At 36.8% G+C, this 144179-nt stretch overlaps 1 long non-coding RNA gene across 11 annotated transcripts; it reads left to right on the top strand.

Moving 5' to 3' along the window:
• The first annotated feature begins 77985 nt into the window (after nucleotides 1-77985).
• Nucleotides 77986-143312, top strand: LOC115349001. Of its 11 annotated transcripts, XR_003925994.2 has the most exons (7): nucleotides 77986-78406; nucleotides 108759-108872; nucleotides 123829-123902; nucleotides 138788-141510; nucleotides 142181-142254; nucleotides 142338-142409; nucleotides 142494-143312. It is a non-coding gene; the product is annotated as an uncharacterized LOC115349001 (long non-coding RNA). The 11 variants fall into 11 exon arrangements; XR_003925986.2 differs by having other exon boundaries at nucleotides 138788-142254; XR_003925993.2 differs by having other exon boundaries at nucleotides 142181-143312.
• The last annotated feature ends 867 nt before the right edge of the window (nucleotides 143313-144179 follow it).

The raw sequence follows: 144179 nt of genomic DNA, 5'->3' as shown, positions 1-144179 counted from the left end.
AAACACAAAAGAACTTTCAAAGCGCATTCTATGCCAGGTTTCAACACTTAACACAGAGGAGCAAGAGTAATAGATGATTATGTTGTAGCCTCTTTTGCTATAGTCCAGTGCCACCTCATGCTGCCTTGCCCCATGAAATCGTCTGCCCCCGTCACACTCTAACTTCTGCCAGAAAGGGTCATGTCAGAGTCACACCAGCTCCTGACAGCCAGGCTGTGACACTCAGTAGATGTTATACCTGGAATCAGAGTGACCATAACCGCAGCGACACATACACATGTTTGTGTGTGTATGCATATATACACATAAACATACATACAGACTTATACACACATACATATTTATATATATAATTTATTAATATATATTTAAAGAATTGTAATATAGGGATTACAACCCTTTTTCTTATTAATAGGCATTTGCTTCAAATCCTGCTTAAACTTGGGGCAGAAACACTGAAAAATAGCACAACTCCATGGCTTTTGCTAGTCATGCTTTAGGACAGCCTCCCAAAGACATGCTGGCCTGGCAGGAAAAACTGTGCCACACCTACAGAAGATGACCCAGGTCATTCCAGGGAACAAGCCCACTCCACACTTCTCAATTTGTCTTTGGAGCAGGTCACGTGGCGCAGCGTCCTCTGCTCTCATCCATGCTAAACAGGGACTCCGCTAAGAATTCCTGACACATGCATATCTGTCCTGAAACTACCCACAATAGGGATTAAAGAGATGTACAATTTAACCTCAATTCATAATCCTGCTTAAATCAGGAGCAAAATAAATCACTAAAAGCAATGACAGTACTGTTCTCAGTGCTCTGCATGTGACCCTGGCAGATCCCTTCGGAAGTACAGGAAAAACCGCTGCATTCACTAAAGGAGCATGCTGCATATCCACTGAGTGCTGCATGCCTTCTGTGCTTCCAGGATGCAAACCATGGTACTGTTAGCAATCATAGATGTATTCAGTTGACTTTCTCAAAGAAATAAATGACTTACTAGACCAAGTTAACTGAATCTCAGATATATTCCCATTTACTAGACAGAGCATGTGTGTCTGGAGATACCCTCAACAGCTTCAGCAACTGTTGCTTTGTCACAAGGCCTATTCCTCTTTCTGCTTTTTCATTACTATTATTAGTAGATTTTTCATTCCCCAATTCTGGGTGCCAACTGTGTCAGGATGCTCTATAATCAGGATGCTCCATTTACTGGGCAAATTTACAGAAAGAGCGTGGCAGTCATTTAACAGCTGAGATCACTGAAAAGCTGAACTTCAGGACTTCCATCCCTTTGGGGGCATCTTAAAACTTGCAGTTTACTGGGCGCTTGTGGTCAGTTTATGTCCTTATTCAGGTCAGAGCTTGCAAAGCATAGGATTTATTTTTTTTTTTAAACAGTGAATTCCTTCTCCCCTTTTGTGAGGGGATGGGATTTCTGTAGCATTCATCCAGCCATACTGAGCCATAAAGTTATTCCAGTAACAGCATTTGTATCTAAACTGTCGTGGTTTAACCCCAGCCAGCAACTAAGCACCATGCAGCCGCTCACTCGCTCCCCCCCACCCAGTGGGACAGGGGAGAAAATCGGGAAAAAGAAGCAAAACCCACGGGTTGAGATAAGAACGGTTTAATAGAACAGAAAAGAAGAAACTAATAATGATAATTACAACACTAATAAAATGACAACACCAATAATGAAAGGATTGGAATGTACAAATGATGCGCAGTACAATTGCTCACCACCTGCCAACCGGCACCCCGCTAGTCCCCGAGCAGCGATTCCCTCGCCCCCACTTCCCAGTTCCTATACTAGATGGGACGTCCCATGGTATGGAATACCCCGTTGGCCAGTTTGGGTCAGCTGCCCTGGCTGTGTCCTGTGCCAACTTCTTGTGCCCCTCCAGCTTTCTCGCTGGCTGGGCATGAGAAGCTGAAAAAGCCTTGACATTAGTCTAAACACTACTTAGCAACAACTGAAAACATCAGTGTTATCAACATTCTTCACATACTGAACTCAAAACATAGCACCGTACCAGCTACTAGGAAGACAGTTAACTCTATCCCAGCTGAAACTAGGACAAAACAAAATGAGGACCAGCCTGTTGTGCAATGCAGACACTGTGTACCACTCCCCATCATGTTGAAATGAGTTCACACTCTGACTCAGTCTTTATAAGTGCTCCGTCTTTGCCTTTAATAAAGTGCATCGTCTCTTTGCAGGGGTATAACTGGAACACTATTCCCTGCCAGAAACCTATGGCTGTGAAAAAAAAAAAGAAATTTTTGCTTTTTAAGGAAGAGCCTAATCCCATTACAAGGTCTGATACAGCTGCAGGAGAGATAAACTGGACAGCCATTTAAAAAATTTAGGTTAGTTATAATAGCTTAAGCTAATCTATTTCTTACTCACTGTATTTCCTAATTCCTTTCCTAACACATTACCTACAGAATTTCATGGCAAATTATTATTTTTTTAAACAACATTATGTTAGCAATAACTGGGGTGTTCAGATCTGCACTTTCAGAACATTTGAAGGCATATTCAGAGATAAGGTTTTTCACTAAGTGTGTTAGATGGGGGATGGGTGCAAAGTTTATATTGATCAGATTTATTCACAGAAATAATTTCTCAGAAATTTGATATTTAAGCCGATTTTTATAGTCTCTAGGAATTATTAAAAAAACCCACCCAAACTCACAAAATCTCTCTCATTCCCTAAATCCACACTCAGTTGGTCTAGCCAGCAGTCTGATCCAGCCGTGCTCCATTTTTACACTGAGTGATAGTAAATGGAAAGGAGCATTTGCATCACTTCATGCTAGCTGCAATCGCTTTGACTTGGATGGGACAAGACAGAGGTTTCTCATGTGCCACAGTGACTGCAAAAATGTTTTTCTAATACAACACAATGCTGTGTTGTATAGGCACCTGTACAAAGATGGTGTAAGATATTGCCATTCAGATTCAGTAAGATTTTATACCTGTTGTGCTGAGTTCAGAGTGGCTTGATGCTCTCGGTGAAGCACAGCAATGGATCGATATTGCCTTTGCTCTGCATATATCAGCAAAAAGACCATGGAATAAGATACTTTTTGAATGTATTTTGTAAAGACAAAGAAAGAACTATTTTTCTTCTTTAATTCCACGTTACCTCCTTTCAGATTTATAAAACATTTATAGGAAGTTTGCCAGAAAATGCAACTCCTTCTCCTGCTCAAAAATGGGAGTATTTTCTTAATTTTATTTTTTTCCTAGGAAATTTTTGGTTTATTTTGATCTAGCTGTTTGCTATTTCATTTCCAAACAGAAACAGAACAAAAGTTACAATTAAAAAAAAAAATCCCGTCTAAAACAATGAATTACTGCTTTTACCAAACAAAACTTCTGGTTTTGATTTTAACTCCAACTTTTGTTGGCAAGAAGTTTTCAGGCAAAACATTCCAGACAGCTTGAAATTTGAAGATAATTCAAGAATTAGAAACACGACCACCTACTACATCTGTCAAAGCTACTTGTTTCAAACTTTAAAAATGTGAATGCTCATCATTGCAAGTAAATGGACTTATTCATGGGCAGACCTCTTTTTATCCTATATAACATTGCCAAAAGCTTCTTAACTGATAGATCTGGGGCACTTGATAGCCCTATTTGTAACACTGGTGGAGCACTTCTGTGCAAGAAAGCTGGAATCAGCCTTGCTGTGCAAAGGTTTCAGGAGCTCTATGGCCTGTGAGCAGGGGCACACCACGAAGACCCTGGAAGAAGAGAGACCCACTGCCCCTTGGCTCTAGGGTTTTCCTCATGTTCACATTCAGCTGTTACTTTATGCAGTCTACATACTAAGGAGGAGCAGATCAACCTTCTGTAAATATCACTTCTACCATGCAACTTTCAGTGTTGTATTTTAAATTGAAATACATGTTTTCATACAGATGTAAAATGCAATGTAATGAACACCTACAGTCTTCCGTTTTAGTAGACACATTTCAGTCTCCAAAATCATGGAAAATAATTGCCAATGTCCACCTCAGTGCAGATGCATTGGGGCAGATTACAGTAAAATACATTTCATTTCTTTGTTCTACCCTAGTGCCATTTAACTGTCTCCCTCTTTACACATATCCACGCTGCTTTTATATTTCCTTCATCTTATAAAGTGTGCTTCACCAACAGGCTAAGTAAACATTTACAGTGATATATAATGCTTACTGACAACGTCAAGCCAAATAGACTGTGATCCAAGAACAGGCTTGATTTCCCTCAGTCTCCTCTCCTCAGGCAAAAGCTTGAGTGAATAGATGAGCCCTGTTCTGCACCTTGAAGGTCAAAAGAATAGCTTTGACAAACCAACAGGGAAACAAATTCTGGGGCTGACAGACTTCCTCCAAGAACAGTCTGCCTCCAGCATCCCAATAACTGAACTTAAAGATTGCTAAGAAAATAACCCTTTTATTATCTATTATCACAGCACAGAATAAGAGAAAATCACCGACGCCCAGATAACCAGCATGCAAACTGCAGGCCCATAGCTTCTAACCAGCATTTCAAATTAGGCTAGTTGCAAGTTTGGCATTTGAGAGCAGTTTCTTGTTGCTGTTATGGGGTTTTCATGCAATTGTACAGGCTTGAATGGCCTGGCCATTATGGTTTTTTAACCCCTTCAATACTTTTAAGATATTTAAATATCAACTTGAATTAGCAAGTAGCAATAAACCATCCCCCGTGTACTATCAAGCTGCTTCCCATTTTCCTTGGTTCAACACCCTTGGAAACATTTAGTTTTTAATTCTTCCTTAGATGTCTCCTTCCCTCCAAAAAAGCATCAAATTCTCTCCCAACCAGTTCTCACCCTGCCTCTGCTTTTTAATTGATTTTACAGAACCAACAATAGTTTGTCCAATGGACGACACAAGCTGCACTGTGAGGTTCTTTGGAGGAAGCTGCAACTCCCCACTCTGGCACAGCGGCAGATGCTCACCAGCCCCACGGAGGCAGAGGAACTGATCCTAACGAACACGCACTGTGCGATTGCCTGGTTCCTGGGGGCACACAGTTACAAGCTTTAGTCTATCACACTAGCTGCTAAACAGCTGATAGGCTGTGTAGTTGTGCTGCACATGGAGCCCTGATGCCACTTGTGTGGCCACCCTTCTCCCACATGCTGCAAGTCTAGGCTGACTTCTGAGGCCTTCACACCAGCAGAGATATTAAAGTGAGAGCGTGGTAAAGAAAAGCTGACATAATGCCTTCCAGGAAAGTGATGAAAGAAAGAGGAAATGAATGTTTGGCTTTTTCTCCTCTTTTCTTCTTAAAGTCCCTCATTCATAATATTAATATTGTTATTTAAAACTGTTTAAAAGACAGTGCATCTGCACCCTCTTCCTTCACGGGTTTCAGGAGTCAGGGATTTTAAAAAAACCAAAACCAACCAAGAAACATTTAAAAATCTTTCAGAAAGATATCCCCCTGTTTCCAGTCCCCATCTCTCGGTTTACATGCCATAATCTTAGTGTCTTGTGTAAGTCTAAATGTACCAGGACCCTGCCGTTGATGCCAATCACGACCATCATGAGCATGTATATTCTAGAGCTCTTAGTTCAAAGAAAACTCCAGGATAAAGACATGAAGTATCAGCCTTGTTCCCGGTTCAGGCAGTACTGCACAGCTATCCCCACACAAGGCCAGCAGGAGGGTGAGAACCACCCGCAGTTATTGGTGGTACCTGCAGCCAGGGAGCACCGACCTGCTGCCAGGGTAGGAGAGGGCTGGCTGTGCCTGCCTGGTGGACTCAGCAGCAGCAATCCTCTCCACTGCTCATTCCTCTAACCAGAGGGAAATGAGCTTTTCCAGTTTGTCTATTTAATCACACCTCTGAACCTTTTAGCAAGCCTACTGCTGGTCATAACCTAAACTTTGAGAAAACCCTATGCTAATCCTCATTCTTGCTCTTTGTCAAGAAGCCTTAATCAAACACTCCTTTCTTGTTGTTTTTTTTGTTTATTTGGTAATGAGGGAAAATAATATAGTCCTGTACCTAAAGACACTGAGAATTCATTATTTTGGGTGTTGTCATATTTTCACTCACTGCTTAAAACAATGAGGACTAACCTGAGACTTTTCTGCAATGTAAATATAAGTGCATGTACTTTATGCAATTCACATCTAGTCTTTGACTTACTTAATTTAGTTTATTTCTGTGTCCTTTGTTTTACTGATTTTCCCTAAGGTCCTAGTAGATGGGTAAATAATTTTAGTATAAAAGATGCCACACATACTTCTATAAATTATTTCCACATTGCCAGCTATCCAGCAAAAAACGAGAGGGGAGATGTCTGCTGTAAATTTAGTGTAGCTGATTATTTTCAAGCAGATGGACAGAGCAACAAATACTGTAGCAAACATCTACCTAACCTGCCTGTTGTAAGTATTGCATTTCTGCAACTCAATTTCATTCAAATGCTAGCTAATTTTGGTGTTCTCAGTACGTGCCGGAATGCTATGCATTGATCATTCCAGGGCAGCCATCATTCTAATCTTTGGCCAAGGAAAGAACATTGACTTTCAGCTAGGAATCATGCTGGCATTACAGATTACATGTTTGTAAAATGAAAGGGAACCATATCTTTGTATCTTTGTCAATGAATCCTGCCACTTTATATTTGCTATGGTCTTAGAAACCTATATTCAGACTATTTTGTGAATCACCCTCCTAATTTCTCTTCTTTCTTAGCAAAAAAAGCTTTATCTTCTCCAATGACTTGTACATTTCTTTTTCCAGAAATTCTGAGAGAAAATACCTCTTCAATGCACTTGGGACATCACATAAGTGATGCTACCTAAATAACTGACCCATTTCTTAATGGCTTTGCTTTTAAATGATGTTGACTTTTTTTTTTTTTAAACCTTAGTTAGGAAAACTTTCAAAGAGATTTTCAGATAGTGTCTAAAACCTTCTGGATTACATTGAAAGTCTAATTGCAAGTTGCTTTTTCAGTCTTGGATTATTTGATTGCCATGACAGATGGGCAATTTTTGCACAGTCCCAGCATATTGCAGGGTTAAGAGAAACTCACTGTGCACCATGCAAGCAATTCTGGGTTGAATACATGGAGGCATGATTGGCATTTCCTTCAACTTCATCCCTGTGAAGCTCAGTAAGGTGGATTTATTCCCTCCTTACCATGCTGGCAAGAGGAATACAAACTTGCCAGAATAGGTTGGTATGGCACATCTCCTCCTCCTTGTAAGGCACATGCAGGAAAATTGCAGTAACACTTTGGTCAAGACTGCACTCTAAAATTATTAGTGAAGCTACATAGCATGTGCTTTTTCATGGTATTTACTGCATTCTTTACAATGATACTAAAGAAATTTTGTTCTTGGGTCCCTCCATAGCAAAGATAAATGAAAACGAGATCTAAGTCAAGACAAACTTTTTTTTTTTTTTAAGTTAACTTTAAAATACCATCCCCAGTACATGGCTAGTGCTCTAGCTTCATTTTATTTTTATTTATAAGTAGTATAGAATACCAGTCTGCATTTCAAAGCTGACAGTCAACAAACCACGTTCAGTGGTTTGAAATTTCTGTGACATCTTTTCCCAAGTAAAACACCACCCCCCTCCCCGCCCCCAAAAGAGGAATTTTGCTGTCTCATTGTCCCATTTACCTACTGAAGAAAAGAATGGCCTCCTAGAGCTAACGAGACTTAATGCAGTATTGTGTTCACTCCTGCAACCCAACTACTAAAACCTGCACGAGCTATTAAGTTAAACTGTAAACAACTCTAAGCTGTCTAAAGATGATATATTGGGGATGAACTTTGCAACTGCTGTTATACTGGGTATCATTTGTTAGAGGCAGCAACACACTAGTACTGTCAGTCTGTCTTAGCTGCTACAGCCAACTCATTGCATGTGTTTTTTGTGTCTGTCTTGGAAATTGCAGGTGTTCCTGCAGTGTTAATATACGTATGCCTTCCCACACTGCTTTTTCACTATTGCAGCCTCTTCAGTCCCACACAGTACAGATAACTGTATCATTTTTTGAAAATGCTAGATCCTCTATATTTGTCTGGTAGCAGGACTGACATGAATCTGTAGGAAATCCAGCACCAACACAGCTGTCCCTTAAAGTGTCTAGTTCTCACATAACTGTTTGAATATAGGTACTTAAAAACATAACTGCAGGGGTGAATGGAACCCTTAGTTTTTCTTTTCTTCTTCAGGGCTGTTTTCAGACAGCTTCACACATATACCATCATGGGGGAGGGCAGTCCTTCCCTCCTCCAAGAGGCCACAGCTTCCCTCAGCCCCCAGACACCACCTCAGGAAGGATTAGCTTCACCACCCCGCATTGCAGCATTCTCAGAGTGCAGTCGTTCCCGCTCACCTCCCTCCACACATGGCCTCACCTTCTCTACCCTTTTGAGTCCTTTTTTAAGTGACAGGTTTCTTCCTGCTGCTGTGCTGACCCTTGATCTGCAGCAGTAATGCTGCAAACAGACCAGTCGTTTGACAAATTTAGCGATGGGCTTGGGGAACGGTTTGCTTTTTGGAAATATTTTCTGATACTGCTGCTTGAACACTGCTGTGAAAGCCATGTGACCCTCTACTTCCACAGATTTGTGGTGGAAAAGAGATATAGTGTTTTCTATTTTGGCTAAAAATACCCCATAAATACTTACAAAGTTAATCATGGTGTCAAGTATTAGGACTTGGAAGAAAACAAAATCATAGGCGCTGAGATAAAAAGCAGTCAGTAGTATATTGTAGCATTCATCATTTTTCTGACTCCAAAGTTCTGTCTCCCACTTAATGGAAATATTGTCTAGCTCATTTATTTAATTATCTTAGCATTATCCACATAACATCTAGCTTTCATTTCTCACCCATCCAAATTACTGATAAAATACAATACACTGACTGATTTTTTTTTTTTTAATCAGCTTTTTGAGTTGAATGCTTTAACTGTTTTGAAATAAAGTACATGAGAAAGAAAAGACTTTATATTATCATAATCCTGCTACAGGTTGGAAGGCTATGCAGGTCACTTTCCCAATGTAAGAAAAAGACATATTCAGCTTATTTTTGTACTTTTTTTTTTCCTTTCCCCTGTATTTTAGGCCAGACACAGAAGGAGACGCATAGTATATGAAGTAAAAATTGAGCTTTGGTACATGTTCGCAATAGTCATCATCACCACTCAAAATTTCAGTTTAAGGGAAATTCTGTGTGAGCATGTCTGAAAAAAATGAATAAAGATAACATTGTTTTAAAAGTCAAAACAAGTGGTCAAAACTTGAACTATATAGTATGAACACAAACCATACAAGATGATGATTTGAAAGAGGTAAAATCGTGATTTATTTTTATGAACTCTGCAGTACAATAATGTCATCGACCTAGAGCACAAAAACTTCCTATATTAGTTCCTATATTTAGACCAGCTATGTCCTACCAGTACTTGCCACAAGTACATTCTAAAATATCATTATACTTTGCCCTTTTATCACCTTTTTAATTACAGAACGTCTGTCATTTTAAAACTGCTATGAGTAACTCAACACATTTTAAAATTATCTTCAATTAATTACAAAGAAAATAAAGATAGATCAAGGTCACAGTTTCCTAATGTTATATATAATTTTAAATTTTTCAATAAACTAAGAAGCTGCAAGAACCTCTACCCATCTACCTGAGTCATTTGTACTTTTACATTTATTCTCCTGGTGTATAAAACATGTATAGATTTTCTTTCTACTAATTAGTGGCAGTAATATACTTTTAGCAGTCCTTAGGGATCCCTGAGGCTGGGGAAGGTGGAGGGTCCTCCTCCCACATCCCACAGGTTCCGTGGTACACCCTGTGCTGGTGTTCACATGCAGGTAACAGCTGTACTTGGCAATATTATGCTTAATTTTGCATTTCAAGCTCAGGCTGTGGTGCAGTCCCCATGGCACTTAGGGCCAGGAAGAGGAATACAGCATCTCCTGTTCCTGTGACCCACACACGCACAAGTTCCCTGCCTTGGAGCGGAGGGGTAACCTGTAGCCCCCCACCTAGCCCTGCCATCTGCCCCCGAGCAGCAGGGGATTGGCCACCCTCCACTTCAGCTAGTTTTCCTTCTAAAGCTCATGCAAGATCAAAGCAATTCTACTCTAGATTTTAGCAGTATGGCAAATAGAAGTATAAATAAAAGTATGGTACCAAAAAAAAAAAAAAAAAAGGACTAGAAACTTAAAATAACCACAGAATTAAAAAGATGGAATCAAAGATGAATGTGTCAAAATAATAGTAATTTACAACTCCGGAGTGTTCATAATTGCCATAAATCAGGGAGAGGTATTTTGACAGAAGAAAACCAGAAGTACTGTAACATGGGTAAAATTCCTCCATCAGCTATATGATTGTTAACTTGTATTAACTCATTTCATTGAATATTATTCATACCATGCAAACTCCCATGATTTAAATTTATGTCATACCACAGAAGACCATGGTAAAGAATTTAACATTTAAAATACACAAAACCAGAAATTACAGTTTTAATCATGGTAAGAATTAATTCTAGTAGGTGTTCAGTTTGAGTAAGTTCTGCAGATTTGGATCTGAAAACGTGTATGGTGGTGAACCATAAAGTTAGATGCTGCAGCTAATATAAGATGTTGAAGTATTATTTTGCCCACTAAATAAAAAAAACCCAAAACCAACAACAAAAAACACATACAACCAAATTTAAAAATAAAAACCACCCCCCCAACAAACCAGAAAAACCCCAATCTAAGAGGAGTTTCACTTCTTTTGACTTGAAAGAGCAGAACTACTGTGAATGACTGAGCTTTTGGAAAGCAGGAAAACTACTTTATTTTTAATCTGTAGCTTTTCCAGGGCAGAGAAAGGCAGAGGCAAAATACTTAGCTTTACAGATGACAAGTGGCTGTGAAGGACTGTGAAAAGGAATCCTTGGCATCTGAGATGATGGAAATAGCTAAGGAGAAAAGGAAGCAGAGGTCAGGGGAAGCGCTTGGAGTAAGATGGTGTCTTTCCTTCAAGGCTAAAGTAAATGTTCTTGTGAAAATGAAAAACAAATATGCTCATTTATCTTCTCAATGGCAGAAAATGTCTTGTTTTCTGCAATTCATTGATCTCTGACAGATTATTATCCGAATTCCATGAGGAGGGTGCCTGAATGCTTCACAAAAGATGATCTATTTACCTTCAGAATATTTTAGTGAAATAGGGCATTCATGCTCATTTTACAGATGGAGAAGACACAGAGAAACTAAATTACTGACTGAATGTGACACAAGTCATCATTGGTAAAACATAAAATTGAGCCCACACCCTGGATGATGTTGCTAGCCACTGCAGAGCCATCCTTTCAAGCTGAATTATGCCACCAATTAAATAACACCATAATAAGAAATAGATTATTTATGCAGTTTTGACGGTTACTTGGATCTGCCTTTGGTTTTTTTAATATACCAAACGTCTCATTAGCATGCAGGACAGGTTTGTGGCGGTTTTGTGACTGGCAGAAGAAAGTACTAGCTTGCTGGTGGACAGCTGAGGTTTACAGTGTACATCTTCACACCATGAAATTTATGTACAACTTCAGTAATACAATCTCAAAAATAAAACACCAAGTGGAAAAGAAATTCTTCCCAACATGCATAAGCAGGCTGTATTCTCGTTCATGAAAGTGGGAGTTAAGATGGTTGCCTAAAACATTTTACAACATGATCTGGTCAAGAGGTACCCAGAATGTTTAGTCCAACGTTGACAACAAACTGAGCAGTTTCTCTTAACTCTCTGCAAGGTGTAAGGGCAGCCAGGAGGCTAAATGAAGAACACTTTTGTCCTACTATTCCTTAAAAATTAAAGGGGATATTTTTTAAATTTGATACCCACCTTCCTAAACCCTTAATTTAAAAAAAGTTTAGGCAGAAGCAATGCACTAGATCTATCTGAAAATACAAGAATAAAAAAAATACAAATAAAATCACTGTCACACAAGTATATAATCTAGTCAACATATAAATATACAAAACAAGTCAAAAAGCATGAACAGACAACTGTGCATACTGCCAACAAAAAATCTCAACATACCATACATACATCTTCAGTATCTTGAGGACTCATATGACAAAGGCACTGTAGCCAAATGAAAAAGAAGAAATGTATAATTCATGAGGAATAGCTTTTTAACACACTAGAGCTTTTGGCTGTCTAAAAATAGAATTGTGAAGCACAAAAAGCAATAGTATTGTCTCTAAAACTACAATCGTGTTTCATTTTTCTAATATGGTCCTCAGTAAAACCTATGATTTGGAGCTCATTCCTGTGTCTTGTAGAGACTTTTTCTCATGTTGATTTAGGTATCTCTACTGGAAAGCATAACCTTATTCCTACCTTTAGTTTGCTCTATGTAAATGATTTAGAAAGGAGTGTATTTACTAGAAAGTTTAAAACATTCCTTTGAGTTATGATGTTGAGTTTTTGTGGTTTTTTTTTTTTATATATATGGCACATATTTGACATGAGATCACAAAATGTAAGAAAATGTATTTCACACAGTCAAATCTTTCTCCCATGGTACACCACGTATATAAGATAAGGCAACAGTTGACAATTAATGCAACATGTAAAGACTTTCCAATCTGACCTTCAGTTGTCCTTTGGATCCCCTTTCCCACCTTCCCCTGCCTTTGTCTTTTTTTTTTCTATTCAATGTAAACTTCTGTTATATAAGCGAATTGCAATGTTACTAAAGAAGAAACCCATCTTCTTAAAATTTTGTGCAAAAATTAGAGGAATTAAGTGCTAAATAACTGGACAAAGCTGGACAACAGGAACAAAGACATTGGAAAGGAAATATATATGTACACAGAGTCTGGTAAAATAAAAATGTAGTACTTGCAAGAACAATTATAAATTATTTTACTTTTTTTTTAAATATGGTTGGCGGGTAGCTTTGAAAATGAAAATAAATCTCACCTAGCATCTCTTAAAGGAGATTAGGCACAAGTACACAATTAATGTTAAACACTAGAGACTTCCATCTTTATGTTAATACACAGAATCCAAACCTGCTACAGCCCAATGGACATACAGTAGCTCAACCCCAGAACTGTCAGGCTATATTATTTTCAGTACAGCAATTATTTCAGTGACCTACTTTTTCTGTGACCAGTTTCCTACTCTAGGCAAGAATCATAGCATAAAGCAGGAAAGTTTTTCTTAATATCATCAAAGATTCCCTCTCTGGTTTAGACTCCACATTTGAGTCAACAGGACAGAAATTTGATGTGGATATTTTTGGTGAAATTCTAATGCAAATCAAAGCGAGTAACACAGTCAGCGGTTTTCCTTGTAAGAAGTGCGTTTTGATGTTGATTCCTTCTCTAGCTTTTCCAGTGATTAAATGGTGAATGGAGAGGCCAGGGTGTGGAGCAGTGCACATAGTTTTGCCAGCTGAGGACCCATAACATAGGAAACATTGTTGTGTGACCTAATGCAGCTCATTACCCTCATTTTAAGATGTACCTTCAGTTTGAGAAGGAAGACAATTACTAGTGGTCTCATCATTTAAATGTCATGTCCTTATTAACATAGGTTTACATTTCACTGTTATTCTCTGGTTTCTTCCTTGCTTCAGGGAAAAAAAAAAAATACATTACTGGTGTCATGTAAGTAGCAGCTTGTTTCCCAGTTGTGCAGGACCACTTGCACTAGGGATGTATTTGGGGAAGACAAGGGGTATGTTTGGGAAAGGCTCTATCCTTTTGTATCATATAAGAAGTGAGATTCAGTCCTAGGTGATCTGCTTCCTACCACCTCCTGGTGAGCATGACCCATTCATAGGAGCAGCTGTAATATTCAAACTTTCATCACTTTTCAGGGTATGAAAACTAAGGACCAATCTTGTCCCTAATTAAATCTTTTGCATGTGTCATCAATAGAAGTTTTAGTTCATTATTTATCTGAAATATGTAGGAAGAAGCTTCCTTCACAGCTGCCTATAACCATTTCACCATCAAAACTGTCACTACTTTTAAATTTGCCAAGGGCTACTTCTCCGAGCTCTATTGTCACTGACTCATCAAATCTGAAATGATGTCTCTGACCTTTGAATCAGTTATCTTATTTCTCTTTTGACACCAATGACAACTAGAGGAAAAGTGTAGATGAAACAGTCAGAAAATAACAGTGAAAGCAAGCTGACAATGCCAAATCCATCCAGGAGAGCATCAGTTCTTAAAGATGTTGAATGCTCCCTGTGAAATAAGGATGCTCTCAGCAGTTGCTGCTTCTCTGGAATTCAGTTGTTAGGCTCTAAATATTTTGAATAAAAAAATTTAAAAAGCAGAGGAATACCTGCAGCCTTCTCTAATGACTTTCAGTAAACACAGAAGAGTCAAAGTCCTTGCATAAGGCCCAGTTTTACATAAGGCTCAAACCTCTCACACAGTGAGGCCAGGGAAGGAAACCTTACTGAGCACCTGGGAACAGCCAGTCCTTTTCAGCTGTCTCCCACTACCATTGCATTCACTGTACCTAGCTAATTGTAACCCAAAAATCAGGCTGTGAGGATGCCTCCCCAGGCAAAATTATTTGATCTGTTCATGTCCAATATATTTCCCTTTTTGGATCAGTTAAAATGTATCAAAAATTATGCAAGTGGTATAACATACAGTGCAATACATAATTAGCTTCATACAAAGACCAAAGTCTGAAACTTGAATGCTAATAAATGCTAAGCTGGTAAATCCTTATTTGGGGTCATCTAGCCTGAAGTGCTGTACTGAGCTTTAAACACAGTCAAAATTCACCTAAACTATTGATCTGAATGATGAATCTCATTTAGGAATTGTGGTTCCCTTTATGAATCCCTTTGAGCTCTCCCAGGCAAATGGAAGACTTGACTTTCCCACATTTAATGGCTAATATTATCCAGGAAGGCAGGCAGCTCTTGCATTTGCTCACAAATCCATTCTGAATAATTCTTACTCCAATGTCTGTCCTGATCTTTGGTCTCCTTGCAGTGTTTCTGAAATGAGGACATCACCCCTCCTTTTTTTCATTCTGTTCTCACTGGCAGAGATTATCAGAACAAGGTAGTAAACATTTCAACAGAAAATAAAATGCAAAACTCAAGGGACAGAGCTACCCTGAACTGTCAATTACAATAACACTTGAGTATGTAACAAATCTCAGCAAGATGAGTGCATTCTAACATACTGGCAAAATTTGGGTGCTGGAAAAAAATGCACATTGGTAATAAGAAATGCATGAAGGGAAAAAAGGGAGAAATGCCAAAGGAGGAAAGAATTTCTCCTACTTCTATGACTTCTTCAATAAATGACCTATTTCTAGTTTGAAACTGAATTCTCCCAAAGAACTACCATCCTTCCAGAATTTGTACCACAAAGTTCAGGCTGCAGATGAATCTGATATTATTTACAATATTAGAGAGAGAAATTTCCTTTAAAATAATCAGACATAGATTCATTAATGATTACTAAATTTAGAAAATTAATGTGAAATTGTAAAACAATATATTAAAAAGACTCTCATTGCATGGTGTTTTCTCTGAATATGTAATGAATGTAAAGAAACAGAAAGAGTTTAGTAATGAATGAAGGACTTGTGCTCCAAGCTAAACTAGGTAGCAGTGGGGTAAAATCCTAAAAGATAATCACTTGCTCCAAACAGAAACTTTTTGCTCCCTTTTCTAGCCAGTCTCAAATTGGTCTTTTGAAGTTTCATGTCTGTGCTTGCTTTGGGAATTATTTTAATTTCTGTTCCAGCCACAGGGTTCTTTCTTCTAAATATCCATTTTCAATAAATATTTTTGAATAATGGTGTTTTATGTTTCTCACCCACCTGCTTATAGGCATTGAATCATATCTTACTGGATTTATTTCTTGTGCTGCCCTTTTAGTAAAGTAAATCTATCTAGTTGTTTCTAACAGGAGCTTTAGGATAGGCTTTGATGGAAACAGAAATCTAATTATAACTCTCATTTTCAGTGCAATAAACTATATAACGATAATATTTTCACCTCATACAGTATAAGGAAAGAGGAGCAAGCATAGTTTTGCACACAGCCTAAACCAGGCTGTAGTTCAAAAGAAAATCACAAACCAAACTTGAATATTCCACTTGATTTAATTCTCCTCCATTTAAAACTTCTCAATACTCAGATCAATCATCCTGCATATGTATCATCTCTAAATTTAATACTACTGACTTCAGGAAACGCCCGTCAGGCTAAAAATCAATGTGGTACCCACCAGCACTATGTAACGTCTCATGTTACTGAACACAAAAAAAAGCCAGCACGTGTTCTATACTCAGAGGATGGTACAAATATTTATGATGCATTACTGAATGGAGTTTACTCTTGCATGACTTTGGATTTTTAAAATATATATCTCAAAACATTATAGCATAGAAGTCCATGGTTTCCATAAGCACCATGAACTCTTCCCTTGCCCCTTTTCAGACTTATCTGACTGTTAGGCATCAAGTTTAAGTACTGAGAGAACTCATAGTTTGTCCACCTAGCCACAAGAAACCCATGCCAGAAAAAACAATTGCAGATAACCATCTCAATAAAAAGAAAAGCCAAAGGTTTGGAGATTACATTATACTCACTAATATTATGTTTCATCCAAGGTGAAACTGTGCATTATTACATAGGTAGGTTGAGATTTTCAAACTATATTAAGGAAGTGTACACCGGTTTCTTGAGAATAAGGCATTCAAACCTCTTGAGCATTAAAAATGTTACTCACTTTATGAAGAATTAGAGCAAACATTGGTTGCCAGAGATAGTTAGCATTGCTAAAATCATTACAGTTCTGAATGTCAGTAACATTCTGTTCTCTAGGTGTGAAAGGAAAATTCCTATAGGAACACTCTATTTTGTTTGAAACATCCAGATAATTCCAACAAAAATTCTTCAATTTAATCTTACTGAATTATGCAAAAGAAATAACATCTACTTACCAAATCAGTTTGTTGGGATATGAATTGCACATTTCAGGTTCAAATATTTTTTGTAAAAGATGATTCCAAATATATAAATGCCTTCAGAAATTCTGTGGAGACAATACAGAGACAACATCAATGTTTTTGCAGAGTCTGTGGTTTAGGAGTGTTACAATATTTCACAGTGTATCATAGATATTAGCCCTATGAAAATTTTGAAAACTTCTTTTTTTTTTACAAAAATTGGAATTTCAGTATGTATTTTCTATTTCATATAGAGTCAGTCCGTCACTTTTAGGAACACCGTGTCCTGGAAAATGTGCAATTTTTTTATTAAACAAGAGAACAAGAATTTTCTATTGAGTTACAATAATTGCTTTCCAGCTAGCACATTCATCAAACAATGAGCAATTCACTAGAGTAACATATGCAGGAGCTTGCTTGTATATATTCATATTGTCTTCTGCCTGAAAAGAGTTAAATAGAGCATATAAATGATGAATACAGAGCATCTTGGGGTACAAAACAACTAAAATGGGTTAATTAGTGAAAAACATTCATCAGAGTATAAGGCTTAACTGTAAATGTTATGTCTTTTTAAACTTATATCTGCTGATAGTATTCAGGACTATGGATAATATCAAAATAAGAAATGTTAATTTTCAAACATAGTTGAGTGAGCATATTAAGCAGTAGGAAATACTCATTGTTTGAATAATAGTTCAGATGCATTCACATTAAACATACATTAGTGAATACATTTCTTTGACATGCTCATATATAAGCATAATATGTAAGTGACCTAGAAAATACAGACATTGTATAATCAATGACAAAAATATCGAGACAGATAAGCTCCGAGATCTTTGATCAAATATATGCTTTTGTGAATAAACAAAACATGTTATCCTGACAAAAAAATATTCTTCAGAGTATTGGAACTGTGAATTCCCCAAGCGGCGCCCTCAGAGGCGCTCTGCGGCAGGCTTGCTGTCAGTATTAGATGGGTGAGAAGATACTGATCTGGTTAATGGTACCCCCCTTAACTCCAGTCCCCTTGTGCAGGGGAATACTCCAATTCCTGTCTGATGCTGCCTATTGCCAGCTTTCTGAGTGAAGACTGTATATACCTTTGTGCTTGGTCACGTTACAGAGAGCTGACCCGACTGCTGTCACTTTGACAAATAAAAAATACACTTTCAGGTTGGTAAAAAGATAAGTTTTATAGAGAAGTAAGGCTCTGATTCCTCTCTATTCAAGTGCTGGCAAGGTGTTTTAGGATTTTAAGGACTTTTTTCTTTATCTGAAAGGATCCTCAGCTGTTGCTGCTAAGTTTGTCTACACTGTTCTTTCCACCAAATTGGTGAGATTTGCAGGTTGGCTGAAATGAATACTAAAATGCCATTGGAATTTAATTCAAAATGCTGTGAGTTTTCTCCTATGCCTCTCTGCTCAGTTTGCTGTATACATGTCTCTGGGCTTCTGAAGGAAGAGACATTAGAATATTTCTTTAGGAAGGATAAATCTCCTCAAAGGTCTGTAGTTGAAGACAAGAGACTCATGAGAGCCTGAAATACACTAACTCAAGATAATAACAGTCACTTGGTTAAAACAATCTTCCAGAATTGAGAAAATTTGCAGTCATAATACTGTTTCACAAAGTCTTTGGAATATAATGCCTCATGACATAGTTGTGTGGCTATCCATGACCTGTGATCATCCTCTTAAATTTATCTTCTGTACAATGTGCTTATACAGAACCCTAACGAGAAGTGCAATGCTGATAAAACATGAACTTGTCAACAGAGCAGTAAAGTTTGCTGCAGTTAAAAGAATTAGTGAAGTTCTCAGTATTTAAGAAATACTTGCAATTTTTAATACCAACACTGAAGTAAAACTGTTAAGTCCTCTTTTTAACGTATACATTTTTAAAGTAAAAACCACATAACAATTCCAAACACGTAGACACAGTCATTTTTATATGGATGTTCTCAATTTGTGTTAGGCAATTGACATTTTAAATACAGGTTGGAAGAGGATATACATCAGAGTATGCAGATAGAAATGTTAAAATACATATTTTATTTTGACAAGTAAAAGCTCTGTCAGAAGGTCTTTGATTCACAAAGCTGGAATACATTCATAGTTTTGAAATATGATCCTCTAACGTATTCACTTCTTAGACAGGTTAATGTCTTAAATACAAACAAACGCACACCAGACAGAATCCTAGCCTGATTTGCTTGAGGGGCTGTAAGAACAATAAGAAAAAAAACTATTATTAAGGAGATTTAGCATGAAAGGGAGCGATTTTTTTTTTCCAATTTTTACCTATTTGTCTGAAAAATTAACCCTGCTGTAATTGTGTCTAATACATGAGGTATCTAATAATAAATATATTCAAATAAATGCTTTTTTCATTCAAAGGTGCTTTCTAAATATTTCCTATTGTCCAAATACAACTGAACAGTGATATTCCAAACAAATATATTTCAGTGCAACCCAAACAAATTCATCTGACAAAGAAAATACTTATGTTTTATAATAAAATATTTCCATTGGAGAAACCAGATTGCAGCTGATGCTCAATAAAAGGCTTTTTTAAGAGAAATATTAAATCACTGCATCTTCTGGAAATGCCACCTTTCCCGTGATAACAGTATTTCAAACCCTTTTTAAATACTGTAATTGCAGATTATTTTTTTTTACTCCTTATTTTTAGTCATCTTGTAAATCTTCCAGATAGATCCAATATGTAATCATGACTAAGTATGTGTAAAATACATAGAAACTAAGAATGTATCAGAAGTCTGGCTTTTTTTTTCTCCTCCTCTTCTGTAAGTAAACACCTTTCCTTTCAAAGGACTGAGTATCTGCCACCCCCAAACATGGTGTGTAGTTCCTTATTATGTCCCAGGACAGCTCCTTTACTTTGCGTACCAATGGTGTGAGCTTTGTACCATCAGCACCAGCTAGCAGGTCTTCAGGGCCTTTGGATTTAATTTGTTGTATTCATTCTCAGTGCCTTCGAATTTAATTTGCTGTATTCACTAATGGGCAACAAAATCACATAATAGATAGTTAAAAGTTTCTTGTAAAATTCTGCTGATATGTTTATAACAGGGTTCCAAAGCTAAAAATTCAATTAAAACCATGCTGAAAACAGAGGCCAAGCTTCAAAGTTCCTGTGACTCTGATGTCTGAACAAGATGCAGCAGTACAGTATTTTGCGATGACAGCATGTAATAAGAAAAATGGATACAACAGAGCAGAAATCTATCCAAGGAATTTGTATTCCCAAAGCATAAACAAAGTCACTAGATACCATTTTATCTGTATTATTGTCAACGTCATCCTGATAAATACCAACATTCCTCTCTTGCCCATGATGGAGAATCTTTGAACCAAACAAATATAGATAAATAATAGGCAGGGAATCTACCCATGTAAAATTTCCAATAGTTTTCTGTAGGAGTTTTGAGAAATGTGATTACCTGTCAAAAATCTGTACTGTTTCCAACCCTTAACCTGAACTGTCTTGAGGTAAGACGTGTTTTATTACGGTATAAGCAAAAATGCACCCAAACCACCAGCAGATAAACTAGTGAAAGCTATCCCTCCTTCTGTTCTGTGTCCTTGTGTATTCAGCCATGGACTGAAATAAAAGTATCAAGACTCTCCAAAAACAGGCAGAGCAATGAAGGGACTTTCCCACCTCACATTCAGAAGACAAAGGTGAGCTTTGCCATGCTGATCCCTCTTTAAATCAAACTTAAAGCCAGTTTTTTAAAAGCCAATATTTTTTTTAAGTCACAAACTGAATAAAAAGGTCATGCATAGCCCCAATAGCAATATCTCTCTTATCCCTGTACAATCACAGTCAACAACCTGTTTTTTACTGCAAAGTTGTGTAAGGACTGAAGCTTCAGGTAAGCTCATATAAAAAAATCCATTGAGCTGATAAAAATATCAACAGGTGTAGGAATGAAATCAGCCAAAACATGAGCTGGTACACAGAAAGGTTCATCTAGTTTTATCTCCACCACAAGGGAGAGGGAAAGTCTGTGGGCTCAGGCTTGCTGGAGCCCTCGTCATGCCAGAGCTGCCAGGGCTGTTTGTCAGAGGTGGTGTTTTAGGGAGGACTGTTGTCCCCAGAGCTGTTGCTTGACTGGAAACACCAGATGTCACATTGATACCATGGCCGTGTAGAAGTCAAAAATAGGCAGGCAAAGAAGCAGGAGGATATGAGCTGTAGTGTGAACACACAGAGGCTTGACTTCTGTGAGATGGGATGGTGACAGTAGGTTACTTCCGCAGCCATTGGAGGAAGAAAAATTCTCATATGCTTTCAGGAGGGTTGCTGGATGTAGAGCCCTATTAAGACCCTGGAGCTAGATCCTGTGCCTGTGCATACACAGATGTACCTCAGACTTATTTCTTGGGCAATTCCTACACCAAATACAGTGTAAACTGCATTTTTTCCAGAGATATGTATGACAAATGAGTAATTCCTTTTGCTGTGCAGTTACACAGGAGTCAAGATGTCCCACACCTGTATAGCAAAACTCCTGCCAGCACTACAGCACATGTGGCTGTTGGCAGGATCCCATTGCACAGCCAGGAAGTACTGGCATTACATTTCTCAGTAGATGGTCAGTTAAGCTCTCAGGACACAAGGAGCACCAGTCTTTTTGAGTTAGTATTTTTTCTATCTTGCTATCTATCACTCTATAAAGTCATCATCTCTATCTCTTAGGGTGTGTTTCCCCACTTTCTTGGGCCAGTAAAACTACTTTAGGTTGTTAACCTGATCTTCATCCAACAAATATCCTGCTGCAACTGAAACAGGTCCCTGCCTTCCTCCTTTCGTTACTGAGCCTGTGAAGTGGCCACTGACATTGCAGAAGAACAGGACAGCACTCTACAACAGCTTGTGGACTGTATATAGGCATAATAAGAAGTTTTTTGTATTTCCTTGTATCTCAGAGAGGCTCCAAATATCACCAGAAACAGACCCGTTCAGATAGGTCACTGCTTCTTTAGGAGTTAACCAAGTCTTTCTAGAATGGATAAAAACTTTATCACATAATGAAAGAGTTAAATGACAATAGCCTTATCTCATTCTTGGCTAGAGACTTCCTTCAAGTATCTGCTCTTATCTTACTATTCTAAATGGAGGAAGAAAACAAAGCAGCCTACATAAATTGTCTACTAGAAACACTGCAATTAAAAATACGACAAGGAATAACATGGCATTTGAAAAATAACGGTGAAGTTTCCCTTATTAAAATCAAATGTCTTAGCCACAACCACAAAGAAAGAGTCTGGATTTTCATCACAAAATTTCTATTCCATTAAAAAAATATTTTCCATATTAAAAAACAATTGATTTGCTGCAATGAAATTTCAGTAAGTCTCTTATTAAAAGAAAATGCAAGAATGAATTAAATGCTAAGAAAAATGAGAGGAAAAAAAGAAAACAAGATGAAATGTTAGCAGACACATGCTCTAATTTAGACTTTTCTTGTAGATAATTAATATGCTTGCATTAGCTAATTGAAACTTGATGCATCCTGCCACATATTGCCCCTTAACCCGTCAACACATATGGACTATGCTTGCAGGATAGAAAAATTCTTGGGAATCATGGATTTTTATAGTGAGATAAAAATGACATGCATTTTTAAGTGAGGAAGGATATATAGGATTGGGGAATTAGCAATGGTCACTTTAATTAAAAGCACGGCCATATGATGTGTTTACATTGCACAAGAGTATTATGAAACATATTTAGATAAATGTTTGTGTTCTCACTTTTTATACTTTGTCAGATTGCATATAAACTCTAATTCTAATAAAATACATTGTAAACCCTTGCAACTACTATGACAAACAGCCTTTTAAGTGGGTGAGTAATTCCATTATTCTCTCTCAAATTTAACTTCCCCATTAGTGGTGGTGCAATCTGATAAACTAGGGGAGCAAGGTAGGTCAAACATTTTGCTTCAGCTTATTCTAAATAGAGTGCCGCTCGGGGGTGTGGGGCAGGAGGTGGGAAATCAAGTCCTAGGATTACATACCAGTAATTACCATGTCTGAAGAACAGAAAGACTGCATTTTTTATTTCATAACACTTTCTACTAATTACAGTATATTTTCATCATTCACATATCAGAAATATGGGCCCTTGTCTTGGTGCAGAGCTACCTCAAGACAAACACATTGCCAGCATATATCCAGTAGTATGACTTGAACCTGCATGATCATGAAGAAGACTAACAGGCATCTCCTCTACTCTTCCCCACATACCTTGAGCATGTAACTACCATTCACAATGGTGGGATATGTGCACAAGCTTCCAAGTGGGAAAACGTGTTTCTGCCTTTGATATTCCATGCAATACAGCCTGTTTACTAAATGTTGTTGGTTAATGATAAACCATCTTTCAGAAAACTCTATTACATTCACCATGTGAAGACAGGTTAAATTAAATAAGGGCAACTCAACAATCATATTTTAACTTGGGGAGGGAAGGACTTGCTGTTTGATACTAAATTACTATAGAAAATCAGTGGTCTATTTTCTTCCTCTCTTTAGGAAATGTTTTGGTTGTCTAGACACACTAAGGATTTCTCTGTCTGGTTTCACCAAGTGCCACCTTCTGTAACTGTGAATGAACCTCGCCCCCATGAAATCCCCTCTGAAACTACGTTTAAAACAACATTTCCACTGATAACTGACAAGCCAGCAAACTCTGTATTGGCCTGAAATACTTCACTAAAGTAGATGTGCAAGTCAGAAGGCGCAAGGAATAAAAATGCAAGGTAGCAAAAAAGAAGCATGCTTTGTGTCTACATAAAGGCAACAAACCAGAAGATGTAATCCTGTTGTGCTACATTCATATGATGCTACAAGAGTACCATGTTTGTCTTGTAAGAGGAGAAGGGAGGCCCTAGATTTGCTTGCAGCTTGCATTGTAAAGGGAGACAGGTACAGTTAAGCACACTTGGCAAATTCTGAAGGATCTAAGGATGTCTAAATTTGGCTAGTAATTTTATAATAAACTGTAGAGAGCCTTTTATCTGTGCTTTGTGCTCAGTGAAGTCACGTCAAAGGAAAGAACAGATCGTTTACATCCATTTGGAAGCTACTCCCCACATGCCTGGGCAAAAGATACTACAGCCCTGCTAAACACCCTCTCCTCAAGCCCCGATCATTAAGAGGAAAACTTGTATACATATAAAATGAAGCTTCAGGAAACGCACAGGCAGCCCATGCTCCCTTTGTTCAGCTCTAATTCCTCAAAGTCTGCAGCCTCTAGAAGCCCTCGCACTAATCACCGCGGTTTGTGCTCTCAAGCATCTGCCCAGCCACTTCAGCTCTGGGCTATAGCATAGTCTTTACATTAAAGCAATGAGATGCAACTGGGAGACTGATACTTTTGATAAGCTGAGTGATCACTTTTGTACTGCGTCTGGACTCACACTGAGGTCACTGACCTGACAAGGTCCTTCTTGACCATGCATGCAACTCCACAGGAGAGAAGGATGAAAGTTCTGGGAGAAACCTCTCTTAGGAAGAAGTTTAACAAGAAAGGAACAGAGTTGATGTGGTACCATTTTCCACATTCTAATGAAGTTCTTTGTTCAGTGCTAGGAGAAATATGACTGCTTTTCACAGGAGAATATTTCTCTGTCTAAATTAGCACTGATTTTAGAGCCTCCACTGGAGGGGTGGAACAAGGGGGCTGTTATAACCTCTGGAGATCTTCAAATTCTAAGTACTCCTCCTGGCGTAGAAGAATCAACTCCACATCTAGATGTAACTTAAATATCTCATCAAATTAAAACTAAAACTGTGCTAGTTTATAGGAAAGCTTTTGGTGAGCCAAAATCAAAACCTTGGTTAAAGACAAGAAGTTTCTAATTCTCTTAGTTGTGAAAGTTACATTCAAAATTTCAAAGGTGGTGTTCTAAGAAGCAGATAGCGGAAGCGATAGCTCTGAGAAGGATTAATGGTGTCCATTCACCAGAAAAAATAAACTTCAAATCCATTTGATCAACTGAAATATCGATGCTAAAAGAAATAGAACTTAGAAATGTTGCTGTTCACAAGATCTGCATGCATTTTTGTTGTTAGAATTTTCTCATGCACTGAAAAGAATTTGGAGAAGCTCAAACATAATTTTTATTTTTCAATCCAATTCCAGAATAAAATACAAGCAGTACAATGTTCAGCACTTGAAAACTGAGCTCAAACAGACCATTCTGCGGACAACAGCTACAGTAACAGAGCAAAGATGATGTTTGAAATTGTTAAGTGTTTGCTGGTGCAAAGGTAGCTACAGCACATTCTCTCTTCAGAGCCACACACAGGATGTAGGTGCTGGAGGTCACAAATGGTGTTTTCTAGCAATAAGCATGACAGGAAACCAGATACTCCCCGTCCATCTTTCATACCAGCTCACTGTCGTTGCTGCTGAATCACTGACACCAACTACAAAGTTGAGACATAATTCTGGGGAATGTGAATATAGATATATCGTCTGACGCAAAAAACAATCTCATTAAAAAAACCAAAAAAATAAACAAAGAGTGATGGCCTTACTGCAAGCATATGGTTCTCTGCCTGGAATCCATTCTACACCTACAGTCACGAGTTTAGGAGTCCATCTACCTATTGGTGGTTTCCATCCCCAAATTATTAATGAAACTTGATCTTTGTCAGCCTATGTCTGGATAGATTAGATGTATTTAAAATTTCAAATTATATTTCATATCTCTTCAAGTTATACTTTTCTACAGCCCTAGATACACACACAGAGCATACAGATTCAGAACATATGAATATTTCCCGATATACTCATCTTGCTAAGAAGTCTCATAAGATAAAGGGCCATTGAACGTTTTAAAATTATTTCATCTCCACTAAAAATATATTAACTTCTGTAGGTCTAAAGGATACTTCAATTTTCAATAATAGAAAAATCACTTGATAAAAAGATTTTTTCCTTATTTCCATTTTTAGAAAGGGGAAGAAGAGTTTTCTCTCTATTAGGTGAATTCTGGCCCTTCATTCTTATTCATACTGAAGACAAAGTTTGATAAGTCAGGATTTTAGAATTTTGCCCAGGAAGGAAATTTTGATACATTGTATTTTAATATATTATTGAAACTAAATTTTTAGCAACAGTAGAAGTTATATTTGAAATATGAATATAATACAAGTAAAAATGAAATGATGACATATATTTGAAACAAAAATATTGACTCACTGTTAAAATGCATTTTCTAACTGAAAACAGTTCCATCAAAACTGATTTATTCTTCTTTCCTATACAACTGCATTGTTTTTCTGCTTTCCTGTATAATATTTTTACATTCCACATCTTCCAATCGTTAAAGGAATTATTGAGTTAAAGGATACAGTGGACCATTATCACTATTCACTTTTTTTTTTTAAACACACATTATTCCATAAACAGTTTCCTCACATAATATGGGTGTTACACCTAATAGTCTTTCATGAACTATAGCAAGATCTTTCAGAAGGGTTGAAGACTTCCAGGGACAGAGAAAATTTCATACATCTGTAAGTAAAATAATTCAAAGTTTATATAATAAAAATGAGGTAGGGTCAGTTTCTGATGTAGGTACACATATCAGTATGATAATAGCAATCTAAAGAATTAAAAATTATAATTTCAATTTAGATATAAAACTCATATCCATGTAATTTTAAAAAATGTAAATAAGTTTTACATTAAAGCTGATTAAAATAGAATAAACCAAAATAAATCTCAGTAACTATTTCTATAATCAACTGTCCCTTCCCAAAAGTCTCTCTTTGAATACTAAAATATAAATTAGAGAGGTTTTGAGAATTAAGAATAAAATATGACTAGAAGCATTTGTTAAATATTTTAAAAAGTTTCAGAAAACGGTATGACATTTCCCCTAAATGCCAAATAAAAACAAGTATGCCTATGTATACCCAGAAAGTAAGGCATGTAGTCCTTAAAAGCCAACAACTATGATAATAAAATGAGCTCTTCTAAAATAGCAACAATTTAAACTGTGAGCTTTTTTGGCACTGAGCACATAAGAAAAAAAAAGAAGCTCCAGCCACACTAGCAGTGTTAAGTTGTCACAATTTGGAAATCTAGTCATCGGTTCTGCTGAAAAACAGCCACTGAATCAGGCTGTGCAGAACAGCGCCTTTGTTGCACTTGGTATGCACTGACAAAAGACTAATTCTTTGCATTGTTAGAAGGACTGACTGCTTCAGAACAAACCACCACTATTCAAACTTGTCAGAACAAGCTTGGAGAAAACTAGATAAGAGCACTTGAGTGATCTGTACACAGGGACAATTGAACTGGAAGTGAAGTTACATACGTGAATGATCTATTGTGTGGTGCAGCTTTAATTGTCTGAAACAATTCCTTGGTCTTGCTTGTAGCAACGATATTGCATTTACTTAAGGTCTTATTTGATGAACATTTCAGGGCATACAGCTTGCACTGTAGTGGTCTTTAACAAATAGTATGCTGGCATTGTATGATGACAGGTACTTCACACATGGTATGGAAATATTGATTTCTGAAATATGTGATCTTGTTTGAATTTATTTATATTTAAATGCAGTAATTTATGATTTTAAATAACTATGCCACACAATCCCTGTACAACACATGATATTCAGGAATGGCTGCAGATGGAGCTTTCCTGTACAAAAAATAGATCATTATGAACTGCACCTGTTTCTACCAGCCGGATGATCGTGCACTGTAATTCTTATGTTGCACTAATAATTATCAGATTAGTATTTAACTGTTCTTACCCAACAGTTGGTATAAACTGGGGCGCATACATCCCTTGAGATTTGAGCCAGCAGCAACCTAAGCACATGTGTTACTGCATGCATACTTGTAGTCTCACCGGGATGTCAAACAAACTTTAGGCATAAAAGAGAAAAGTATGTTCATGTAATGAGGAGCCACCTTTGCACCTCTGAAGCTCTGGCGGGAAGAGGCTTTCAGGGAAAGTGAGTTTCTCAAAGTGTAAGCTAAGGGTGGAGATTTTTATTCAAGTGACACAGAAAGAAGGGAAATGGGGGAACTGTATTCATGTTGATGCTGTGAATCTAGATTAGAAATTAAGATTTAGAAATAAAGCATAATGACATGCATACAATCAGCCAAAAGTACCATCCCAGATAAGCGTAAGTGAAAATGAACATATGAGATCAGATGAACAGAAGTGGCCTTTCGGGGGACAACTTTCCAATAAGCGGGCTCCAAAATGCACAATCAGAAATACTAAATAAATATGTTCCTTCTGGTATTCTTTATAGTTTATTCACTTCAGTAAAAATAATGGGTGTCTAATCCCATACAATATTTTCTGATATCAAGTCATTACCAGTTCTTACTTTTCAGCAAGTACTAGCTTAATTAGTTTTATATTATTTGTATAATAGTTCATATTTAGTTCATATTTATCTGAATAATACATATAATATTTTCTGCTGTCTGGGTACTAACACATACAATTGGATCAAATAATAGCTTTCAAAATACTTCAGTGCATCAGCACTTCTATGCCAATAGTCACTTCATGCTTATTTTTATGCTTGGAAAAAGACTAGAAATGTCACTTGACCATCTGAAACGTTATGTCAGTAAACTTCTGTAAACAAATGCATAATACTCATTATGGCATTATGGCAAAATGGGCAGAAAGTCCTGCACACAGAAGGGTGAAATAATAAAATCTGCTATGAAGTACGTTCTGCATTTGACGTTTTTACCCCAGCCTTAGAAGATAAAGTTGGAAACTTTCAGAAAGATTTGTTGGACGGCTTCTTAAGTTCTTGAGAAGTTCTCATTTTAGCTATGAAAGGGCAATTTCCTTACATGGTATTTCTTAGTACTTTTCTTACATGGTAGCTTGATGACATAAATGCCGGGAGAACAGCATGATTATGTGAATAAATGTTTTTCTCATTATAACTATTTTCACAGCATTGTAGATGAATTATTATCTTTTTAAGGGTAAATAATACTCTTCATGTGTAGAATTCTACATTCATAGGTGAGGTGTGCTTCACAGAGATCCAATTGCAATAATGCAAGTTGAGGCAGGGGTATGTATCCTAATTTTTAAGGTGAATCTTCATCCAAATTTAATACTACTGTGATTAGAAAAAAATTTTTTAAATTCTCATCTTATGTTTCATGCCAATTTCCTTTTGTGATTCTAATTTGCTTTTATTGTGGGAACATAGTAACTGACAGCTTATTCATGAATTAGGTCCCGCATACTGTTTGCGACAGCTGTAGACTTGAATCATCCCCTGTGTGAGCAAAACACGAATTTCCTAGACGTGCATCAAACTGCATTCAACCAAAATGTGAGCGATATGACTGTTAAAACTACAGCCCCCAAGCCTTCAGCAAATGTAAAGCCTGTCATGTGAAATTCAATCTGGATCTTAATGCGTGGTGTTCTATTGAGCTACTGTACTTGATTCAAAACTAAATTTAGGTATTAGAGAATGAAATTATAACCACAAAGCCTTAAGGGGAAAAGAGAGAACACAAGAATAAAGCAATTTTTTTCTTAATGAAGTGGTAGTGAAGAACCTTTCCATATAAAAATGTCTTTTTTTTTTTTTTTTTTTCTTCCATAAAAGTCTATGGCCAAATTTATTCTTGATATTATTCAACTGATCTCATTTCTTGCTGCTCCTATAGTCTTAACTGACATTGCAGCATTTACCACCTTTGAAAAAAAATGGTGTCTTTGTTCACATGTGAAATGAATGGGCTTAGACATGGAAGAAAAAAAAACCCTACATAATTTTAGTCATAGTGGACGAAAACCTCAGGGATCAAAAAGTCTACTGTAAGGCAGATTGGAAAAGTGTTCATGCACAAGAAACCCAAGTCAACTTTCTGAAGAAAGCTTCAGGGTTTCCAGAACATCACTTGAACCTGAGATACAGTATACAAACTTAAGATATGGTATAAACTTCCATTGTTTTATGGTTATATTAAAGTGCACAAAAGCTTTGTAAAAGTTTACTGAAGCTGAAAAAGTATCAGTTCTTTTATATCAAAGCTTTCTCATTCCTTTCAATAAAGGGAGAGAAGTTATGTGCTTTAATACCACCCCCAGCAAGCTGATAGACATTTTCTTTAAATCAGCCATTGCTGTTAGGTGCTGGACAGAACTATGTGCTACTTAGTTTTCCAATATTCTCAGCGTTCATGACTCCAATTCATTTACTCAGAGCCACTATAATTTAGGATCTGGATGCACTGCAACCCCCTCAAAGGTTGTGGGGAAAAAGCAATTAAAAACCCTACAAAAATTTTAAGTGTATTTCAGGTTTGTTTAGTATTTATGTGCTTTTAAATTTTTTAAGACATAAACCTATACTATCATTTACACTACACCCATAGTTACCAAATGTATTAATAATTCTGCAGAATTATTTTCAGCCCAGCAAGTTTAAGAGACATAAGGATACCTGGCAGCATAGGAAAGGGATCAGGGAAAACAATATAAGAAGCAGGGAAACAGAAGATAAGGGCAGAAGGAGTTTAGTAATGTGGGATGTAAATCCCTTGGATATACAGGGTCCATAAAACTGGACTCTGCTGTTCATAGAAGAACTTGTTTGGGTAAGCCACATTCTGGATGGCATAACTTCAGGTAAGGTAACATGTATAAATCCTATAAAATGCACTGAACTGCAGCAGATCTATGCTAGCTATAACTGTGTTCCAAAGCTATTTCTGTCAAAGCTCAAGAATTGCTACCTTTAGAACTGGAAAGCAATCACAGCCTGTTGTACAACTAGAGTTGGGTGATGTTTGAGTCCAATCCCTTTCAAATCTTAGCATTTGGCCTTTGTTTCTAGGGTGGGTGGCTGAAGTCCAAGATGAAGAGAGCTTCTCACACTGGGAAAGTCTGGATGCAGAGCTGACCTTTTGGGGTCTTGGGCTTATGTAGTTTGTGAGCTGATGTGGAGAGGACATAAGATTATTTAAGACAAGGATCACAGAATGGTACTACTGTTCTTTTCCAGCAGCACTGAAAGGTTAATTGTTCAAGACAGTGATAAAAAAATTCCTGTCTGAATGTAAACCCATTGAGTTATATAGCAATTCTATGGGAGCCAAGACGATTAAAGTCTGGGAACCGCCACGCTGAAATACAGACCTGAACCAATTTGAGTAAACGAGCAATTCCTTTATCTAGCAACTCCATCACCCTCTATCAGACAGTGCATTAGGAATGTTTCCCCTTCACAATTCTGCAGGATGCTGTATCCTCTTCAGGCCCAAGGAACATTACTAGGAAGTTAGTCTGATTCAGTTTTCAGGCTGCCAAATTGCATTCATTCTCTGAGTATACACATGGAAGCTCCTGTCTCAGTCTTCTGCTTAAAAATACACCAACGCTATGGTTTATATAAGGCTGGGATTAAGAGAGTTGGATAAAACAGCAACACATCCATCAGAAACTGAAATTAAGCCTCTTTGAACATCTTAAGCAGAAAGGAAGTGGGTCACTCAATTATCTATGCTTAAAATTAGGCATTTAACTTATTTCAGCTTATATCAAGTGCTTTAAATCATTCATGGGAATTCACTGATCATTCAAGTTAAATATCTGAAGTAATGAGAAGTAGGCATCTAGAGACAGACGTGTCTCAAACACACATCAGTTAATAAACAGGTTTTGATTTAACAATCAAAGATGCATCCAACTGTTTAAGGGTAAGTTCAAATTACCTGTGTTTTGAGGAGAAAGTAGTAAAACTTAATATGCTTTTGTTTTGCTCAGCCCTATGCAGGTGAGAGGAGAAGAATTGGCTCTGTGAGGACAGGTGGGCTGCACGGCCCCATCATGTTCTCATTACCACATGTTAAGGTGTAACAGAGGAATAGGAATGAAAAGCATCAGGTATAAAATGGTGCTCAACTTCAGTGTTAATGCTACAAAGATGTTGTTAATAAAGGCCTAATATATGACCTTACCATATGTTTCCTTAAAGTTCAGAGTAGCTTAGAAAAAACAAAGCCAGGCTAATAGATACTAGTTTCAATGAAGTAAAGTATGAATTAAAACAAGCCAAAATTATTAACATATGTATGATTAATAACCACCTTGATAATTGATTTGGTCAAGCATTATTTATTCAGAAACAGGCCACTCTCAGAAATACTCACAAAGGAAAATCCTTAATACTCAAATATCTCAAATTTGCAATTGACATTTATTTTTAGCTTTTTATTACAAGAGTATTTTGGGAAATGTTTAACAAGACAGTCCTAATGATACAAGTGTTCTTGAACTCTGTTTTTTGTTTCATTCAACCATAACAGAAGCCAGCTGCTGATGTTAGATGTGGATTGGCTTTGATCTTCACCAAAACACAAAAGTACCCTTTCTACATTTCTTTTTAATCCCACACCTCATGGTCACAGTGACCAAAATCCAGAGGGCCTCGTGTCTGACCTAACTGCTCGGCGAGAAGGGGTACGGAGCACACAGGAGGCAGCTCTCTGCAGACACAGAGCATTTCTCTAAAACCATATAGTTTTTTAGTATACCCTATGAGGGTGGTGACAAGATGGTTCAAAAGGACATTTGTATTAAGTTTTTATTCCCCCTTGCTTCAGCAATCTCACTGATTGCTGCAGGATCTAGCAGCTTTTCTTTCCATCACCTACTCTCCCCCATCACTTTCCCCAAGGTGACATATTAGCCATCTTCTGGGGTATTTTTCTGAGGAAATGTAGCCGTAGCTAGAAATAGCAACAGAACACTTTGGCTGATGTAAAAACTTCTGAAGCTTGTGTGATGCTTGGCTCAAGCACTTAACAGATTGCCAGATTGCAGCCAGGAAGGCATTTCCCCACAGGGCTGCCTGGCAGAAGTGCCTGGACTGTGGGTCTCCCCTGCTAGCGCAGACCCTGCCTTGCATCTGAGACTCACCTGGAAATTTCACTTAGCAAATTCCCTGCTGCTGCGGTGTCCTGTGATACTAATAAAGCTTCTGAGGTCTCCTGCCTTCTTCCTGTGGTACATTGTAACCATCGATCTTTTATCATGGCTTTAGGCTTGTTACAGCCTATCAGAAGCCCCATGCAGCCTCTGGGAGGAGGAGCAGATGTCCTCCTGGCCCACCTAGATGAACTGCTTGCTACACAATTGTCAGTCTAACAGCCCAGTTGATCCTTCTCATGCTCAGGTTTCTAACCTCTAAATCATGAACCCACCATCGCTACAAGAAAAAAAAAACTGTTCTCATTTTTTTATTGCCCTTTTTTTTGTTTTGTCTTGGCAGTACCTTCTATAGACCCACTTTCATTGTTTTTTTTTTCCTCCCACACAGCAGGTCTCTTCAGAGACAAGTCACAAGCAAAATCAAGCTTAAAAAACCTCCAAACCCTCAAATAACTCATTCTATTTAAACAGATGCCTTAAAAACAATGGCTTAAAAATGCGTTATTAACCAATAAGGTAAAACAACCTTTTTAAAAGGAAGAGCTACATTTCATAACATTACACTTGTATCTTGCAGGAGCACAGAAATTGAAGATGGAATTCCATTGCATAAATTATTTATTCTCTGCCAAGGCAGTTCCCTGTGATGCAAGTTTTGAATAGGTGAAAAGTTAAAAAGGTTTTGAAGTTAGGAAAGTGTAGAAGTTAGAAAGGTCTTAAATACTTGTAAATGGATGACAGAAATCAAACTTTCCCTAGCTTCTCAGCAAGATAAACCATATGGATATTAAAACACTGTTCTAGTCTCCCTGTTTATGTTTCTGCCTTGGACTGTGTTCTTTTGCTAAAATATAGTCTTTACTTGGAAAAAATAAGATTAATTTTTTGTTGCTTTTCTCATAACAATATAAAAGAAATATTTGTATGGGATAGATTTACGCTGCCTCCTAAAAGGAGGGGTAGCATGGACATAGAACCTGAATACAGGAGATCAAAAAAATACAAACTAGATTGCAGACTTTCCTATTTGTGATAAAAAGACACACATCATTGGTAGACCAGACATGAAGTTTCCTGTTTGTTTCATTTCAGAGAACAAAGAGGTTGACAAACATATTTGTATATATAATAACACAATGTCATCTTCTATCATTGAATGTTTTCATGTCACATAACAATATAATGGCAAAAAAATTAAGCCTGTACGTTTTAACAGTCAGAGGAAATGGCACTGACCTGACATTTCCTTGCTACCTGTACCCTTTGTATACGTATCCATAACTTCTGCTACATCTTTATAACATGCATTTCTGCATTGCAAAGACCATTTGCTTAAAAAAATTCAAATATCTGTCCAATGAATAATAAAACTATATGTTCACAAATCGTGCAACGCAGTGGCCAAAGAAATTCAATTTGGGTAGCACCATTACAAAAGATTAAATCACAGCTTTGCTAGTGGTTTGTGAAATTTTGTATATTAAGAATGTTTCTGAAAAGTTTCTGAGTGTAGATTTTGAAGCTGTGCTGTGAAGAACCCATTCCTCTGGTTAAGAACTAACAGTCTAAGAACAAAGCACCAATTGGTTTTATTTGGCAAATATCACTTAGGGATATATTCTTAGTTAGACCAAATTAACCCCTATACATATACTACTGATAAACAATGCACACGTTATGTACTATTCTTTCAGCAGAGGCCACGTCTGCTGCACAGCAGTGCAGGCTGCATGAGGATTTCAATTTTAGATGCTGAAAAATTTCAGAAAATAATGTCCTTGAGGCTGATATTGATTTCAATTAGAGAAAAAACCCACAGAATTTTCAGGGCAAGGGAAAAAAAATATTATTTCATTCCTTAAAATCTTTAAAGCCATACAGTTTTTTAATATCTCATTATCTAGTGGGTGAGGAAACTCGAGCAATGCATAAGAGTCAGCTTCCCCCTGATCTGTACCTCAGTGCGTAACTAAGGAGATCATTTTTGGAAGAGTTTATGCAAAGAGCAGACCAAAACCTGTTGTATTTGGACTTCTTCACGACTACTAGAGCCAAATATGCTCTTCCCTCATTTTCCATGCAGGGAAAACAGGTTTGATCTACCTGTGTAACTTGATCTGTACAAGCTAGAATCAAAACCCTGCCTTGATACCCTGTAAACCCCAGAAAATAAAGGATGAGAGAAGACCTAGCAGTGTTGCACATTTCCCCCATTAAATATTTCACATTCTGGTGAAGATAAGGCTGCACGGCTGCCCCTCTTCCTCACTGCGTGCTTGGCCAACACTGAGCAAAGTACAAGGCGCTCCCTCCCAAGCAGTACAGCAGGTGACCACCTAGTGTCTTCCCATACCCTTCATTCTTCTGCTCTAACACAGAATTGAAACTTTTCCTTTATTCAGTTTATGCAGGATGATACCAGGGTTTATTTCATACTTTTTTCCCAACTCTTTACTGTTCCATTTAGAATAGCAGCGCAGAGACTGTATGTCTGATATCAATGATATGGTAGAATTTAATGCCCTTCCCAGACTTACAACATGACTGTTATCACGAAAGAGAATTTTATGGCTGCAGTCTTGTGAAGACTGAAGAAAACTGTAGATTAGGTCAAATAGAAGGTTTGTTTTAGATAACTTCTGTCATTACTTCCCAGCATCAGTGAGCATGCTCAAATACATCCAATAAGTTCCCTTGAATTCTTACTAGGGTAAAAAGGAGTCTCCATGCAAATGCAACAGTTAAAACACATAAAAGATGTTTGATGCCTATTAGAAAAGACAGCAAGTCTCGTTTCTGGATTTTCCTTTTCAGGCTATTTATAATTCAAATATACTTTCCGTATTCACTTATTTAAAAACAGAGGCTCTAGCAAAAGGAAACAATGCATTAGGAAGAGGCACTGTGCTACATAATCAGTTTTCAGCTGAGACTTCATTTACGATACTGAACTAGTTTCACAGTAAGACAACCTTATGACCAAACAAGACAAAAGAAAATCCCTTGTGGGGATGTAGCACTGATCAAGGGAATTTCTTTTGCCAGAAAAGACAGTTTCATCATGGCAGTTAGAGGTTTTCTGACTAGAAGGAAAATTGTGTTGGACAAACAATTCTGCTAGAATTGCATATACCACATTGTTATGACAGGACTTTAATTTATTTTGTACTATACTGTAGTGTAGCTCTACATAACAAAAGACAATATTATGGGATATACTTACATTCTAATGCTGAAAGGAAACAACGTCTTTACATAAAATGCTTTTCAAGTTAAATATATATTTTGATTCCATTTTGATAAACTAATGCTATAAGTTATCCTTTTATTTGAAAAAGTCTTTCAGTCCTTTGTCTTAAAAAGCTAGATTTAAATAGATTCAGACACAAAGACCCACAAAAACCTAAGTGATCCCAAGCCTTGTGACAGAATCCTCTTTTACAGCATTCCCATGGTAGAAGACAGACACATGTTGAGGGTTTATAATTTCACACTGCTTCAACCTGTGCTGCAAATTTTAGTAAATATTCAGTTAAGTTACTAAAGCTTTTTTGAGGGAAGGTGGGGACAGACACATGATGACACACACTTACTGTGCCCAATAGGGGAAACTTTCACTTTCTAATCTTAACAGAAACACTAGCCTGTGCCACAAAATAAAACCCATAAAAGAGAACACATATATTTTATTGTAGGTCCCATATTGTTTCTGTAGCTATATCACAACAATGAACTCTGTATTTCTCTCATCACAGCATATTATCACACTGGTCCTAGCTCTTGGAAAAAGGGAAATGCAGAACACACATGTGAAATAAAAGAAAATACATATGTTTTAGACTAAGCCAATCTCAAGATGTTAAATCCCAGACCTGCTCCATAGAAGAGCAAAATGGGTATTAGCACCATATGACAACTAATCAGTTTAGGACTAGACTGTAAATTGTAACACAGTATTTTTCCTAGATAATGCATCCTAATTTGGTTCCATCTTACTTTTTAGAGACACCGTCTTGTCAACATTTATTCAGAGTTACATTCACTGCACCAGTAAGAAGTGCAGCTGTTTTTCTGGCAGCCTGCTGCTCCCTTGTTTTATCCAATGCCGAGTGAGATCATTGTTCTCATTTGTTGGGAGTCAAGCAGTGAGCTACTTAAGTCTCTTGACCTTAAATATTTATTAGACTACAGAAGAATTTGCTTCTATAGACACCTTTGGTTGGGTGTTCTATTATGATGTGTTTAAATATTTGACTTTTCCCTAGAAAAAATTTTGTTTTAAATTTACTCTGCCCTATCTATTGTTCTTCTACTTTACTATAGTTGAAGAATGAAACATGTAAGATTTTCATACCTTTTCTAACCATATGGATACCCACACACAGCGAAGAAAAATATTTACCCTTATGATTGAAATTCTTCTGATAGCTTTCTATATTTTTGTTCAGACTATAAACTGGCTATATCACTATGATATTTCTTATATGCTTTTTGGACCACGTCCCCCTCAGCCCAGGTTTGAGTGAATTATAAGAACTAATCCTAAAATAGTTGTGAAACAATACATAAATATGTATCTCTTAAGAACATATGTTGAAGTAATAGACAGTCCTAATTAGAATGACATAATTAGCAAGAAATATTAAGCAATTCTCTATTATAGTCAAGAGAGAAAAGGAAGCAATAGGACTACATAAGGTCTAATGTTTTCCCCTAACTAGGTCCAGTTGAGTATGGCTGGCGAGAAACCAGGAATTACCAGGTTTACAGCATTTTTTGATGTTCTATAATTTGTTTTTATTACACATCAAAATAAAACAGACTTTGCACAATCAATTAAAAATACAGAAAGATTAAGAGAAGCGCTTCACTTATTTTCTGGATCAAAGCTTGGACCTTAACTTGTGTCACCACATGTCAGGTAATTAACCCAAATACCTAGGTCTTCTGGGCTCCTCTGTTCCCCCTCTCCCTCTTATTTCCAGCATAACTTTCAAAGGCAAGAGCTTCCCCTGAGGAGTTCTGTTGTCAAGTAACCAAGACTTTTGGACAGGGGAATGTTTAGTTAAAATACTTCTGACATAGAATGGTTTGGAAAGGAGCTCTGAAGATCATCTGGTCCAACTTCCTGCTCAAAGCAAGGCTTAGAGCAGCTTGCTGTATCATTGGTTTAAATACAGATGCTGATAACCTTTTTACAGGCTTTTCCCTTCCTTAGCTATATCCAATAATTATGTACACCCCCTTGCAACTCTAATGATCAGAAATACTCTGGTGACTAGCAGCAGATAATTTCAAGCCAGCACCTATGCAATTCTGATTTTTATATCAGATACCTGTTTCATTTTATTCCTTAAAATGTGTCAGCTAAAGGGAGACTATCCATAGGTCTTAAACACACAGAAACACACACTAGCTAACACTTTACTAAGACCACGTATAGGTTATGTGATTTCCAGAAAAATCAAACTCTCTTTGTACCAATGAAAAATCAGTAGAAGATATGAAGAGATAATTTTTTAGGTAACACTACATCACAAGTTTCCCTGCTGAGTTTATAAGAATTATTGGTGGATGCTAGCACTTTTCAGTTGTTCAGCAACAATCCAACTGTTCCATCAGGGTACTGTAAGGAACAGTCTGTACTGTGTTCAAAGGGGTCTGTGTAAGAGGACACACTGGTGAAATTGGCCACAGCCCAATGTTGCGGACTTATCTTCTAGCACAGAGCTGGCCCAACTTTTGGTCAGTGCTCTACAACATTATTACTCCACCATATTTATACAGCATTAAAATAAATTCAATCCTTCTAAATTTCACCATTTGTCCTGGAAACACTCAGAATTTTAGTGAGGCATATGTATTTTCCAATAGATCCAAGGGTGAACAGGGAACAACCACAGAACAAATTGCACTGCACAGAGTTTATGAACAATTTACAAACAATACAACAAAAAAACCTCTTTATCCTATCCATTCAGTGAAATTAAGGAATAATAAATATGTGCAGAAACAAAACTCCTTTGCAAAGCAGGCCCTTTTATGGTTTTTTGCTTAAAGATTAATTAACCAGTTCTTTAATGCTATCTGAAGTGACTTTTACAAATGAGTATCAGCAGTTCAAACGGAGTAGTCTGCCTGACAGACTAGCTACTAAGACTTTGAGACTTAAACATGACCTGAACAGAATTAAAAAAAAAAAAAAAATTAAAAAAGCTTCAACTACTAAACTGTTGTCATTGTTGTTTTAAATGACAAATTAGTGGTATGGAATTCAAGACACTTAATTATCACATTAGTTAGCCAGATGGTTTATTTGAAATCCCAGCAGATGAGTATCTGATTTTTGCTTTAAGTTAGGCTCAATGAATTAGCAAAGGCAAAGGACAGCAACAGTATGTGACTTTCTTTTGCTTGCTTTAACAAATAAAATTTTGTCTGCTCATCCCCCTGAGCAATGTTTAAATAGAATTTATAGAAATAGTGGTAGCTGAAGGAATATGAATATTCCACAGCTCTTCAGAAATCTTTGGTCACTTAGCCATCTTGTTACCTGACACAAACTTTCCACTAACTTTTTCAAAGAAAGGGATTTAAGCAAGCTTCCATAAAAATAGAGACTTTTTTCTAAACCTGAAAACTGGTTTAAATAGTCTGCACCATCTTTTTTTCTCTCCCCTAAATGTTTTGGCAACAAATAAGATTCCTTGTTGCATGACTTCAGGGGTGGTGGGGAGGAGAGGAGTCATGCATCAATAATCACAGAATAAGAACTGGTGGTATGACTTGGCTTAACTATGCTGTTTCAGCAGTTAGCTCTCTAGTGGCTTGTTTGAATGGTGTCAGCACATTCACAAGAGTTTCCATTAGTGTCTGCTCCAGACTTGAGAAGAATCCATCAATTTCATTTTCAAAATGTCATAGCATGTAATAACTGCCTTTGCTCAAACAGCTTCTCTTAATAGAGAATGTTGAATTCTGTCTGGTAACTGCATCCTGAATAAGTTTGTCTTGGGGAACAAGTCATTATTCTTGGAAGAGTTTCAGAAGTTTTTTGGCTTTCACAGGCTGCCTGAACTATGGACAGATACCACCTGCTCTTATAAGAATATACGTCTCTAGTGTATCATCGTACTCATGTATGAAGTATATAGACACAGAAGGGCAACATCTTTAATCCCATCCCCACTGTGAAAGTAAGTGGCAGAAACCTTGGCACTTGTTTTCTTTCAGTGGTTGAGTTAGAGGAGTTGAAACATTAACAGCACAGCAACTCATTGCCTCTAAAACGTTTCTCAAATGACTCTTTGAGAACAGAAGCAGCACTTGATGCACCCACTTAGGTGCAGTCTTTGACAGGGCTCTCTCCTCTAAAGTTATAATACTGGTACAATATGTGGGAACAGGGTGTCTGGCAAACAAGGCAACCAAAGATATTTTACACACAACCATAAATACAGTAGCCTCTGTAAGGTGATATTTCCAAGTACAGAAATACCACAATTTTCCTTTCCTTAGTGGAGATGTGAGGAACAGAAATATTAAATGACTTGTTCAAAATGACATAGGTATCTGTGGCATAGAAGAGAGTCATGCCTCATTTCCCATGTTTCAGACCACATACCTTTTGGATATCTGCCCAAAGAAGCTAAAACCCCTTGTTTTATGTATTGCTCTGATGTAGTAATTGGTATAAATTGAAAAAAACCAAAACAACGAACCTCAAAAATTCAAATCCCGATGATTTTCAATGAGACTAAAATTTTTTAGCAATGAAATACAAGCACTTTGAGGTGTTGCCCAAGAGGATCAGCACATAGAAATATTAACACAATAAAAACATTAACTAAGATTTCCAGTAAAGACAGCACAGTGGATTCAGTTCTTGGTATCAAATAGCAACATCTGTACTACAGTAGGTGTATACTACCTCCATCACTTTTTTACTTCACAGAGAATGCAGATTATCAGTACGAGAGAGTGTATTTCTGGGTCAGGACGTTAAAGTCAAGCTAATGCATACCAAATGCATCATCTATGTATTTTTAGAGTCCTGGGGTTGCCTGCATAGTAGAAAAGTTGCTTTTCCTGAGGTTATTCTTGCAGGTGCTAGATACCATGGAGAAGAACTGTAGACTATACTGTGTCCTTCTTTTCAGCTGACATACAGGTGTTCAGTTTTGCCTATTCGTGCCAAAATTTTTGGGATCACTGTCACCCTTGAGGAGTTTTTTCCTAAACAATTGTTCCATGGTTTCCCCCCACCCCGCCAAAGAACAATATCCCTGTAAACACAATATTGTCTAAAACCCACATGTGCATCACTTACTATGACCATAGTTTGGGAATGACCAAAGTGATCTACAGTAAATTTATAGATGATTTGCAAACAAAATTCCCTGTAAGACTCCTGTCTACTATTGTCTTGAGATCCTGAATTCCAAAGATGGTCAAAATAATCCTGTCTAGCATCATTCTGTTTCCCTTTCTCAATTTGCCCCCCCAATTCCTGATTGTAGCAGTTTGCAACTTTGCACCTCTCAATACGTATGAACTATCATGTCTCTCACTACCTTCTTTGTCATCCTTTAGCATATGAAATTATGCAGATTACTCCTAGCATGCAGATTACTCCTAAATAAAAATCTATGTCTGTTAAATTGGAAACATGCATCAATACAGGATGTAACATGTACCTCAAAACCACCTATTATAAATTAAGTTACGGAAACACGCAACACATAGAGAAACCTGAAGTTTGCACTATAGAAGGAGCATGAAAAAAATCCAGTTCTGTTTAATATTTGAGACTGCTATAAACCTTGAAGGATAGTTAACTAGCTTTTTGAGAAAATTTTTGCACTGTGTTTTTGCTTCAGAATGTCTCTACAAGTGTGCCATCTCAAGCGCAGCTTGGTTTTGCTGTCACTGGAGAGGAGAAGCTCTCCTATGTGCTTGAGAGACACCATCATTTGGGTGTCCCCGAGAACAACAGGGCATAGCTTCTACTTGGGGGGTGGGAGACAGGCTGTTCCTTATAGAAGAATGTCACTCTGAGCTGTTATTGGAAAAAACCTTTTTAAATTTCAAAAAATGATGAACAAAGATAGGACTGCAAGTCTTGCAATCATACATACACAAACACACATCCACTACACAAGACAATTTAATAAATTCTGCTTCAAAATATACAGACCAAAAAAAAAAATAGTGACCACCCTTGCCTTGGAAAGGACAAAAAAAGAGAAGAAGTATCTTGCCTATGATGATGTAACAGGTCAGTAACAGAAATAGGACTATAAAATGCACCATCAGTTAAGTGAATCATGTACTACTCTCATAAACTATCATGTTGCTTCCCTTAAATCTTACCTGAAAGAAAAATATTGGCTTAAAGTGCATGCTGGTCTGCTTTGTCTCCAAATACATACTTCAAAGAAAAGTTGCAAATATTTATTCCAAGGGTGCTAGTGGGCAATCTTTTAAAAACAGAATAGCTACCAACAATATGTCATATGAAATAAGTATTGAAGTTACTTAATGGCAGAGCACTGGACATTTATATGGGAAAAAAAGTGTCTCTAGTTTTTGAGACAGACTAGGGGGAGCAGGGGGAGAAAGAGGAACTCTGAGCTGTCAGCTCACAGGCTTTGCAGGTAACTGAGTGACTTGAAGTCACAGGGAAATCTTGCCCAGCCCTTAAGACAAAATGTAATAGCTGAAAGAGTAAAGAAATCATATGACTGGGTGAAGGGGGGGTAGTTACAATCATAAGTGGCTTTAAATGTCATTTTTGTAGAAGTTTTGCTGGCTGTTATTTATTGGCAAACAAGTTGGTAATAAATTACGGAGCTATATTCTGTTTAAAAAAAATCAAAGATCCACTATTTTTCTTTCATATTTTGTGATTTTCTTTGCAAAGCTTGAAGGCCATCCTGTATACATTTGATTATGTATTTGCAATTTATTGTTTCCCTACTGTTAAACCCATCTTTTCTGCGAAAAAGCTGAGCCTTTGTGAGAGGTGTTAAAAGAGTGCAGCTAATCAGTCCTTTTTCTGGAAGGACTCTCTCAGCTAGAAATGAGGTATAAGAACTGTGGCTTTCAAGTTCTACTGTCTAAATTGTTCTTCCGCAACAGCTGGAGAAAACACTTTCAAGAGTTTTATGCTTCTTCCTGTGCGGTGATGCAGCTTTCCTCTAACGACTATTTCCCATCAATACCCACAGACACCTACCTTCTTAACCACTGGTTTAACGGCTTCTTACCACTTCCACCTTTCCGAAAAAAAAAAAAAAAAAAAAAAGACTCGTTTGGGAGAAGGTTTACAAATATCTGCACACCAGGCTGTTGAAGGAGATAATATCTCAAAGAACTTAAAATTAGGTGTACAATTCTTGTCTAAAGAAAATAAACGCAAACAGTCCTGAATGTGTGCAGGCAGATGTGACCAAAATGATCTGTATTATACTATTTCCCATGTCAAGACTACAATGGTCTTTACTGAAATATTCATACCAAGAAAAAATAAGTAACTTTTTTCAATACAATATAATTGTTATGAGATTAATAGTTAATACAGCAAAGTCTACTGTTCTGAATTATCCCATATTCTTTCAAGTTACAAGAAACATGAAAAGTAAATCTTTCTTAAAAACAGCAAAACACATGAAAGCTCTGTTTTTCCAAGAGCCGCTATCTACTGACAGACATACAATGGCTCTTCTGGGAAATTTAATGTTTGCTTCATTTTCCAGAGGACTCTGGAAATCCATCCAATTGACTTAAAACTCATGCTGCATTAACAAAAGTATATTTCAACCTTATTAGGGTAAAACTTTCACCTACACATTTATTCAAAATTGCAATGAAATATTTAACTAACTGGTGTTTCCTTAGATAGTAACTGAGAATATCATAACAGCCCAGCAAATCAGTGTGTTTTAACACAGACATATACTCTAAATCACTACAAATATTGTACACTCGCTCTTACACAGCTAGTTTACTTATTTGTTATAAAGAAAAGAACAAGGACAGCTGCAGCAGAAGAGCCTGTACATGACAGTCTGGTAACTGTTCATATAGATCACCATTTCATGAAGCAAGCTTAACTTCATTTAGGGTAAAGGATGATGACATGATTCAAAAATTCTAAACTGTCATCTCTTTTTAGACCTGCCTCTAATGAAAATACAAACCAGTTTCCATACAGAATGCTAAAGATCCCCCCCCGCAAATAAAAAAAGAGAAGTGCTTTTATTTAAATCAAAACGTGCAGACTGTGATGACACACACATTAAAGTCATTTATGCTTTTATAAAATCAGCCAGTCAATAGCTAATTTAAAAAAACTCATTGCTGATATCCTCTGATCTCATAAAATACAGATTGTTGACATCACTAAGAGAATATTAAGTAGGTAGTCTGTAAGGACTGAAGTTGAAAAATGCTAAAGAAATATTCGCTGAGTAGTAGGGATACTGTCTGCAATCAAAGGGAAAGAAACATTAAAATACCTATTTCAAAACTTTTTTCCAGCTGAAAATAGAAGCGTGTTCACAACCAGAGGATTTCACTCAGTCAAATTAATCATACAGAGGAGTAGGTTAAGTTTAGATTAAAAAGAAACTCTTATTATCCAGAAAGGTCAGTTCTAAGGCATTCATGAACAAGACAGCAAAATGATCAGGGTTTATAGAGAATCATCTGATCCATGAATCTACATCCAAATAGCTCAGTGCTCCGGCACTAAAAACATGTCCAGCCCAGAACCTCAGCTACAGTTTCTGTGGCAGCCAGGAGCACTACCAAGGTTGGTCTCTGTCGCTCTTACAGACTCAAAGGGGAAAAAGGGCACTCTAATCAGTTCATGTTTATTAGCATCACTTGTTTATGGAGTGTTTGTGCCACTACTTAAACACAACAGCCAGCATTTCCTCTCCCTCCAACAAAAAACATTACAAATGCATTAATAATAAGATTGATAACACTGTTGTTATGTTACTAATATTACTAAATATGTTAATTAATGTTTTTTTTAAATGTAAAATGCAGCAAAACTTTTAAAGCAATATATCTTAACATTAGAATGAGATGCTTCAAATTCAGTTTGTCTGGCTAGAGCATGGATTCAAATTTATTAATTCCATTTTTGTAAGAGGTTCCATATTACAGGAATACAGGAAAAATAAAGAATGGAATTTAAAGAAAGAGGACAAGACCAAAAGTTAGGTGATCTGTTCAAATCTAAGTGGAAATTCACAATTAATTTAATTCTTAGAAAGCTTTTTATGGTCTAAGAATTAGAACCACTTGGGCTTGCTTGGCTGCTACAGCAGTTCAGAAAGGTGTGTTGGATACTGATTTGGGGGAGTTAGTAAGAGAGAAAGGACTAAAGTACTTAATGTAGAATGAAAAAAAGAACAGTATCCAGAATCTCACACAAAAAAGATGCAACAGAGACAATAACATAAGTAGGTGACTATTTTTATTTCCTCTACTTATTTGGGAAAGATCTCAAAGAAAAATTCTGAATTCCCATGTTTGTATTTTTCACTAGAATTTTTATCATGCAAAAATCTGAAGATGATTACCAGCAATGTTTTTATAGCATTTAGTGAAAATAGCTTTACTTCTACCTCCAATGCATAAATATAATTTTTTAATAATATGTCAAGATTGTTCAGCTACTGTAATGCTTGTGTTGAAACATCAGACAAGTTCATCCTATGGTTTATGTTTTCTTTTCACTTTTCTAATTCATAAAACACCTCATTGTTTTTATGCAAGAAATTCAAATGAGATGTTTAGTGGAACTGATACAGAATTTTTCTATTGCAAAAATCTGTCTGATTTTCTGCATTTGCTACTCTCAAAAAAGCAGTTACTTATTTAGTATTTGCCAGTTTTATACTTTTATATTAACTAAAGCTACAGGTATGACCTAAATTCAACTTAAAGTTTTAATTTAGACACTAAGAACTTACTTAAATCTTTCGTTTTAATTAGAAATTTTATTTTATAACCTTTTTAGTTAATGAGAACATTTGCCTGTTTTAAAAGACCATAAAGACTTAAAAAAAATCTTAAAATTACCACATTTTAATTAAACTGTGCATGCAACTAGACTTGTAAAGAAACAGCCATTTTATACATTCTAGTTTCATTTTTAAAACAATGAACGTGTAAACCACTAAAATTAGAAATAGCTCATCATTTCATTGTAGAAACCATACGCTTGTAACAAAATGAGAACCAGGTTTCAACATGCGCATTCAATGTTATAAATAAATGTATGCCCTTATCAGACCATAAGTATTTGATTGTTTATTTTTATACATTGCTAAGAGCTTGTTTGGAAATTTCTCGTACATAGATATGCATATATTTGTCAGTGCAAACACTAAACACCAGCTTGTTAGCTATCACTCTTTCTTTCCCTCCATGAGAAAACGTGCACAGAAACAAACGTGCCCTTTCCTCGCTCCAGCTTGCCAATGATATGCCACAATGCACTTTGTCAGAGCAGAGAATCTATCTTTCATTCTGCATTCCCAGACTTTGTGTAAGCTCATTTTGTAGTATTAAGATAAAGTTTAGATTTTGTAAACAATATTCATACAAAAATGTGAGGTTTATAAGTATGTGAATCAACTTTTTCTCCTTTCTGTGCCAGCAACTGCAGTCAGATCAGGAGCTTTCACGGACAGTCCTTTCAGGCCTCATTCACTGCTCTCATGCACTATGTTATTCACAATTTATCCCTGCATTCACAGGTAACAATAGCATCAGCTGATTATATGACAAACCAATGGAGTCATTTCATTCACTTAAGGGTAGCTTAAAGTCTTAACTAGTGGTTTTTTTTGTTTTGGACTGAGAAAATAATGTGGAGGGAAGGCTGGATTTTACTATTTACATGCTTTCTTTTGTATAGGTGATGGATCATTAACAGAGACTGAGATGCACACATTTTTTGAAAGTAAAAAAAAAATTAACATACACAATCCAAGGAGGCAACACAATAACTTGAATAGCATCCATTCACACAGAAAACTGAGTAAAATTAATCTGTCTATACTGTAGATATTCTATGCTTCCATCTGTATCTGGTCTTTCTATAGATGCCTGATACACTGACTCCTGTTGCACTTCTCCAAAATCTCTTAGCAAAGAGAAAACTTTACTGTTTGTCTTTCAGCTGTCTCACCAAAACAGCCTGCAGACAGCTCCGTACCTCCAACACCACTAGAAGATGCCTGACAATACCACTGCAGATTTAAGGTGATTTGTCCAAACAGTACCAGAAGAAACATCCATAAACAAGGTGTGCAGCTGCCCAAGGTACAGGTGCTAATACATCTCATAAGCCTCCACTAGGTTATAAATGTGACAAATTACAAAATAACCTGCCGTTAAGCTTCCTTCGAATGCATAATTTACAGTCAAAGTATTCAACCTTTGGTCACCCACACTGGCAGCTGCTACTTTCATCCTTCACTGTATGAATCAAGTCAGGGCTGAAATGTCTCATGTTACTGCCTGCCACCACAAGAAGGACTCAAATCCAGAGGCACAAAATTTCTAATAAGGAGGGTCACAAGAGTTTCTGCCATTCTACTGTATATTTTACATTAAATTTTCTACTTCACTTTATTTATTCATCTTTGGTGAGACAAGAGGTCACTGGTAACATTTCACTAATTCTCACTGGTCACCAGGTTGGCATACACAGCTGACAAAATACATAGTTGTCTTTTTTTTTCTTCCCTTTTTTCTTTCCTCCTCCCCCCCCAAACATAAACCAAAAAATATTACCTTTCTATTACACAAGCAATCCCTTCCCTGCACAATCTAGAGCTGTAGTCCTTCCATCAGTCTTTCTCACCCCACTTTTAAAGCCTCTTCAACATTAAGGAGCTCCATAACTGCATGGCAACTGGCTGTCTGCCAACCAGCTGCAAAATGAACACCCCTTATATTGACATTAGAGGTTCCTTGATCATATTCAATAAAGCACCTTTGATGTTAGCACTGTTGGCTAATATCATTTTACAGGGTCTTGAGGGAGAGCTTATGGAGTCTATAAGACAGATCATAAAGCCAGAAAGGACCCTTTAGTGTTGGAATAAAACAAAGTTTGTGTCTCATGAGGTCAGAGTAGTATTTATAGGTGAGAAAATGTCAAAATACACACATCATCTATGATTCACCATTTTTTGCATAACGTTTGGTGAACCACAGATCCCACCTTGTCTAACAAATACCAAGTTGTTTTCTCGTGTTATCCAACCTTAACAGAGAAGTCCCCAGAGGACACTAAACAACCAGCTGTGCTTGGGTGACTTTCTGTCACTCCATATCCTCCTGACTGTCACCCCATATCCTCCTGACCTTGCTTTGCTATAGCAAGGCAGCTGCCTCTTTCTTCCCCTTTCTGGCACTTTCTCAGAGCAAAGTCTGTCACCCTGCCCACAATGTGGGACTTCAACACTTGGCAGGCACAAAGCAAAACTTTTAGTGCTCTAGAACTCTGGGCTGTCTGGTTTAGTGATACCTCTTTAAGCACATGAAGTTGTAAAAACCAGAGACTGACAGGCCTTCCAAAGGTTTCTGAGACAAAAGGGACACTGGCCCAGGAAAAAAAAAAAAAAAAAAAAAAAAATATTAAAACGTGCAATACACAGTGCCTTGTTTCAGCATCCTCAGTGCTGGGGAATGACCTCTGGAAGGGTAGAAATCTTTCCACATCCTTTACTGAAATAGGGAAGGTATTCTAGGTTTTGGTGGCGGTGGTGGTTTTGGCTTTTTCACCCTCCTGCTTCATTAGCTTGTGTGCCCAGCCCTGTAGTGGAAATCATCTCCACTGACAACTTGATGAAGTCATCATCTTTTCCTCCCAACTTCAGTTTTCTGTTCTGCTGTGGGAAATCCCCCAAGGGTACAGGCTTCTTGTCCGCTCTTTCAGCTGTTGCAAAATCTCACCTTTCCCAGCCCTTTAGACCTGGAACAGCACCTGGTTAAATGTTATGACCTGGAAGATCCCTTCCAGTACTAAGCTGGAGAAAACAACTTCCCTAACATACTAGCCATCTCATTTTAGTCTGGGCCAGGTCTGTTTATAAGCAGGTAAAATGACACTGTTGGAGGAAGCCAAGATGTTGTAGTATCAGGCCTGCCTCAAGCATTGGCTATCAACAGATGCTAGCGAAGTGTGTTAAGTACCAGGCAATCACACAATGATAGTTTTTCTATTAAACTCATCTAGTTTGCAATAACCAGAGGTTTATTGGCTTACAGATCTGTAAAAACTCCTCTTCCCTCCTTTTTTAATAATAAAGGGAAAAGGCAGAAAAAGGCTATCACAGATCACTCACATAAGATATTCTTTTTCATTTTTGTGAAACTACACAGACACAGATGGAGATCATCATCATCATCTATTAAATGCTGGATTATGCTCTCATATTGGCCTGACTTATTCAGCAAGGCATAATCATTCTATGTCATACCTAGCCCCACATGAGATATTTGACATTATTCTGTTCCTTGGGCCAGTTCCTCCCTCTTTTTCCTCCTCTGTCTCCCCAGCTCAAGGACTGCTGCCTCTTCATTCCTACCACCCATCCACATTCAGTGATATTTTCACCTTAGGCTCAGCACCTCATGCACATGCAGGTCTGCCATACCTCCCACTCCAGGAACATTGATAGCACAACGCTCTCCACTTCTGAACACCGATGAGAAAAACCCTCAGACCTGCAAGCTCTAAAATACGACTCACTCTATCTTATGTCAAAAAGACGCTAGAAATGGACTTTCAATAATAAAAATATTTCCATGTAAATCTGCACACTGGGAGGAACACCTCTATGTTTATTTACCAGCTTCCTAGATGAGATGTTTAGCCTAATTGATTTGATGCCATAAGGCAGATATTGTAAACTAAATAACAGGTGTATATACTTCCGTCAGACATGAACTGTTCAGATTATCACATTGCATTGAACCAACATCCAAACACTGTCTCATGAAATAATCTTAGCAGTGAGAAATCTCCCAGTGCCACAGCCTCCAAAAGAAGCAATCTCTCTCATTTCTGCATTTCTCTATCATTGTGCTCCCTTTCCAGCTACATTCTTTAGATGAACATGTTTTTGCAAGTTATTGTACATTCACTTCAATAAGATTTTCTTAAAATGTCATGTTTTCTCTGAAATAGAAAACTGAAGAATAACATAATCAGAAATAAACTATGATCATACTACAATCAAAAATATTTTTAGCAGAAGAAATCCCATAAATGAGTAAAATCTCTAATTTGTGAAAGAACTGATTAGCTACTCAACCCCACAAAGTTAAAAGTGTAAGATCACCCAAATGTTTAATATCATGACTATGACTCAGTTGCCTTTTAACAGTGTGCATTCATTAAATCATTAAAAGCTGTCAGTTCTTATTAAAATTCTTTAAAAAAAAAAAAGGGAATAAAAAATTGCCTGATATATAAAAGCAAGTTTCTTTAGAAAAAGAGGAAAGGAGATGTTAGAGCAGGCAGCAAATTATACAGGTGAAAAGAAAAACAAATAGTACATCCAACAATGTTAATTCTATAAATTAATCTTAACCACCCTTTCCAAATATTCCCTTTGTATGTGACTACTCGAGAGGAATGAATTCAGTCGAATGTTCTCAATAACTCAATACTTGGGTGTTGTTGTTTTTAAAAATTAATCTTCCTAGACTGTGTCTATGGCCCTTTGGCAATCAGTTCCATGAAAGAGTTTACAAGCCTTATAAGCACAAATGGTTATGGAAGGCAAGTTCAAAGGCACACGCGTAAGTATTCAAGGAAAGTATTGAAGTTCAGGCAAAAATATTTGCAAGAGGAGTACTTATCCACTTGAACAGAAGCATCATTGCATAGATTAGCTGACCATCCTAATTCCAACAGCACACATCAATTGCTTGCACAGAACACCTGACTGTTAATTCAGACAGACAAGATATTTGTCCCAAACAACTCTAATACTTCCCAAATAATAAATATATATTGGTAAGCAATTTTCTGAGCACTAGAAAACACTTTCGGTAGGGACGATAACACTTAGGAGAAGGGAAAGGGTTGTAGTTGAGCTGTAGTGGAAAAAAGGGATAAAGAACAGTAACCCCTGGAATTGTCATTTTCACTATACTTAAGAAGGGATACAGAGGTATGAAAAGGGTAAAACCCCATGACAGTATCAAATTGCCTGGACCTGCAATAATCATTAATGATTTTAACTGTAAAAAACCCTTGCATGTACATATAATTATGTCTCTAATAGTTGGGCCCCTTTCTAAAGGAAATCAAGGGTAAATAAATTGCATAGCTTAAAGAACATTGATTACTACTCCTAATTGTGAAAGCTCATTAGAGATCCAAATGAACAGCTGAAACGTCCAAAGAACCCCCAGAAAGTTACTTGCAAAGACAGCCAGTTTCCAGGTGAGGCAGTGTGAGAGAGAGTTTGAAAGAGTTGAAGTTCTGATACTTCTAAATAACTTAATAGATTTGAGTTGAGCCAAAACAGAGCAACCAGTGTGCTTTCAACGTTGGATGAATAAAATTAGATCTTTTAAAAATGCTTTAAAAGTTTCCTGCATTTTGCTCATTTCTAAATCTGATTTCTAGTATATACTGAGCTACTATTTTAATAATTCTGGCTTTATACATCTAAGCTCCACTGCTGCTAAGACAGAAAGAAAACAAAAAGATCCTCCTTATGTTAGGTAGGATTTGGATAAAGGGTTAGGAGCAGAAAATTCCAAAAAAGTTTTAAGCATTACTGTTCCACGAAATTCGAAGGTGTCGCTAGCTTATATGAGACTTGTCTTTCATTACAGGTATTACATGTTGACGATAAAGATGTCTACTTTCATTTTCCTATTAAAGTCTCTACAATTTATATTTATCATTTTTTAATTTAATTTTCTTTCAATAATCCTGTAAAATCAAAGGAGAATTAGTGATTTTGCACATTGCTTATGTCTGATAAACATTAATAGGCAAAAAATAAATGGTATTTATTTGAAAATTGGATAAGAAAAAATTTTAACAACTAGGAAGATATGCGGTACGGATATTTAGTTCTTCGCATTTTTTTGAAGTTCCTTTTTATAGTTACAAGTTAATATGACAGTCACATTTATGTTTACAAACAGCACTTAATTATTAAATACTAAAAAATGTTATTAATGGAATTTTGAAAGGTAGCACACTTGTATTCATTAATATAACTACATTAAAGGTGAGGATTTTTGCTTCTTCAGTGCAAAACAACTTTTTTGTTCACATAATAAAAAGCTGAAGCCAAACAACCTGGGTTTTCTTTTCAAACCTACCATATGTTTTTCTAAAATAACAAATTTAACCTTCAAAGATGTGTATGGCATAAAAGAGGCAGTCAACTGGTAGTTTACTTTGCTTTTTATAGCCACATTACTCTTTATTTTCACCGAACAAGGCCACACATGCTATTTTGAAGTCCGATGACTCTGGCCTTTTTAGTGTAAACCCTCAGCCCCTCCCTGCCTCCTCCCCAAATCCTCAGACTGTCCGGTGACTTGAACAAAGTATTGCTTTTTCTGTGCAAGCATCTCTCTCCTAACTCAACAGCTACATACTTATCCAAGCACCGCAGCCCAGCCTATACCCTGGTGAAGGTAGCTTGTCATTTCCTGTCACAGGATACCCTTCTAAATTACCCTTTTCTTTTAAGAGTTCAGCAAATCATGTTTCAAGAAATGACCATTTGTATTTCCTTTTTGATTTAACATGTTAAAAATAAACACCAGCCATCCTTCTTGTTAAATCCAGAGCCAGATGAGGGTATTGTAGATCAAAAATAAACATAAAATTATTTCTTCTCCCAGCTATAACAACTCACATTTGAAGTTACAAAAGAAAGCAATCTTTAGACTGGATATTTTTAAAGACATATAGGAAAGTAGAAAAGGGATTTGAAGAAATTGCAGCAAATTATTTCCCCTACTTTTAAGATTTTATGTTGGAGCGTGCATTCTTGATTGATAAAAAACAAATGTCCTCAAGAATGCTTAATATACCTCAGATTTAAGCTTTAGTAATCCAAGGTGTTGAAAGTAAAAGAAGTTAAAGTTACAGACTTTCACACCAAGATGTTTTGCCTTGGCATTCACAAGGTTTTAGACTCAGATGAGGAATTGCCATATATGCTGTACAGTTTTCACTATTCTCATCTCAGAGGAAAAGTTATAGCCTCAAATTCTATGCAATGAATTTGAGAATGGAACTCTGTGAAAAACGGGTCTCTCAGTTGAGTGGCCAAACCAAAACCTTTTAAGCAATAATAGATTTAGGACAAACTAATAAAATATTTTATTTGATTTGCAAATTAACTAACCTTTATTGAAACTTCATTTTTATTATGGACAGCTTCAAACTATAAAGGTCTTTTTTAAGCCAAAATTCTGAAAATATTTACTTTTCCAAAAAGGTCATTGTTTTCTTACAGCAAATCAGCTATTCTTTCACATTTTCCTTGACAGTCAGGATACCTCTTGATCCATCTTATTACCAATTCACAGGTCACTAACAATGCCAGCTTGCTGGAAGACAGCTGGGTAGTGTGCTACCCGGCTGGGCAGACTCAGCTGCAGGGAGCAGGCTGAACTTGCCAGGATACAGGCTGGCCCACACCACACAGGTCAGTGTGCAAACATTGATTTAGGACACATGCTCACCCAGAAAAGACATCTTATACAATCCTAAAAACCTTGGCCTGACAAATTGAGGACTTCAGTGCAACTTCCCTATCTCTACAACTTTGGTCATGCAAATACATCAACACATGTTTAGCCTCTTATATGTGAGCAATCCTATTTATTTCCAAAGTTAAGCACAAGCAGATTCTGTTTCACTAATTTCCATACACAGTTGATTTTGTCTGTCAAGATGATTTTAGAAGTATCTAAGGTTTAAATAGAAGAAAGTCATTAGTAATCACCCATGCAAAATTACAGGTTGAAAATAATTATATTCAGAGGATTAAAACAAAAACACAGTGTTCAAAGTTCTCCCATTTCTTTACTCCAACCAATGCCGCAAAAATAGTAATATTCAAAAGTCTCTTTTTGTCAACCAGCATCCCTAATTTCTGAACTTTTTTTTTTTTTACATCTGTTTTATATCGACCTTTCATTACACTTGAAACTCAAATGTGGTGGCGGGACTAAACAAATGGTCATTCTTTTCTAAATCATAAGGCAAAGTACTGACTGCATATGTTCCTTTGTACTCTTTATTCCCTTTCTGGTGGAAAAAGGACAATAAAAGTTCAAACCCCTCTACAATCTACTTCAGCATAACAGCATCAACATGAAAGGTAAAAAGTCTCATGCCAATACAAATATATGCATACATTTTAAAACAGGGATGTCCTGCAGTCTCTAACATGCCTCATTAGTTCATCTAACTTGTACTGTTAAATCTGCTTTAGTGTTTTGGTCAGTTTCTGAGGTCTCTAACAAGGTCTCCTGTCACAAAAGTGGACTTTTTTTTTTTTTTTCTTAAATTTGTTGAAGGTTATTGAACGTTACTCTGAGTGTGGGAGATTCCCGGTTTTAGAGAATCAGACAGACAATTTTCCAAAAGTAAGTATGGCTTTGCCACATGTTGATTAAAGTTAAGGAAATCTGCGAATGTCCTAAAATCAGACCATGGCTACAGTAGTGTTTTCTACCTTTACTGGTACTAAGTCTCACACATGACAGATCTTCATTACATTGTCTATTCCTTCATTATTAATCAACGCTCCAGTTTTATCCCCTTTCTTGCATGACAGGCTCATGAAATTGCAGACTGCTTTTCTTCTCTGAGGTAACCAAGGTCATTATTAGCACACTCAAGGGAGTAATGCAGTGCCCTGTGTACTTACTGCCTTTGCTCATGTTTGGTAGTGTTGCGATTTCAGTAAAAGCATTATTGCTGCAACAGTAAACTCCGCAGAGGAAAATGTGATCATTGGTGTTTCTTTTCATTACGAAGAGAAAGAAAAGCTTTAGGGTAAAATATAGCTTTTCCAGTAAGCTCCTTTCCCAACTATACAAAAATGATGCTATAAAAACTACAGTGGCTTTTGCTAATTCAGTGACTGTTAATTTACCATCAGATCAAAAGGTAGGATTAGGTGTTTGAACTTTCTCTTTTCCTACTGCTGCATTTTAACTAATTCCATCAAACAAAATGTCAACCTTACTTTCTTTAAACAAAACTCATAACTTGCTAAAAGAAAAGTTGAGCAGTTTTCTATTTGGATCCAAAGTACAATGAGGTCAGTAAAAATACTCTCATTAAGTTTAAATAGGCTCTGGCTCAGGCATTTGTATGGTAATAGCTGGACAACCAAGAAAGATAGATGTCTTTTATAAAGCTAGGAGCATTTTACATCAGCTTTTGCCATTTATCATGCTAACATATGGATATCAATGACTTGGAATACAAACAAGAGGCATTACAGTATTTCACTGAAGGGACTAATATCTATTGAATTTCTTAATTGATTTGATGAGGGACCTACATTTTTTTAAACTCAGGATACCTAAACAGATGAAAATCCTGTTGTAATATATTGGATGAATATGGACTTAAACTCAGAATAATTGCAAACAGACATTCATAGACGCCTCCTATTTCACCTTTAACTGCACAAAACCCAAATGTTCTGCTGGTTATTTCCGCCCTTCCCTGTCCCTCCCCTTCCATGTCCTCAGCTTTTCACCTACACCAGAAGTCAAGCAGTAATTCCAATAGGGGTTAATAAGTGAAAAGTCATAACTTTGTTTTTTTGAAAATTAATGCCAAACAAAATAAATTTGGATGAGTCAATTTTTAAATATTAGAAGATCTAGCTTTGATTCTGAGCATATTTTAGCTTTAATTTTGAATTTCTTCAAGTGAGAATTTTGTAAGGATGTTTTAGTTAAGTAAAAAACTTGAGGTGGTCCTTAATTTTAGATCACAAAAAATGCCTTTGGCTTTAATAAAATCCCACATGCAGTTAAGACAATTACTGTGCATTACACATCATAGACTTCATCACAAAGTTTTATCCTAGTGCTGCATTTCCACAGCAAGCCACTTACCCATGTTGGCATGTCAGGCTACTGTTGGTTATTTTTCTTTGCTCATGCATGCAGGTAAGTAATTAGTATTTTAAAATTAGTGCAATCTTTAGTCATAAACACGTAACATTTACCACACTTATTTTAAAGCCAAAGAAGTTGTCAATGCAATGTTAATGAATGCCTGCTAGTGTGGCTAAAATAATTTCTGAAATTATGGAATGTGTATTAATGGGTAGCACTGTGATTGGCATAAGATGGCTAGAGAAGCCAGCTAAAGTGAGCAGAGGCTTGGACTACAATAACTAGCAATATTTGCCATAGACTAATTCACCTGCTGCTAACCACATACCAATAAAAATCACTAAAATGGCAGCTAGACTTTCAAATCCATAGTGCTTCTGCATAATCCTCTCTTGCACTGCAAGCAGCATGCAAAATAAGTACACTAAAAGCTTACCAATGCTTAATGCTAGTCATATGAAAAAGGATGCAAAAGAGTAGAAGGGTAGAATCAAAAAGCTTTAGACTTCAGGAAGTTACTGACAATTTGCAAAGTGAACTTTTTATTTCAATTGTGGTTTAAAATTATTGTTAAGGAAAAAACAAAGGTGCTGGTATGCTCCTCTTTGAAGAGGTCCCAGAAAGCACATAAACACTTGCTCAGAAGCCTTCACTCACTGTTGTCCAGATTTCCTTTTCCCATCACATTCATTTTGTACCTCCCCTCCATTTTTCAGGCCTCCCACTTTTCCTCTTTTATGGCTGTAAACCCTCAATGTCCTGACATTTTCTCCCTAGTCATCACCCGTTTCTGTTGAGAGGTTTCTCACTACCTTTAAGACTCACTCTTTGCACAGACAGCTTCTGCGCTGTCGCCCCCACCCCAGTGCCAGTCAACTGTACTAAATCCAGACATTCCAGATGCCACAGATACTTGTCCATTACATTATCTCCCTTCAGCCCATCTGCTAAAATCAAATTTACTGGATCGGGAACTAAACAAATGCTTCCCCTTCCCTGGCCTCTGGTAGCACTAAGCCAGCTTAGGGTCAGTAATAACAGCAGAACTTTGAACTCAGGACTTTTGGTTTTGCCTGAAGATGACCAACTCAACAAATTAAAATTAAATGAGCAAATGAGCTCTCCTGTCATATTAAATACTGTTACATTGTTGAAAAATATTTCCAAAAACTCGTCTTTGCGCTAATTTAGGACCTAAAAGGCCTAATGTTCAAGCCCTAGAATGGAATCAGAACTTGTCAACGAATAAATAGTAGCAGTAAGTATTTCTCAATGCAGTTATCTTTGTAGTCCTCAATAACCACACTGCTATTTTGTATACACATGCACTACATACCATCTGCTGATGTTTATTTTAATTCACCAAGAAAGTTCTGTGTTTAAGTTGGAATTTAAGTGACAGAATCAGAACAAAAGGAAAAGGGCAGCAGAATAAACTGAATAAATTCCAAATATGACTTGTAAAGGCAGACAATATAAAAGCTATAATCTTAGTTTAATCCCCACACTTTTTAAACATAGCAATTACTAGACATCTGCTGGTAACACAGCCTTGCTATTGGATAACCTTAATTACCCTGTAATATTTCCTGACACTCCCCAAAATATGCCCTATGGATAATAATTCATTCACGGTTCAGCCCCATTATTAGCTGCTAATTCAAACAATCAAGACAAAGACAACGAACAGATGACCTTGAACAATTACCCACTCACTGAACAGAATTTATTTCATGCTTTTCAAAGACTTTACTGCTTTCCTGGCTTCACGAGCAGCACTTCAAAAATTAACAAAACGCAAGCAAGAAAAGAGCTGCAGAAGAAAAGGAGATTTGCTGGAGTACCCCAGCTCCCTTAAACATCATTTTCTTGCATTTACAATATAATGGCTAGTGCCATATATTTAATTTTCTAAGATTCAATAGGGACCTAGACAGACTAGGTGCAAAACCCATTACAATTGTTTTATTAGACTGAATTTGTAAGCTGTGTAATTATCTGCAAGAAAAGTATTGGGAAACTTGGAATAAAAAAAAAAAGAATTAAATGCATATAGATTAAATGAACGGAATTCATGCAACTGTTGCAGAAGCAGATACAATATCATTGACTTCAGTGCTGAAGCAGAGGGCTGCAAATGTCTGAGGCTTCTCTGTGGGCTGTCAAGGAAATATTTCAAGCCACAGATTACACTTTGTCCTCATTTGAGCTGCCATAACCTGATGCCCTTCTTTCTGATTGTAGGTAAAATCAAGTGCATAAGATGAACCATTATTGCCAAATAAACCTAACCTCTACTACTTTGGATGATTACTTGTCTTGTTTATTTTGAGAAATTATTGTTCCAATGAACATGAAAAGGGATACAGCTTTTAAAATTATTATTGTCGTAATCAGTTTTTGGACATTTTGTCTTCAGATTAAGATAATAAGGTACATAGAGGAGTGTAAGAAGTTGTTGACCTTTTCTCTGTACCTCAGTTCATTCTCTCTTAGAGAGTCTAGGAGGCCCCTTGCAATCTATCTGAAAGTCAAAACATTCAGGTTCAGCTGGAAATAGGACTAGAATTACTGAAGCGATAGGAAAATGAGGTTGAAGCAAAATATAGGAAAAAGGAAAATGTAAATGAAAAGTCAACATGAAAAGTAGAAGTCAAAATGAAAAGTCAAAGTCAAAAGGAAATCGCTGTTTTCTGAGGTGGTTCTGAGAATGACATTGTCATTGAAGGAATATAGTTGAATTTCTTAAACACCTGTAAAAGTGAAAGGCAGAAAGAAGATATTAATAAATGGAATAAAAGCATAGAAAGATGCTACAAAATTTCCCCATGCCATGATAAAAAATAGCCTCTAAACCCAATTTATTTATTTTTATGCACTAATCACAATGACTTTAAAGATGAGATTTTTTAAAGTAAAGTTCCTAGGAATTAATAACCTTATGAAGTTTAGGGCAGGATAGTTAGTCCTAGTTCCAGCCAAACAACCTGAAAGCCACAGGTAAAAGGACAACTATAGCTCTCCCTGATCTTAGAAGGTATGCAGTCTGCAAATATAAAACACTCCAGAAAAGGTGGAGTGGAAAAGGATTTTCTTCTCCAATGGAAAGCACAAGACTACAATATCTTCAAAGAAAAATATTTGTGTCAACATGGCTTTATAGACTACTTGATGCTTCTTGTTGAAGCTATTCTTTCTGAGCATGCTTTGCTTATCAAGAGTGCCTAATAAAACCTCTAAGATTTAAGTCTACCTCCCAGAAATGAGGTATATGTGATGAAATTTCTCTTCTAGTTCCAAGCATATTTATTTTCAACATTTCCAATACCTGTCTAAACATCCTCTTCAAGGATGGCACTGAAGTGTTAGCACAGCTCCCTATAATGTTGTACTTTTCTAGTGTAGTAACTGTAACAGTGGCTCCTTCATGAAATCCTCACTTCAAGATTAGACATATTTCGAAAAGATAGTTTTGGAAGCATTTTCAGTAACAATATACTGGATTAAATTTGGTATAGTCTCTTCTGGCCTCAAAATCCATTAATTACATCAACATTCCTCCTTAACTTCTTTTCTTTTGGTCATTACATGATCCACAACCCAACGTTTGGGTTGTACTTCGTTAGGAAGTACAGATTTTATATCTAGAACTTCTCTAGAAATGGACATCTGACATTTCCTTCCCCAGATCAAGAGTAACCTCTCAGGTCATAATCAAGCATCTAAGAAATAAATTTGTTATCAGGCCTTTGTAAGAACAGTATGCTCCGTTTATGTTTCAAAAATCATTCGTGTAATGGATTGTCAACAAAAAATATTTACCTGTGGATAAGCCAACAACATAATCTCTTGGCCACAGGTCAGGAATGGCCTTTTCTAATGCATAAATATTCAAATTATTATTTTTGAGGGGAAAGTTTGAAGTACACTTGTTATTAATTTCTATACAGACCAAATTAATGCAACTTGCCTGAAGCTCATGTCCTTGTTCGTTCAGGAACTGAAATGTCATGTAGAGCAAGATAGTCTTTTATTCTAATTAATGTGGTCATGAAACAAATGAAACAATATGCACATAAGAGCTATGATGATTAAATAAAAAGCTGTCCCTCCAGCAACAAAACACTCTAAATAAACTAGTTTCATATAGTTGGTTTTGAAAGGCCCATCTGTTAAAACAAAGTATTTTGCTTAAATTACATCTGGTTACTAATAGGTACTGTGTTTCAATTATTTCAGGAAAACTTAAAAGACAAAAGTTTTTGCTAGAGCTCAGGTCCAGAATGAACTGCATAACTGGGTTCTCATGTGTTTAATCTTAGATGTTGGGCCAAGCTCAAAATTAAATTCACATTTCTGTTCGCATCTGAAAAGCCTCCTAGAAATTCAATGTGAATCTAGATAATTTCTCTTTATGAAAGTTACACAGCCAAAAGACATACTAAGGAATATAGAACCTCATTTTTAACCTTTTAATCTTGTGATTGCTACAGAATGCCATAAAGCCAACACAAAACAACCAAACTTATTTACAGAGTAAAGGGTCCTTACAAAAATATGATTCTAAGAAAAATTACTGTTTTGCATCAGTGATTCCATTATCATTTCATGTGTTTGACCTAATCTCCTGGAGCACGCAAGAGTGAGTGAGTGTCTTGCATTATTTTAGAAAATACCTATTTATTAAATGAATGTTAGAAACAGGGCAGAAAAGTGACCAGATTCACTAACAAGAATTCTAATTCAAGCATTTCTTTAGCCAACTAGTTCAACCAAGGATGATGTCCCCTTTCAGACTGGAAAGGGTCAAGCTGGTTACTAACATCTTCACAGCAGAAATTAGACCTTCCTCCTTGTTATCCAATGGGAGTTCTGACAATGGATCTACAACCATTTTCACATACTGGACCCTTCCGGGATCGGACACCACATCCTAGAGTCAGTAATATCCTCTTCCTCATTAAAGCTTCACAGAAAACAGTTCCTTCATCCTGTGACCCTGGAAGTTTTTATGTTTTTAAAAGTATTCCATTCCAGTGATCCCTTTCAAGATGAAAACAAGACAATGGAGAAGGTGACCATTTCCTCCAGAAAATCCAGAGAGTGAGGGCACTTGCCTGACATGAAGGAAATCAACATTTCCTGGAATGAATCAGGTACAACAAGACCTGGCATGCAATTTTCTCCATCATATGCAATTGCTCTGACAACCAAACTGTGTTCTTAATTAGTTTTGTCCATTCGGACACAAAGATCTTTTTCCAATACAATCTCTATCAAAACTGTTATACTCCCATGAGAAGTTTTAATGTCAAGTTATTGGTATTTTTCAGTAACACATACTTCTGCTTAACTTGATCTTTCAAATGAGACTATAAAGCCCCTTGGAAAGTTGCAGATCCAGAAAACAGTGCTATTAAAGTGATAAATAAATAATTTTCTGTATAGGCACAGATGATATTTTGACAGAATAGAACTTTTAGATGCAAGAGAGCTGTCCAGACCCAGGAAGTACTTTGAGAGCAGCAGAATTTTTTTCTTCTCAGCTGCACTGTCAAGCAATCAAGGGTTCAGACCTACTAAGGCCTAATCCACACAACTCAATGGAAGAGCTGAACTTCACTTACTACCTCCTGCTTTTAATTTCTTGGTTTTTCCCAGCTCCCCATCACATGAAAGCTTTTTTTTTTTTTCTTAGACTGAATGCTTTTTCCTGCTTATGTTTTCTCTCTCCTTCCTGGAGTCATGACTGTCTGCCTTCATCTTCAATGTAGTCAATTCCTAGTTGATACCTAAGACTTTGACTACAATATACTCCTTTTAATGAAAATAAACAAAGCTGCCTGCATTTTCTGCTTCTCCCTGCTTCTGATACCTCCTCAATGCCGCCCAATTCCTTCTTCCTCTTTTCTTAGCTTAATCTCTACTTCTATATCCTGCAAAATTCATTTACTATATCATGTATACCTTTATTCCTTATTATCTTGCTCTCCCTACTTTTATTTTCATACACTGTCTTCAACATCCAAATTTGTTTTAGATTGCAAAGCTTTAAGGATTCCACCCCGCCCCCCCCCCAAAAAAAAACCCCAAAACAAAAACAAAATTCCATTCCTTAGCTTTATAATGAAGGAAAATATGTTTGGTCATTTGAAATTAGCAAAGATCATCCCACCTTCTGAATGGTGGATACCAACTTGAATCATTCAGTCTTTTCTCACTGAAGCTGAGTGCTAAATTCCTGAAGCATATTTAGAATTTGCATCTTTAGTTTTGCCACAGATTTATTACATCAGTGTGTTTTCTAGTTTCCTATTTGACATGAAATCTCCTGTATACTGAACATTCGTAATTTTAACCGACTGCAGTCTGACTTGAAATATTTCTTGTTGATGATTTTTTACATCTGCTCGCTGCAATATAACCTGTACCACTGCAAGGGACAGAAATCATCATTGTCACTTTTTTATTTTATATATATTCTATGTGAAGTAGAAATTATAACCATGTGTAAGAAGCCATTGTTGGTATAAGGAGGCAGTTTTAGCAAAAACGATGGTTTTTCCATTGCTGTGTTGCCCACTGAAGCTCAAACATTGTCTGGCAACTATCCGCAAGGGCGATTGTCTGGCCAGCTTAGCAGTGGGCCCCCTGCCATCCTAACAGATGGGCACCAAGTGTAAGTAGCCATAAGACCCTATAAGTGCATTTAGTGTGAAACTTGGGGCACAATTCCCAGCCTTGATCACCATATGGCTTTTCCATACTGAGTTTGTGATAAATGGGATGTGCAGTGCTAACCTAACTTTGAACATGAACAGCATTAAGGAAAATAATAAGGAGAATAGCTCCCACCATGTGATAAGCAGGGGCTAAGTTTGGAATTAGCAGGAGCAGTAGAAGAGTAGGATTATTATACACAAATGCCCTCCCCACACTTTTATTTCTGTTGATCCACTAAGCTTTCCATGACAAACTCAACTTCTGAAAAATGAGGAAATCGGCTCCTTCACTCCCTCGATACTCCTTTTACAGGGAAAGAGAATGCAAAATTATGAAAACCAGTGCCTTCAAGAAAAAAAACCTTGAATTGATTCACTTAGTCTTGTAATTGAACTCAATCTACATTTCACAGTAACTTCAATATTGAATTCTGCAGGACAGTTTCACAAGAGAGGCTCAGGATGTCATAGAATCATTTACCGCACACATATTAATGCTTTTAGTCTATATTCTTATTGGATATGGAAAGCATTTCACATCCCCTCAGCACACATCTTTTCAGACAACTGCCATATCTGATCTAAGGCTCAAGGAAAAAGGAAAGCCAGCAGAACCTACAAGTATGTTTGTGGCCACCATCTTTATTCTAAGTAATTCCAAGCAGTGCATGCCTCAGTGCGTGTGGATTCTAGTTATTGCAGCAAACACTTGAGTTTGTTAACAGAAAGAATTGAAAACAAACAGTAAAGTACTGAAATAGGGATTTAGTTCCAGGAACATGAATCTTTTAAAAATTCATACATTGGTTTTGAGTATTTTTAGACAGCACTTCTGAGTTTTAGTTATTGACAACAAAAGATGCTGTTTGTGACTTTTGAAGAGTGAAAATAATCTAAATTTATCAAGTCTTGAGAAAAGTATGAGAACTCTGATGAAACATTCATCTAGATTTAAGTGGTAGAAAATCATATGAAAAAGAATTTATCTGGTTTTGTTCTTGCCTTTTCTCTCTATCATACTTTAGGGTGGAGTTCATGGTTGATTTACACCATTCTAACACTATGCTAGCGAACAGAAAAGTCCCACCTCTCCCATCCCCAGTTACATATTTCTACTGAGTCCCACCTCTCCTGTGCCCAGTTACATATTTCTACTGGAAAGGGCAATGCTGCCTTTCAGTGAGGCATGACTTGAGTAGTTTAAGGTATTTATGGAACCATTGTCTTAGATAAAAAGAGGAAGACTTAATCTAGTATGCACTAATACAGATTTTGCTGGAAACAGTTACAGCTGTGCAGCTGAAGGTCTAACACAATATATCTCTCTAGGTTCAGTTCCCAGATCTGAAAGAGCAATAACTTTCATAAATAGTCATTTGACTTTAGTTGTTTTCCAATGGTATTCAAATAACCAACTCTGCTGGCATGAACATTTGCAGAAAGCAAATGTCAAAGTTGCTTATGCAAGCTTTTCTGGAAGGACAATTTAAATCTGGCCCTCCAAGAATTTTGGTTGAAACGTTTATCTAATTAGGAAGAGAGAGAACTGACAGGAAGTATTTCATCAGAATCCTGAAGCAACCATAACGCAGAATCAAACACAGTTATGCTTTTGTTGACATATATGAACCCGTTCTGAATTAACTTCCTACTTACCTCAAAAAAGAGTTAAATTAGTTCCTATTTATGTATTGGTTACTTAGGCTACCAATAGCTTTTCCCATTTGTGTTTACATATGATTAGAGCTCATTATGTTAATTTCCTCTTAAGAAGATTGGCTCTTTTCATTTTCTTTTTAACTATTAAGATATAAAGTCTGAAGCTGAATCAGGTTACGTTTCAAAAATCTGGGAATTAACTGGGCAACATTAAATGGTATATTTTTGCAGACCTATGCATCAACAGGAGGCTTCAAATGCTTATTCAATAGTTGAACAGGTGAGAGAGACAGACAAACCAAACATACCAATAGTATGTCCTAGTCAACATCGGAATATAATGAATAATGTAAAAACCCCTTGGAAATACAGAATCTATCACAAGTATTAGGAAATCAAATTCACAACAGAGAGAATGTCTTTGCTCTTCAATTGCACCTCTTGAGAAATGAGTCTAAAAGTTGCACAGCTTCCTGTTTATTATCTTTCAGAAACTTCCAGGTCTGATTCACTCAGTTTACCTGAAAAATATTTTTCTCAGTTGTCAGCCCCACAAGACTGACCTTAAATATGAGAGTCAAAGCATAGGTTCCTTCTGATGAGTGCAACTATGAATGCAGCACTGAAAATCACAGTTGGAATCACCATTACTCCCCTTTCATGATACAAATTACTCCATAATCTGTCCATCATGAAGACTTAAATATGCCAAATTCATAACGCAGAAACAAGAAAAAGGACTTAAGATGAAACTAGACATGACTGAAGTAAAAATAAACAGCAAGAAATGCTCTAATAGGCATTTATCACCCTATAATGGCAGAACTACTGTCCTTCTGATAAAACTGAAGTCACAAAAGTTACCTCTTCTGGTTATGAAGAGAGAGATATATTTTTACAGCATAAATAACCTGCAGAACTCACTACCTGCAAGTGATTAGACAAACCAAGAGTTTTATTTGTTTAATGGCTCAGATATTTGTCTGGATAGTGAAATTAAAGACGGTCTTTACAACAAGAGGAAAGTGCTCATCAACCCACTGCTTCATGCTGTAATTCACAAGCTTGGGTGAGGCCAGGGCTGTGCATAAATTTCCCCAGTGGTCAGCTGACTTGCAGAAGTTTCTGATGTTGGCAATTACAAGAGCAGTGAAAGCCACACGCTTCTCAGCTACATTTACAGGGTTTCAGTTTCTTCACATTCTCCACTTAGCTGAGGTGTGCAGCTTCACTGCCAGCACAGGTTGTGATACAGAGCAACCCAGGAGGGACCCAGCCCTCTGTGTCATCTGCAAACCAGCACAGCGCACAGGCAGCTCTCCAACACCCATGTGGCCTCAGGGGTCCAAATCAGAGTAAAAGCTACAAACCTATGACAGAAGTAGATTATAACGTACTGTGTGCATCTTGAAAGGAAATCAGTTCTATTTTGCACAGGTACATTCAGAATATTAGCCACGTTTTCAGAATTAAGAAGCAACCAACCCTTTTGGAGAAAGCAATACATCTTTGATTGAAATTGCATTCTAAACTATTAGAAACACATTTACAAAGTTATGGTCATTGTAAAAGTCTCAAAAATGCCTTATTTCTGCTTGCGTTTGTTGATGTGGTTTCAATCCTTGTCAGCCAAACCAGAAATGCATTGTGATTTAAGCTTTCAACTGTTGGGATACAGTCAATGGCCCAGCTAACGCTGACTCTGGCTCCTCAGTGTGTTCTCACTCATGTCACAACTGTACCGAGGGTCTCCTGAGCACTACTCATCTGACCCCTGACATAGCCAGGAGCTGCAAAGCGGTGGGGCTCACAAAGGCTGTGCTTGCCTGGCCGATGGCAGTGCTGGGCCTGGGGCTTTCCCTCCCTCTGCTGCCCCTCTCCCTGCCCCAGCAGTTCACAGCAGCACTGCGTCCCCAAGGCATGCCAACATCCAAAATGCTGTAGGTTGCTACTACTCCTCACAGGTCCGCTGATACAAAACACAATTCAACCCTCATCAGCCTTTGCAAGCCCGAACCAGATTCAAAATGGAAGGAATAGGGGGATTCTGGTTTTTGTTTGTTTGCTTGTTTTACAGTATTCACCTCAGGTCATGGTTTTATGTAGACTACTGAATAACCTGGTGTCCATAGTAATCTAAAACAGGAATGAAACTTTCTAAAGCCCTTTTGGAAAATTAATTTAAGAAAAAATATTTCCTTATTGGCTACCTTATAATAAATTGGCAATGTTTTAAAATGTGTCCAGATTTTTCTCTAATAACTCTTGCTGTAAAGCATTAACGTTAAAGACACTGAATTTAGAAATGAATGCAATAGAAATAAGTTTTTTTAAAAACTATGTTTCTATTTCAGTTCCTCTCCAATTTTTTTATTTTCTAAGGTATTGATCATTTTTCAAAATTGCAAACTGGACAGTGTAGTGCCCCTTTCAGATTCCACTTTTATAATCCACAGAATCTTTGTATTTAATCTTTTGTTGGAACCTAAAGTTCTTTGATGCATGCACATTATTTTCTAGTGATTGCCACCACATGAAAAGGGTGTTAATCCTCTGCTAATTAACAACTTGTTGAGGTCAACAGGGGTCAGCACTTTACATTTTTGGATTTAGTGAATTTTTGGTTCATTGGAACTACTTGTTCTCATCAGTTCAGCAATTCCATCATTTTTTTCTTGGTGTATTTTGTTCTATATCAGCAATGGCATCCTCTTGCGATCTTAGCCCACTAAGAGCATACTAAAAGCTTTTGATTTGACATGGGATCCAGCTTGCTCGTATTTGAGTAGCCATAGTACCTACTCCACAACTACTTTGATTACAAAGCCTATTGCTTCATAGAGTTTAGGTGTTTTATCTAGTCAGGAAATGGAGTTTCCACTGCTTTTGATAGTCATACTACATGTTTCATTACATACAGCATTCCTCAATAAAAATGTAATACAATATTTCCACAAAATAGTTAACAGATTATAAAGGATACAAAATTTGAAAAGGGTCTTGCTATTTTTATTTATCAAGTAATATTTATTTATATAAATATTTCTTCATTACCTTATTAATCTGAAAACCAGCTTAATTAACTCCAGACAATATTAACTTCTTTCATCATTACCTTCACTGAGTACAATGTCTTACATAGTTGAAACTCTATTAATCAGATTTCAAGAACAGATCTGTTTCTCTTTTCACCTGATATCAAGAATAAAAAAAATGGTAGCTTTCCTCAGGGAAATGACACATGCCAAAAATGTTCTTATCTAAGCAATGTTAACAAGATTCACCTTATTTTTTCGTAGCATGTCAGTGAATTGTGCTTATTTTCTGAATGACCACGTAACAACCTTTCAGAGTACTGGTGATATATAACTATGCTGCCCTATCTGTATTTTCTTAACAAGGTTCTGCAATTTGAAGAAAAGTAGATAGCAAGACAGTAGATGTTTTGTTTTGCATTCGGTTCCCACAAACTGGAAAAGGTGCATGAGAAAAGGCATCATAGAAACAGATTAATAAAACTTGATGGGGTTGGGAGAGATTATGAATAAAGAAAAAAAAAAAAGGAAGGGCATCAGAAAAGTCCATATCCATATAGTAATTAGGAAACAGGTCTAGCCTTAGTAATCTTGCCAGTGAGCTCCACAATTTTATCACACATTGTATGAAAAACCACTTCCTTTCCTAACAACTGAATTTGATTTTTCGATCTTCAGATTAGGTTGAAGACCTCTCTCATCCCTTGCAAGAAAGACAAGGAACACAGGCATTCCCAGTCTCTCTTCTCTACAAGCTTCTGTACTTTGCAGTTTTTTTCCTCATGACCCATTTTAATTCTTCTGCTTTCTTAACTAATCATTCCTAATCTTTGCAGTCTCCTTCACCCAACACCCCTGCATTTACTTGGCTGTTTTCATCAGTATTTGAACACCCATATTTATAAAATACCTTAGCAAAGATGAGGAAATTATCTTTAGAAAAACTGTTTCTTAGTCCAGTTTACAATTAAAAGAAACTGCACAGAAAGAAAAAAAAACAAAACCAAAACCCCAGCACAGCCCTGTGGCTGTCACTCATAATTATAATTCCTTCAAAAATTCTTTAAAAAAATACAAAACCATCTAAAACTGAAGTGCAGACTTAGCCACATACCCGTGTAGACACTGTGACTAAACATGTTATGTAAACCCTGTCTCACAGATGGCACTGTATAGATGATAGACCATTAAAACAGTTTACAAAGGGAAGTGAGTGATCTTACCCTTTTGAATCTTGATTAAAGGAAAAAAATATTGTAGAAATGGTTTGGTTTAAAATGATTTTGTTATCTGAAGCTCAGTAAATTCTTAGCACAACAGAGGTGATTCATGATCCAGGATATGCCTATTTTTTTGACAAACAAAATACCTCCAGGGTGCTGAAGTTCTGAGGCTCTTACTCAGCCATTTGAATGATGGGAGGATGAAGGTTTTCTTGAGGTGTCCTTACTGAGTGCACACCTTTGCCTCCTGTTAAAACAAGGCACTGATTATCTCCGTAATTATTTCTGAATTGTTGTTTTGACTGTTGAGAAGAAGCAACTTCTGATCTGCATATATTCCATTTATGCAGATACATGTTAAAATTAAAATAGCTGAAGAAACACTTGTCTGTCTTTTCAGTATTCTCTTTCCAGGACTTTATTAAAGAATTTCCCCTTTTTATTAAATTAACATCACTTTTTATTCATTCTGCTACTCATTTGTGGTAATAGATTTTCATGCAGATAAACTAGTAGTTCACTTGAAAGTCAATTCTTTCCTTAGCCTATTAACCAACTAAGAATTTCAGTGTAAATATTGGCATTAAAACAGTGCTATAATGTCATTATTTGAAGAAGTTGTATTACTTGAGGAATTGAAGTATTTAGAAAAAGTTAAATTAGGCCACAAGAAAATATATTTTTTTAAAAAGACGATGACCTAAATGGTGAATTGTGACAGCAGCCAAGTAAATAACTTAACAAGAAAAAGCTTTGCAGAATATTGATTTAATGCATCACTTAAGCAACAGAATATCTCAAACCCGCATTATCCATGCTCTATTTCCCTGTACCTTGGACAGTTTATCTATTCACCTCTCTCAAAGGAACAAGCACATATTTCTACATGAATTGTTTGTCTATGATGTACAGTTTTTAACAGTATGATAAAACTAATCTTTAGTATAATTCTACTTTTGTGGAAGATACTAATTTATAGAAATTTTAGCATACTGGAATTAAAAAGCTACAGAAATTTAACCAAGATATCGTATACATTAATTATTGTCTACTCTGTGAAAATGCGCCACTGCAAAATAAGGATTTTCACTATGTCAAAAGAATGTAAACTGCATTTCAACTTCATTGCACAGAGTTTCTAAAAACCATTAAAAGAATGCCAAAAATCTGATACAAAATTACACTGATTTTAAATTGTGGCTTGAAATGTTGCATTCAGGACAAAGACTGTAAAGGTAGTGCTGTCTCACAGGAGGGACAAAAAGCACGAAACAGTACTTGTTTTCATTTTTGTATTCTTTTTTAAGAAACAAGTGAAAGAATATACTTTTTTGTAACAGTCTGTTTCATTACTCAAAGTAAAATCTGGTGCAGTAAAGATTATTTCAGCCAAAATTAGCCTTTATCAGTGTTATGCCATTTAAAATGCATGAATGACATCTTGGCGGCTAGAGAGGCATCCAATCTGAATTCTCTGATTTCCTCTCTGTGGCTACAGAGCTGGAGCTACTGCTGCCCGACTCCATGTCACCCAGCTGCCACGTCAGGTTCTGCACGTAGACAGGACTGTTTTCACAGCATACACTTAAATAGCTGTACCAAAGTCCTACATGAATGATGAATATTATGAATGAGGCCCTTTCCTACATGCCTGTCCTGAGGAAGCATTTAAACCACCTTTTGTCCAATGGTTTTGGTTTTCCCTGATTAAGCACTCAATTTTATGGAAAACTGGCTAAGAAGATAAGAGTTACTCAGCAGGTGGTACAGGAATTGCACAGGGTAGCAGAAGGCCAAAGGAAACTCTGATTTTCATGGCATTTTGCAAAAACATGAACAGTCAGAACATTGTCCCCAGAACGGCGTTTGAATCAGTAGTTATTCATAACATCTTCAATAATTCCCATCACTTTTACCTAGTCTCAAAGACATCTTACCAGAGACCAGCGAAGAATATGGAGGTAAATTCAGTACTGATGAAATAAGCCATAGCTAAACTCCTTTTTAAAAACACTCATTTCACCAGTAGAAAAACTGTTTTAAATTTTCAGATCTCTTCTCAGTCTTAGAGGAGATGGCCACAAGGTCTTGCTGATTTCCCTTTCTCCCTCCATGCTGTGGTAAAAAGCTCCCAAGCTATTTGTAGTCTACCCTTTGTAATATCTGCAAAGCAGATTTAAGGAATTACAAAAGTTACCTCCTGGCCAGTTTTATTTAACTTTTACAGCTAAAGGATGCTTAGAGCATCATTGGAGCCTATTTGGCCACCCTTAGTGATCTCTCCAGCTGAGCAAGGCAGGGAATAAGACTCATCTGTTCACCTCATGTTGATTTGTCATTTGACATCTGTGTCAGAGCAACACCCTGTAAGAGCAGACACTTTGATGCTGCTGCAGCTTTATCTCTGTCAGAACTAGAGCTGGGTGGACTATTTACTATGAATAATTTATTCAGCAGATTTCAACCTTTCTTCAGTTTAAGAGTTCTCTATACACGTCCTAATTAAAAGAAATAATTGGCTTAATACTCAAGCACTTCATTCTTACTTGTTCCCTTTGTCCAGAGATGTCCTGAGTAAAGGCAGGGGTGAAATCCTGGTGCCACTTAAGACGCTGAAACCCACTCTCCTCCTTGATTTCACTAAGGTCAGGCTCTCAGTCAAGGTCCCTCAAGCAAGAAACCTCCAGTTTAGATTGTGATATGCCACAAATGAGATCCATAATTAAACAGTGGGAAGGAACAAAAGAAACAGCACGAGGGACACAGTAATAGGATATTTAGATGCCATCATGATGGCTCTATAAAAAAAAAAAAAAAAACAAACAACAAAACCAACAAACCTCCAAAACCCCCCACGAGAGAGATTACTTAAAGTAGGAGAACATTCAGGAGGGCTCAGGGTAGGATTTTATGCCCCTACAAGTGTCAAGCAAATATGAGAACATACTTTGGTGACTGCAATTATTTGAACAAGTGCAGTTTGCATTTACTTCCCCCCTCTGCCCCTCCACTTTCCTCCCCTCTGCCTACACCTACAAAAGGTTTGTTCTTTAACCAAGATCAAAACCCTCTTGGTAAAGCAATTCTTTGGTCTTTAGTGTATAAGAAATTAATTAATCAATATAGAATATATAATACAATATATAATTAAAGATAAAATGTCATTACTAGAGTAGCAGTTCTATTCAACTATATAATAATCTATTTCTGAAAGCATCTCTACCCTGCATGCACCTAGCAAAGATCAGTGCCTGAAGGCAGTATTGAACTATATTCTCTGAAACATCTAGTGTTTTGCTAGCAATATCAAACTCCTCTGTTCTTCAACGTATAGTACTAAGCTATGCTGCTTAAATTATTAAAACCTTTTAATTTAAATTTTCATAAGCTACCAGAGGAAAAATGCACATCCTTAAAGTAACAGGTCTGGCTTCTTGCAAGGAAAACTATGGCATTAGTATTACTTTTATACAGCATTAACTTCCCTTAAGAAAAGAACAAAATTAATTATTTCATTAAGGAGTAAAATGTGGAGAGCAGATGGTTTAAAAAAAAAAAAAAATCCTTTTTGAAACTATCTTGGTTTAGGACCACCCAAAATTGAAACAGAAAGAGGGCAAACTACCTATCTTAATGCCTAAAAGACTGAGATACCAGACAAGAATAATGAGTCAAAAAATGGGACATCTCTTTAGATCAAAATTATTGGAAAAGAAACATCATCTCCAAGATTTATTATATTGGTCCCCAAACAATACATTACTTTGAAAAAAAGTTGTAATATATTTTAACTTTAGTATATTTTTACTGAAAAAGAAGTTGCAACTGCTCATGACTTGTTTCCTTGTGATGCTTTAATCTCACCAATAATACTGCACTTCTGTTGCAGACAGCGCTGTAGGGGGTGAGACAGCGGAGAGAATGCTCTATTTAATTTTGTTACATATAGTGTGAAATACTTAAACATTCATGTATTTCCTCTGTGAAAAGAGAGATTATTTATCCCAGGGAATGACTATTCAATAAAAAAAAATTTCAAAATTAGACCACATATGACTTTTTGATCAAAAGACTTCTACATTTGAAACGTGAACTGCTAAATACTACCATTCTTCACTAAATACTGGATTGCACAAAATTTTGATAAGTTTCAGATTCTGAAACTAATAGAATATCTTACAGCAGAAGGAAATTAGATATAAAGTGCCAGTTGCAGACTTCTATAAGGAAATGACAGTTTAATAGGTAATTTATAAGGTATATATATTTATATATTATTATAGGGTAATTGGGGATGAAAGAACTTACCAGAAACCAGAAAAAGCTACCTAACTTTGTAATAGTAGTCTGAGGGAGAAAGAGCTGTTATGGTCACCAAGTCAGACTGCCCCTACAAAGTCCTTCATTTTTTTGGTAAAAATGGGACCAGTCAAGTTTCAGGCCTGTGTATTTTAGGGAAAACAATTTGTTTATACTGAAAGGACTTATGGGAACAAGTGACCAAAGAAAAGGGATAAAAATGGGAGGATTCAATAAAAATTGAAGAAATAGCCCAGGAAAAAGAAAGCATCATTTAAAAGAAATCACCAGACTTTCTGCAATATGCAGATGTGCTATAAAAATTGTTCAAGTATCTTTCATTTCAATGGTACCTTAATGGTTACAAGGGATTTTATATATTTTAAACTTGAGGTATATCAGCTTAAAAGCATGGTTAGTTCTAGCTTTGTTGATCAAATCTTTCTGGACATGATAATTCTATGGCATTCTAAATATGGCCAAGCTCTAAAACATTTGTATCACTCAATTTCATCTGAACATTATTGCAGTCACCAACCCACTGTTTACATAATGTTCTGTTTTACTTAGAAATTTTCTCCTACAAATATGGTTGTTAATGGATTATATTAGTTTTCACTTGTATAAACTTGTAAAAATTTTAGAATGGATTAGCTGAAAATCCTGGATTTTTTCCTAATGTTATGATTTCACCTGAATGAGATGTTGATAAGATCTGAATTCCTCACCAACAGTCCTGTAACCAAAATCAGATTTATAAATATGAAACAACTAATAGCTCAAAGTATGCAAGAATTTCAGTACATATAGTTCAGGAACCTACTGAATCTGAGATGGTTTTTGTAGTCGTTAAATCGCAGCCAGGTTATCTAAGCTATCCAGCAAAACTTGACCCTAAACTGAAGGAAGGCCTGCAGAGAAAACAAGAATAAGTTCTGACTTTCACTGGTAATGGGATACCAGCTTCCTCTCTGCCTGCTGAAAATCTTCCCAGTATCTCATGTGGGTTCATTTATTTTATCTACAAAAATGTTAGAGGAGACAGAGAAATGAGAAAAGACTTGGCTAGAAAAAAACACACAAACAAAACATAACACCCCCCACCCCCCCCCAATCAGGTATTAACGGCTTTGCCGGTGATTTTTCTTTATGTAAATGGTAGATACTGCAGCCTGGCTAGCTGGTTAATGTACAGCACAGATGACTTGCTCAGACAGCATTTCAGCTAGTTTCACTCCTCCTGCTACAGGAGATGAGAACAAACCTTCCTTCACAGCCCTCCTGTACCAGATGCATTTGAAAAACTACTCGTGTTAGCTTAGGGCTGTTCTTAACTAGGGTATAAAACCATTTCCAGAATATATGGACACACTGCAAGTCATGTGCATTTTTCCAGGCCCTGGTAATTCCACTCCGTGAAATGGCTTTTGGGTGCCCTATGTCCATTTGCTTGCTCTCAAAGATTTTCAATGACTTTGCTTCTTCCCTGCCTTTTTCCAACTTCTCCAGTACCTCCTAGGTTTTTTTGACTGATTTCTTCTTTTCTTATGCATTACCAACATCGAGGGATTTTACCAGCAGTGACTAATATAAGATTTAAACTTTAGCAGATACCACCTACTGATGAATTATAAAAAGCAAAGGTGTATAAGAACAGCAAGAATTCTCTGGCAAAGTTGCAAGCAAATTCAGAGTCTATACAGTAAAGCTCAAGTATTTTCCATAGAAAGAAAAATGGAAAGCCTTAAAAGTTCTGGACAACATAAAATCTACATCATACACCCAAGAGAATTGTATTTGATTTTCTAAGGAAACAGTTAAGATGTTTTCAGAAGTATCCATTTATATAATGCGACACATCAACACACAAACTGCTTAAGTGCCTTTATTCTAAGTGTTTTTGAAAGAAAATTTATGTGACTTTTGCCTTTCTAAATGTAGCACACTGCTAAAAAGAAGCCAAGGGGCAAATCTCCTCCACTCCCTAAACAGTCAATGAGCTTTGATTTACACAAGGGAAAAAAAAAAAAAAAAAATCACTAACTATTTTGTAAACTTGTTTGGGAATGCATCCCATACAAGAGGATCAAAGCCATCCTACTTTTTTCCCCTCACACCAAATGCTCACCAATAATTCCAAAGAATGAAAAAGAGCTGTTTTAGTGACTACCATTTCTAACTTACTTCAGTCGTCTCTTAGTTCCTAGAGTTCCTGGCCAGGGGACAGTGAAAAATTCTTAGGAACAGGACCTCTATTAGGCAGAAGTTAAGTGTCTTTACCAATCTTTGCTAGATCATGGAAAAAAAGCCCCAAACTCAAAAAACCCTAGCCCAAAACCAGAAATAGAAGTCTATTCTGTCAATGGATGGAGTCATAGAGGACCACATAGCAGTAACAGTACGGTCTTCAGACTCTGACAGCCCTGTCTGTACAACATCATCTTGTCTCACATCTTAAGCGTCATCACAATGATGGCATTTACAAATTAATGTTATTTTCCACACAGTGGTAATTTTATGATGCTCTCATTGTCTCTTACAGTCATGAATTCTCTAGTAACCAATAATGGAGAAAGCAGCAGTTTTATTATTCAAGGAGAGGGAACGTGATATAGCCTGTCTTCATTTTGATTTCTTTTCAATGGCGATGATATGGAAAATAAGATGTCCGTTGAAACACATGAATACTTATAAAGATGCACTTACTTCTCTCTCTGCAGACAGCAATGATGCCAAGTATTAATTTGGTCTCTGAAATACTGTAAGAGTCACAAAAATGTCTGCTTGTATCACCTAAGTCTTTGATTCATGGCTCAAGAAGTGCAGGTAAATAATCATTACTCCAGATTCCCTAAATTTTCCTGAAATTCACTCATGATTCATTTGAGGAAAGACCTAAACATTACTAAATGAATTCAGATGTTTATTCCCTCTCTTTAAATAGCTTTTCAGCATTTTAAAATCAGAAACTGACATTCATGAAAAAGATGTATTTAAGACAAGACCATGTACTGGTCTTAAAACCAAAGAGTTTACTGATCTCTGGAGTAAGGTTTCTTTTATTAGTATTTCTTCCCACTTTAATTGAATTAAACAACAACAAAAAAAGTAACCAAAATTATGAAGACCACCAGCGCTGCGAAAAAAAGAAAACGTCTCCCAGGGTTTTCAGTTCTTTCCCCTCAGTGTTCTGGAGTCCAGATGTGGAAAGCCCAGTGGAGCTGAAAACATTTTCGGAGGGAGGAGAGAAAGTTTTGATGCTACTGCTGTAGCGTTATTTTATCCAAACCAGCCAATTACCTTTCTTCATGAAGATTAAAAAACAAAACAACAACAAAACCAAACCCCACCTTTTATATATTATTACTAAACATTATTTTTAAGTGAACTTGCTAAAGAAAAGTAAACCCTCTGTATCTTCTTAGCACTTACAAGCAAAGAAGGCCTTACAAGGCCGCCTTCTTAACTCAAAGTATAACATGTAGTGTATTCATCTTCTTTAAAATCCTGTTTGTCAGGTGTGTAAGTATATTTTTAAGATATATATTTTTCCTGCTCACATATTGAGCAAACACGTGTTGATTTGTTGCAGCGATACCAGGTCACAGGCTACGGAGGAACGTTCCCATATCTTACGCAGCTACACCTGGAATATGGTGTTCCGCTAAGTGATGACAAGGGTGGTCAGTGAGGTGATGATAAAAGTCTATAAATACTTTAAGAGGATGAACTCTAAAGAGGAAGAAGCATTGTTTTAAGGTGGTCTGAACAAGCTTGACTAGTAGAAACAAAAAGATGTCCTGACACCCAGAGCCAGGCATAAGCTGCTGAATAGGAACTTGTACCTAGTACAAATGCCAGCATTGCAGTCTGTCTGTGCTTGGCATTGTGTACACCACAGGCATATAATGGATTTACTATTCCAGAATAATTATTCTAGTAATTTTCCAAGTATAGTTAAGCCCTTCAACTGCTAAATTAGGCCCAAAGTTCAACCAGTCCACCAACAGGAGCCACACATTCAGGGTATTTAATGCTACACTAGACAAAGCCCTGGAAACATAGAAAAGGAAATAAACCCACCCAGAGAGGAGGATGGACACAAACCCTGACATATCTGTCATCCCTCTACTTTCTGTGATTCTAGGAAAACATGCATGTGGGATTTGGGAAAGGTCTTTTTAATAAGGGTTAATTGGAGAAGTATGTCACACATGACTTGAGTACCGTTTCAAATTACTGCTCACGCTGGCGTAACTATATCAGGCAAATGACAGAACACCAAAACAAGGAATAGTCAATCTTCTTCCCTCCTATTTAATCTTTATAGTTTCATTATTCTCAAAATGACCAAATATCAGCAATTATATGGAATTCATTGCTTCCTTCAAAGTATTATTATGACCACATCATAATATTCCCCAGAGATCCAATAGTTCTGTAAAATCTATTTTCTGTTATCACTCAAATTATTAGTCTAGGCTTTGGAACTGCTGGATTCATTTGCCTGGCTTATATGGTGCAAAAGCTCAAGTTATATGATCCTGATATAGCCCTTTTGAGGCTTAAAAAAAAAAAAAAATTAGAAAAGAGAAAACAACCCCACTTTAGCTAGACAGAATAGAGTTATTCTGTAAAAATCATTGTACGGTTTGTAACAGTGTGTTACTCTAAAAGTCAAGTCCCTATCCCTGAACCTGAAGAAAGTCACTTCAGTTTCTCTGTGCTGCCCAAGTTAACTGCAAGCATTTCCTGACACACAGAACTCGGGCAGAAAAAGGAAAAACGTCAACAGGAGAAAAGCACAGCTTCCAAACCCCACCCACCAGCTTCAGTCAAAGGGATGACTTCAGTCCCTTTCCTAACTAATCCTGTCACTATAAAATCCTACAGTCATTCTTCAACACATAAAGGGAAAACGGACTCACTAGGAGGACCTAGACTGTTTCAGCTTGAACTGTTAACCAATGGTGGAAATGCAAGAATGCTGAAGTTGTGCCTTCGGAGCCAATAGAGTGGATTTGTGTGTCCCACATGACTGTGTTTCCCCTGTCTTTCACATGGGCAGTATTTAGTTCAATTCAGAACTGCAGATAGTATAGCGTGCAGAGCAGCAATGGGATGTCTGAGCACAAGTGGCTGACTTCCAGGCGACTTCAGGAAGCACATTTGTACGTTTCTCCTGAATTAAACTGGGATTCTGCACCCTTGACATCCTCTGACCCTCCTTGTCTCTGCAGAAGGAGACAACGACCTGCACAGCACAACAAAACTGTGAGTACTGGGTCTATGTATTTTTATTTTCACCCAGAAAAGCCAATCTCTTAAAATTGTCAAAATGCTACGTGCACTAGATCAATGGTTACTTTTTCTTATGAGATGAACAAGTATCTAAAGTGTTATTCAAATTCAGAAATATTTCTTGCATGCTTCAGTAAAAGAAAAAAAAAAAAAGAAAAAAAAAAAAAAGAGTTATCCTCCAGGGCAGTGCCTGCATGCACGCTGCATGCCACACTGCTTCCTGACATAGCCAGCATGCTGCTTTGTTCATAAAGAAAAACAAAGACAAAAAGCCCTACACACGTACGTTGTTCACTTTTATTTGTACTCTGTGTCTAATCAGGCCTGATCTGTCCCCAAGGGGAAAAAATAAAGACAAACTTTAACTCCGCCAACAAGGGCAGCCCAGACTTTCCAGACATCTGACAGTTATTATAATTAGCTATGAAAGACAGCAAAGACACTTTGGGGCAAATAGCTCTTACATTTGGAACAATGAAGTCGAGCAAGGTTCCCATCCCACCCCTTCCACGGGGGGAGGGGGAGAAGCGAACCAACAGGGGAGTGTTAGAAAAGGGTTATGGCTGGACTGAAAAAACACAACTAGTGTAATATCTGGACTCGCTCAGCACGAGGAGAGGCTTTTTGATAAGCAACTTTACCTCTAGATCACGGCTTGCATTCACTCAGAATCCTGGTGGGGTGGGAAAGGGTGTGGGGCTTTTTGCAGCATAACGTCAGAAGGTCAGGGTGGAGGGGGCAGCGGGGATGAAGGGGGCAGAAGGAATATCCATAGCAAGAGACGTTACAATTGCTTCCCAGAGCTTTGCTGGCCAGATCTGCTTAAGCCCAAGTTGCTTTCTGGGCAAGATTTATGAGAGTTCTCAAACAGAAGCAACAGACAAAGGAGAGGGGTTTTTTTCTTCTTTTCCGGAAAAGAAATTGAACCCAAATGGATAACTGTATAATAAGAAGCACTGATTTGTATCTTTGCTCTCTTTTTTCCCCCACATGTTCATAAGACCTTTAATAAGATCTTCCCCCCCCGCCTGCATACTCCTTCCCACACCCCCTCCCCCCTCCCCTACCAAAAGTTAGATCCTGAAAACTACGATCAGAAGGGAAAAAGCAAAGACAATAGAAATCTGACTCGGTCCTGGCTAGGCTGGATCTCTAATAAAGCATGAAGTGAAAACAGTTTCTAAGTGAAAGACGAGCAGACTTCTTTTAAAAAAAAAAAAAAATTAAGGGCAATAAGGAGAAATTGTTGAAAGACTCCAGACGCTACTAATTATGGCTTAAATAAATCTTCCTGGGCAGATGTTTGCTTGCTCCCTCTGTGGGGAAAGGAACGTTAAAGGAAGCATTTTTTAAAAAAGGATTTGACATGAATTTTTTACATATGATTTTTTTTTTTAAATACACCATTTTATTCTTTGTCTGCTCTCCTGTTATCTCCCCCTCCCCCAACCGCCGCCCACTGTGAGCTGAGACACCTGAAGGCTAGACACAATGATCAACAGAGCACTGCGCTCGCCTGTCTGGATTCCAGCCAGATTTTTTTTTTTTTTTTTTCCCCTCCACAATCAAGGAGCCTGCACGCAATGCATGGCAAGCCCCTTGCTCTGCTATGTGCAAATCAGACAGAAGTCTGAACCGTGCTGCAGAAAGATTAAAGACAAACACAAGCCTTTCCTCCTTATGTCAGCCAGGCTCAGTTTCAACTTCATTGTGATTCGCAAAAAATATGAAATAAGAAACTTTGTGAACATATATGCACATTATTGCACGAAACATATGCATATGTGCACACACTTTCCAACACAGTGTAACTAAGGGCATCTACTGTTTCTCATTTTACAGTGGTTTCTACTCTAGCTTTACAGTCAATGCAGTATTTTATGTTAAGTTCATGCGTCACTTACATAATTGCTGTGTAGCTCTCAAATACTATGGAAAGATTTTGTATACATATACAATATACTACATAAAGGCAAATAGCTAGTGTACAGAGACCTACATCTGAAAGGCAGTTTAGCTGAAATACTTGAACATATTTGGGTTTAGAGAGATTAGCAAGATCTCCTAGGCAGTTTTGTGGCAGTTTTAAACAAGGCAGCAGCAAAATGCTTTACAAGTAGGTTGTCTTCAAACCAAAGAAGGGGAGCATGGCAGGGGACTAGTTAGCTGGTCTTGCAACCGCCAGCCTTCCTGTTGCCACAGCCCAGAGGAACACCGACTGGCCCAGTGTCATCATGCCACAAAGTTGGTCTTGGGAATGCAGGACTCCCCAAAATAGTTGCTCTCCGTTTGGTGTGGCTATGGGTGGGGTTAGCAGACACGTACAGGAAAAAGGGACATTCAAAGCATTTATTCTGCTTAAATTTTAAATGTATGCCGTGCGGACCTATTTTCTAAAAGTTCTTTGGAATTGCACTGTCTTCTGGTATGGTATGATACACATGCTTAATTTTTGCTTTTCAATACGGACTTTGTGTGAAAAAGACTTAAAAGAAAATAAGTTTTTAAACACACATGCACATACACACACATACACTGCTTTTAATTTACTCCCTGAAAAGGCTTAAACTGTATTTTAGTCACACTAACAGGCATCATGATAGAAAGATAGGATTTTTTTTAGCTTTTTTCTTTAATATTGCTAATAAACACTATTTAAAAAGGAACCCAGCATAGGTATCCCACAAATACAGTCTTAAAAAAAACCCCTTCCTTTCCAAATAGCAGCAGACACATACAAAGAAAAGATAGCATGTAGAGGCAACAATATCCACAGGCAAGGTAAAGATTCTAGAAAGCAGATTTCAGAGAAATGAAGAGAATGAATTGAGCGCTGTGGTCAAATTTGTATTCCTGTATTTTTTTTTTTTTTAAACAAGATATTTAACACTTTTCTGAAGGAACATTTTATATACCTTATATGAAATGTACAAGCAAACTCAACACAACAGTCATATATGAGAAGTATATACTTGTAAATTACATCTATATACACAAATTCACTAGTATTATTGTGCTAATTTCCCTTCTACTTTTCCTGGCATATTGTGCTGGAAAAAATAAAATTTGTCATTTATGTTTCACAAATGTATTTCAAAATAATGCCTGCAGCTATGTTTGGAAGTGCTGACTTATTTTCTTAAGTTTTTTATCCATATTTTTATCCATTTCCTGAAGACTGAAATCCTACAGAAATCAACTCCTCTAAGCTTCAGAAGTGATTTACACACTAGCTTGTATTAGAAGGGATATCTTAACTAGCAGTTTATATATTGTTTGTCAATGCAACAGTAATGAATAATCACTTAAGAGTTAAGCATTAAACCTGAGCATATGAATACAGGGCTCTTGCCTCCATGTTTAGTTCAACACTCTCCCCTTCTCCCAGTAAGTTTTCTTGGTTTTTGTGAACACTGGGTGTTCAGCAGCTTTTACTAAAGTAGGCAGGAGATACAAATGCGCAGTGTTTTTGCAAATATGGCATTATCATCCAGCTGCTGTTGTCCAGGCACCTAAGATTTGGAGCTATGTGTTTTAGCAAAGAGCTTATTTACCTAAAAGTGAAAAATTCTGACCTATTTTTTTTGCTGACTTCTTTAAACTTTTAAATAGTTAATGTGGAAACAAAGCAATCACGGAAGCTTATGCATATTTATGACTCCATTCCTTAAAAATTTGATGTCTGTTACAGCTCATCTCTTAGTCTATGGCCTCCAATTGGTTGTGCAAACTCCACGGTGCTACTCACATAAACTTCAAGTTCTAATTTCCTTTTTTAAACTCTCCTCTCCCCTCTTCCCCCCATACTTCCTCTGTTGCATCTGCTTGTTTGAGCCTTTCCTACTTCAAGCAGAATTGCAAGTTTTAGTCATAAGAATGAAGTCTTCAGGATTACTTCCAAAACTTTCAAAAGATTGGTTGTTTCACTTACACCTTTACACAGCAGAAGTAACTTGAGTGCCTACCAGAAACATAGGCGGTCTCAATAAGGTAACGGGGTCAAATGAGCTCATGCATTACAGATAGGAAGAGAACTGCGCATTGCATTTTTATAGATTAAAAAGCACAGAGTGTTTTAATGTAAACAGATTTCTGATATTTTGGCAAACTGTTGCAAAGCTCAAACTACAGCTGAGCCAAAATGACTTTCGGCATGGTACAGTTAGACCAGATGGCCACGTGTTCTTTTCTTATTTAGATGAGACTTTTCCTTTCAATAACATCTTTCTTCCTGACCTGCTTAAAAATTCCAGCGAATGAAATCAGCACAGGATTTTCAATTCTAATTGACCATGTGCAAAGGAAGGGCCAGTAGAGAAATCAGTAGGGCCATTGTAAGGCACACTGCATCAATCTCCCCTTTGTCCTGAATCTTTTCTAGCATGAGCTAAAATAATTAAGAATATTTAATTTATATTATTGGTACAGCAGCAAATCTTTTTACGTTCAGGCAAAAATCATTGCAAGTTCCTCTCTTACAAATGCATGCAACAAGGAATACATATGTCTATCACACACCAGACAAACAGGTACTCAGCATCATTTAATTGCCAAATACTTTAAAAAAAAAACCAAACAACAACCCTCAGGAAAAGAGTGAACAAAAATAAAGGTGTCTGTGAATTAAAGCATAAACTGCTTTGCCTTGTCTAATAGTCAGAAAATGTGAAGAATATAGTACTTCTCAAATTTAAAAAAAATTAAAAATGCTAAAAAAATTATAATTTTCCACTGTCCAAAATGCTCACCCTTAAAACATCTGTAATCTTCAATTGCTATTAACTTGCCTACATAGATTTTACACACACATATCCCACCTACGCTATGTGGGTTGGTGATCACAGTCTCACTTGTGTCTGTGTGATCTACATGCAAAGTACAGATTGTAAATACTGTATATATCACACACAAACATTATCTACAGAAATATGCACACAGATGACATCATTACAGTCTATTTGGATTTAGTGAGATATCTGTGGAGTAATATAACAATATTTATCGAGATTTTGCAAGTAGAGAATGTAAAAGATGCACAAGGTCCTACCCATATGTTTACATAGCCCATGGATAAGGTAAGTGGGTAAAATGAATCCTTTAGAAGAAGGGGGCAGGCGTAGGGGAGAAGATGAATTGAAAGCAATACATAGCAAGTTTGGTTGGTTTTGGTTGGTTTTGTTTTGGTTTTTTGTTTGGGTTTTTTTGTTTTGTTGTTTTGGGGTTTTTTTTGTTTCCTTTTTTACACAGGGGAAAAAAATCAGCAACAGATTTATTATTCCTGTACTATTTTGTACAAATTCCCTGTACTATTCACAGTTTACTTTAACATTACGCTTGAGTGGTTGATGGTTTCAGATTATCACTATAAGCTTGAATCAAGAAACAACCAAACAGCTCTGGAAAATAATTTCTGAAAAATAATTACGAAAATGGTTTCAACAAGATAGCATTTTCTTCAGTTAAATCAGGTTTTCATTAAAACTCCAGTCACTTTTTAAATGTAGGTGAAAAACAACTCGGGAGAAAATGCAGTGGGCAGCATGGCCTTTGCATGCAGTCCAAGTAACATGTGCGTGAAGAAACATGCCTGAGAACATAAAACAAAGCACAGACTTTGGAACTGGCCAGGCAGATGTGGTAAAAGGTCTAGTTTCAGCTGTCCAGGAAGATGCTTTGTAGCCTTGGGCAAATCATTTAACTGCCTGACTTCTCATCTACATCATATTAGTAGAATTCAGGTTTTGAATTTATGATTATTATTGCAAGGTTGGCATTGAGATACCACAGCAAAGAGTACTGGAGACACCTCACATGCTTGAAAAGAACATAAAATTCCAGACAGAACAATAGGCTTTTGTTGTTATTATTAAATCAGATCATTTTTGGTGTTGTATTTCTATAACTAGACAAGATACAAAGCCTGTTTCTCAAGAGGTTCACATAACTCAGTTCTATCTTAATTTTCGTAAGTTTTTCAGGTACTTGAACATTCACTTTTTATTTTTCGCTAACATGCAACAAAAGCTCAGAATATAGGATAAATGGAAGACACTACTCCATCTGTAACGATGCTCTCTCTCTATTCAACATAAAGTGCTGTCATGCAAGTCCTAACACTAAAATGCTGACTCCTGTAGAGTAATGGCTTATTTAACAGACTGTCCCATGGTACCAGTGAGACTAACTGCAGGCTAAAATGCTTCACCATGTGACCAGGAGTATCAAACCTGAGCCCTAGACATTTACTACCTCCAGTATTTGTGCACCAAGGATCTGATCTTGTAATGGCATTGAGCATGTTCTTACTTCTAAATCCCAAAGGCAATCTAGCAAACCACCACTGTGCTCAAAGTTTGGCACATGCTTAAAGCATCCTGCTGAAATAGGTCTTCAATTTCTACAGAACCCTTTGCCATGAGAAGTAAATACCTTCGCTGGCAGTCATTAAATTGTGGTGCCAGTTTCACCTTTCTGTTTCTATTGATGATTCTTTGACTCCCACCATTGAACAGACTGAGTTAGAAACACTTGGGCAGCAACTCTAACAATCACTGCACAGGAACAGAGATCAGTAGGCCTGAAGTAATCATAAGATTTCATGGAAAATTTTTTCAGGCCGCCATTTTGTGACTAACTGAAATGACGGTGTTGTGCACATGGAACTGGAAACTTTGTTTTCCCTCAGTGAGCAAGTATGAGATCTCTGTGCAAAAGGAAAAAATCATTTTCTGCTGAATGTTTCTATTAATCAATATTCATGCACAGTATGAGAGAAATACTCAGACTTTCAGCTATCTTGTGTCAGTGCTGTTCAGGAGTTGTAAAAATTAAGAAAAAGGCAATGTGGCAGATCTGCTGGTCATCACAGCGGGTTTGCAGAAGGGTTGGTGTAGCGTGAAGCGGGCAACAGGGAAATATCCTGCATGGAAGTACGGCCTTGTGCAGTGCTCAGAACGAGGAGAGGAAGTCAGCAAAATGTGCACGGTTACGTGCAATTGATGGGCTGTATTTCACCAACCTATTTTTACTGTCAAGGCTCCAGACTATATTAGGAGTCTATCCAGACTCTTAAGCTATAGGATGTGGCTAATGGGATCAGATAAAATTATTAAAATCAGTTTGGTCTCATGATTTCAGCTACTAAGTGTAATAGATGCAAAACTGAAAGACTTAATCGTATGATAAAAGTACAAACACCTCTTTGTGTTTTACCTCTACTTTTTTTCCAGTTTATAGAAACTGTGAGGGTTTTGTTTTGTTTTATTAAAACCCATAACCATAGCAAGCAAGATGATTATTTTCTTGCAGCATGCCAGTTGCAACTGGTTTCCTCTATCCAAAAAAATAAGCTCAGAGGCTGTAAAAACAAATTTTATACTGCATCCCATGAAATATTTTACATAAAGTCTCCGGTTAAGAAGCTTCAGAAAAAAGGATGGATTTGTTTACAGAGTTTGATAATGGACTTGTTTTAGAAATAAATATCTGGTAATTTCCCAGAATGTCTTATCCATACACTGAATTTGTGCTACTGATTTCAAGCATTATTTTTAGTTGATTCAAAACCACTTTTCTAAGAGTATAATTTGCAAAAAAGAGGATTTAAAAAGATGAGAAGTCTAGCGAATGACAACAGTGAAGAAAAGCAGTTCCCAAGGTTGATTAAAAGACATAGAAAGGGTTAAAATTTCAGATCTTTATGTAAGAATTAAAAATAAAAGGAGAGTTAAAAAGGGGGGTAAGGGGGGAAGAGCTAAGCTGCTGGTGACTTGAGTGTATTTATGGATTACTATGTCCTGAAAAGAAGAAAACCAGAGTTGTAAGATGACACTGCAGGGGTTGTCTGGACTTTTCACCGAGTGTAAAGTCTGTTTAGTCAGTGTCTTAATGCCTAATGCTGACCTTTGCCCCCTTCACTCCTCCCTGCTCCAGGTGCAACATTTTTGCAAGTGCTTTAACATTATTGGAAAGTTTGTGCAGGTTTCACACACTGCAAAGTGCACACAGCATTTTACACAACATCATCCATTACACACAACCAGTATCAAAGCTTAGCACCTTTTTTTATCCTAAGTACACGCAATGATTTGTTTTACGCATTTTTCCCTTTTTAATTATTACTGCGTTAAATTAATAAAAAGCTTCTTTGTAAGGATATTCCATTTGCAAAATTCTATATAACAAGATACAAGATTAAGTTTAAACTCATGTCACATACTCCCCAGCACTGTGAATTATAGGAAGAGTATGCAACGTATGCCAACAATGCTACTGATCTCTCAAATTAATTCTTTTTGCTATGGAAATGGGAGACAAAACCAGAACCCATTGCTACAAAACAGCAAGGCACTTCAGCTGATTTCTCCCAGAAATAAATTGATTTCTTGTATAGTTATTAATTATATTGGGACTGATATGAATTTTAAAGAAAAACACAACAGTTTTACAGACTAATAATAAAAAAGCTAAACTACATAAGGTCTGTATAATTTAAATTTTGATTTACAAAAACGAGTGTAGTAAAATGTATATTAAATATGAGATGCTATAAATTCTACAGTTGTCAGTGATGCAGATAATATATAAGACAGCACATGCATATGTAATGTTTATTCATCTATGCCTTATATTTAATAGACAGTTGCTAAGATTTTTGAGGGGTTGCAATTTCACTTTGCTGGGGAAAAAGTATAATCTGGGTACCATCATCTTCGAGACCATTACAGATTTCATGTTGTTTCTGAAAAGCCTACCATGGGCGTTTTGTCCCACTGTGGGCAAGGGACCTGTTCTCCCCATTCATATTATGTTGCAGGACTGATGCCTGCTTCAGATATGGACCTGGCATTTAAGATCCATAAGTTTTCCACCGCATGATACCATGTACTAAAATGCACTCTGTACAACAGCAGTATAAAGGTTACTGGAAATACAAGACTGTCCAGTACATGTTTCCTACAATATGCAATCTGTGCCAGCTACGTATGCCTAAAAAATTTTTGAAATTATGATTTAGATATTTAAAAGCTTTAAATAACTAACTGACTTCCCCCACATTCCTTCCTCACTGAACTACACTGCAAAATTTTCATTAAGCTGAAAGAAGAGAAAAGAAGAAAAGTATAGGTTTAAGAGGTGAATAGCAGCAGGTACTCTTTGTGGAGAACCTCAGTAGTCAGAACTGTCTAGCCAAAATAACCCAGGATAACACTTCTTCTAGGTATGATATTACTTCAAGGTGAGACTTGCATAAAAAGAGGTCTGATGAGGGCTTACATTTAGGGAACTTCCATGACAGAAATGTGTTTGGGTCTGGAATAAAGCATTTATTTTACTGGATTGTCTTTCAGATATGACAAGCAGCCTACAGTATACTGTATCTTTCTAAAGAATACTTTGTTGTTTCCCTATGACATCTATATATAAATTAATTTAGGCCATCTTCATTATCTAGATAGTTTTAAGGGGTTCAGTTTTGGAAGAGTTTTTTCTTTAAAACAAAACATGGATCTTACTATACTAGTTTATTCTAGGAGTAGGCACAGGGCAAGGGATCAAAATATCCTGGGAAGTGCCCTGAAACAGTTTTCTTACGTTCTTTGATTTCATTTGTAATATTTGGACTACAAGAGAATCAAGAAAAAAAATAATGAAAAGTTGTTTATTGCATGACAGACTATTTCTAGAGCTGGGCAGCTTTATCTCAGCACAAAGAATGCTCCTGTTCTCAGTGCAGCTGCTAACAACTCACCAACACTCCTTGTTTAAGTGTAGGGTACAATTAGAAGCCAAAACTTTAAAGCAACCTGAAATGTTATTATTGTAGTAAGCTATGCAACTGGATTTGATCTCAAGCCAGACTGTATCCCATTGCTCCTGACACTGTTTACAAGACATATTTAGTGCAGGTGGTGCTCTCCTTAATTTCACTGAAGGTCAAGTGTACTTGTCATAATTGTATTTTTTTGCACAGCTAAGAATTCAACGACTTTTGTAGACTGAAAACAGACATTGTTTCTGTGAAGGAAATGCATAGCACTGAAGAGATGGACTTGAAATAAACAGAAAAGTAATTTTTCACACTGTTTTGTCCTACTATCTCATCAAGATCATCACTTTTGAGGTTGCTGTATATCAGTGGAAGCAGCCATTTGGGTATTTACACTTAGAGAACTTCAGAATCCTTTCCCTGGAAAAAGTGGTTTCATTTGTCTTGCTTTCAGTGGCTACTATAAATCTTTTTCAGGACTACAATCTGAGATTAAGTTCTTGTAATGTTTGTAAACGACTGATTTTTACAATGATTTGCAAGTATAAAATTGAATAAAACTGAAATTAGTCAAGTTTCTAATTTAAGTAGAGAAATAATAGATAACAAATATAAATTCATTTAGTCTGTTTTTTTGGAACATCAAAATCAAGTCTTTCAGAGAAGACTTACATAAAAGCTTATTGCCTGTAAATTCTAAACTTAGTTCTTACAATTGTTATACACCATATGAAATCTGCAGAAAAAAATAGCGTGGTAGAAGTAGGACACTATTCTTGTATCTTGATTCATTTACCCTTATGAAAAACCAGTCCCTTCCACACACAATAAGTGCACCTAAAATACTGGAAATTGTCTGCTGAACCTGCTTTTTCTGTGAACATGCATTTCCCTCATCCTCAAACTTACAATCATTCCTCATGCTTGCACTACACATTTTACCTGAAGAAAGGAAATTAAAACAAACAATCTTTGAATTGTGCTTGGTTTTAAAGTTCTTTTCCAAGTCAGTTGAAAAAAGCCATACCAAAAAAAAAACCCAAAACCAAACAGGTGTCTCCTTCTGTAATTCCTATGTAATATTTCAGTCTTGCATAGCACTTAAAAAACAATTTTCTTCCAGTAAACAACTTCCTAATGTATCATAGACATGGAAGAGAAGAAATCCTTCCTTCCCATTCCTGCATACCATCAGGATCAGAGCTCAGGTGCGCTGCAGAGCATTAGTTCACTAAACTCTAAAACTAAAGACAGATTCCCCTTGTGAAATCCATTCACTGGTGAGCTGCTTCTTACCTATCTCTTCTACCCCCATCCAACCTGCTTCTTTAAACCACTCTGTCCTGAATCACTGTATTCCTCTGCAAAGAGGGTGTAAGAAGTAAAGATGTAAAAATTGGAACAGGTTGGCATAAATATGAAAAGTTATTCTAGATAGAATGAGATTTTTTGTATTTTACTTAAATAACCAGCTTACATTCTGATTAGTCTCTCTTTCATAAGTTTCCTACTTGAAAAATTAGAGACAAATTTCCTCAAAACACAAAATAGTACAGTAAAGCAAGCACTGTCTAATAAAATTTCAGTAAGTCAAAATATGGGACAATGTTACTTCAATATGTGGGATTCATCTGACATTTTGTTTCCAAATCCAAGCTTCCTTTTTCCTCACCTCAGTGGTGACTCATGTACTTTATCTTTTTGTTGTATTTGTTTATTATTATTAAGTTTTACTGGTTTATTTTATGGTTAAATCCACACTTCAATTCTACAAAACACATCACAAAAAAAAAAAAAAAAAAGAGGAAAAAAGATCCTCTAACCAATATCCTCTGCCAGTTTTGTACATATATTCAGGGAATAAAGTTTACATAACCTTTTTGAGAGCCATTCGTCAAGACTATTCTATCAGTACCAGTATTGTGGCTGAATTTTTCAGGCTCAGGGGCAAAATTTGGGTAACTTAATTAAGATCTTTCCCATAGGAAAAAAAAATTAGAATCTATTGGTCACGTTAATGAAGGAAGTGAAACCTGAGTTACTTAAAAAGTTGCTAAAGTTCATGTCCTTTTCAAAGAGGAATTAAGACTTTTTTGCTGAAAGACTGGTTTAAATTTGTACAAAACAAGAATTCCTGAACTTTGAGAAAGAAATAGGTCAAAGGAAACAGGGACTAACACTGAATGTGTATCAAGTTCATGGATATATTTCTTGACTGCGTAACTGTGAGTTGGTTCCCCAAGGGACATGGCAACATGCCTGTATGCATGCAGGTCATTTTGTAGCAGCTAGCCCAGGGGAATCACATTTAGCTTCATCCCAGCAGGCTCCAATGGGCTAGGATTCCATCATGTGTTTCCAACACACTCCTGGTAGGAGACTGATGCCCTGCATACACAGGTTATGAGAACATTGAGGCCATTGAAATCACCAGAGAGACTTGGGTGAATTCACAAACTTTTTATTGTATTAAGACCTAGCTCTCTACTCTGTTCTCCTCCAGCACCTCTCTGCTGGGTAACACACTACGCAGTGCCTATGTCCTTTTCTTCTTTCTTTGGGATTTACACAGACCAGACAGCAATGATTTCCTACTGGGTGCCCTCAGGATTCACTGCGTGTTTTGGACTTTGCAAAGAGAGAGCAGACAGTTAAGAAAATTTGAGACTTTTATGGGAGAAGAGGTTGTGGCCTTTGGCTACAAGATCTTAATGAGCTTCCTGCTCCTTTTTTCCTTAGCTCTCTACAACAGGAGATGGCAAACATAATGAAGACTAGAATTGTGCATCCCTCCTTGCCAAAGATTTGTCATCCAGTATTTTTAAATTTAGAAACCTAACTTGGCTGGCATTTCTTCTACTGCACAAATGTAAAATAAGTGCGGTTAACATAGCATGAAAGAGAAACGTTAGGCAGACCTACTTCTCAATTGTTCCGTTTGAAAACTAGTACTTTATTTCGTGACAAGCAATAAGATTCACTGAAAAACGCATTCTGCATTAAGAGATATTGGGCATTCTTCATTATATGAGAATATTTCTGAATGAAGACCTTCTGTATTGTTTTCCATTTCCTTAAGAAGGCCTCAGACTGTACCAGCTGTCTAAACATATTTACAGTCTCTCCACACTGCTGCAAGCCCACTGTAGTGGAATTTGTGTAAGGGTCAAAGGTAGCATAACTGAAGAGGGTTTTTTTTTTGGTTTGTTTTTTAAGACACAAGAAGATAGCAACACATTTTCTGCAAACATAGCTACCCATGTAGCTGGCTCATTATAGAAACATTTGTTAATCTAACTTAGAGATGCAACCTGAGTGACTGCTAACCATTTGGCAAACTTTTTTTTTTTAATTTAGTGCTACCTTCTGCAGCTTACTTTTGACTTACCTACTTTGTTCTCTACTGCCCTTTTTTTCCACTTTTTTCTTTGTAAGATGCTAGTTGAGCCACAAAAGCAAACCCTGTATCTCCCAGTATACTTGCCAAGTTAATTTTACTTTTACTTACTTATTTAAATTGGGGGAAAAAAACAAAAAACAAAAACCATTTTTGATCGGATGATACATCCATATCTGAAGCCACGAACTAAGATGAGATCAGATCAAGCTTATCTAAAAGCAGAAAAGCAATTACTGAATAATTAATAGAGCATATTTATCACTTGAATCAATTGCTCTAAAGTTGATAGTTAATATCTTTTCTGAAATTGTTATTTGAAGGATCCCTCCCCCATCCTCCAGAAAAGACATCTGGCTAGCACTGAAGGGAGTTTAGTGTTTGAACATCCCATCTGGTTTCATCATGTTAACACATGATTCCAAGTCATTCAAGAAGTATGAACAATGGATATTGTATTCCATATAGTGCCATGTGGATTTAATCTTTAAAAGATGGTGGCACTGTAGAACTCAACCTTTTAGTTAAAAGTAAAAACTTTTCATGTACTGAAAACTTATTTCTCATAGCCTCAGAAAAGTCTCCATTTTATCTTACCCTAAGAATGACAAGCAGACAATGTGTCCCTCATATAGTGCCACTCCCATTCTTACCTATCATAATACCTATCTTGATAAATCAAGAACACATTTCCTAAACATGGCAGTGAAAAGCAACCTTGACAGACATTTTTTTATGAGAATACTCATTATTTTCATCCTCCACTTACTTCCAGATTGCTTAAAAACAAACACAGAAATTTGCTATGAGGCAAATGAAAGTTGGGCATCTTTGCCTTCCAGAGCTAGTAACTCTACCTTTCACTGAGATTAACAAAATCTACAGTCTCTCTTCAAAACAAATGGTGAGTAAGCATTTTCTTCAACAGACCAGCACTAATCTGTCTCAGTGATGCTTAAAGAACATCTCATTTCTCTTTATCCTCTTGAATAAAAATTCAAATTTCAGTTAATAACATATCTTATTCAAACACTTTTTACATTTATTTCTTCATAAGGATGATTGACCCTTTGTCCTGTAAGACTGATCTTAACAGGTATTTTCTGTATTTATTAAAGGATCGCTAGTAGGAGCAAATATTCAGTAAGTGGCTTTTCATAAAAAGTTAATAAAACTTATTTCAGACTGAAAGAGAATCATAGAAACTTCAAATGTAAGTAGGTATTTGAGTATTTGCTAGCTGTCCTTTAAGCCACCTAGTAAAATTAAATTCCTTTTTTTGAGCACTGCGAAAGTGAATGGATTTTGCCTGTTAGGGCAAGAAGATGGGTAAGTAAATACAGGGATTTGGGAGAGAAACATCTTTTTAGTGGAATGAAGGAGGGCAAACATGCTTTAAAATTTACACAATGTGTGTGATCGTGTCGTTTTTATATCAGATTGCTGCATCTCAACTCACATTTTATTTTTGGAGTTAAGATTCTAGAAGATTTGATTTCTCATCAGAAATCCCTGGAACTGGACCAGGAAGAGGGACTAGTTTATCCTCAAAACTGTGAAGCCAGAATCAGAGCTGTGTAACAAGACATTATAGATTTGGCTGATGAGAAAAGACAGAGAGAATTCTGTAGAGACTCATAAATGAGATGAAATTACACTACCCAACTTTTTCTGAACTCTGTTGAAATGTATCCTTTCCGTAGTATCACCATAATTACCAGCCAGCTCACAGGGTGATGCAAGTTAGATAAGAGTGGGCAAGAAAAGCAAAGCAGATTGCATGACATCAGAATTTTCACACCAACACCTAAATCAAAAGTATTTAAGAGGCTACTGATGATGCTTAAAAGATCACTTCGCATTGTCTGGAAAATTTGTTTACCTGCTGTGTTTCAGTTGACAGAACCTATCTAGAGGATCAGGACTACTGTATTTGGAAACGGAAGGGGCAAAGGAGGAAGAAATATGCTTCAGTTTACTTATGGAAGCAAATAAGTTCCTTGTGAGAGGAACTGGATAAGTTCACAGCAAAGCTGGGTTGAAGGTTAGCTGTATCAATTGGAGATTTTATTTAAACCTATGGAGATCATATAGGCTCTTAAACCAGTGGATTGTAAGGATTCAATGATTACAGCAGGGAAGTTACTGAACTCCCTAATTCATGATAAGATAAAATACTATGTTCATTGATGACCACCTTGGTTTTACAGAACTAAGAGAATTGTTCGCTTCATTTGGCAACACTTCTATCAACTGTTTTCAAGTAATTCTCCTTGAATACTCATTCAGCACAGATTTATGCAAGCTATAGCAGACAGCCTGGGTCAAAGAGTCTTCAGAGTCTGTTTGTCTAATTCAAGTACTCTGTCTAGAAAGGCATTGCTTTTGAGTACTCAAACCCTATTCATTCAGTTCCTTATGTTGGCAGGCACGGAGTCTCCAAAATACACAATACTTTTCTGTCTGTAATTATCATAGAAAATGTTAGGTACCTCCCTCCATCATCCGTAACACCTGAATTACTACAAGCACTTGTCATGCACTAAACAGAAAAAGGGACACTGAAAAAAAGGGACTTCAGGAAACTGAAGTCCTAAACCAAATCTACCTGAAAGCACTTTTAAAAGATTTTAGATTTCTGTGGCCTTAAGACATGAAAAGCATGCAAGATCCTTGCTTAAAAAGAACAAAAGAAAATCCTGCCTTCTAGAATTTAGGCAGTTGGTTAAGTCTTGTTGGTTCCATATAAGCATTTTGCACAACTTGACTTTTTATAGTGGAAATGTTTGACTTCTCAGACAAGATCTAGAGCTACAGTTGGTTCTACTCATGATCGGTTTCACTTAAGATGTAGCAAGAGTTTCCAAAGGAGACAGAATTCATTCAAATGCTTTACTGCCAAGTTAGACCATGCTGGCCTAGCTAGACAACACAAACTTGGTGCCAAATGATCCTGAAGATTAGCAATACATCCATTTAAAAGGGCAGCAGTACAGTGTCTGATAGAACCCTTGTTACTACATCAGTTCTCTGATTTGTGAGAAAGTGTGGGATACTAATGGTAATTTTCTAGTTCTTGGAGTAAGGAGTATTTATTTTCTAGAACATTGTATTCAATCGCCTTGCTCCTACCTATGATGTTTAACTTCATAAAAAATAGAATGCCTTCACAATTCTATTCTGCATTTGGGCAGGGGGAGGAGGAGAAGTATGTCAGCAGTTTGATTTAAGTTTCAGCATTAAGAGAAAAATAAGTGGCTTTATTAAATGTATCTACTCTTGCTGAATATCCACATAGAGCTACCATCATTAACTGAAACTAACAGGTGGTCCTAATATGAAGTCTTGCAAGGGCAGTCTGAATTCTAACTTGGACTTTGATTTGTAACTCACAGCTAGCCTTATGGAGGCTCTAAGTGCATTATGATCCAAATAACTAAATTCAAACTTAAATCTCATCTCCCTTCATTAATGTAACCAAGATACTTGTGTACTGCAGACATTGGGAAACCTCAGTCTCTCCCTCTTGCTAATACAGTCTTGTCCTGCACATATAAATGGCAAGCTGCCAATTAGGGAAGTACACATGCTGCAATGCAAAGAAAAAGAAGTAGATATGTCTGTATGTATTAACTACAAGTCAGACTATTGTCTAATGCAGCTGGACTGAAAAACACTCCAAAAAAAGCTAATTACATCTCCAGTTATTATTATAAATGAAAGCTTTTGTGAGGTAGAATTGCATTCCTCACTGCATCTTATTTCTTGTTTTTAAGTCTTAGTTTTGTTTTTCTTCCACTGATTCACACTCTTGAAAATAAAATTGTTTCAAAGCTATTAGAACAACAACAAAAAAAACGTTATAACAAGGCAATTTATCAAACTATAGAACAAAGAACAAAATTCTCTTCGTTCATTCCATTACCTCTGTGGGCGAGCCTTTTAGTTGCTTTTAGCCATATGTAGAACACAATTCCAACATAGAACCTGGAATTTCATTAAAATATCTAATAAACAAAACCTATTAGTATTGATTGAAACATTTTTATAAAGCTTCCTCTTCTTCTTGGGGAAGGAATGAGCAAGTTACTGGTGAAGCCAGCAGGAGACCAAGGTTCATCTGGGCTCCTGTTCCAGATTCAGAATGAGGTAACATGAGAAACTCCTCTTCGCTTATTCCCCGACTGTCAGGCTGTGGGAACGTATGTTAAGATTATTTCCCTTTACTCCTTGTACTATTAAAAAAAGCAAATTGAGACTATTTTGGACACTGCTATACAGTAACAAAGAAATCTAGGCAATTCTATATGGTTTATCATACACAGAGTTGTATATCACCCTCAAAACCTGGCAGTAGTAATCTAGATCAGGATACCAATAAAACCATGAAGTTAAAACTAAACACACCCCATATGTTCTCTCTCTGTATTTGCTGTCCAGGTACTGTAAGTATCTTGGTCACCATATCTGTTGAGCCTGCTAAAATAAAAATATAGCCATAATTATATTTTATTCATCCTCCTCACTAGTTAAGAATGAGAGACTTAGCATAACTAAATTTTGTGGGCTCTGTAATCTCTGCATGACTGTGCTGCATTCTCTCCTCGTGAAATGCTTGGCATCTTCTTGTGCCACACTACTCAGCATAAGCTGCTTTTCTGTAATTCATAAACCACTTCTGTACACATCCCTTGACATTTTTCATTTGCAAAAGCAACTATATGAAGTGATAGAATTTTCAGAAATGGAAAAAAGTGTCCTACTTTTAACTTAACAGAAAGTGGCATTTCATCTTATAGCCTCGTCAGTGCACTTGTTAGGAATGTGATGTGATGTGCCACGCAGGTTGAAGTGAGTTTGTTTGCCTCAAGGATAAAGTGTCACTTCTCACCAAAAACGTAAGAAGATTTTATTTCATGTTTGACTCCTAATGCACAACTAGTGCGGTCTTTGAATATCAGCTTTTCTGTCAAGCTGGAAGATGGTGATTCATGAAGTTAAACTTCATGTGGGGTTGTACTATTTTTAAAGAAAACTCCTTTGGAAAACATTTCTAAGGATTAAAAGGGAATTTATAGTCAAAACCAGACACATTGACTCCAAAATAGCTGTTTCCCATTCAGCAGCAAATTGACTGTTTCAGACAGATCTCTTCATTCTTCCTAAATTTCAATGAAATTTAATGTAGAACAGAACTAGTTTTGAAGTCAAAGTTTTGTGGGCTGGAAAAAGTGAGCTTTCTGCTTGCCTGTGGTAATGAAATATTTATCAGTTTGCCAGTTAAAAAAAGCAATGAATGGTATACAGTGATTCATTTCTATATGTGAAGGACTTCATATAAATTAGCAATCTAGCATTCAGTGATCACGTGTATTCAACATTGATTCATGTTACTTTATCTCACCCTCATACAAGCATGACAACAATGTGGCCTCCTACTAAGTTTAGTGTTTAATATAATGGGTCAGAGGTACATCAAAGTTGCTTGGCATAATTGGCAAACCAAGACAGAACTAAATGCACAATTTGTGGGGAACTTTCACAAGAAATCCTGTGTGCCGCAGTACCTACTACATAATTTCTAGTAAAAAGTTTTTAGTCCGTTTTGGACAAGTACAACTACTTATGCCAACTTTTCAAATTAAATATCCAGTAAAACCATTTAACAAAACATAAAAATGCCCTAACCAGTCCTCCAGATAAAGTAGTTTATTTTAATAATAGAACTATCACATCCCAGATCCAAATCCACTTTAGGTATTTTAAAAGGGAATTGCAATTGTTAAGAGGCATGCAGATTTATTTAGGGGAGGGGAAGGATGACTTTTGGACTTTGTTTAGTGTAATTTTGAGGGGAAGAGAAAAAGGAACGAGAGAGTCAGCTTTGTATTTAAAATAATTCTTTTGCTGCCAGAAGATTCTGCCATCACAAAATAGGTGATACCTGGAACAAACCAGACAAGATAAGGATCTTCTTAGCCTCTGCTTATGACCAGAGCTAAGCAAATGCATAGCTGACAAAGGGCACTTAATAACCTTTTCCCAGGTCTCTGAAACCTTCATCTTAGTATTATAGATAGCAAGGCTTAAGAGATGCTACTCTTGTTGAAAAGCATCTTCAATTATAAAATTATGGCAGGCTGCCATTTTCTGAGTCAGGGAACTGTGCTGTTTGGATGTCAGGCATTGCAGGGGACTTCTCACAGAGAAAACCCCCAGGTTTCACAGGACTTCAGCAGAATATACTTTATATACACTTGAGGGAAAAAAAAAAGGGGGGGTGGGGACTTGAGAGGACCTGTGCTTGAGAGGACCTGTAAAGATTGGTCTGAGGTGTAGAATGAAGAAAAAATTCTATTAAGTACAAAACCTGTATGTATTTTGAGCTATCTTAATGTTTAAGACAAATCCCTTAAAAGAAATTTCTCGTTGCAAATTGTGTACTGGACTTGCTTTTGTTGGTTTTTAACACTAGAAAGTTTCCTCACAAGATAAAAAAATGCTGGTTGTTTATTAGAGTATCATAAAAAAGGAATATTGTCCAATAAAAAAATAAACCCCATTAAATTAGAAAGTTTTCTATGATTAAAAGAGAGCTATGCAAATATTTAACAAATCTATATCTTCCTCTACCTAGTGCAAGCCAAGCATATGGCGCCGTGCTTGGGAATAAAAGGTGGAGATTGACTAAAATTTATTCTGGGCTCAAATTTTACTTGATGGGAGTTTCATCGAGGTTAGACATCTGTAGATTTAAAAAAAAAAAAAAAAAAAAAAAAAATCAGTAAAACTTGAATGCACTGTACTTTTCATATACTTCAAATAATTCTGGTAATTTAGGTTGTTGATTTTTTTTTTAACGTGGATTTTTGTAAAAGGTTCTCTACGTATTTTAAGGCAGAAGGATCAGTATAACAATTTTAAAGAAATCACTAAAAAGATACATAACTACACATTTAAGAGGAAAAATGCTATTAACAGTCAATCAAATGAAGTAACAAAAGGAACTCAGTAGGTCTCAGTTTACTAAGTGCTACTTGTGTTTGCAGAGAGAAATTTTGCCTAGAAGCATGCAAAATGCAGAGTCATAGCACTCTTCTGCAATGTCGGATCTCAGTGTCATGAGGTACAATGGTTTCGCTGAATACAGATTTAAAACTTTTTTTCTAGTTAAAAGAATTAAAATTAACGGTTAAAACCTCTTCAATGAACCAACGTCACTACAGCATGCTTTAGTATCTGCAGCAGCAGTAATATTTGCCAGGGCACACGCTGTTCTGCCATTATCAGAGCAACTTCTGATAGAGGAACAGAATCAAAGGCCAAATTCTTTCAACCAAGAAAAGCACAGTGTGCAACAATATATGCCCCCATAGGTTTTTATTCCTCTCCCAACTATGACCTTATTACAGGTGAAGAACAGATTTAAATTCTGGAAGTGAAACAAGATGGAGAAACACTGAAAAGTATTTCACATCCTAACTTGAAGGCATGGAGCATTTACATGGTAATGTCTGTATATGTTAATTTAATTAGTAAAATGAAGGTATTGTGTACACCATACTACTCAAAAGGAAGATTCAACTGCATGCACCAAAATATTGTTTGACTTGCTGCAAAGAAAATATTTACAAAATTTACTAAAAATTTCTTGATGAATAGTATGATTTATGCACTCATGAAGCAAGCTTGCCATATCAGTCCACTTTCCTATACTAACTTTACTTAAGGAAAAAGTATTGTACAGAGCTTGGCAAAAGTGTAAAAGTATGTGGTTTTCTTATTTAACAAAACTCCTTCCTGTATCATAAATGAAGGCTTCTACTACACCTATGTCAAGTATACAAGCTAATAAAAGATGAGAACTTTCAAAAAAAAAAAAAAAAAAAAAAAGGAAAAAATGCTGGCTACTTACAAAAGAGAATAGAACTTGCTGTTTGTGAGCATGGAAAATTATCCCCATTCAGGGAAAAAAAAAGCAGTGGAAGAGGAAAGTATCCTTGGCCTTTATTTTGTCTCCCTAGATGCTTTACTATAAAAAAAATCCACTTATTTAACTGGTCACATTTAGGTTTCCTGGGAGAAATAACGCTTCTGGAAAGAAACAGGCCAAGGTAGTTACAAAAATCTTTATGAGAACATTTAAGCAACCAAAAATGCAGTTTCATCATCACATATTCCCACCTCCTGGCTTTTCAAAAAAATATAGGTAGTTGTGTTTAAAGGAGTAAGAACATGATACACACTGATTTGATGAGCCTAAGCTTAAACTAGGACATCAAGAAATAATAATAACAGCAGGTATTCCCTTACTCCTCTGCTGCCAAAAAAATGCAACTCCTTACTACACATTATTACTTTCTCCTCTGATTAACAGTGGTGCATGTCAGTTTCAGTCTCTGATGATTGAAATGGGTATCACAAGAAATTTTACTTTTTGTTTTTAAATTATTGTTGTATGTAAAACAAGAGTCTTTCCCTCCAGAATCAGCATTCAGTATATTGGCATTTCTCTTTTTTTTTTTTTGACACTACTACTGACTGTCATGGTAGAGAGCACAGTGAGGACTCCCAGGATGTTACCCCTCTTCCTCAACCCCTTCTAGGATGTATGACAGAGAGAAAGACTTCAGAGAACCAGGAGCCTTCTCCACTCTATAACATCAGCCAGCTCTTTCTGCCGAAATAAATGCAGCAATAAGTGCCTGCCACTTTACAGAAAATAATAATTCTTAAAAATCTTTTAATGTTAGCAGGTATCTCCTGTTCCATATTTTACAAACAAGAAACCCAAAGTCTAAGGCATTTTTTTTTTAATTGAATCTCTTAAAGTGAACACCTTTGAGAATTAAATGCCTGCACTCACATATCCTATTGGCAATCCATAGTTTTTATTACCTGCCGGTAGCCCAGAACATTTTTTTCTTTTGCACTGCTTGCTGGCAAGCCTGGAGAGCTCCTGCACAAAGTAGGGTGAACTTTCCAAGGGCTGGCCAGTATTAGTCATGGTAAAAGTAGCATTTCAGACAAATTCTTTAAGTCATAAGCCATCTGCGTGCACCTACTTTCACACATTTAGAGTAATTTACAGTATTCTCACCTATACAATCATTATTTCATTTACAAGGAGGATGAATAGGAATACCTTCTTGAAATTGTGTGCCAAAATTGCGTTATTGCTTAAAAGAAATAAGCAGCTTCTCTGAATTAAAGGGATTTGCAGAAGAGTTCCCACCCTAATGTGAACCACTATAAAAATAAACCCTTAGAATACTTAAATAATAGTCTGGAATGTAATTAGAAACTTTAATATTTGAAGTTGAATCAAATGCAATTTTCTTCACTTTATTCTAGTTAGGTTTCTTATAAGGAGCCTACTGCTGAATGAGAAAAATTTCTCTTTAACCTTGAGTAAATCAGACAATCAAAATTACTTTAAAAATGGTGGAGAAAGAATACATCAGGTCCAATCAGAAACACACAAAGAAAAATATGCTCAGAGTAATTAAAAATCCTAGAGGACAAAAAGAAATATTGTGTTATAAGGTGTGTTATAATCAGGGTACCTACAGTAACTTTGAACCTTGCAATTTTAACAGAGTGGGCTTTGGATAATACCCTAGAAAAAACAGCCTTTTTGTAAAAAAGCACAAGATGATACTTTGAATATCACATAAAATAAACAGGAAGTCTAGATAATATCCTGGAAACTGCTAGTTATCAAGAGAGTTTCAGTCGGAAACTATGTACCTATAAGGTTTAAGATAACAGAATTCTGCTACCAGTATCCAGTCCTGTTAGGACTGTAGTTTTTCATATTAACATCTTTTAGATTAAACTGGGTCTATATCAGGAACCTCATTTTACACTATTCTACTATTTACTATACTTGTTAATCTCTCTGAAATATGTATTTAAACAATCTACATGTACCGGTGCACACACTAGCAATGTATAATCTGGCAATTCAAATAATTCAAACTCTCCACTGACAGATCACCTTTCTTTCTAAAAGCAGCACCCTAAACATGAAAATTTCCTTCTTAGTTATGCAAAACACACATCAAAAGCTGAACACAAAGATTAAGCTTGATATGAAAATTCTCTCTCAGATGTGCAATTGAAGACATTCAAATTGTTTATTAAAAAAACTTGTATATTGTTTTCTTCATAATTAGAGAAATTTCTAACCCTAGATCTATTACATGCAGTATATAAACACCTGATTTTCAAAGGTCCCAAATAAATGAAGAGTTCACACAATTTTCTTCAAAGCTTTACTGTGTAATATAACTTTTCTTTGTGGTAAAGAAAATGTACCTTGTCCACAATAAACTTCCCTCAGGAATTGACTAGTTATTACAGTTCTGAGCTAGGGAAAAAGCTTGACATAATACCTTATAGTTACCCTGAAAGCACACCTTCAACAGTTGTCTTTTGACTTTTTCCAATTACAATAGTCATCTGAAGTGACATCTGAGATATTTATTTGCAGTAAGAACCCAAGCACTTGGGTCGAGTAGCATTGTATTCCATAAGCTGTCTCATTTAAAAGCCATAAGTCTAGGTGGATACTGGTGTGTATGATTCAAGGTGAAAGAACTCAGTACTTAGCAGGGAAGGGAAATGCATTTAGAAAATAACAGACGTCCGGTTATGAGCTATGGAAATACATAATCCCCCTGAGTTGAATGGAAAAAGCCTATGCCTAAAGTGAGGTACATGTGCTCAAATCTCCCATTTAATCAGTCAACAATAAAAGAATATCTGCCAGTAAACATGTAACCTGACAAGGTATTGTAAATACTGTGTCTTCTCTTTGGATATAGTCTGTTGCTTTCATAGTATTAGCTACAGTCAGTAGAAAAAATAAACAAAGGTATGGGATACAATGTTGGGATATCTTCTTTGAATTTACTGAATTTCTTCCAAAATGCCTTATGGATGGGCTATTTAGTATTCATCACCATGCTCCTGTACAGCAACAGCTGTTAATCATCTAAAATGTACAGAAAATGAAAAACATTAGCTCTACAAACAGGCTTATTTTGGCCTCTCTTGTCATTTTTAGTAGATGAGCTGTTGAGCTTTCTACAGTGGGGGGGGGGGAAATAATTCTAGTAGTTAACTGTAAATTAAATAAAGTAGGAATTTACTGTCCAGTCTATCTAAGAATCAGTGAAACAGATTCACTTTTCTTCTCTTTTCAAGGTCAGCACTAAGACGACATATAGTCTATATTACACAGTTGTATCATCCAGTCAACATACCAGACAATGAACCCATAATTCAACAAGCTCAGACTTAAGGTCCAGAAAAAACACAGAGTTAAATGTGCTTTCCAGTGCTTCTGAATATTGCATTCAGTCATTGCTGCTCCCTAGGAAAACAACTGCCCCCCAGCCACACACACAGAAAGCTCCTCCTTCTCCTCCCCCTTCAACCTCCCCCCAGCCCCTTAATGTAACCCCCAAACCAAAGAAAGTCGTAAGTATAGCAGGCAAGGGCAAGACTGAATTCTTGCCATTGCGATGTGGAGTTACTGAAATGACCTTAACAACTCAGTGAGATAAATAGCACTGCTTTGGTTTTACACTGGTACAGAAGAGACGAGGATCTAACTCCCCTTTTGTTGTTTAACTAATTTTAACGAGAGGAATTGGAGAGGGGGAGGGAAAGGTTTCCATCTACTTTCTGAAAAAGTATCTTTGAAGGGAAAATACAATCTTCAAAAGGAAGAAAATTAAAACCTTTTCCTCAAGTTTCCTTTCATTTCTTATCTTCCTAAAATACATATATACAGTTTGTTCCAGGAAATGTCTGAAATGCCTTCTGGTAGCTTTAAGTAAACATGAAAATCTCCTTTTGAGTTGAAAGAGTTTCAAATAATGACAGGGAAGGGTTCTTGGACTATAACACAGATGTAAACAAAGGTCAGGAATTGCTCTCAATAATTAAAATGCATTATCATTACTTTTGGACTTTTTAGTCTGCTATCACATAACTGAATTAGACTTCAGCAAAGCTCTAATGTGCTTCCACAGCAATCTTTTCCTGTACACTGAAACCAACAGACCTCAGCTACATTTCTCAGCTAGAAGCTAATGTCTCTGGGTACATGTTACTGTTGCATTTTCATTTGTCAGTAAAGCCTTATTTACTTGCTTCCTGTTATTAATTATGGGAAACAGGATCTCTTCAAACTGTAGGAGAGGCTCTTTTAACTGCTGTCTAGACTTTTCAAGACAAAATATTGATGAGCCCTTTAATGTTTGTGCAAAGACACAAACTGAGTAAAAAAACCATCGTTACCTCAAACAGGTTAAGACTCCTTATCACACATTCACAAAAAAAAAAAAAAAAAAATCCTTTAAATCACTCAGGCTCACATCCTTATTGTTAGTCACTGAAGTAAGGTTTTCTTTCATAGTTGGATACTTTCTTCATCTGTCACACTGATTAATTAACAGCTCACAGTATGAGCCCTGAACTTAAATAGCCTACTGAAACAAGGAAGAGAGATCAACATTAATATTTCATAAAAAGCTGAAGAGGAAAAATGCTTTCTTTAGTATGAAGGGATCTGCCTTCTAATAAAAAAAAATTAACTAATTTCTGTTTGGTTACATTACACAAGGAGATGAAAGCGCACAGTCTGCGAAAGAAGATTGCAGCAGAGGATTAGGACGAAAGTTAGAGAAGACTTTAAATGTTTTAAATTAAGCTGTTGGTTGGAAACAACCAGGTCTTGAACACCAGTGAAATAATTTTCATCACTGTTAAATAAAAGCCAGTTTATCAACACACAATAAACAAGTCTATAAACACAGTACCATCACCTGTACAGATACATGGGAAAAGGCATGCAGTTACATTAAATAGAGAGTTGTTAAAACCTTAAACCTAAAGCTGTTTTTAGCCAAAACATTTGTAGTTTCTCCCCACCCCCACCTTTCCCAAACTGTTACAGTCTGGCAATTGTCAAGAGTTTGACTTTCCAAAACTATGAGCTCTTCCCCTTTTTAAAGCCCCTCCAGTACTGCTGAGTGGACAGAAATTACAGATGCAAAAAAAGATGACAAATGAGTGCAAGGCCCCTCCTCTCCAATGTCTTGACAGTCAGAGCTCCTGCCAAAACATGCCTGAAAGATAGTGAGGAGACAAAGACACAAAGATTCCATTTTCTCTGGGAAAATAGATTTCATGTAGAAACTACCAGGGAGAAGAATAGCACACTAGCACATGTGTCATTTCAAAAGCAGAACAGGAATGAAGGTTTCAAAAAAAAATGAAATCATATTTGATTATTCAGTAAGCTCAACAAATGCTGTTTAACACACGGCTCTTTTTAAAATGCAAAGTGCTACAGGGGGTGGGAGAGGGAAAGCTCCCATAAAGCTGGAAAAAACATTTTCAGTCATGGACAACCTTCAGTTCAACAGTCTCCAAGCTAAGAGCTCACCACTGTTGCTCTAAATCATCTCCTGATAATGCTGTAGTACACATGCAACCAAAACAAAGTAAATCCAACTTTTTTAGTTCAAATCTGTTTGAATGTATTTACTATTAAAATATTCTTCCTCCAGGGTGTCATTAATAAAGTCGCAATGAGTTTAAAACTCTGGCACCTAAGCACTTCCAGGTTTGTAAGCTTCTCATAGCAAGTTTACTACTTTTGGCTTGTTACGCTGTCGTGACTGGCACTCATCACTGAGCTGGAACGGCTCTGTGCCTGTGAGCAGGGAGATCAGCAGTGAGGTGAATGCAGGCAAGCAGAGCAGAAGAAAAAGCAAGAACCTGATTTCTCTTTGAAACTAGTCAGAAAGTTGGGAAGAAGTGCAACTGATAGTGGGAAGGTTTGGGACAATTCAAGTTTCTCACTAATTCAAAAATAACAAGGATATTTAAAACAAGAGCATGTAAGATTTAAAAATATCAATTATTTTAAGTGCAATTCCAATCCATTAGGACTCAGTGCCAAAAGTAGTTACAGTTAAAAATAACAAACTCCCATCCAACTGGGAATTTGGGAAGTAGAGGTATAAAATGGACACTTAGTCATCAGTAATGTTTTCAAAATGCTCCCAGCTCTAATTACTGCTCATCAACATGTAGCATTCTTATAAACTCTCTACTTATAATAGCCCTTTTTTCTTTTATGTGAGGCTGCTTCTACACAGCTGATGTCAGAGCCACCCAAATTCAGCCAAAGTCGTCCAGTCTTTCAGCAGAAACACTAATGCGGTATAGACAGAACATAGAAAACATTACACAGTGAAAATATTAAAAAAGTGATTAATGCCCTGAATTGACAGGCTTGCATTGAGGATAAAATACAACTGCCAAGAGCTCTCTATAAGAGGGCTCCCAGAGGCCCCCTACCCTGCAGAGAGCACCTCAGTCAGCCAGCCCAGCTCTACCTTCTCCTCACCCTCACATTCCCCCCTCCCTTCAGCCCAGCCATACACCATGGCATCTCCCCAGCCCACCCAGACTCAGGCCATGAGGATGTGGCACAGTTCTCACTCTGAATCCACATGCTGACTCAGAGCCCTTGCTCTTCCCTTCTGTCAGCTCCTGAAGACTGCTCTGATGATAGGCTTAAAGAAAGGGCTGGTAATCCTTTGACTAACTAATAAAACCACTTCAGGAGACCAACACTGATCATCGTACAAGGATTGGAGTAGTCAAAAATAATATATAAAAAAGCAAAGACTGTGCTGAGGAACAACCCTATTCTCCTTATTGCATCTGAGGTGAAGGACAGGGAACATAAGACCAAACCCTGAACATTACACATTTAGTTACAAGTTTACATTTATTTTTCATTAAATTTCTTCACAGCCCTTTGGCTGATCTGACTATCCTCCCACTTGCTAAGTCTAGGTATTTTCTAAGTCTTCATAACCAGACAGTATCTAAATACTTTTTGTTCTTTTTATGCATTTTACCATCCAACCATCACTTGGCCCCTCCTCATCTCATGTTCCTGCTACCACAAAATCCTCTCATCTGCTCTGATAAAATGCCATCCTCATGCACAGCTATTCCCATTTGGTCTCCATTCTCAACCAGACCAAACCACCATCACATTAGTACAAAGGGATCCTAAATGTTGGCTCACTACAGAGATGTGAAAAAAGTCTGCATCTGCCAGTTTGATCCTCTTACTGATACATTTTTTTCCTTCAAATTCTCATAAAGTGGATTCCAACCTCCTCCTGTACTCCACCCATAGAAAGTAGAACTGCTGCACTTTAACACATAAATCAAGAGTGATTTGTTTGCCTGATTTCCAGAAATACTGGAAGAGAAGGAGACTTAGCTCTGGGGTCAAACTCAGGAAGGACTACTAACAGCGGAGCTATATTTAAAAAAAAGTAAAGAAAAGAAGGGCTGCAGTTATTGACTAGGTGAGAGATACAGAGCAGAGAATGAAATAAGAAAAAAGATTTATGAATAAAGACTTACAAACATGCTTTTTCCTATTGTCCTGGTTTCAGCTGGGATAGAGTTAATTAGTTGCTGGCTGGGGTTAAACCACAACACCTAGACAGCTGGTAAACTCATTCTTCAGACTGCCATTACAAAGGAATCTTCTGAGAGAAAACTCAAGTCATATCAGATTATAGAAACACTGCAGCAGTTGAAAAATATTATCACTTGATTTCACATATATAGTGGCCTGTTCCGTCACTCAGGTAACACTTCCCATTTGAATGCTTTTAAAGATCACTTGAAGATCAAATCCTAGAATTATTTCAACCTATAAAACCTATTGAAAGTCAAAATGAAATCTTGCATCTTTGTCTAATGCCTGTCATTGCAACAGAGTTCATTTTAATGACGTGTCCAGGCAATATGTGGCGTATGTTTTGAAAAGGAAGGAGACTTATATGTTTTAGCTGGCACTGGTACAGCATAGGTCCTCAGAATAAAATTTATTAGCATTAATGGCCATTATGTAACTAAAGCAGCATGCTTTAATTCCCTGAGGGGTGGCGGGGTTTTTTTCGTGTCCTATAAAATAGACAAATAACAAATGTGAGATTTTTCAAAGCTATTCGAAGAATTCAAACTTGCATGTTCCTCTATGAATCATAATGGAGAAGGTGTAGCTAAACAAGATGGATCCGAAATTCTCAAAATGTCTTCCATGAAACTGCATGAAGGTTAATACTACAGACCTGTCTTTTTAAACATGTGCAATATAATTACAGTATTTTGCAGACCACAAGCTCTTCAAAAAGTAATCGTTAGAACATTGAAAAGTATAGATTTGAAAAGATTTCTTTTTAGATTTAATATACCATACTTACATGATACTAGACTTATTTAGATGAGTCCGATTTAATAAGTGTCTTTAACAAGCAACTCATTTGTTACTTGAGCCCTGGCATTTTCAATCCTGAATGCCAAGAATTTAGGCGGCCTTGGGAATCCCACCACCTAACCCACTGCACTTCAGGGACAGGGGACTGTCATTTACATAGTTCCTTGGGTGCCTTTCAACGTTGGAGGCTAAGGTTGGAACAATTATCAGAGCTATTGAAAAACTGCAGGATTTTTGCAGATTTCATCAGGATTGGCGCATGGTATCAATAAAGATCAGACTATTACCTAGACCTGTATTTGAGTATTTAGTTAGAATTATTTTTCTTTAAGACAGAAAATGAATTCAAAACTACACTATGGAAAAAGACCAATGCACACAGGTTTAACATTTGAGTTTTCAGAGAAGGATCTTATCAACACTTATCTGCAGCACTGGAAAATAAGCCTAGGGCTCATTTTCTACCAAATTTTTATTGGTTTATATGTCTAAATCTCACAAGAACAGCAAACCAGAACAGCATGAAACAAAATACCACAGACCAATGTATTTATGATGTTTAAATTATTGAAAATATAAGGCTTAGGCACAGTATTGTGTCTCAGTTTAATATTCTGAATAATTTAATTTCACTCAGAACTAACTTGAAGGACAACATTTTACCTGAAAATCTAAAGAAAAGAATTAGTACAAATAATACAAACCCACTCAGACCTTCATAGTGACACTAGCAATTTTTTCATGGGTAATGTCAAGACCAATTATCAACTGATCTATTGAGTATAACCTAAACTATCACACAAACTTTTTTTTTTTTGTCTTCTAGACAAATCACCACAGTGTTGCAGACCAGCAAATGAAGTGAACTAAGGGCAATTTGACCAACATCACCTGTGTCGGTTCCCCAGAAGTCGATGAAACATGTTATCAGGTCTCCAAGGTACATCCCAGAGATTAGTTGGTTGTGCCATACAATTAGTAAATGATTAAAACAAGCTGTTTTCTTCGATTACATTAAGTTACTTGCAGCAGTGAGAGCTATTACCTCCTACAGAAGAGTGTACCTTCCCAAATTATGTTGTTTATTAGCACTTCATTAACAATGTGCCACCTCAGCCAAATGATCAGGCAGCACAGTGGTCTCAGGTACAAGGAAAAGATCATTATGAAACTCCACCTGCCTCATTTGGGCAAATCAAGTAAGTACATCTGAACCACAGATTGCACAAATATTTGAATGCTAGTTTTCACCTTGGGCTCTTTGGGTATTTCATGCCAACCCATAAGCCTTCTTCAGAGGAATCAACAAAACAGTGTAGAGACTGAATTAGACAAGTTTTTAAATGGCTAAATATTTTTTTCTTTTCTTTTCATAAGAACAGGACCCCAAGTAAATGATGCCTTCTAATACAGCACATCAAAGTCTCAATTATGGAAATCATTATTCTAGGCACTATGTGCCATTTTATATTCCCAGCAGGATGTTTTTCATCTCATGAGTTTCCAGGGCTGTTTAGTGTTTCTGTGTATGCAAAACATATTTAAGGGCCCCAAAAAAGATCTGCTAATTGAAAAAAGCCTAGTCAAGTGGTCAGACAGACTGGAACTTAAGGATTATAGGTAAGAGGGATGAAATGAAGGCTTGGAAACTATAATTTCTCTTTCTGTGGTATCAGCAGAAGCAGCTGTTACAGACCAGGCAAATTAAAGATGTGGCTAAGCCAGCAGTCTGGAAACAAGACACTGCAAAAACATAACAGCAAGTCATCTGCACCCCACTTTTAAAAAGCTAAAAGTGCTGACCATTTCTTTTTTTTTCCTCTCTCTCTTCCTGTTATTCTTATCTGTCACAAGTATCCTCCAGCTGGTACCCTTCCAGCCCATGTTCACCAGTTCTAATTTCCCACCCCCATCTTTGGGAGTTAGTAGTAATTCCGGGGACTGTGGACAAGTACTCCATAGTGGGAGTTGTCAGCAAACAAGAAAGGATGTTTCCAAAAGAAGAGCAGGTGAAATAACAGAGTTGCAGTTCTACTTTTTTTTTTTTTTTTAACATATGAGAGTTGTTCATCAAACATGTAAAAACAATCTTCCCATACTGAACAATATTTACCATTCCTTGAGAGCAGTTTCATCTGCCCAGTAAAATCAGCATCTAGATACAGAAAGCTCTCTGATTAAAAACCAGATTGCCTTCACATTTTTCAGATACATTGGTTCAGTGTCTTGTAATTAACTATTTTCAGAAAAAACTTTTCTCTCTCTTCAGTTTCTAGTCTGTTTACCCTGAATCTGTTTAAAATAAGTTACAAATCATTTTGCCATGAACTAACAAGGCTGTATATTGTTTTCCATATCAGAGAGTAATGAGGGATCCATGAATTATTACAAAAATAAGTTATTTAAACAACAAAAACACCTCAAAACAACCCTTTGTCTTTCCTCAACAGCAGGTATGGACTTCCTATGAGAAATAGAAGAAACATTAGTTGCCTTGCTTCGACAGCTTTTAGGTCAACCAGTGTTGCCAACCTAGAATTTTTTCTCAATTTATATTAGCATAAACCTGTGGACTATTTTTGATCTCAGTTTATACATCATGAATGAATATTACGCAATCTATTTCCCCTTTATTTGTACTCAAAACAAACCCATCGTTTCAGATTTGTGGTAGATGCCTTTTTTTAAGTGCTGCTATTTCAGTACTACTCTAATGATGTTGTTAATGTTGCTGCATTGAAACACCGCATCTGATTCGAGGCACACTCAAGCTCTTTGCAAACAATTATTCACTAAATACATTTCAAAAATGTTTATGAGATTCATACCATAAATCTTTAACAGACTTAAAGTGGATACAGGGAAATTAAGTGCCCCATTTCTTATCACAAATTAATTTTAGGTGGCATGGGGCCTTTGCGTGATGCCTTTACCTGAAGCAAATCAATTGTCATTTTGCATTTTCATACAAGTCTAAGAATATGAGAGAACAGCAAAAGAATTCTAAAGCTTAAAACCCATATTCAGTACAGTTCCCCCCCACCCCTCTGTTAGAGTGGGTATTTGAGGAGGTTCTTTACATCTCCTCCCACGCAGTTTCTCTGCTTCATAAGTTATGGTTTCCATTCTAGCTTAGCAAGGAAAAGAGTTAGTAAATTACTTCTAAAGAGTGAACATTAAATCTTTATTTTTCTAATTCCCCCAAAACTGGATGGGCTTGCAGCCAAGGTATTTTGGTGGGGCATAAGGAAGGGACAAAAAGACAAGGCTGTGCACTAGCACAGAGAATAGGACCAGCAAGTCCTGGCTTTACTGTTACTATCCTTTCCCCTGGAAAACACCTCATTGCAACTCTTGAGCAGCAGTGCTGATTTTATTTATTTCCTTTTTAATCTCAGCCTCTAAAAAAAACCCATTGTGTAGAGCATTGATTACATTTCTCACTCAAACCTGGCAGCATTATTTAGCAACTGCCATAAAGAGAAAAAAAAAGTGTTCTGCATATATACCTATGATACAGTGATTTGATGGTAGAGGTGGGAGAAACAAGAGGTCTAGGACGCCACAGAAAACACTTTACTTTTCCAGAGGAAGGAGAACATCAAACCCAGCTGAAACCTATACAAAGTAAGATACCAAGTCCTGCAAACAACTGCATAGCACACCGATGTGTAAGATTGCCACTACAGTTTAACTCCCCCCTCCAGACACACATACACGCTACGATACAGCCCTAAAATCTGACTTAGTTCCCAGATAAGCACACAGATACAGGTCTGCTTAAGGTTTGTCTCTCTGAAATTTATCTTGAATAGAAACTCAATTATGAATTTTAAATATATGAACTTCTTATACCAAAGTACAGATACAAAATAGTAGTGTCATGGCCACTATTTCAACTATTTTCAACACTTTCTAAAATTATTTTCAGATTAATAAGTAATTTGAAGTCATAATAAAGAAAATATAGTTAGACATGGCTCTCCTTTAGGGCAAGTTCATACATGAAGGAATCAGGAAAACAGAGGTGATCTGGTAAGCAAAATTCCCCCCAAACTGGGAAGTCAAAAAACCTGTAGTTGTTAACAGCCCACTAAAACCCTCAGTAAAACTAAGTTCAGAATTCAGTCAGCTGGTAATACTGTATTTGTTTAATGGACTTTTACAGAGCAAAAATCCAGAGTACATAGCCTTATATCTGAAAAGGAACTTGGAACATGCAATTACTGGATGGCTCCAAACTTTATCTGATATGTTTAGGAGCCACAAAAGAAAATCATTGCAGACAGCCCAGTACAGAGAGTGCCAGAAAATACCATACTCGGTTTTTTTCTAGGTCTATGGCAGGACATTTGAAGACATCCATGGCTGAACATGATTTCTTTTTCCTAAATCAAGGCTTCCATGACTGAACATCATAGAAGCAGTTATAAAAGTCATACTGGCTCACAACATCTGCAGGAACTCAGTAGTGCAGCTGTTCACTGCACACATGTTAAACAGGCAGCACTAAAAACTCTAAAAACAGGTCAAAGCAAAACCAAAAAGGACCCAAAATCAAGAATTTCGCATAGAGAACTGGAAGAAAATGTAGAAACCGTCTTTTCTCCAGGTCAGCAAGCTGAAAGCGTTAGGAGAAAAAAGCAGTATGCAGCAATCCACACACAATAGATCTTGAGCATTACTTCCTTTTATTGTGTATTGCACTTATGGGGCACTAGACTGTTCTAAATAGTATCCAAAGCATACTTTCAAGTCCAGCCAACAAACATCTGAATGTCACAGCAGCCTTTCAAGAGAAAGTTACAGTGCTGTGAGTTTTTAAAGAGAGACTGAAATATTTCAAAGAGATCAAATATACCCCAGTGCTACCTCCTCTTGTTCCCTTGAATTAGAAATGAAGACCAGCTTATCTGGAAAGCAGAATCTAATTAAAAATTATCTTTAATAAAAATAAAGGAGCAAAGCACCAGTCTTTAAAAAAGGTGGAAACCTATCTGGAGATGGACAGCAATGTCTTTCTTTTTGCAAAGTAATGATTCAGAAGCACACCCAAAAACACATTCAAGTGACCAATATTAAAACATTAAGTACTAAAAATGAGGTGCATCCTACAGGAGCATGATCCAGCCATCACCTTTCCTTCCCCACTGATAGAAGATTTAAAGAAAATCAGACATATCTGTGTTCAAGTACATGAAAACCATAATCTGTAATATCTTAGCACACATGCTGAACTTTTTGAAAGACACTAATGATTTCAGTTACAATTTGTACTTCAAAAGAGATGCTGTAATAGTCAACAATAAAATTAAGCTAAGGTTTTGCGTGCTTTTTTGTGAATGGAAGAGAGATTCAGATCTCTGATTATTTTTATGCTTCCACAAAGAGTCACTTTGGCTTTACGTACAGGAATTTTTTTCCTCACACCTTTTTTTTTTTTTCCTGTTTGGTTTTGTAATTTTAAAGCAACCCTCACATTGTCAACATTAGTTCTAGTTTTCACTATGCATAAAGCAAAATATTAAGTACATATACAAGTGCACAGACAGCAAGATGCTTCTTTGCAAGACTCAGCATAATAAATGCAAGAGTTTTCCATTGCTCCAAACAGCTCTTCAGCCACAGCTACAGTACTTTTCTCTCCATATGTGTACAGTTGTTTCACTTTATTGCTAAAGGCAAACTCTATATCATTATTGTAGTTTTTTCTTTACTAGAGACAACAAGAACAATGGATCTATGCATTACTTTTAAGACTGATTAGAAAAAATATCTCTTTCTTGGAGAGTTAAAAATAGATCTTGAATTTTTTTATTCTGTGTTAGACTAAAGAGAGTTATGTCTAAATTATTTTAATTTTCTTTTGGGGAAAGGAGGTCATAACAAGGGAAAGAGGAGGAGAAAAACTAGGCAGCATCATCACTTTCCAGATAGATAGTAGTCTGATCATTAAGACTTTCACATGGAGTATCAGAAACCCAGGTTTTCCAGGCCCTTCTCCAACAACAACAGAGCTCTGACATTCCGGAGGCACACCAAAAACACCAGGCTATCAGCCATTCTCGGGCAGCAAGGGGTCTTTTTTCTTCTCCTCATGCAAAAGGCCTTCCCAGAAAAATGTCCATTGAAAAATATATTTCTTCAAAACATCTTGTGTTTTCCCCACAGGGGAAAAAGATATATTAAATTTTCAACCAGATGTAGTTACAGTTTTGTATACATCTGCAATTGCAGGGAAAAACTAACAGAATGAGAAAAAACATTCTTTCTATAAAGTTCTAGTAATACCTTTAATCATATTACAAGCTGAATGCATTACGTTAATTTGTTAAATTAACACAGTTGGACTTTTAGATCAAACAGAGAAGAGAAAGAAGATTGTGATCCAACAAAAGCATGTTATAAAAACACTGCTGTTCAAAACAGGCCAAGTATTTTCTTGTGCTTGAACCCTAACAAAGGGGGTTTTCCTTGAGGTAGTTATTAGGTGTTTTGCCTTAATTTTTGTTACTTTTTTTTTTTAATGGTGACATATCAGTTCTACTGGTTTGTTAAATACACTCTAATCTGTTCTTATTCATGTGAACAGCAATTTTCTTAGGACACTTTTTTTTGGTACTAGTAATAGCTGTGATAGGATTGCTTTCTCAAGTTCGCATTTTACAGAGGACCACAAGCCTCAGAAGATTGCTGTGTAGAAGAAACACTGGGCCAACCTATCATGTTGATATTACACGAAGCATAGCCCAGTTTGGTATTCTTTCTACTCTGAAGAAGTCTCACATCAGGTAGTGGAAGCTAACTTATTTGTTTACTGTTGAATGACTTTTTTCCAGCACTCCCCCTTTAAGCACAATTCACTTTTTAAGATTCTAGAGAGAGAACTGCTGCTGCCAAAGGGCCACATAAGATGAAGCTGTTCCACCGCACTATGGGGAAAGAAGGCGGCTGGTTACAGGGACCCTCACACCTTTCCGATTCTCATATAGCCAAGTAAACTCCATTATAATTGATGCAGTATGCAGAAATCAGAAGAAAGGGCTAATTGAGTTTAAAAGCTATACAGTTGCAACCTCATTTAGGAGATGCCTCCAGGCTTGCCTGAGCATTTAGTAATAAACCTAGACCACAAAGCAAAGTGAATGTTCAACTCTACATGCCTAGAAGGGAGAGAAGATCCTTTTCTCCATACTCCTAAGCCCATGTTAGCCCCTCCAGTCTTTCTACAGCAAAGTAGGATTCTAGGAATCCAGGAAACAACATCTCCATTTTTCTTGTCCTGTAGGCAGAGCTGGATACTGTTACTATGATCCTGATTACATATTTCTGTTACAATGATACATACATCAGCAACATCAGCTGAAATCAAGGCCCTTTTTTTGCTACATCTTGTTAAAAAAAAAAAAAAAAAAAAAGCCATTTTCAGGCTAAGCAGGTTAGGAAAATAGAAGTGGCCACGCAGAGTTTAGAAACAGAGAAGTTCATGTTTGGCATTTCTCTTCTGCCAGAAGTGGCAATTATAGGTAGTGCCTGAGAAGGTTTCTGCACTTGATCAACTGCACACTAGGGCATTTAAAATCATTTAAATGATCTGTAGTGATGATTTAAAACAAGATAATCCACAACCAGAATATCCACAGCATTTAATGGAATAATTAGGTGTGGAAGGAATCCAGGATCATGAACATGTTCAAGATTTGAACACATACACATTCAACCGTGGTAGAGCTTATTCTGAAATAATACCAAAAAGATGGGAACAACAACTACAAGTTGTTCTCACATTCTTTATTTTCACTGAACCCAAGCTTTATTAAGATTTTAGCATCCTATAAAAGCAGCCCCATGGAACAGTGGGAGAAACACCAGAGCTGAACTTCTAGAAACACTTCCATAGATGTGTTTCTCTTCTTCCCCTCTATATATACACACTGTAATCATGACTAGAGCAAGCAAGTAGCATGATGAAGGTGAAGGGTCTAGACAACAAGCCCTACGAGGAGCGGCTGAGGGAACTGGGGTTCTGTAACCTGGAGAAAAGGAGGCTCAGGGGAGACCTTATCACCCTCTACAACTACGTGGAAGGAGGTTGTAGCAAGGTGGCTGTCAGTCTCTTTTCCCAAGTAACAAGGCATAGGACAAGAGGAGACAGCCTCAAGTTGCACCAGGGGAGGTTTAGATTGGATATTAGGAAAAATTTCTTCACCAAAAGGGTTGTCAAGCATTGGAACAGGCTTCCCAGGGAAGTGGTGGAGTCCCCATCCCTGGAGGTATTTAAAAGACCTGTAGATGTGGCACTTAGGGACATGGTTCAGTGGTGGACTTGGCAGTGCTAGGTTAATGGTCAGACTCAATGATCTTAAAGGTATTTTCCCACCTAAATGTTTCTGTGAATGGCAGGTTCAAATCATTGGCCATGTTACCTTGTATGCTGCTTTAGATACTAGCTAATTCCCCCTTACGTGGGATCCGAGATGCCATTATTAGATCCTCAAATCTAAGTGCTTCTTGAACTCACTTGAGCAGTATGAATGCATTTAGACTGCAATCCATGGTACAGTTTCCTTCATACTGTATATACACATCACTACAGCCACAGCGAAAGTATTTCAACAGATACAACACTATTAGGTAGCCAAATCATATCCTTGCAGTCCAACAATTACAGCACCACTCCATACAGCAAAACGGGAACATCTGGAATTCTGCTCTCATGAGGGCAGCTGGGACTGCACTGCTATATTGGGAAGTGAACTGTGCTCTCCTCAGGGTTTTAACTGTTACAGAATATACTCAGGGCTTTTAGCAGAAAAGTAACAACCATTTTGGTTACTGAAGGAATTACTTGTGTACAAGGCATTTATTAGGAAAAAATTATTTAAGTGCATAATGTGTTTGTACAACATGGAGAAATTGTGCACATTCAAAATCCAGTTGAGCATGAAGAATAGTTCCCTTTCATTCCAGAAATTATATCTTAAGTAGAAAAATGTTATACCTAAGACTGATTTTACTAAACCTGCCACTAAGAAGAATTTTTTCACTAACGCATATTCTGATCTTATTTAAAAAAACAGTTTGGGAAAATGCTAGCCATTACTTCTCTCAAGTTGTGTTTTGGTTTCATGTTATTCCTCACAGAGGCTTTGTGGCAACAAGTGCAAGAAAAGTCACTCATTTCTTTTTGGACAAATTCTGTTATATGACAGGGAGGTGACCACTTGCAACCTTGATCCATATCTGGTAAATGAGGCCAGGTGAGATTAACATCTTACCATAACAGCTGTCACGTCCTCTCTAGCTTTTTCCAACACCCATGCACACCTTTACACATTTTTCCTCTTCTGTGCAGGTAAATCACAGGACTGTGTCTTACTAAATATTACATTACTTCTCATTTGGCTTCACAGATTCCCACAGGACTGTAGGCACTAGATACTATTCAAATACTATCTGTCTATTCTGTGTGAGGTACGTGCACACCATCCTAACATCTCCAAATGCTCTTAACTAAATTGTGAGTTAATCCTTGAGCTTTTTCATTTCTTCATATTTATTTTTCCACTTTTCAGCAACTGATTAATTTTTCTGCTGATTATGCTGTTGCAATAGTTTTCAGAGTACAGAAAAGGAGATGCAACATTAAAGACCATAAATCCTTCTTTCATTCAGAGTCTTTGAAGCAGTATGAGTAATAATACTCCAGTTAAGATATCAGTACCAGTCCATCTCCATGAAGTATATATTTTCTGATCTTGAACCCACAAGTTATGCTAATGAACATATCAGAATACTGCTTCCATGCTATTCAAGCTGACAGTTTCAAATCTGTTAATAACATAATATGGGGAAATATATGACCATTTCTGAAATATTTGATTAAATATTTTTAATTTCAAAGTTTCTTCTGTTCTTAAAAATCATCTGGTACTTATGCCAAATCCCTCTAAGCATTATGAACAGTAAGGCCAAGTAAGAGGGAGAAGGTGATGCAAATACACTGCAAATTTTTCTATCGTTTCCCCTAAGTTTCCTACTAGAACATGTTACATCTTAAAGACCTGAGGATTATGGCTATAATATTAAACCACTGGACTTTTCTTTCAAAGTCTGTGACACCTCACAGGTATTAACCATTTGGTTTGTGACCAGGTGTTACAATACCCCTAAGCTCTTCCTGACTCTTACTATTCTTACAAACTCTTCCACTAACTTGAAGGAGATTCCAGCATAGGTGATTAAGCTCCAAGTAAATTCTAGTTTTCTATGGGTTTCAAGAATGAAAGGAAAGAATTCCTAGCCTGCCAGGCCAAGTTTTTGTGACAAAGGTGCTAAGAAAGAAATCAGTATTTTTCAAAGGTCACAAGCAAAATTGTGAGAATGTTGAAAGTAGATAGTCCCTTTCAACACTATTTTCAGCAATTGACATATGTAAATTCTACATTTACAATAGAGGCATTCCCTGTCATTTTTATCTTGCATGGAAAGACATAATAGAAATTAAAGAAGCAAAAGTTTACACAAAATTCACACTTGTAGATTGCACATCTGTGTAAATAGTACATGATAAACCATGAGCTACGTGCACAGACACACAAGTCTGTTTCCAAATTCAGTGTTTTGCAAAGTTCAGCACAAAACATCAGAGGCCTCCAGTTATTTGAACTACTGGGGTTTTTTTTTTGTAATAGTGGGTACACAATAGGTTGTTTTAATCACTGTGACTAGCCATAGTGAGAAAGTGCAGTCACACTAAGCCAAAGGATTTCATAAGTAATGATTCCTTTGAGATAGCAAGGAAAAAATGTACATTAGGAACTGAAAATACAAGAAACCTAATTTCGGTTTGCATGATTTCTGTTGCACTGTGAAGCAGAAAGACAAACTGTAACAAAAATGAGGTGTTAGTACAATGGCAGGGCAGTGAAAGAAGAAACTAGCAACAAATATAGGAAGAGGAAATAAAAAGAAGCCAGGTTTTCTCAATACTTGTACCCCAAGACCCAGAATTTTGATATTTTGCTCATGACACTTCCAAATAATAAGAAAACAATGATCTCTGCAAGAGAGAAGCTAGAAGTGGTACAGTTCCCCAACATACTCCAAGGTTTTATCTGTTGCATTTGCTGTTAGAAGTTGAGAAAACTTAACCTTCTGAAATTTATAACTTAGAGGCATAATTTCTAGTTAAAATTCTTGGACTGCCTGACAGAAAACTTTTAGAGCCACTAAACACTTCTTTGAAGAACCCCCTCTGCCCCCTGCCAAAACTAAAAAGTACTGATTGTAGTAGCCATGCATAGTGGTTTAAGTGAAATCTTTCTTCACTAATATTCAGAAGGGAACAAAACACAGACAATTGCTTTCACTTGGCCAACATACCTTTTTGCATTTTATTGACTGTTCTGATCAAGATTCCTTCCAAAACCAAAGCAGTAATAAGATTTCTTTTTGCACATTCTAGTACTAGATTTTGGGAGAACCTGTGTTATGTGAATGCACAGAATCAGTAGAAAGCCATTTTGATGATCACAGATTTATAAGACTGCTTCAAAGAGGTAGGTACACGACATACCAGTTTAAGATAATTCTTAATAAGTAACTTCTGCTAAGATCTGAAATTTGTAAATTAATGCAGTAGCTTTATTTTTCTTCACTTCTCTTTACCTTCAGTATAAAGTAGATCCATGTCATTTTCTAGCAGAGAAATATGCATTGAATTTTAGGTATCATTTGTTTTTAAGTGAGAAGAAAAAGGCATACATACATGCACACATTTACCACACTTAGAATGTGAGGCTTGTACTATAAAGAGAGACAGCTTTTCCAAAACCCCCTACCTATCCCTTCAGCAATTACTATTTAATTTTGATTTATTCACAGAATAGAAGTTGGATTTAACCTTTGTTAACAGTGCATGAATATTTTGAAAAGAGTCTACCCACTTAGCCAAAATTAGAAACAGTTAGTATATACATGGTATAGTACCAGACTTATATCCAATGAACCAGTTTAAAGGAAAAAAAAAAAAAGCCTGAGTGCAATTTACAAAGGCTTCATTCTTTTGTTTGCATTCTATCAGTATAAAGAAATAATGCAACTAGTACAACAGTCTCCTGCTAGAAATGGCGGAGCACTTTAAACAAGTTTCACTTATACAGCATTTCTCCTCCTCTTTCGAAATACATGCTTAAAAAAAAGCTTCACAATTAACATATTGTACACATTTTGCAAGGTTCTCAAAGATCAGGAACTGTTTCTGGAAAGATTCACTCCAATTTGGCAAACAATTACAGCATACATTACACTAAGGTGCATTAAATGTTTGGCTTCTGTGAGGGTACAGAAACACGTGCTTACCCACAGTTAAGTTCAATAAGCAAAACAAAGTCAGTTATAATTTAAAATGGGGGTGAAAAAAGAAAAAGAAAAAAGGAAATCAAGGGAAAGAACAAGTCTAAAAGGCAGAGAACATTACAACAGCCGAGTGGAAACAAATGAGAGATTATAACCGGGATGCAGTCACAGGACTATGTGTAACTCTGTTACAGCTAATCACCAATAGCTTCTGGTGAAATTAGTTCTGTGTGCTACTTTAGTAAAAGTATAAAGAAGCATATTCAAAAGCCAACGAGCACAAAGAAAACATAGTCAAGACGATTCACAATAGCAAATTCTGTACTGAATGTGTGAACAGGACATGAATTGGGCAAAATACAAGCAGCCTCCCTTTGCCTGGGATCTTTGTAGTGACACGAGCCAAGCAATCTAAACAGAATGTCTGTCTGTGCTAGGAGGAGGGGAAGAAATGAAACACTACAAAACCAAAAACCGCTTTCCTCAAGGAAGAATGGTAACTTTGGACAAGATTTGGCACCACAAGTTCAAAGGGCTATTTTACCTGCATTGTAAGTACAGACCCAGAGATTTTACAGTATTTGTCTCCATGCTATTGTTTTTTGTGCCATTAATGGCATTTAAATTATAGACCTGCTGCAGCCATATAGTCAAAACACCACATCACCTGATGAGACACTATATCATAATGTCAGTGTGTCTGTTTTAACTGTTGTTTCTTATACTGTACTTCTCGTCAGTCACCCTCTTCCTCTGCCAAAGAAGAGATACAAGAGACAAGTCTATCTTTAGACTCCACTGAAATTTCTCAGACAGCTGCAATACTTCCTTCATCACATAACCAAGACTCCTGTTTACACTAACAAAATTTTTAGAAGTACAAATAGTAGAGACCCAGAAAAAAAAATTTATGGAGAATTTAAAATGAAAACATAGGATATGGTTAGGGAGTCAGAAATAACATGCTTTAAACTAACTTCTAACTAGATCAGGTCAGACTTTTTTGTGTCTTTGGTTTTTAAAATATTAAGTATTTTTTGCTTCCACTTTCAATAAAATATTGCAGATGTAATGAAAAACTGTTTTCCAGAAGCAGGCATTTATTGACCTGTACATATGTACAGTTATTCACAATAAAAACTATTGATTAAACAAGTTTGCACTTTGACAGCATCTGAAGACAATACAGTCAAATTTCTAAACAAGTGTGTGAAAAAATCTGAGACATTTATTTTTCTAAATTATTCTAACAAAGTTAAACTAGTCATATAAAGTCACTAACAGCTAGGTACTGAATCCAGATTTTTGACCTGCATTTAAAACTTTTTTTCCATCTCAAAAGCCCAAAGAAAGCTGTTTCAGGGTTACAAAACTACATTGAGGGGGGGGGGGGGGGGGGGGGGGTCTGTTCCTATAAGCTGGTCTGCTGCTTACAGCCCTCAAATGGCCAGCTCCACTTAAGATGAAAGGATTTATTTAAGGAAGAATTTTCAAGATTCCATGATTTCCTATTGTTGTGGCTTAACCCTAGGGGTTTTTGCAATGTAAAGTATGTGCAGTTCATCAGTCCGAACACTCAGACCCTCAAGTTAGTGTTTCAAAGTATTCACACTAAGAAAAAAAAAACAAAAAAAAAATCACGTTATTAAACTACAGACAGCTAATTTTATTCTGTATTGGTTTATTTCCTATTTCTAATGGCATACGCAAAATAACAGTGATTTTTGCTTATTAAAGTCAGTCTCAACTCAGAAGAGCTAAACATCAGGAATCCATGAAGTTTTTTGGGCATGTTCTAATCTTGCCAAGATTATCTAGGGCAACTAAATATATTCAACAGTTCAACTAAACCTTTAAGATTGTTGGGGGGGGGGGGGGGTAGGGGGGTGGGGGTGGGTGTCAGCCTACAATTTTTTTTTTAAATGCTGAAATTACTTTACTTTTTTCCTAAATGAAAAGAGTATTTTCTATTTTAAGAGTGACCTAGCTTCTCTATTTCTTCTATTTTTCCCTTCCAATGTAATGTCTTTTATTTCTTCCCTGCACTCCGTTTTAAACATCATCCAAAGATACAATGATGTTGCATTGGATAGCAGAGTATGAAAGCAAAACAAAAGTCCCCCAGCTATTGACTCACCCCTTCTCACAGTCAAACAACTACAACAAAATACCCATCACACTATAGGCATCAGAGAAATTTATGCACACATATGAAGATCCCAAATGTAATTTTTTTTTTCCTGAAGTGTCAATAGTCAAAAAGATGCATTTTTTATTCTTGACTTTTAGAACAGAAAGCTCAGAGCATCTTTCAGATATAAAAGTTCTTCTCAAACAGCTGACAAAAGTGTGAAGAAGTAGATCTACTTTAAAGTCTTGAGCTGTCTGAAATAACTTTTATCAACAGAAGTGCCTCTGCTGAAGCAGTTCCATCAAGCCTCATCAATATATACTCAAAATGACTGAAATCAAAGAGAGTCCCAAAATAAGTGAGGTTGAAAGGGACCTCAGTACCTCACCTAGTGCAATGTCCTGCTCAAACCAGAGCAAAACCTGGCATTACCCTGTGCTGGGTGCCTTGTCCAATCAATTTTTAAATATCACCAAGAATGGAGATACCAGCCTCTTCTGACATGTCAGTAATAATACAAGGCAAAACTTTGAACATTTATTAAGTAACAACTCTGCATATAGGCTTATGTCATCAGCCAATGACTGAAGTGGAAGAATATCTATGTTGTAGCTATAGCATTTAACTGTTCTTCATGACTTATGGTCTCCTCTGTAAAAAGAAATAGCTGTGGTACGTCAGATACTACCCCCATGGTAAGTCTTGGTAAATGCTTTCAATTTAGTCGACAGCTACGTAATGGTGTATTAAATGACTTAGTAATGATCACTGAATCTAGCCATGGATGATCCTTTGAAGATACTTTTAGGTTTTGCATCATTTTAATCTGACCAAATTCATCAATGCCTTACTAATATTTAGTTTCTTTTAAATTAACATCATTCACTAGAACTGCCTCAAAGGCTCTTCAGAAGTTGGTGCAGTCAGCCTAGACTGGATTCATTCCAAGTACTGATGGTTTGTTCTGACGATTTGATCTGAAAATCCTCCTTGCACAGAAGTAATTAGCCTTTCCTAAATTAAACTCTAAAAGTCAGCATAAAAATTCCCATTTAACTTCATTGAGAGCAAAGTAAAGTAACGTTAGGCCCTTTTGAAAACCTACTCTGAATACACACTGTTTAGCCCAAAGCTACCCCTGGAACAACTCACTGTTTATAAGTGAATATGACAAACCCCCAAAAGTATCTATGAAAAGATAGTAGGTTTGATTACTTAAGAATTGGAGATCTTCTGCATAGAGTGTGTCTCCTTTAGTTGGTTCAATAAAGATTTTGATCTCTGGCCTTTAAATACAGATGAAAATACTAGGTATTCTCTTCAGACATCTGCTTGAATATGTGTGGTATTACATGACAGATTTAATTCATGCTTGACCACTAGCTGGCTGTAATTTGTGTTTCAGGTATAAAATGAAAGACCTTACTGGGGAAACACTAGAATACCTTCCTCTGTCCCTGCTCTGAACTGGGAAATCAGGTCCATTTTTAAACTTACTGATATGTCCCTGTTGACCTCATCAATAGAAATTCACTGTTTATTATGACAGAATAGGGAGAGGACTGTGTTTAAACACAAACCAAAACTAAATGAGAATGATCTGTACCCTTTGTATCCCTTCTTACAAGTCTCAAGTTAGACTATATATATTTCCATGATTGTCAGGGATATTAGTGGTTAAATACATTCCATTTTATACCTTGTTATATGCTTAATTTCATATCTTCTTCCTCTTTAAATCCAAGAAAAATACCATTTATTATTCCATTTAGGATGTATTGAAATGAAATAGGTATACTACCTTTTCCAATACATGCATTCTTCAATACTTGTATAAAGGCACAAAATTAAACACTTAAGTCAGTGCATTTTCAAGCAGATATTATTTATGGAGTGCTGATGGAAACAAGCCTTTACAAAAAACAATGCAAAAATATTTTGGTTTGCTTCTCAACTACATAGGAAGTTTTTGCTCTGGGAAATCCAGCAAGCAGACAAAAATATTTGACACTGTAAAACCTTTTTTCACTCTCTACCATCAAAAAAGTCTGTTATGCTTGTGTCTCAAAGATCCCCCTTCATTCAGACCTGTTAACATTTAGTCATGTTCACAGTGACCAAATGTTTAATTTCCTGATAAAATATCTCTATGTGTTCATTTGTTTTAAGTATTTCAGACATATTTGCCTGTTTTCTCTAAATAAATTCCTTGCCTCCTTCCATTTTTCAGCTTGCATGCAAGGGTAGTACAACTGTCTGTAATACCCAATTTGTGTACTAAAAAATCCAGCCATACATATTTAATCATTTCCTTGCATAGTCAATTAGCAAGCACCTATATTCAGAGACATGTGATGGGACAGAAGGGGAGAAAGAAATAGAAACTAGCTGTCCAGTCTGGGCTTTTCACTGCTTATCACTCAAATGCGTAGGGCTGCAGAGAAACTTGTAGCAGGGCTACCGTACCTATGATTTTCAAATATTGTTGTAGACTTAATATGAAAATCAGAATAAAGTTTAAGCTATCACAGTAGAGAGAGTTTTCTTATCAGTTTAATAATTACTTTTATAATCAATTTGCCATAGATACTCTCTAGAGTGAACATGAATTAGCATAATCTGTGAACTATTTTGCTGAGCTCATCCAGAGACTTTTTAAGCTGCAATTTTTGACACACATTTTAAATCACTTACCTGGCAGTTAAAACATTGTCAGTTTTCGTTATTAAGTACCTGTGTCTGATTTGAAAGAAGTATGGAGAGCCATACTTCAGGAGGAAAGAAACCAAAACCAACCCCAAAAGACTTCCCAAACCCATAGAATCATCTATTCTTGCATTCTGGTCCTGAAAAAATGCCTCTATTGCCTGATCCAGGACAAGATTTCTGATTTTTTTTTTTTTCCCCCAAACATAAGAAAACCAGGAAACAATGTAAATACATTATGACAAAAAAGCCAAACCTAAATAGAATCACATCTTAAGTGAGTATCTGTGACAAATTTAACAAGAAATTATATAAACAGCACACTGAGTTATCTTCAGTTTATAATTACCAATTTATCATAAGCCACAAACACATAACCCCTGGCGATGCAATCTACATTAGCACAGTTCACAACAGAAGGACAGCTCCCAAGGGTATTTTTTCAATTTTTCCTTCTTACACTGCATTTTTGCAACATATTTCTGAGTTTCACCATTGAAGTCCAGCTGGAAGCGTGCTTCTGTTACCAACTAGTATTCCCCCCATAAACTCTTCCTCCCCCATGAAAGGAAAATTAGGACAGTGCTGCAGTGGTGGGAGAAGAAGCAGGGAAGGTGAAGGGAATAACATAATCAGAAACAGTAGCTCTACCAGACCTGTATTACGCAGCATCCATCCTAGTCATAACAGCTCTTCAACTGCACCTCATCATAAGCTATTGGACACCACACCTCTCACAAGAATAGGCATGTTTTCCATGTTTCTGCACTCTCATTCTCATTTTACATAAGGAACATTTGTTCTCCTTCATTGTCTCAAATTAACAAAAGAAAAAATCAAATGAAATTCAGCAAGATTCATACTGTAACACATTTTTACAATTAGTTTTTCCAAGTATTCCCAAAGGCATCTAGAGAAGAGCAACTAGATTTTCAATTACCTGATCCTCTGAAAAATAAACAAAAAATATCACCATAAAGTTTCAGTAATAAAACAGTCTAACATCATACTCAAGCATGTGAATATGGGTAAGGAAACTAAAAACACACAGTTAACTCCTTCCAAAGTCAATTAAAAAGGAAAATCCCTTCTTAGAAAATCCCCATCTAAAAAGGAAAATCCCCCTTTTTAAGACGGACTCTAGTTGGCATACTCAGAGTAGAAGAAAACTGCATAACACTTTTTAAGGTTCAACTTTGCAGATAAGCAAGGCTTAAGACTTCCGTACATTGAAAGTGGATCATAACATTATCAAAACAAAGGTTATCAAAGCTTTTTGGTTTTTTAAACACACAGGAGAAAAACTGCCTTGGAGGTTATAGGTTGCTCCCACTAGTAATTCTCCATATTAATAATCTTAAAACAAGAAATCTCTCAGAGCTGTTTCCCATCGTTTTAACACCAGAAAAGAACTTGTAAGATATGAGCCTTCTGTTTTCATCTGGGCCATCCAACTACTTCCTGGCAGAGTAATAGATAGAAATAAACTCTTCAGTTTGGTACATATTAGTATTATTTTATCTTCTCAGGTTTACTTTCAGTGTGGCTTAGCTAAAAGCTAATTTGCATTCTAAAAATCCTCAGACCATCAAATTCATATGCTAACATTTTCAGCTATCAAATTCGTATGCAGAAATACTGGGTTCATACATTAAATGTCTAGAATTAGCAGTTGAAGCTAAACCCTTTGATAATGGAAACAGACACTGTAGCTCTAGTTTACCTGCTAAACCTCTTCCTGAAGAAGTATCCAGCTGGAGAAAACATATCTGCATACAGTTTTCTTGGCTGTGCCATGTCACACATGACCCAGGAGCTGTCACTTCAGCAGAAGGAGCAGTATCAAGTTAGGCCTAAGGAGAAAGCAGAACATCCAGCAAAGAATATATTAGCCTCTTAGTCAAGGACAAGAGGAATCAACCAAAACTTACAATCATTACATTTGTTTCCTAATTGGGGGCGGGGGGGGGGGGCGGGGGGGGTGGCACACGGGAAGCCCTGAAGATAGGTTAGAGCAACCAAAGGACTGAAGTTTTAGAAATAATAAATGTTGCAGTTATCTTCCAAGTATCTATACCCAAAATATCCATAGAGATTTGTATCCAGGCAGCTACATATATTGCTTAAAGAACTATGCATGTAAGAACTCTCAGAAGTCAGTAGGCTGAAGAGCGTTCCTAAATTAGATGGGGGAATAGCGAGTGTCATGGGCCTAGAACTGCAGCCGTGAACCTTTGGATAGAAATGTTGCTGCCATTACAGCAATATGACCAGGAACTCTGTCCTGGATTTTAGCCCTGAAAACACTGCTCTCCCAACTGACAGAGGAGCAGGCACTTTACTGCCTCCTTCTCAAGGAATAGCTTACCCACCCAGAACATGGAAGACCTTGATTGAAATTCCAGCTTTACCGATGGGATTTTGAACCCAAATCTCCCCATTACCTACAACCAGTTATTCTGATGCCTCCTCAATAAGCTTTCACAATTTGCAAAGAGCAGTTAAATATTCAGTTGGCAATAGAGAATATGCTTAGCTACAGGTTGGTAACTGAAACACCAACCTCCTCCCTTGTCTTTAGAATTTGCTCCAGTGACTGCTCATAGGAACAGAAAGGACAGGGGAAACCACGTGCTTCTTCAGCCTGTTGTGGAAGACATGTTGAAGTGAGGCCAGCAGGGCACTTCTGCAGAGGGGTGCTCAGCACCAGCCTGGCCTAAGCAACAGGGAATTCATCTGGCAGATATTTTGGTGGCCAGGAGCTTTGGGCACATCCATAGCGAGACAAGCACTGAATAGGGTGTTTTGAGGATTCAGATTTTGAATTTAGCTACTATGTGGTAGTTAAGCACCTAAGCCAGCTGTGGAACATATTTAAGCAAAATAATGCAGCTTGATTGGGTTTACACTAGGCTAATTTTGTAATGATTGTTTTAAATGCCTACTAAAAATTATTTGCATATTCTAAGTATGATTGGAAAAATTATTTTGTTCTTTCTTATACTATCAGATGGTTCTTGGTATTTTTGGGAACGTCCCTGGATTTTATAAAACCTGGAAATGCCATAAAGATGCATGTACAATTGTGAAAGGATTTCTTTGCACATTAGCTTCAGCATTACTTTTTCTGATTTTAGTTTTAATATTACACCATTTTAGTTTTCAGTATGACAGCTCTATACAGACATGATCTGGGTGGTGAAAGCTGGGGGCAGCTTAACTGCTTTACAGCTAATCTGCTGGTTGGCATTCTGTGCATGTGCAAGGCAGTTTGATGTTGATATTTAGACTTGACTGGCAGCAAAACACCTTGTTTAAAATAGAAGAATTTCTAAATTCACTAAACTTAAGTCTTGGCAAGTGAAGAACTGAATGACAAATACCACAATAGCTGAGCATAAAGGCATTCCATCTAAGATAATATACCAAAAGGAAACAAAATAGGACCTTGCTACCATTTGAGACCAGAGACCAGTTTAACTCCTTAACCATACAGGATGGCAAGACATTTGTTAAGTAACAGCAACTTCAGATGGCATTTTTAAATCCTACCATCTTTCCACTGAAGAACAGAAGATTAGACTGCTACAGACTGAGAAACAGGGAGTGGAGCAAGCAGCAATATTTAGCACAGAGTGACTGATTTCTGGCACCATGTAGCTTCTCTGCATCAGGAATCTGGCAGCCTGGTAGGTGCTTTTCAAAGATGCTGATTGAATAGCTGATACTAGTGCTATACAAAGGCTCAAAACAGCACAAGAAGGAATGAGAAAGAGTATGTCCTAAGCTCCAAGACTACATTAGTTTTTTCTTTTTTTTTTTAAATAAAGAGAGTAGGGAAAAAAAGTCCTGGGCAAAATGCCGAAGCCAAGAGAACGCAGACCTTGTTCATCATTCAGCTTCTGACTATGCATCTCTGACAAACATCTATAATATATATCAAACATGTTAGGCACAGAGAAGCCATAATGCAAGAAAGACTGTTAATTCTTATTCTTCATGAGACATGGTATAATCTGCAAAGTACAATTTTTTTTTTTTTGACCAGTAAAACTATCCCTATTTCCACTCAGAATTGTAAAATTTCAACGAGTCTTTGTAATTATAAAGATAGTGAATTTATACTCATTCACTACACTTATAAGGAGTTTTGAACTATAGAAACTAATTCATCACCACTAGTTCCGTATGCAAAATTGCTGACAATTTGAGAAAAGCAGCCATGTTTCATTGCTGAATGTTAAAATTAAATCAATTGATGAAAAGTACAAACTTTGAATGCTTGTGCACTGTAAAATTTTGCAGAAACATATTTACTTATCAGCATAAAGACATGTTTACATACTTACCCCTTAGGAAATCAGAAAGGAAAACAAATAAGGTTGGCTTATATCCTCAGTAGAGGAGGAAAGGGTGGGGAAGGGAAAAAAAAGTCTTACTGGACTATACCAGACAAGCAAGCATACTCTCTCCAATTCAGAACCTTTTTTTCAATTCACACAGTGAAATTTTCTTTCCATTTGTCTGAAATCACCTGGAATGCACTTTAGGAGCTACTCCCTTCCCATTTGGTTTACTCAGCGTAGGCCCAATCAAAGCAAGGATTCTCAAATGCATGACCAACCCAACCCACTTTCTCATTTACTTGGTCTTTTCAACTACATGCATGCACAGCTACTGAAATAAAAAATTAGCTATGTTTACACACAACTAATAAATAGGAGTTTACTAATAGAAAGAATGGAACATAGTTACATGCCTTTTCCTATAATCCACTTAAAATTATATTTCTCTGCCTGTCCTTCAGTGTCTTGTCTTAACATACTCAGTCTGTGTGGACACATTTTCTCAGTAAAAAGGTCTAGGGTTATTCTGCTGTTGATTCATTCATGACTAGCCATTGTGATTTCATCCAATAACTGAAGTGTAAATGCAAGGGAGACATAGTTGCTTATTTGTTTTAATTTTATTTCAAAGTTTTTCCTTTAAAGAGTTTTACATTCTTTTCTCCCTAGATATTTAGGTTTCTTTAGACTGCACATTTTCCACTTCTTTTGATTTCCACAGCATAGGGACTGCTGATGTCTGAACATTAGCAAGTCAATATTTGGTGTGGCATGAATAAGAGTATCCAAGTGGGAAGGAATTTCAAGATTTAAATCTGAGTAAGAATTCAAACAAACCCAATCTGAACTGCAGGCAGAAGTCCAAACTGAAGTTTGAAACTACTCTCAAAGTCAGCACCTGTTATTTGAAGACACATTAAGCTCACTTACAGATCAAAATGGAAGAGCAAGTAAAGCAAAATTAGGTAATGGGAACAAACAGAACACGTTCGTAAAGTGGAAAGAAAAATTGAGACATCTGTCAACAGCCTATAACTTGGGTGTCTGTTACTGGTTTTTTATTCAATTTTAATGACTACAAAGTGTGTCTACATAGTTCGAATGAGCCACAGGTATTAGAACTAAAGAATTTTAGGCTATTACATAGTGTTAATCTGAACGATACATTACATTGAACTTAACACATTTCTGTGATATTCCTGTACTCAGATTGCACTTTTCAGTGATGCATGAAAGAAAGCACTGGAATTTTTAGCAGAAATTCCACTGAGTGTCAAGGGAGGGGATCTTTTAAAATCCCTTGGTGCTTTTGAAATTCCCTGCATGCAGTTTCAGGGTAACATACTGTTTTAAAAAGCTTGGTAGGTCATTTTCTAGAAAGGAGTAAAGAACTTCACTAAACCCTTCTCCCTTCCTTTTTCCTAATAAGTTCTTATGCACAGCTATCCTGAAGCAGAGTGACTTGCATATGTGTAAACACACACATGCAGACACACAAGCTCTTGGGCTGCCTATGTTTGTGTCAATTTGTTTTAGTGGCAGCATGCCCAATCTGAAATTATCTGCCCCGTAGCTCCTCAAGAAAAATGCTGTCATGGGTTTGATTGAAGGTATGGCATTGCTCATGTCCTCTTTCTAGAGGGCAGCTCTGCTGTTTTCTTCCACATGAAGTTAGATTTCCTGGCGTACACATATGCAACCCCCCCCCCGCCCCCCGCCAGAAGTCAGATGTGACCTTCCTCTCTCCTGTATTCTCATGTGCCAATAAAAGAAGTTGTAAACTTAGCCAAAAAAAAAAAAAAAAGGGGGGGGGGGGGGGGAACCCACATCCAACAAGAAGTACTGGGTTTATGTGAATATTTTCAGAAGACACACTATGCCAGTAATGCAATATAATCATAAACAGCTGAATGAGATTCTGATCCTAACCTTTAGGTACCCAAAATAGGTGTTTGAGAGTAAGCACTGGAAAGAAGACAAAGAACAGAGAGGGGAAAAGTGTTAAAAATATTACAGGAACAGGGTAGTGCTACCCTTATTTTTGATATTCAGGAGCAGTTTGTCATGACTACACTAGCCCACTCCCTTTTTGCACTGAATAATTCCCAGCACTTCTGCATCACCACATCTCAGATACATATATTGAAGACTTAACTTTATAATCTTGCAAGTGTGGGTAGAGAGAAGGAAGGGGAGAGCAAGAAATACCAATAAGCTTCCCCTCCCCTTTGCCCTCACATTACTGGATGATACTTCTCTTTCTCTAAATACTTGAAGAATTCACTGCTTCTGCAATAGATAGGAGATGACTGATTCATATATGCATCATAAGTGATTATTTTAGAATTTAAAAATATATTTCACATGTGTATTTCTCAAATAGCAGGGGTGAAATTGCAGTTCCAGAGAAAAAATGGACCAGGATTTGTCACTGTTATTGCCTCTTTAGATGGATTTTATATATTAGAGAAAAATCTAGATCTCTCAAACCATTTGTCTGCAATTTCCTTCCAGTTTTTACTCTAGGAGAGGTGAGGCAAATTGCTAAGTATTTTAGCTGCTTTTTTATTCTTTTATTCTCCTTCCTCACTTCACTGTGTCTTACATTATATTAGCAGTGCTGTGAACAACACATGACAATAATACTGAATTCTTATGCAAGACACTCAGACTAGACCCTCATACACCATTTAAGCATGCTCCACATTTCACAACAAGAAATACAAGTTCCAGAGACATGAACAGACTGGTTATATCCTTTCTTTAGTCATATTTATTATTCCTTCCATCCTGTTCACTAATTTATTTCTTCCTCAGTCTCATATTCTGTCTTCCACAGCCTCAAGGGGCAGTATTTGGAACCTTAAACCAGTTTCAATCAATGGGATGAGGTCAGCCATCAGATCCATGGGACCAGCAAGATTAGGACATATTTATCCCAAGTCCAAGTGCAGTGCCCTATTCAGACAGCTATGCTGCATGCTAGTTATCAGGTTGAATTGAAAACAAAAGTTATATTAAAAGACAGCAGGATCATTATTTCTCCCTTCTGCCCACCTCCTTGAGTGCCTGAGGTCATTTTCCACAACAAAAATGAAAGCCCTTCTTGGAAGTGTTTTTGTGCTAAACAGCAGTGGTTAATTTCTTGCAACTAATTAGTTATTCAGCTGAAAGTATAATGATCCTCCAACATGATTGAAAGTGCTTCAACTGAGTTTCCTGCTAACAGTATACTTCTAGAAAAGATGCAATAAATCAGCAGGGTTATGGAAATCTTTAAACAAAGCAAGTCTACAACAGGAACCCATTAAAGATATAGCCATGTAATATTTATGTACCTAGCTGACTTGTGCTTTTAACCTAGCACTTTCAGCTATAGCTTTTTAGCACCTGGGTCATATTCACTAAGAATGAAATTCACCCTATCTGCTAAAAGCCAGCATAATGTCTCTGCATTAGGTGTTCAGAGTATAGAGTTACCATAGGACTTAAGTGAGGGAGCCTTCCCACTGAATGGAATTTCATCCAGATTTTTCTAAAGAAAAATACAAACATAACACCTTTAAGCAGCACAGAAATTTTAACCTGTAAGCCTCAAACTCCCTGATTACCCTTAGCAAGAAAATTGGTAGGTACCCAACAAGAAAGGTTTTATAAATCCAGGGAGGTATTGATGCAGAAGCAAAACTTCTCAGAATAGCCAATGTCACCTATGATTGTTCAGATTATGATTTGTTGATTAAGAGTGGTTACTGAGATAGTAATAGCAGATCTCTAGAGATTTTTAGAGAAGGTGCTGATTGCATAAAATGCCATCTACTTACTCCAAAAGCTATTAATTCATTACAGGTTGGGTGTTTAAATGTGTCAGGTACTGTGGAAAAGTAAGACCCAGTTGTGTAGAAATACATTTTGATTATGTTTGAGCCTTCTGAATGTTACAGACGTACAAATCTGATCCCCTTAAATCTCCAAAAGGAAGAGACATTTCCCTTTCTTCCATCACATTAAACTGTGTCTGCATGTGTGGTAACATGTATTTTTAAAATACACATAAACGTACATGAAGCAGAGGGAATGGTTTAATAATCCCTGCTTACTTTGGGTATACACACTTTCCCTCATCCCATTCACTCATTTACTTCATTGCCAATCTCCCAATCGGTCTTCCCACAGTTTTAAGAGGCAGAATTTGGATTCACAAACCAGTTTCAATTGAGGTACCAAACATTATTTCCTGGCCTATGCTTCCTTACTGCAGCAGATGGCTGCAAAAAGGGAAACCTCACTGCTGTGGGGCTGGAAAAGGGAAACTTCAGGAAGGGATGTAGGAACCACATTTTCCTGGGACTCTGGGAGGTGGGAGGAAGCAAGAGGGTTATAAGAAATTAGCAGAAGGGGATTGAAGGACAGAGAAAAGGAGACAAAACATCACTCCCCCTTCCCAATAAAATCATCTTTGCTCTAACCATAGGTTTTTGGGCCAATGACCACTTTCAACTTGCACTTTCTGTTGGAAAACTAAATTAGGAGTCCAGCTTAATTTTGTCAATAGAAAGTTTAAAGTGGTCACTGGAGCACAAAGAGCTTTTCAAAGGGCAGCTGAGCTCAACAGGGAGAAGGAGGAGGATGTTGAGAGCCACAAAAATACAGGCAGATTAAAAACATTAACGGTGCACCATTTTTCAACAATAGAGATAAGACTTTTATAACAGTTCCTGCATTCTTTTATCTATTTGTGGGCTATTTTGTTCAGAAGAATATATTACTTAAAAATACGTTTGCCAGGGCAGAAATTAAGTAGTTTGTGTGTGTTGGTCAGTAACAGTAAACAAACTAGGCATTTGCTCCCTGAATACACAGGATTATGCTTTGCATTTGTGCTGTAAATCATTGGATCCGGTACAAGTGGTTGTACTGCAATGGGTTTTGCTATGCTAAATATTTAAACTGTGTGCCCAGTCCTTCAAAGTCTGAGTTTATTCTCTGTTCAGAGCTTTGTAGGGTTGAGTCAATAGCATATTTGTTTTGAATGGTTGTTCCTAGATAACAGTAACAAAAATCCAGAACTTGTTTACATGATTAACATGCCTAAAAGCTTGGCTCAAGTCACTAAAAAAAAGCAAGAAGAAAAATGCAATTCTTTAGAATGGTCTCTACTGTTGCAAATAAGAAGTTACACCATCAAAAGGCAAAAAGGATGTTTTGCCAACTCTGGACTGAAAACTTTTGTTTTTAAACTGGAGTAATGACTGGCATAAAAAGATTTCAAGGAATTTCCTCTTCTCCCTGAAGATATCCATAAGCCTTTCTACTACCCAAGACTGCACATTGTAGTGATTGCAATATAGGCATGTCTTGTGGGTCCTAAGCAGTAACCTTTATTTATCAGAGCATACAGAATATGTGATGGAGAGTCAAAACAAAACAAATATCAGGCAATTCCACCTATCCTACGAAAACTTTGTTCCCATCTGAGCAGTACCCTCTGCTCTAAGAGACAGATGTTACATCAGCTATTTAGCAAGTGCCCCTCTACTATTCTTAACTTGTATTGTTATCTTAAGAACAAGATTTCACCATTTACACAGACACCTATGGAGTGTTCAACATACTCTTAAAATTGCATTTGTGGTCTAACTTCTGTATAGTCATATTTTTAGGAAGATGAAGCATAATCTCTCATCTGTTTCAAATTACACATGAAAAATACTGAGTATGTTAGCAAGAAATAGATTTGCATGCAGAAATTTCAGAGGAAAAAATGCAAGATTGCCAAAATATAATTATAGCAAAGGAAATAATGCAAACAAGCAATGATTTACCATCCTTACATTTTCAGAACTGCAGCTCTAACTGAATGCTGTCTGCCTTTAGTTACTGTCCAGTCCTGTGTAATAAACACAGTATTTGAAAAAAACATACCTACATGCTACCTAGAAAGGTCCTGATACTTAATCTGGAAGCAGACAGAACTCAAAAAGGTGCCTCTTTTCCAGGGAAGATGTGATTTCCCCTCTAAGGGCCTGGGGCACTGTGCCTCAAATGCTAATAGCTCGAGTTGTGTGCAATAGCCCTATATTGTTTATATAGCACTTTACATGTTCAAAGCACTATGAGATATCAGCCATCACTACACTTTTATGAGGCTGTAAGTATTACCCACTAAACATTAGGGTTCAAATTACTTGCTCTTGATCAAAAGAAACTTTGTGCAGCAGGACCATAATTATTTGAATTTGGTAATTCTTGCAGTCCATTCCTATGGTGACTCAGAAAGAAGAGGGGGATGGGGTATTAAAGCCAGTTGCTACTGTACTCTGCTCTGGCAGTTAGATACAGAGACACAGAGAATCTCTAAGCTAAATTGCACTCAAACAGCACCTTTTTCTGGTAACTTCTATAAAATAATTTAAAATCAAATGCACAAATTAAATTGTTTTAAAAGCCCCCGAACATGTTTTTCTGAATATATGTATTTTGTATAGTCATTACGAAGAACCTAAAAGACAACATACAAACTGTACTGAAATACTCCAGAAATGCTAAGCTGGGGATCCCCATTCATTCTGAAGCAGTTTCCTTTTTTTAAAACCAAGAGGATTAGTAGGCAAGTTAAAACTAATCAGCCCATTTTCTGCAGGTAAAGAACTGCAATGTATTGTCTAACATTTGACTACAGTAGGATTCAATAGCATTTAGAAATATAGAATATTTTTACCCTCCATTTTTATACATACTTTCATTCTATGAAAAGTCAGTTGCTATGCTGACATTTATAAGTCCAGCCTCAAAATATCAAGTCTCCATTCCCATAAAATAAATACAAAGACAAAAGAGATGTTGGAAAACAACCAATGAATCCACAGTCTTGGTACATATGACAACCAAATAAATGCTTGACAAACACTAAACAAGATACTTTCTGAAGATTCTTCACTATCACTAAAAACACTTCATGTAAAAATACTAACACTGAGATTGAAGACAGACAGAATGAGAAAACTCTTATCCTCTGCCTTTCCATCCAGCACCCAACCCATCATACAATATTGTCTTTCCCACATCTTACATTTTAACTTGTACACAGTCTTGGTTTCCACATGTACCATATGTTTTCTGGGCACAGCTTCACAGTTATTGGCCTTAGAATCTTGCCTGCAGGATCGCATGGGAAATAGATCATACTACTAAGACAAAAATGTAGACTGTTCCACACAATCCAGATTCATCAAATAAGAAAGGGATGCCTGTTTAAGGCTATCACAGGAAGGGGGGGGGGGGGGGGATAAGAAATTCCCTTCAAAGGCAGTAATGAGTACAGAGAATTACTAACAGAACCTCTTCTGTTTCAGCCAAGTTGATCATGTTGCTCTTAATATTTATCCCCTCTATTGTACAACTTCTGTTTGACATTTTTTGGGTACAGGCCACACAGAACTCTATGCCAGTCCATTTGCAATTTCTACTGTTTTGACTTACATTGCCTGAAAAGTTAAATTACTGAAATATTTACTAAAATATTAAAGTTTAAGCATAGTGTCAGTAGGTGAGCATTACTTCATGGATATTAATGTAAAAAGCAGTTACCATACTCCATCTACTGATCTAAAGAACAGATGTTTGCATATGATTTATGGACACTGAAATATGTGCATATCTTCCACAAATAGTAATGCGTTCTAGTAACAAAGAGTGGAGAATTGTCATCCAAAATGCTGGGAAACTGCAGGCAGTATTCAAATTTATTCAGCAATTTCTTGGCTTGAAATAAAAAGCAAAGCTTATAGGTCCAGTGCCACAATCCTGTATGTTGGAAAAGCTCTTACAATTCAAACAGGACTAGCAACATGAAGTAATAAATTGCAGAGTGAGGCTCAATAGGTGAGTTATAAAAGTCTGTTTAGGACACATGAATGCAACTATGATTTGTTAAATTAGAGTAACAATTTGTATTGATTGAGGTACAATAAGTCTAAAGCAGTAAGCAAAAAGCCAGTATTGCCTTGGGTATTTTTACATTAAATTTTGTTTTGGAACTGTCTTTAATATCAAAATTTAACAAAATACTAATCAGGTAAAATTCTAATGGGCAAAGCATAGTTTAGAACTTTGCAGTTAAAATATTTCTGGAAGTGCAATCAAATATTTGGTTAAACTAATATCATTGCTGCTCCTCACATTTGTTCTGTTCATAAATTAGCTTGGCTAATCAGGATCCCACCTCATAGCCTGTGTTGTAGACAAGTAATATTATCCAATGGGTTTAATTTCAAAAGCACAGTCAATTTTTGGACAGCAGACTTACTAAAAAACTTAGTCAAAGGCTACAAACACATGAACCAGCATACCTGGGAGAAGTCCTGGTTTCCAGGCCAGCAGAACTCTGATAGGACTCAATGAACTGCAGATTGCTCTGTGATGGCTATGCCTGTCAAACAAATTTTGATTTAGTTTAAAAAAAGTCTTGTGGTTATTATTTCACCTCAAAAAGTGTTTTCTGGTGTGCCGAGGTATTTTCCCCCTCTTATTTCATGAGCGAGAACCAGGATGATTCTGCATAACTTTAGATTTCTTCATACTGTAATGTAGAAGAAAAGCAGCCTTGTAGAATGGAGAAGGCAATCACAATTTTCCCTCCTGTCTCAGGCTGGCATGCACTAGTGCTTCAAGATGTTATGCAGCTGCTACTTTTCTCCAGAGACAGCTGTACTCCAGTAAGTGTTGAAATATTCCCTAAAAGATCTTTTTTCCAGCAGGCGTTTACAAAGATGTTTCCATAGGTTGAAGGCAACATGAAAACATTGTGATTGTCTAGTTGGATTTCTTGAAAAACATTGGCCTTAGAATTACTGCATTAGTAATTAGGAGCCAATGCTATACTCCAACACACTGTAGAAACAGCTGCAGTTAGTGTTTGTAGAATACAGGGAGATTACAATGAAGGTTATTGGATTCTGTTCTTGCAGTTTTTAAGACCACAGAAGAAATGAACACTTTTCACTTGGTCAGAAAAAAGGACTTCCTCTTGATAGCTGCACAGTTTTTTCTTTCAGCATATAACTCAAAGCCATCCAAGAATAAACTGAACCTCTATAGAGTCATCTGAATTTAATTCCTTTTGGTGGAAGCACAGCAGTGTCAGTACTTACTGAGATTTAGTCTTACTGCTAATTTATTGCAGGTAAAATGTCAATACAACATGAAAATTTGTCATTTGAGAAAGGTTTAATAAAAAAGATGAACACACAACACAATAAAAAAGGTGATAAGAACTGATAACTGATCATTCTACTTAACTTTTTTTTCCAGATGAGCATCCAGGTGCCAGCTGGTGTAAATACAGATGCCACTGACGTCAATGGAGCTGTGTCAGTTTACACTAGCTGAGAATCTGATCCCAAGTGTGTTAGTACCATTTTTAGACACTGCCACTGGAATTCACTTTTGCAACACAATTAAAAATACATCCATGCATTGCATTTCTTCCTGTCCCCGAGTGTATAACTGGAAGCCTGTTAGACTGTGGGAGAGGGCAAAAGGGATGTGGAAGTGTAGCCAACAACTGTATCCCTGAGATAACTTTGCAATATGAGTATTAACACTATTGTTCTGCTGTCTTCCTTTTATACAAATGAATATATGCTTTCAAAAGTCTTAACTCCACCTTCCAGTAACACTTGAATGCCAGCAAAAGAAAAAAGATGCTGTAAGCCATGCAGAGTATCTATCATATAAATGTTAACTCACTATTTTAATCAGTGTACAATCTGAATAAACTGTTTTAATGCATCATTAGGGAAATTATCTAACATCATAAGAAACCCCCAAAACCTGAGGTCTGTGTATTCACAAAGTATTTGTCCTAAGCAATCTCACTGCTGTACAAGCAGTTTATCATTAAAAGTACTAAGCCAGCTGCTGCAAGTAGCCTGCAAGCCAGACCTATCTGACATATACCATTTATATTTCATCGAACATTTATGTGGGGGAGGGAGAAGGAAGAATGGAAGAGGTGGGGCAATAAGCAGGGCAGAATAGTACTTCACAGCTCCAGCCACCATTTCTAAGTAGGAAGAGGGAGCTTTTGTTATTGTTTTACATAAGGTAGCTGTTAAACTTGAGTTTACTGTGTAACAGTTGTCAGTATTAACCAGTACAATGAAATTGAACATTAGTCTTTTGATTCAAGATATCAAGGTCAAAAAGGAAAAGCTAATTAGAACCGAAGATGCAGCTCACATAGCAATGAAGTAGTTGTCTGTTTGTGCAGCACAACACCCATATCTTCAATTTAGGTCAGTCCATCAAGAGGAGGAAAAGGACTGGAGACTGAAGATGAGATGCTCTACTTCACACAGTTGCCCTCTGGAAGGACTGGCAAACGCAGTCACTTAAATTAAGCACAGGTCATCAGACAAGATATCTAATCTATTCCTAAGACAGGCAGCTCTAGCAGTCCAAATCCCTATGGCCTTTACAGCGACACAATGAACTACTTCCTCATGTACCTCTGTCAATCCATGTTAGGTTCCAATTTTTTTAAAGTGGTATTTCATGTACACCATGACCCTATTGCTCATAGCAAGGAAAACTCTTTGGTTTATTTATGACCTACTAACCTTAAATAAAAAAAAAAAAAAACCAAAAAAACCCAAAAAAACCCACCACATCCAATCTGAATGTTCACATAAGCCTGCAGATCTGAAATAAAGTTTAAAATAAAGCTGGCATTTGTAACAGCTAGCTAAGCCCAGTAAGGGATTTTAAAAAGATGAAAACCAGATGAGAGAAGATGAAAGCATTTTTACCCTGCATAACCTACACACATAAGGAATCAGGGCTAGAGCTCAGAAATACTTTTTTGTGGTTTTGGACTCATAAGTTTCAGCCCATTTCAACAGAGGCTAGGTAACCAAGGAAATACTGAGTTTTTTCCATTATGGGGGGTGGGGAGGGAATAATAACCTGTGAAAGCAATTCCTTCTAAGATGCAATCCACCCAGCCACAAGTTCTACATAGCTCCTCTCCTTCCCCTACACCACATCCTAACTGCCAGGTATCAGCCAGGCAAGACCCCATATTGAAATATGAAGTGACAGATGGAAGGAGGGAATAAGAATATAGGAGTAAGTACTGAAAGAAATGGTGTACAGAAAGAAAGCTTATAATAGGGCAGATGTTAAATATGAGCGACCCTAAACCATAAAGTCTATTCATTTGGCCAGAACAACATTGAACAGATGCACAAAAGACTACTGAGTTGGAGAGCCTTATTCTTTCATCACTCATGCTAGTGTAAGGAACTCCTTTCATAACATCTATGGAATTAAACTGTAGAAAAGCCAGTACAAATAAATGGAGGGAAAAAAAAAAAAATAAAATCAAACTTCAGAGCTAAAGTATTAGCAGCAAATATCCCATTCTGCTGTATCAGGGTGGGTGGGTGGCGGGGGGAAGGTTGACTGCCACATTTGGTTAGAATCTAGATATATTCATAATCACAATGGCCTTCCTAAATAAAACCCATCTAATCTACCATAAAGGAGAAAATTAGTTGATTCCATTCTTGTATAGTTCTCCAATAGGCTATATTAATGACTCTGTCCTTTAGATATATTTGATAGAAAATACAGGTGAGTTAAATGACATAATAAATACCTCTACATGCAGAGCAATTAGTTGACAGAAACAGCTAGGACAAAGTCCTTGTCATGGTGTTTGTTTACAAAAGATACAGGCAGCACACTTATGACCTGCAGCTTTTTGGTGCTGATTCCCTTCACGCAAGTACAAACAAGTTTAAGAAAAAACCCCAACATTTATAAAGATTTTTTAAATAAGCAGAAACAGATTAGAAAGAGTATAAGACATCTTTTACCAAAGGACAGGGTAAACAACAATTCATAGAAGCCAATGGATCAGTCACAATTTCAGTGCAGCAAGCTGAGTGGACCTAGCAAAAGAGAATTCAGACCAGCTGAGCTGTGAGACCACCTTCTGCAGGAGAACTCTGATAACAAATGCAATTAAGGTAAAATTCCTAGGTTACCATGTTTTGGCTTCTGATCCCATCTCTAAAAGCCCTTCCCCTACAACACAAAAATTGCAACCCTACATATTTATTTTAATTTTTATTTATATTAAGAATGAGGGCAATTGAGTTGGAAAGCTCAGATTAGGAAAAAAGTGTTGTGCTACTAGGGAAATTTTTTAGAATAAGCACTTTACTGTGTGATGATCAAGTTCTGGATATGGACAGCATGCTGCTACCTAAAAAATATATGAAAAGAAATTTAGGTCATCAAGCCTTGGTGTACATTCACTTTTTTTCTCCTGAAAACTGTCATAACATGTTCTGCATGTATGACAATTTGTAAGGGAAAAAGGCCCTCTGTCTCTAAGACATTTATTGAGAAATTAAGCCTTCTTAAAAGAAAATGTAGTTTTCATCAGTGCTAAGCAAGTTTAAATCCATTTGAACCATGTCAGCAGAAGAAATTTTACTCAGTTGGGCAATCTATAATTGGCAAACCTGATTCATAAAACTCTTAGCCAGCTCTGTTCATATATATGGGATCTTGTGTTGTGGTTTGCTATGAAGTTCAGTTTTGTGAAATAACAGAAAATATTAATCCACTTGACTGAATCTCCAACCTATGTTGTTGAAGCCTGAAAAACTGAAATATCTTTTCTTTTCATAGAAAGAAGTTTGAAAAACTGCCAGCTCCTTGCACAAAGACTGAAATAGGATGGGCAGAGAACGGTGTTGGTGTCGGTAAGAGAAAAATAACTGAAGTTGCATCATCTGTATTAAAATCATTGTGTGAATTTTGATTCCCCCCCCCCCCCTCCTTTCAGGCATTTGAGGATGCTGTCAAGTCAATGGAGTTCTGTTGTAGTGGTTGCTTCAGTGAACATTCAACGCTGTCGGTGAGTTTGGAATTAAAGTGAAAACCATCGACCGTTGATTGTACCCTCCAGCTAACCATCCTCCTCCTTACTTCATGCTTTCAGGCCTTAACACTGAAGATAGCAACCTAGCCACCACATGATGTTTCTCCCCCACCTGCCAAGCTTTACAAAAAAGGTCACAATCAACATTCATTGCTGTCGGTGGGTTTAACTATGTGGACAAGCTCACTGAACAATGAATGCAACTGTGGCCCCACATTTTACTGTTGCCGTCGAGAGGAACATCAGCTCTGAAAGCAGTAGTGAGAAGCAAACACTTCTTATAGGCTACATTTTTCTGGTCAAAAAAACAGTTGGGGATATTCACTTTTTGCTTGTTTGTTTTTAAGTGTGTTTAACTTAGCTGACTAGGAAAAAAATAAATCACTGCCTTTTTCCAGAATATTGTCCTCCCAGGGTTCAACATCACCAAAATCATGGAAATTCTTATTCAGTATGTATGTGGAAATAAATAACAGTACAGGGAACTTTGTGTATATCCACTCCTAAGGATTCTGAGCATAAGAGGAATGAATATTTAAATCTCATTTTAACTAGGCACTGTGGAATAGTTAAAAAATTTCTTCTATAATTTTCACTACAAATACAAATGGAAGCCAGAGTTCAAAGATACAGATAAAAATGTTATATCAAATAAAAGATTAATTAGTTTTACATGAAACTGATTTTAAGCACCTAAATAAATACTATTAGACAGCAAATACTATTACATTTGACTTTTTTTAGGAATCTGAAAGATGACAGAAATGTATATCCAGAAATAATAATAGAACAGTAAAATTGTAAAATTACTGTAAGCTTTGGGTATCTATGTCATACTCTTGGTATTGCTGATGATAAGAAAATAAAAGTGTAAATAAAGCTCAGAACAACTTTGTCCTTATTTCCTTACAACCCTTTATTAACCTGATAAAACACACTGAAGGACCCATCTACTTTTCTCACATCACATTGTCATCCAAGGTAAGTTCAGCCTTTAGACTTAGTGCAACTCAGATATTCTGCGGTAGGAGTTGCTTCCAAAAGTTAGGTAATCGCACAGCGTTCATATTGTGCTTCCTCATAATGGGGGGGGGGGGGGGGGGGTGTCCATTAACAGTACTTTAGTCTGAATATTTACAAAGATTCCTCAGCACATCAGTTACACAACTGCTGTCTTGTGTACTGTACTTGCCTGTTTTATCCATGTTTCACCATGTAGCAACCAAACAGGATACAAGCATCAAGGCTATCATGGGAGGATACATCTGTAGTTGCTTCTTGAACTTTATGTTACCAGTCTACTTTAAAGGATAAAAAAAATATTTCAATCCTGAAAGAGATTGGTCCTCAATCATATGCAAGACTGATATTTGTAGGGGAAAAAAAAAAAAAAAAAAAAAAAAAAAAAAAAAAAAAAAAAAAAAAAAACCAGTTCCTCAAAGACATAACCACACTAACAAATTAAATCCTGGAATTGTCTGGACATTATTTAAAATTGATGTTTGGGAAGATTATATTTTTTCATTGCAGTATTTACTAGAGAAGAATTCACAGGGTCTATTGCTCACTGAATACTGTTGTGGTCAGAGACAGCAGAGTAAAGTATTAAAAGGAAGGGTTGCTATGGATGTATGACTTCTCAGCAACACTGTTCAGAGATAAGCCTATATCTTTAAGTTTACTCATTTGTACAAAAATGGGAACTTGAGTTACTACTGACTTACATATTGCAGATGGATAAAGATA

This window comes from Aquila chrysaetos, chromosome 12 (assembly GCF_900496995.4).
Source record: "Aquila chrysaetos chrysaetos chromosome 12, bAquChr1.4, whole genome shotgun sequence".
Classification (NCBI taxonomy): domain Eukaryota; kingdom Metazoa; phylum Chordata; class Aves; order Accipitriformes; family Accipitridae; genus Aquila; species Aquila chrysaetos.
The sequence above is the reverse complement of the archived record's forward strand: the minus strand, read 5'-3'. Positions and strand labels throughout refer to the sequence as shown.